Below are 144179 nucleotides of genomic sequence, written 5' to 3'. Positions count from 1 at the left end.
TGTGTGGAATGTGTTGTGTTCGTGAAACGTTGAAAATTTTTCGTTGTGTAACATTCATCGACAAAGTCAATTCCCTAACGAGCACTCCTTAACATCTTTTTTTTGGGTTGTGAGTAAGACTTGTCCTCGATCACCGCTCATTTAACATCTCTTTTTTGGTGCCCCCACCGCTAAGGAGGAGTGCCAAAAAAGTTGACTTTATTTGTGATCTGTGGGTTGATTTCTTGCTTGAGATTATTTTTTTATGGTCATTTCATTTTTTGAATTTTACGGTAAAAAAGAAGAGGATCCTTAGCAATTTCTCGAAAAATTGGATCTTGGATGTATTATCCAACGAATAAATGACTCAACCATGAAACTCCAAATTAGAAAATTTCAGTTGTTGGATGAAAGTTGTAATTGGTTTAAACACAAATTTTCCTTATCCACCTAGAGCAAGAGGGGATATGTATCCTTTACCTCAAAACTTGCTGAATAGACAAAATGATTTGGGATAGAAATAAAAAATGATTCCACTTCTCAAGTTCTTAGCTTGACTGAAGAAGATAAAGGAAAATGTGCCATTTATTGTATTATTCTAGAAAATCAAAATGATAAAAAGAAAACTATTGATATAATTCTTACAATAAAAAGAAGGAGAGATGCTAAGAGAAATGAACTTGAAACTAGTAAAGTTGGTAAGGAAAGAGAAAGAAAAACAAAGAGAAGAAAGAGAAGAAAGAATAAAATAAATCAAGAGCACCTAGAAAACATTATCATGCTACCAATATTCCATTGGGGAAAATAGAGAGTGATTATGACCTTAAAAAAGATACGATGGGTAAGAAACTTATATATCTTTTGCTCAATTGATAGAGTTGTATCCTAAAATGAGAGGACAGTGGAAGACATTAGTGAATTTGCAGTATAAGGGAAAAAAAAAAGGAACTATGAGAATTTTGAGTGTAGAAGAATTGGCTAATATTTGTCCTATTGTTGATGCTTAGTATAAGAACCAGAACATAGGTGAAGCATATATTGATGGAGAAGGACAAATTAGAGGGATTACTCAAGCTTGTGTGGAGCAAATTGGACTTTGAATTGTTAAAAAATCAAAGTTTCAAAATAGGCTTGCAAATCATGCTAAAGTGAGGTGCTTAAGCATTATTCAGAATTTAAAAGTGAAGGTTGATCAGGAGAGTTTTGAGATTATGGATTCTGACTCTTATTGCGTTATTGTAGTTTATGACTCTAGTGAGTCTTATGAGTTGGTTGATGATGGTTTGAGTAGCCCTAAAGAGGCTTTTTATTGTGGTGTTGCTTATGTGGTTTTGAGTAGACCTAACCTCATGCTTCTTGATAGTTGTGTGGATGATTGTATGGTTGAATTAGGCAACAATGACAAAGAAAAAACTTCATCTGATAGTCTTTCAGTTTCTTTGAGTTCTCCTAGAGTTGATGTTTGCGATGATTCTGATTGGGGTTTTGAGGAACTTGAGAGTGACATCAATGAGAATGTGAGAAGAAATTTGAGTAAGGCTTTGAAAAGGATTGAAAATTTGAGGGAAGAGAGATCTAACACTAAGGGAAAAGAGTTTGAAAAAGATTGTGAGGTTGAAGTTGAAGAGGATTTGACAATTGGGTATTTGAATGAGGATTTCAACCCTAATGAGTTGCCTAGTGCTTCAGTTTGTGAATCTTGTGAAAAGTTTCTTGAATTTGTTTGCAAGAATGGAGCCCCAAGAAGAACACCAAGAAAAAGGGAATTCTCTTGCAAGAAAATCTATCTTGTAACATCAACAAGCTTGTTTATCATGTTTCATATGATCACAACGAAGAAAAGAACACCAGGCACAACAAATCTTCATGCAGCATCATGTAGATCTCCCACGGATTTTAATAGAATCAACCATATTCTTCAACATCTTCACAAAATCCATCAATAGAACAAAGAAAGCAAAAGAATACACCATCTTTGAATGGAAATACATCACATAGTATTCATCTTCAATATCTTCATAGTCTTCTCTCTCAATCTCTCATATACAATCACTCTGTTTCAGTAGAATTGGCTATCTCTGACTCTCTCTCTCACACTCCATCAATAATACATCATATCCTCACTACAATCTCTCAAAATCACCCTCAATAATCACTCTTAGGTCGTGGATACCCCTCCCAAGAGGTATGTCTGATATGAAGGGTCACCAGAGCCACTACAGTGTCTCTTCACAGCTCACTACTGTCACTTCACTCTAGTCTTCTCTTGAGTCTTCAGCAGCTACTTCTTCCACTTCTTTCAGCTCTTTTGCACTTGTATTCACCTCTTTCCAAGGCTAGAAAACTTTCCCAAAGTCACACATACATTCCACAGAACACTTACAGAAGCATACAGAACAGTCTACAGAACAGTACCAGAACAGCTACAGTACAGAACAGAACAGAGACAGAACAGAAGCAGAAGCTCTACAGAAGACCTACAGAAGGTTACAGAAGGTTATCAAAACCTCATAACTCACTCTCAAACCATTTCAAACTCTCACAAACCATTCAATAAACTTTCTCAATATCTCATTCTTCATCAATCAATACTTCATCCCTCCTTACAGAAGACAATCAGAACAAAACAAACCAAAACAGAACAAAACAGAAGGTATACAGAACCATTCAGAACCTATCAGAACATCATAGAACCATCAACAAACATCATGATCTTCCAAAACACAATCAATATCATCCAAAACACTCTCAAACCACTTCCAAATCAATCAATCATCTCATAAAATCAACCATTCAGCTCTGAAAAACAACAAAAATCAGCCAAAAAACAAGTCATTTCAACACTCAACATATCCCCACACTTAATAAGGAAGCGTCCTCGCGACCCAGGAAAAAGGGAATACAAGTTCAGGGAAAAGCTCAACTTTGATCTTCAATATCTCCTCAAAAAGAATCCATCCACCACGACCCCAACTTATAACATGTTTCTGATATAAAAAAAATACAAAGAAAGGAAAACCCTTTTGAAATTAACACCTCTTATCAAACTAAAAATCACAACAAATTTATAAAGGATATAAGAATTTGCTTCGTCTTCATCAGCATCAGCTTCAACTCTCCAACCACGACCCCAACTCTACAAATCTCCAAAACATAGCTCGTACACGAAATCCAATAGGAAACCACCACGTTCGTTTGACATAAAGGAACTCACAACACAAACACTAATACACAACACAACCATCTGAATGACTCCTTCAAAAAGAGAGTTTTTCATTAAAAAGCTTCCATTATACATCGAAAAGGTATCAATGAAGATGATCCCTCTTAAAAGATTGATATTGTCGGAATCGATCCATAGATAAGGATTCATCTACAAAGTTTTTAGGAGGATTTTGGAAAAATTGGAGACAGCACATCCTTTCCAACAGGACCAGGTATCTGCTAGGCAAACAGAGGGCATGAAAATACAGTATCTCCAGCTGTTGGGAATCAATGCTAACATTGACATTCATGCACAACTTTGGAATAGGCTTTGAATCAGTATGAGAGTGCCTATGCATATACGCCAGGTACCAAGCAAAGTGAGCAGTTAATCTCACTGAGGGATCTGCAGACTGTGAATATTATTGGGCAAAATGAACATAATTTTGATAAGCTTGACTGGAAGCTGTCCATTCTCCTGGAATTACTGGCCAATTAATCTGCGGTCCTGTAAGGCAATCATCCGAACTCCATCCCCTTCTTCTGGAAATCTGATTATCAAACCCATCATAGTCACTAACCAACTGAGGTGGTTGAGATATGGAAGTGTTAGGAGAGGGTAGTGGAATAAGGGAAAGTGGATGTAGGGAAGGATAGGAAAAATCATAAAAGGAAGAAAAGGTTAAAGAAGGAGTGGCAGAAATTTGTAAGGAATCACTAAGGAACGGTGTTAACTGATAAATAGGAAATGTGGATGGTACATTAATGAGGGGTGAAGAACAGGGTGGAGAAGGGGAAAATTACCCTATCCTCAATAAAGGAACAGTAAGTGAAAATAGGAATTTGAGGGAAATTTGAAGGTTGGAAAAGAAGAGGTAAAATAATGGTGGAATTAGATTGACAAAGGGAAAAATATATAGCATAGCGGTGAGCCATTTGTTGGTAATAGAGGAGGGTAGGAACAAAAGGTCCTAAAAGAGATCGTCTATGATAGGCATCAAAGAAGGGAGCATCAAATGGATTATGTTTGGAAAGATAGGTTAAGAGATCCATCCTCAGTTGGTTAGTACTCTGGGCAAAGGTAGGAGCGGTGTTTTGTCTTTGATTGAGGACCACCAAATCAATCATGGGATGCCATGAATTATCCTGACAATCAGCTACTTTGGAGGAATAACTCTGGAACATGTCAGCTATGCGCAACTCCAGATGATTGACATATAAAACAGCCTGTAAGACCACATCCCCCACATACCATGCCATATCTACCTCATCTGGAATTAACAAATCTCCTCGGAGATACATGTATGACATCAACATGGTATCTGGCGTGACAGAATCTTCAAAGACCATTCTGACTACCTCTGTCAACAACTCAGCAGACCAAGCCCCACTCCAGCCATCCTCTGGAAAAGGTAAATCCATCGTGGAAAGCTTCATATAGAAGACCAACTTCTGTAAGTGGTAGTGGACAAAGAAAGAATGGTCTGGTAAGACATAGTCCTGAAACTGTTCAAAGGTAGACCATAACAAGTCCATTCTGGACTGCAATCTTTTCACTTTATCTTGGAATAGAGGGCACAAAGTAGCCTGTCTCTGTAGAGCAGCCAAGTCCTGCTGTGAAAGAGAAGGAATTAATGGAACAGGAGGGCTTGGAGGAACAGAGCGGGACTTTGCAAGCTGATCTTGCAACTGCTGGATTTGGGAGGCTTGGTTGGCCACTGTGTCATTAGCAGTCTGTAAAGCTGAAAGCTTGTCATCTAAGATAGCTTGGAATTCCTTCGCTTCGCTGGACATCCTCTCCTTCTCCTCTGAAAGGCTAGTAACTTGTGATTGAGCTTCTAGTAACTGGGTCTTCAATGAAGAAATCTCATCGCTTTGGGTGGCAACCAGTTGGGTTTGCTGTTCCATTTGCTTAAATAAATCTGCTAGGGTATCCTTAGCAGAAGCTAACTCAGATGTTGCCTTATGCAACTGGACTTGGGACTGCATGAGCTCCTCATAGAAAGATGCGTACAGCTGTTGAACACAGGCTGTCACTGACAACTCAATGGAACTTTGAATATCCTTGCAGAGAAAAGGAATGGCATCGCCTGAGACGAGACTGTTCAGGGAAGGAACTGAGATCTCCAAGGATCCTTCTCGCTGTGCTCGTAACAGGTTATTGCAAGTGAGATACCCAGGGAGTTCACTGCCAGAAGTAGCAGGGATAGGCACTGAGGGAAGTACAGCAGGGGCTTTATCCGCTACCCTCTTCAAGCGTTTGTGCTGTATGACCAGGGGAGGCGGAGAATCATCATCCTCAATGTCAATGGGTTCTGACTCTTCTAAAGGTGGAGGAGGAGGTACTGGATCTGATGGAGGAGGTGGAGGCACAGTCTTCTGTAAACCTGAATAGGTCAAGAAGGCAGACAAATATGATCCATATGTGACATTGGTAACATTACCCCTGGTGACTTTAACAAAATGCTGATCCATTTTAGTAAGGAGGTATGTGCTCCAATCAATAGCAACTCCTTTCAGCACCATCCTGGAAGCTGTGAAAAGCTCTTTGGACAAATAGTGGGATGGCGTTTTGGCAGGCATAAACCTGTCCTGAAGGAACTGACACATCGTCTTCCATACGGGATCAGTAATCATAGAAAAAGAAACTCCTGAAGAGTTTATCACTTTCTTAACATCAAGGATTTCCCTTGTCTGCTTCTGCAACAGCTTCAGAATCTCTTCATTAGAGAAGAGCTGACGAGTGGTCACAAAAGGTTCTCCTTTAAAGGGTAAAGACAGAGCCTTCCCTAAGCCTCGAGATGTCAAAGTCATAGACATTCCTTGGACTACTCCTGTCTTCTTGCTGTAAGAGGCCAGGAACTCATCACATAACGACGGATCCTCTGGAAGCAATGGAAAAGGAGTGGCCACAAAAGCAGCAAGTCCCGCCTTCGTAAGAGGCTCAAAAGTAAGTAGGGAAGAGTAATCCCTACTAACTAATGGGACGTACTGGATAGGGGGAGAAGCATGAGAAGGTGCCATTCAGATGGTTACACACACACCACAAACACAGACAATCAAGGAGAATGCCTGCAAAGCAACAGACAAAAAACCAAGGATAAGAGAACAACCAATAAAACGTGACTCGACCTACTAACCCCAAGCAAACCACATCCTAGAAAAAATTTGACATGACCTCGAGACAAATGCGACCGAAAGCTTCATGCGATGCATCAGACAAACACCCAGAACCCCGTATCAGGCAATAAAAGAAAAAAAAAACTGCATACCGTACCCTTAACCGTAACTAAGACAGGAAACCAAAATAAGACCACATCCGACACATATCAAGACTATATCTGTGATAAACCAAGACTGGACCATGGAAAATAACACTAAGGACTGCGCAAACCCATCCCACGAAACGATTCATTGAAAAGGGGAATTAAGTGCAGTGAGGGGGGAATTAATTTAATGAAGGGTTGATTTTAATTAATTATTAAAAATGGGTGAATTCTTATTAGGTGATAAACCTTAGCAAGAAAACGGCGGTTCCTTATTATAAATTAAATTACCAATTATTAGGTTAAAACGGTGCTTTTATTCGAATCCCGGACTTCGATTCCCGACTGGGTCTCTAAATGCAATTCATTGATTACAAATTAAGGTGATGTGGAGCGCTTTTTTGCCAGCGCGTGCTCATGTGACGACTGGTTCTTTTTAATAAAAAATTTAAAGTGCCTCTTTAGCGCACGTAGCGCGTGCTAAGTGAACGGCTGGTTCTTTTTTAATTTAAAAGTATGTGTGTATAGCGCGAATGCGCGTGGAAACTATGGGTGAATTAAAGGGTTCGTTTTAACAATTAATTTGTGATTAAGGGGGAAAATAAAAATAAATAAAGCACATAAAATAAATACCTGAAAGGGGTGTGTATGTAATGCAGAAATGCGCACGGAAGAGTCTCCCAAAAGAAATGAATCCAGTAAAGGAAAAGTAAAGATCACTGATGAAACAACAATAACAACACCTTAGCGGATGTGTGGATTTGGGTTGTGTTGGTTGTTTATTTTGATTTTTATTTTTTATTTTTTATTTTTTTTTTTTTGTTGTGTTAAGTTGTGATTATTGATGGTTGAATAAATGGAAAATGATCAAGGGAGGTGAGGGGAATTTTTTTAGAATTTTTTAGAATTTTTTAAATGAATTTTCTACATTTATTGGCAATTTGGAGGATTAATTAGGAGATATTGAATTTGCAGAAATTTTAGGGTAGGCAATTTCCAGCGGACAAATTCCCAAAAATTGGCAAAAAACAAAAGGAATTTTTTTGAATTTTTTTTATGGAAAAATTAATGTAGTGATTAATTAAATCACCTAAATCACATTAATCAGATAAGTCAGTTAGGCATAAGTCAGTTAAGTCTGGTTAGTGGGGGTAAGTCATGTTAGTCTGCCCAAGTCAAGTCAGGTTAGTCAAGGTTGCTTAGGTTAGTCAACTAGGCTAGGTTAGTCAACTAAGTTAAGTTAGTCAACTAAGTTAAGTTAACTAGGTAGGGGTTAGTCAACTAGGTTAAGTTAGTTAGGTTAGGGGTTAGGTTAGTTAGGTTAGGGGTTAGGTTAGTTAGGTTAAGTTAGCTAGGTTACTAGGGTTAAAGTTAGTAAACCTAGTTAGGTTAGTTTACTAACTAGGGTTAATTAACACTAATTAGGTGAGTTAACTGGAATTAGGTTAGTGACTAACCTGAGGAGAGTTAGTGGAGGAGGTGGTTAGAGGAGGTGGTTGTGGGGGAGGTGGGGGCGGCGGTTAAGGGAGGAGGAGGTTGTGTTGGGTGGCGGCGCGGGCGACACTAGGGCGGCGGCGGATCCGAGCGGCGACGACGTCGGCTTCTGGCGGCTGTCCACGGGCGACGTGGTGGCGACGGCGAGTCCTCAAGCGGGCGGCACAAGGGCAGGGGATGGAGGAGGGAGGGGAAGAGGAGGGACAGCGGCGGCGCGGGAGGCACCAGGGCGGCGGCGGGAGGAGAAGGGAGAAGGGAGGGAGAAGGGGCGGCAGAAGGACGGCGGGGGGGGTCGGAGCGCTGGGGGGAGGAGGGAAAAGAAGGGCGGGGGGCGGCAGAAGGACGGCGGGGGGGGTCGGAGCGCTGGGGGGATCGAATGGAGGAGGAGAGGGCAGGCGAATGGAGGAGGAGAGGGAGGAGGAGGGGAGGCGGTCGGCGCGGGAGAGAAGGGGAAGGAGGAGAGGGAGATCGGCTGGGGGAAGGGGAAGGAGGAGAGGGAGAGAGAGAGAGAGAGACGCACAGAGAGAGAGAGAGGGAGAGAGATGGGCGGTTGGGGGAAAGGGGTGGGCAGTTAGGGGAAAGGGGTGGGGGGCCCATCCACCGCTGGGGGCAGTTAGGGGAAAGGGGTGGGGGGCCCATGGGGGGGCCATGGGTTGGGCAGGTGGGGGAAAGGGTAGGGGGCAAGAGGGTAAGGGGTGGGTAGGGACAAGGGCGCGTACCCCCGTCCCGCGCACGTGCGCGGGGCGGGGTAAAAAAATTTGCCGTGACGGGATTGAAATGACGCTAGGAAGACGGTACGGGTTATGCGGACACGACCGGGGCGCGTGGAGATTCGTAAAATCGAAAAAGGGCGCGGTCACGCACAAAACGGGCGCGAGAAAAAACGTAAAAATAAAGAAAAATGAATAACTCCCAATCAGGACGTCAAAACGACATAGTGTAAAAACAAAAAGTGGGCAGGACGACAGGTGGAAAATAAGGAAAATATATGACGGAGTTTCCGGGAGAGATAAAGGGCGGTCACGTGCAAAAAACACAAAAAACGAACCAAAAAACGCAATTAAAAATTAATAGCGAAAAATCCGTGCATCGGAATGAGGTGCAGAAAAAAGGAAAACTGTGCAAAAAGATGTATCCGACAATCCTATCACATCAAAACATAATTCCGACGGAGATAAGACGCGTTCACATGGGAAAAACCCAAAAAACAAACCCAAAAATGGGATCGGAAATTAATATCGGACAACCCATTCACCGGAATGACATGCAGTAAGAAGGAAAAATGTCCGCAAGAAGGGGCGGCACAGGGTTATCACGTTAAACCGCAGTTCCGGTGGAAGTAAGAAGGGTTCACATGCGAAAAACGCCAAAAATACTCCCGAAAACTCATTTAAAATTTAATAAGGAAAAATCCGGAAGTCGGAAAAGGGTGGAGCAAAAAGGAAAAAGGTAGGGGAAGGCACAGGGGACACGGCTGTCAAATCAAATTGGAAGTCTGATGCAAATAGGGCAGGTTCACATGGAAAAATATCGAAAATACGCAGAAAAAAGTCTTAAAAAACCGGAAAATTAATAATGGACAAACCGTGTATCGGAATGATGCGGAATAAAAAGGAAAAATGTCAAGGGAAACGTGGTTGGCAGGGCTAGGACGTCAAATCCTAGTTTCGAAGCAAGAAAAGTGCATTCACATGGAAAACCGGCTAAATTGCGCAAAATGCTTCAAAAATTAATAACTCAAAAACCGTGCACCGGAACAAGGGTAGGTAAAAAGGAAAAATGGTCAGTCCAAAGGGAGGAACAGGGCTATAAGGTTGGATTTGGATTTTGGTGAACGTAGGGTGCATTCACATGGCAGGACCTCAAAAGCAAGGAATGAAGAAAAACTGGAAGGGAACAGCCCCAAGGGTGGGTGGAACATAACCGGGTGGGTGGGAAGGGATCCCAGGAGAGTAAAAGCAAGTCATGGCATACATGCATGAGCAGGGTAAGGCATATGCAGGGGATATACAATATAGATGCGCAGGGACGCGTCCCCACACTTAAGACCTTAACGGATAGGGTTAACCGAACAACAGGGACCTAGTACCACGCCACAGACCATCCACTAACTTCCCCACACTTAAAACATGACCGGCACGAAGAAACCAAAGTGTAGGGTTAGAAAAACTTGGCCCATTTTGTCGAGAATCAAGGTTGAGTGTCGATGGCACGTCCAGTGTGGTTGTCGGCGCTGGAGGGACCAAGGCATCTTCTCGGCACACGTTCGTCATGGCAGGGACCACGCGGCAGCACCCAGGGAGGTAGCTGATGGAAGGAATCGCAGGAAATTCGTCGATGATGATGAGGGATACTACACTCAACTCACAATCACTCAAATGAGATGAAAGAACAGTCACTCGCCCCATGACTAATATCACTCGAGGAAGAATGATTAAAACCCATATCTCATACCCGATTGAGGAATCGTCAAAGGGGAATTGGTGCAGAAGGAGTATGCCAGGGTGCACAGTTGATGATGCATTAGTGCGTCCAACCTGTCTGGCATAGGTGCAAGAAGGAAGGCAAGGGAGCCTTACAGTGCAGTGTACAGAATAGGGTGATGTGTCTGGTGTTGACGGTAAAGACCCATCCCGTGGGTGCATAGGGAAATGGAAACATACCTGACTCCAAGTGTCGTAACGTCCCTCAATCTCACCTCTCGATATTTGATTGAAGAAACTCTAGTCACACTCAACCCAGCCTTTGTCTCACGCTCTGTTGAGAGATACAAGAGGGCAGCCTTTCCTGAAACCCGTTGATGTAATCCTCACGGTCACTGGTGCAAAGATTGTATGCCTTGTGCGTATTTGATGGTGCAACGGTGCATCCCGCCCTGTGCCGGCATACGGTGCAAGAAGGAAGGCAAGGGAGCCTTATGGTGTAGTGCACAGAAACAAATTGTGCTTTGTGCATTGAGAGGCCCATCCCGTGCGTGCAACACTTCATTCACACTACTCACCTCTCATTTGATTTGAAGGGAAAAGACTGGTCTCTCGCCCCACCCTCTGTCTCACTCGTTGTTGATAGATACAGAGGGCAACCATACGCACTTCCCCATCTGGTTAGGATGAAAGCTCTCATCACTCGATTGTTTGTCGATGAAGATCGCGTCATCAGTTGTTAAAGAGGCGTACCCAGGGAGGTAGCCATCAAATCGAATATTTTATTGGACAAGAACATGTCGTCTGCGAGAGGACAGGTAGACACTTTGCAGAGAGTCCCAGGACACAGCGTACCAAGGGAGGCAGCTTCGGGATTGGATCCGAGGGATATCAATTAATGAATCCACTTTCTGGACTGCTGGGTGTTGCCACCTTGTCCACAGCCAGCTTCTCGCCCAAGGGTGTTTACCACCTTTTCTTGGAACGAGGCCTGCTATGACAGGGAATTGCTTCCTTTTCTCTCATAACAGATTTGTTTTGTTTTTTTTTTTTCTCTCTTTTTCTTTTTTTTCTTTTTCTTGTTTTCCCCTATTCCCGAGGGTGTTTCCACCTTTTCTCGAAGAATAGGTCGGCATGACAGGGACCTAAGTCCTTTTCTCCCATAACCGATATGTTTGGTTTTTTTTTCTTTTTTTCTTTTTTTTTTCTGCAAATTGAGCAAGGGAATGGTAGAAAGACCATTTGTTAGAACCCACCTCGCCACTGTCGCTGGTGGAAAATAGAGGATAAGAAATCAAGGCTGAAAGGGGGTTTTGAGGGGACAGAGGGTTGCGTCCACCTCATCAGAAGTGGCTGAAGAACGGCTATCAGAAGTAGCATCATAACAAGTACAGTGCCGCGCCAATAAGAGAGAGGATCAAGTGACCGTAATTATCAAGATCCCCAAGGAGGGAAGTACTTCTTCAAGCGATATCCATTGATCAGAAAGGGATCATCAGAGGCATCAACGGTCTGTACTTGGACAGAGCCATTAGGGTTGACTGCAAGTACCTTATAGGGGCCCATCCACCGCTGTTGGAGCTTGCCAGGAAACTTGCCAAATCGTGAATCATAGGCTAGGACCAAATCACCTTCTTTGAACTCCTTGTGCTTGATGAAGCTGTCATGGTAAGCCTTGCGTCGAGCTTGCGTGGCTTCCATGCACTGTAGAGCCATCCTACGAATTTCGTCCAAACATTCCAAATGCAGGAGACGGCGTTGCAGTGAATCATCGTCCCCCAAACGCTCCTTGATAGCCACTCTCAAAGAGGGCAATTCTAGCTCAACAGGAAAAACAGCTTCTGTACCATACACCAACTGGAAAGGTGTCTGTCCCGTTGCTGCTTTATGGGAGGTACGCCCAGAGGGCCTCTGTAAGTCGATCATCCCAATCGCGACGATGTGCGACAATCGTTCTTGTCAGAATCGAGCAGAGGATGCGATTGGTGACTTCGACTTGGTCGTTGGCTCTAGGGTAATAAGGAGTGGACTTGCGATGGTGGATCTTATACAACTCTGTCAACTCTTCCATGACTTTGTTGAGGAAATAAGTGCCTCTGTCACTTACCAGCTCTAAGGGACTGCCAAAATGGGTGATGATATTCTCGTACATGAACAGGGCCACGCTGTTACCATCGTCCCGCTTTAGGGCTTTAGCTTCACACCACTTTGTAACATAATCCGTACATACGAGGATGTATCTGTTCTGTTTCCTTTTACTTCTCAAACGGCTTCAAAGAAAGGATAGGTTGCAGTGGCATGGCACTTGTCTTGGTGGGTTTCCCCATTCTTTGACAAGCATCACATCTTTTACAATAATCATAGGAATCTTTGTGAATGGTAGGCCACCAATATCCTGCTAGCAGAGCCTTCCTGGCTGTAGCTTCTCCTGCAAAGTGACCTCCACATGGCTCATCATGGCAAGCCTTCAGAACCATCCCAATCTCTTCTCCTGCAACACATCTTCTGAGCACTTCATCTTTGCCTTTCTTGTACAATGCACCACCTAGCAGGGTGTATGGGGCTGATTCTAGCATGAGCTTCTTCCTTTCCCGACTAGAAATACCAGGAGGGTCCTGTTGGGTTGCCAGCAGATTGGCAATGTCTGCATACCAGGGAGTTACAGTTTCTACCAAGAATAGGGAAGCATCAGGGAGGTCTGGATCATCCTGCTCCTCGTCTGCAGTTTGTGGGATACGCGACAGATGATCAGCCAGAACATGGGAACGACCAGGCTTAGTAATCACCTCAAAGTCGAACTCCTGGAATAAAAGGAGCCATCTCATCATTCGTCCTTTCACATCCGCTTTGTTCATCAGGAAGGACAGGGCCTCGTGATCCACATAAAATTTAAAGTGGGTGGATAGGAGATAATGGCGAAACTTTTCCAAGGCAAACACCATTGCCAAGCACTCCAGCTCTGTCACTGTATAGTTCCGTTCCCTATCAGTGACTTTTCGGCTTGCATAATAGATCGGTTGATCCAGCTTCGAGGAGCCCTTCTGGCAGAGGACAGCACCTAAGCCTTCAATTGATGCATCAGTGTGTACGTGGAACTCTTTCGTCCAATCAGGAGGTTGCAGAATGGGTGCCTCGATCAGACACTGCTTCAGAGTGTGGAAGGCTTTGTCACATTCTTCTGTCCAAGTAAACTCTGCATCTTTCCGCAGAAGCTTGTGCAAGGAAGTTGCCTTTGTCGCAAAATGGGCTATAAACCTTCTGTAGTAACCCACATGGCATCATGACTCGTTGGAAAGTAGCAGGGGCATTGCAGAGCCCAAATGGCATCACTCGATAAGCATAGGTCCCCCATTCTGTGGTGAAGGTTGTTTTGGACTGGTCTTCTTCTGCTATTTGGACTTGGTTGTATCCACTGAATCCATCCAGAAGGGAATAAAGCTCATGTCATGCCACTGTGTCCAACAGTTGGTCTGTGAAAGGGATAGGAAAGTGATCCTTCTTCGTCTTGGAATTAAGCTTTCGGAAATCCACACATATTCGCTATTTGCCACTGGATAGATAAACTCGGCTTCCAGAAGCTTCAGCAGCTCCGATTTTACCAATGTGGAATAATTCGGGTTCATTCGCCTCTGTCGTTGCCGTACTGGCTTGGCATCAAGCTCCAAGTCAATATGATGTTGACATATTGTGGGATCAATCCCCTTTAGGTCTTTGTAGGACCATGCAAACACGTCCAAATTTTCTTTCAACAAGTTGTACAAGGTTGACAACTCCTCGTCTGGGAGACTGCTACCCACCTTCAAGTGGCGTTCAGTGCCTTCAGCATCCACAAAGGTTAACTGCCTTTCACCTTCTACTTCACGGATAAAGGTCCCGCGGACTGCTTCTGGGTAGAGATCCGACTCCTTCAAAGGAGTGGTGTCCTCTTCTGATGTCCCACTAGAACCCACTTCTTCTTTTGGTGGAGACTTAGGTTGCTCCTTAAGATGTTGGAATGGGATTAGAGCTGTTTCGGGTTTGGTTTCAAAATGAATTACCTCTTGGCTTGAAGACTCATCTTCTGATGATACATCCAGGAACGTCACATAACAGGGACCCTCTGATGCCTGTTGGGTTTGTGGGACTGGTGTTTGTTGGCATGGTGCATCATCATCATCTTTCTTTGGCAAGGATAGGTTAGGACGGCAGGAGCCACTCTTGAAAGACGGCTTGTTCTTCTTAATCCATCTTTTATAAAGGTTTTGCATATGAGAAGATCCATTTACTAGACCAAATGGTACCATCACCATTCTGTCCCGTAGCATGAGGTCGTCTGTTTCTGATGCTTCTGGAACTTCTTCCTCAAATGTATCCTCTTCAGGTGGGATAGATTCTTCCATTTCACTTTCATAATCTTCTTCGTTCATATCATATCCATCCTCTTCTGTCTCTGTCTCTGTCTCTGCGTCTGCTTCTGCTTCTGCTTCTGCTTCTGCTTCTGCTTCTGCTTCTGCTTCTGCTTCTGTCTCTGTAGGAGCTCTGTAACAGAAGAATAGATTCTCTGTTTCCTCTCATGTCTCTGTCTCTGTTTCTACTATGGCCATGTAACAGGGAGAGCAGTACATCCATGCTTCTATCTCACTGTCAGAAGTGATTTCAGAAGTCATGCCCGGTTCAGGCAGGAAGTATTCACCCATTGATAATGGCTTGGCATCTTTTGGAAGTCGGCCTACAGTATCCACTGTTAAGGAATGTGCCACTGTTTTCTTGGGAAGGATCTGTTTGACAGCATCTTCGTCTGCTGATGTTCCATCTGTAGCCTCATTAGGGGAGTCAGAAGATAATTCCAAGGAGGTGGATCCATGTCCTTTTTGAGAACCATACAGTTTCAGCACCACTTTGTTGGGTCCTCTACCCAAGGTCAAGGTTCCTTTGAACCAATCCGTCCTTGCTCGGGCTTCAAAAAGCCATGGTCTGCCCAGTAACAGAGGATAGGATGTACCATAAGAGTTTGGCTTCACCACCAGATAGATTAGCCAATAATCTTTCCCAGCCACTGTAGTCTTCACATATGGAAGAATGCCCAAAGGCTTGATTCTGCTCTGATCTGCCAGTCTGATGAGCCATTGGGTTGGTTGCACACCTTGTAAGCCTAGATCCTTCATTGTGACATCCGTCATAATGTTTACTGATGAACCTCCATCAATCAGTGCATTTGCAATGAAACAGCCTTCTATCCATACGCCAGTCTCTGGAGTACCTGGATCTAGGAAAGCATTAGCCACATCCACTTCTTTTATAGGCTCTGGAGCCTTGTTGGACTTTGTCGCTGTTGAGGGAGCAATCCTTAAGCCACGTCTTCTTGTCAGTATACTTTTGAACCTTTTCCGGCAACTGGGGGACAACATCAATAATTGTCGGAATGTAAGGTTTGGTTTAAAGGTATCTAGATCTCTGACCAGATCGTATTCCTTAATAGGATCCACTGGCTTCTCTAACCGATTAGGGAATGGGGCAACACCCATTTTCATTTTCCCTCTTTCTTCCATCAGAGGAATTACAGGAACTTCTTCTGCCACTTGTGGCACTTCCTCTTCTTCTGTATCCTGGACCTCTGGTCCTATCTCTGTAACTGTCTCTGTAACTCTCTGTGGCACTGTAGGGCTCTGTACGGCACTGTTAGGCTCTGTTCTGTTCTGTTCTTCTGGTGGAAGACTGAACTTCACTGTTCTAGCAGGAGGGTTATTTTCTTTCTGAATAGGTGGTTCCTTTTGCTTTGCACGAGTGATGGCAGCAACTTCCAATTCCACTAAATTGGAGGTAGGCTCTTGGGCCTTGGCTGGACTATCAGTAGCACTGTTTTTCACTGGGGCTGGGCTTGGACAGTCTTTTGCAGTGTGGCCTTCTCCTTTGCATCGACTGCATAAGGGCTTGTAATCTACTGACCTTCGAGGATTTGGACAATTTGGTGAGATGTGTCCCTTTTCTCCGCATCTGTAACACTCCACTTCTGATCTCTGACCACCGCCAGACTGTCTTCCTCTGTAACTTTGAGAGGGAAATCTTCTGGGTCCGAAATTAGAACCAAACTCTCTAGGCTTGGGTCCAATATCTTGTGTTGTCATTTTGGATTCCAGCAAGTTGAATCTTGCGTCTTCTTCCTTCCTTCTCCTATCATGCATCTCCTTCAGAGAGCAAATGTCCTCTGTATGATTCTTCCGCAAACAGTAGGAACAGAAGGCTCCAGGGATAGTTGGTTTTCGTGTACATTCAGTGGCTAAATGGCCTGCTTGATGACACTTACCACACCAAGTGTTTGACCGCATCACATCTCTTCCTGCTCCTGCAACGTTGGATATGCTCGTTGTGTTCACTTTCATCGTCTGTAGCTGCTCTGTAATCACATCCATCAACTCCTTTTTGATGTTTGCAACTGAGTTGGATAAATAATCCTTCAAGCTTTCTCCTCCGGACGTACTGGCAGGAGGGTTTTGAGGAGTCTCTGTAATCACTGCATAAACGGGTTGGGCTGGTACAGAGGGGTCTCTGTTCTGGTTCTGATTCAGGGCTCCTGTTTGAACTGTTGGCTGTTGGCTCCAGTTGGTAGGATTCCACTGTTGCTGCTGATTTGGCATTGAGGAAATTGGTTGGGACCATTGTTGTTGTGGTTGAACCATCATTTGAGGCATGGATTGTAGCCACTGTGGATTTGGTGCACTGTACTGTGATACCGGGGACATCTGTTGGTAGGGATAGGGAACAGTCCCTGGAACTGCATTTGGTGGGTACATCATTCCTGGCATCAAAGGAGGTAGGACTCCTCTTCCTGTATTCATCGCCAATCTAGCTTCCACTTCATCGTACAGTCTTGCACCTTCTGTTGCAACTTGCAGGGTGGCTGGTCTTTGCAGCTCCACAAACTTACGGACTTCTGGTTGTAATCCTCTGAGAAACACTCCCTTTTGAATGCCATCGTCTAGATTATGGTTAGTCCATCTCTTCAGGATGGATTCCATTCTTGAGACATAAGCTTCCACTCTTTCTCCAGAGGACTGACTTAGGTTCATAAATTCCTCTCGCATCCGCTCTTCAAAACCTTCACGCCTGAATTTAGTGAGGAAGGCCAACTTCAGGTTGTCCCATGTGCCAAAAGTTCCTGTTGCTTGTCTCTCATACCATTGAAACGCCGCGCCCTTGAAAGTGGCGGGGAATATTGCTAACCAATGCTCAGGGGTTCTGGCATTGTTAGCCACACATGCTACCATAAACTCTGCTACATGAAGATCGGGGTCTTCATTGTACTCTCCCTTAAAAACTGGCAATGGGACTACATTCGCTGGCCTGTCATCAATATTTCCAGGACGGATCTGGCTTGGAAGTGGACCTCCAGCAGGAGGAGGAAGGGCTTGATGTGCCATTGGGACTTCTGTAAAGAGTTCCGCAAGGGCGTCAAAGGCGGCTTCTGCTGCGAGCTCGCTCTCGGCTCTGATTCTTGCTTTCTCTCTTCTCACGTACCTCTGGACTCGTTCTAACGCTTGCCTCTTTATTGCATCATTCATCAGGGGTGTGGCTCCACTATGTTGTTAGTGCTCCACAGAGGGTTAACAGAAGACTTCAGTCTCTGTAGGACTCTCTTGCCAACATTTCTTCTACTTCTTTCTTTTCAACGTCCCTAAATTCTGCTTTCATGCCACTGCACAGAGGAAGGTATTCGGTTCTGAAGGTGTCAAAATGCATACGTCTGAGCATTGTGGTGGTGCCATCATCATAGTAATGCCAACTTCTGATGGTTTCAATAGTGTATGTTGTAAAAAACACTCTGTCTACCAACTTCCAATGGGTTGCTAATTGAACAAACATAAGATTATCAGTACACCAAGCATCCCATGTATCTTGCTGTTGAGCGTCCACGAACAAATTCCAACTCTTTTCCCTCTTGTCTTTGTGAACCTCTACAGACCAAGACTCCTGAAGCTTCTTCACAATCTCCCACTTGATGTTGTCTGGAAACTTCTCAATGAATGCCAAATCTTCCATGGATGGTCATTCTCTCTGATTCTGCTCTTCAGTTTGTTCCCAAACAGTTTGCCACCAAGATGCAAGTTTCTGCTGCTTCAATAGGAAGAGGAAACTGTCCACCACATAGAGCATGCATCATGATGGTGATGTGTTTCCGCCATTGTGGGATGAACTTCTTGTGGAAAGTGGCTTTGATTATGAGGAATTCCAACTCTTCAGTGGAAGAAGGAACTTTACAAACATCCATTGAATTCTTCTATTCTTGACAATGCCATTTCCTTCATTTTCAGCCTCTTTTGGTGCTTGTTGATGGCAAGTTTCCCCGGCTGCGCACCAAAAACATGGAGCCCCAAGAAGAACACCAAGAAAAAGGGAATTCTCTTGCAAGAAAATCTATCTTGTAACATCAACAAGCTTGTTTATCATGTTTCATATGATCACAACGAAGAAAAGAACACCAGGCACAACAAATCTTCATGCAGCATCATGTAGATCTCCCACGGATTTTAATAGAATCAACCATATTCTTCAACATCTTCACAAAATCCATCAATAGAACAAAGAAAGCAAAAGAATACACCATCTTTGAATGGAAATACATCACATAGTATTCATCTTCAATATCTTCATAGTCTTCTCTCTCAATCTCTCATATACAATCACTCTGTTTCAGTAGAATTGGCTATCTCTGACTCTCTCTCTCACACTCCATCAATAATACATCATATCCTCACTACAATCTCTCAAAATCACCCTCAATAATCACTCTTAGGTCGTGGATACCCCTCCCAAGAGGTATGTCTGATATGAAGGGTCACCAGAGCCACTACAGTGTCTCTTCACAGCTCACTACTGTCACTTCACTCTAGTCTTCTCTTGAGTCTTCAGCAGCTACTTCTTCCACTTCTTTCAGCTCTTTTGCACTTGTATTCACCTCTTTCCAAGGCTAGAAAACTTTCCCAAAGTCACACATACATTCCACAGAACACTTACAGAAGCATACAGAACAGTCTACAGAACAGTACCAGAACAGCTACAGTACAGAACAGAACAGAGACAGAACAGAAGCAGAAGCTCTACAGAAGACCTACAGAAGGTTACAGAAGGTTATCAAAACCTCATAACTCACTCTCAAACCATTTCAAACTCTCACAAACCATTCAATAAACTTTCTCAATATCTCATTCTTCATCAATCAATACTTCATCCCTCCTTACAGAAGACAATCAGAACAAAACAAACCAAAACAGAACAAAACAGAAGGTATACAGAACCATTCAGAACCTATCAGAACATCATAGAACCATCAACAAACATCATGATCTTCCAAAACACAATCAATATCATCCAAAACACTCTCAAACCACTTCCAAATCAATCAATCATCTCATAAAATCAACCATTCAGCTCTGAAAAACAACAAAAATCAGCCAAAAAACAAGTCATTTCAACACTCAACAAAGAATGCTATGAAAAGTCATGGTGTTTATGGAGTTGAAGAGTTGGAGTCTTGTTGTTTTGAAGAGATGAGTAATTTGAATGGGTGTTTAGAAGAGTTACCAAGTTTTGATGGATTTAGTCAAGAGATGATTCAATTTGATGTGAATGATGACGTGTTTAGATGTATTGTAGTGATGGAAGATATTTTGCTAGTTTTTTCTAGTTGGTTAGGTATTAGTGGATGGAATTGAATTTGGTAACATACAAAGGGTTGAAAACTTGTTCCAAACCCCTAGAATTGTCATGTTTTCCTTTTGGGGGATGGGAGGGGTATGTGGATTGTTGTAGATGATGAGTTTATCATAGACAGTGTGGGTTGTAGATTTGGAAATTTTGTTGATTTTAAAGAGAAATTTGTGGATGACTTTTGTGTATTCACTGAGGAGTTGCGTGAGAATGATGTACCATTGATTTTTCTCTTGTTTGAGTTTGAAGAATTTAGGGATGGAGTGTTGGACTCGATTTTTCATTTGGCTCATAAATGTAGTATCATTTTATGAAAACAACTATTGCACATAAGTATTTGCAGACTAGGGGGAGGGCTAAATATATCAAGCGTTTTTGAAAAAACTAAAACTCATGGCAATATTTTTATTAGGAAGGATTTTTGTTAGCTTAGGTGTTTGAGTGGTTGTTATTTTTGTCATTTTGTAGTTGGATTTTTTGTATTTGTCTAGTTTAGGAATTGTCTTTGTCATTATGTTTGGTTTTTTTAGTGTGAGAATTTGATAGCCTTGGTTGAGATTGAAATTCTTTTGGACAGGTTGGAGCTAGAGTTTGTTGGAAGTTGCCAAACATCCCGGAATAGATATGATATCTTGCCAACACTTTTGCACATTACAAGGAATATGGGTTCATGAGCACTTTACATTACACTTATTCGATATACTACACTCGGGGGTCATCTCCTGATCTTATCAATTACTTCCATGCCATGGGTTGGGTTGATGCACATTTTGCACCATCGTTGAGCACTAGCATGATATGAGGTCCACTACAACTATATGCAATAAATCTTAGTTGCACACGCACTTGAGAGAGCACCTTTTATTGTGCACACAAAAGAGTAAAGTCTTGTCATGTTGATCAAAGTGATCAAAAACTTGGATATTGGAAGCTCGAAGAGTTGTATCAATCTCGAAGAGGTATGAAGTAATTGTTTTTTCCCAAACTCATTTTTTTAAATGTTGTTAATGCTCTACCTTATGTTTGATTTTGGGGTATTTAAGATTGCAATAGGTATATTTGGTAGTTTGGGTTCGTGTGTGGGATGTGTTGTGTTCGTGAAACACTAAAAAAATTTTGTTGTGTAACATTCATCAACAAAGTCAATTCCCTAACCGACACTCGTTAACGTCTCATTTTCGGGTTGTGATTTAGGCTTGTCCTCGATCACTGCTCGTTTAATAACATCAGGAAGACAAAGTGGATTTTTTAGACTTGCACTTATCCTTCAAGATTTGTTTGGGGAGTAGCACCAACTACTAGCTAGCATGGTTAATATGATTGAGATACTTTGCATTATGGAGCATCATGTGAAGCTTATTATCTAGCTGGTATGTCACCAATGAATGCTCAGTAGTAATGAGCTCTTGAACAGTAGCAAAAATCAACTTGACCTATCCAAGAATTGTGCCTATTTTCTGGAATGAAATGACATATATACTTCAATCATTAAATGCTTGATTGGGTACACTCAAACTTCATGAGATGTTTGACAATGTTTGACACAGTGAACATAGCATCAGTATCATGCATTTGAGCATGATTAGGCAGAGCTAAAGTTCAGATCTGGAAGTGCATTCACAAGCTGAAAATTGTCATGAAATAGTTGGCAACTACACTTGAATCTCTCGAGCATTGTGAAGGTTGTTTGGTAATGGCACATGTCTAGTATGACTTGAGGCTACTTTGAGCTGAAAATTCTCATGTTTTAGCAAAGAATATACTATTGGTTATTCACATGTTGTTGGTTATAGAGTGATATCTATCCATTATTAGACAACTTGGTTGCATAAGGGGTATGCAGGAGATGAAGTCCACATGAACATGCTATCATATCTAGATGTCTTGCCACATGGTTGGGGATGTTTTTGACATATCTGTAAGCTGAAATTTACTAGTTATTGCAGAATTTTACTATCATAAAGTTAGTGGACTGAAATTGTCATGCTTTAACGGTGAGTTATCTATGCATCCAAAATGAAAGGGTTGGAACTTCCATGTCTACAATATGCTCAAATGAGCTAAACTGAGCTGAACTGATTGAAGGGGAGACAAGCACTTGCAGTTGAGGACTGCAATATTGTAGAGCTATAATCATGGCAAATGCTGAAAAGACCAACAATATCACTTAGATATACTAGATGAAAAACTGGACAACAATAATTATGCTACTTGGAAATTCCATATGGAGAAATTTCTCATCAAAAAAGGATATTGGGATCGTGTGACAAGTGATGAAGTTGAACCTAAGCTTCTAGATAGACATCCCACTCTTGAACAGCAAAAGGCACACCATGCTTGGCTTGAACATCCTTGTAGAGTCTTGATTTGGCTCTCATTGTGCATTACGGATGCAATGGTCATGTAGATAATGGATTGTAAGTCTCCAAAAGTTGCTTGGAAAATCTTGATGAAGTACTATGGCACGACCATTAGTACATGCAAAATTTAGCTAAAGTAGAAGTTCAACACCATGGAGAGAAAAGGACAATCCATACAAGATTATATAATGAAGATAAAGACTCCTGTAGATCAATTGGCAACAATTGGAACTAAAGTAGAGGATGAGGATTTAGTTGCAGTGACCTTAAATGGTCTTAGACCTTAATACAAGTCATTTGACACATCTATATTAGTGAGACCTGAAATGCATGACTTTAATGAGCTAGTTGCATTGCTTATTCATGAAGAGGTGAAATTGGGTTGAGCTACCAGCTCCAATAGCTCAAAAGATAGAGATGCAGTATTCTATTCTAATCAAAAGGTCATGGCAGCAGTGGTAGGGGTTCCTTCCGTGGTCGAGGGACTTGGCAGAATGCATCTCAGCATATACAATATTAGCAAGGACATACTGTTAGAGTTGGTGGATACTCCCGAGCAAGGGGGAGATTCGACTCTAGAGGTCGAGGATCTTGGCAATCACAAAGTACGCATGATAATGCAAACAAGGATAAGGAATGCCATTACTGTGGGAAATATGGCCACATTTGTAAAAGAATGCTAGAAGAAGTAAGCAAATTAGAAGGGTAGGCATAACAAGGTCACTATGCCTCGTCTAGTCACGTAGAGCATGAGAGTAATGACAAGTTATTCACTATGACATATGTATGGAACAATGCTACTAAGCAAGAAAAATCAGATGACATTTGGTACATAGATTCAGGGGCATCAAATCATATGACACCACATGGCAAGTGGTTTGATGAAATGAAAGCAAGTATAAATGGTTATATATGCAGCAGAGATGGCACCAAAGAATCTGTTATCTGTTGGTCAGATGGCTGAACAAACCCTACATGTATAGCTTAACAAAGATAGTTGTTTTATTAACGAGCTAATTGCAAAGGGCAAAAGACATGGTAGAATGTTTATATAGAATGCAAATATTCTTAAGCTAAAAGTTGCAATGTATGCTCATGATTATGAAAGTGTTAGAGACATAATATCTTGCATAAATGCATTAGACACGTAAATGTTCATAGGCTAAAAAATATGTAGCAAAATAAAATTGTTTCAGGGTTGCCAAAGTTTAAATATGATGATTTGGGACACATATGTTCAACTTTTCAATTTGGCAAACAAGCCCGCTTTCCATTTGTCAAACATACACAAAATAGCAATAGACCCTTGCAACTTATTCATTCGGATGTATGGGGACCCGTACATAATGTATCTCTTGGAGGGTCTAGGTATTATGTGATTTTTATGGATGATTTCAGCAAGTATACTTGGATATACATTTTGAAACATAAAGACGAGGTTCTAGACAGCTTTATGGATTTCAAATCTCATGCAAAGAAAGAGCTCAAATATTAAGTCTCATGCCTACGATATGATGGTGGTGGTGAATATGTATCAAAGGAGTTTGACAAGTACTTGACTAAGCATGGGATCAAGAGACAGTTGACATGTAGTTATACTCTGTAGCAAAACAAAGTGGCTAAACAAAAAAATAGGGTGATTATGGAAGCAACCAAGGCAATGTTGAATGAGAAAGATATGCCTCTTTCTTACTGGGCTGAAGTAGTTCTAACTACTGCTATTTATGCCATGAATCAGACATCTATAGTTAATATAATGAGAAGACACCATATGAGCAGCTTTATGGATATAAGCTTGACATTAGACACTTGAAAGTATTTGGCAACATTGCATATGTCTATATACCTAATGAGAAATGGAAGAAGCTTGATTTGAAAGCAGTGAAGGCTATCTTTATCAGTTACCTTTAGGAACAGAAGGCTTATAAGTGCTATGTTCCATCTACTCACCAGACTTTGAACAATTGTGATGTAGTATTTGATGAGCTAGCATCCTGGTATGGTGCTAAGCAGGTATCATTTCATGATGAATCTTCACAAAGTACATATACTGAAAATGGAATATAGGATACTACTACTAGTGGACCTACGCATGATGTATTTGCCAATGTGAGTCCTTGGATAGGTAGTTTGCGCAGTCATGGCCTTGGATCTCATTCCACTGACACAGATATGTCAATGAGGGGGAGATTGGACATGGACAAAGGCAAAGGGAATGCACTTGATGTTGTAACAAGCATGTTGACATCAAGGTATAATTCCACTAATAGTCTAGATAATGAGTTTGGAATACTTATAGTTGTTATGCATGGTGTTATATCAAAGGTATGTATTGCCTCATAGGAGAGCGGAATCGTATAGTGCACCTTAGCTACAAAGATCATAGAGAGAAAGAAAACATGTTGATAGATTTACTTATAGTGGTGCTCTCAGCTAAACACTATACATACATGACAAAAGTAATGGAGTACAAAGAACCCACATCATTTGCAGAAGTAGTTAAGGATGAGAATTGGTGTAATGCAATGGATGAAGAGTATGATGCTTTGCTGAAAAATGAAACTTGGGATTTAGTTAAAAGTTGCTTGAAGACAAGATGTCTATTAGATGCAAGTGGGTTTATAAAGTCAAATGTAAATCAGATGGCTCGCTTGAGAGATACAAAGCTAGGTTGGTTGAGAAGGGTTATGCTCAATAGTATGGACTAGACTATGAAGAGACTTTTAGTCATGTTGCGAAGATGGCAATTGTATGAACTGTCATTGCATCAGTTGCATCCAAAGGTTGGAATCTATATCAAATGGACATAAAGAATGTCTTCATGAATGGTGATTTGATGCAAGAAGTTTATAGGAATTAACTGGAAGGATATGTATATGCTGAGTATCCATCTTATGTTTGCATATTGAAGAAACCATTGTATGGACTGAAACAGGTGCCACAAGCATGGAATGCAAAAATCAACTCATTCTTATAGAATCTTGGATTTCAAATGGGCAAAGCTGATTGTAGCTTGTTTACTAAGAAGACAAAGAATGGTTATGTGTTTTTGGTGATTTATGTAGATGACTTGGTCATTACAAGTGATGACACACAGGGCATTGATGAGATCAAATCTATGCTACAGGAAGTGTTTCAGATAAAAGATTTGGTAGAGCTCAAATTTTTCCTTGCTAGTGAGGTCATATAGACACCTCAAGAAATCTGAATGTTGCAAAAGTAATATGCATATAATATGCTAGAAAAGTATGGTATGATGGAATGTAAGCCCATGGATACTCCACTAGAGCAAAACATCAAGTTGACAATTGATACAGAAAATGAGATTGAGAATGTGACTATGTATAGACAGATGGTTGATAGCCTGATTTATCTTACCATCACTCAACCTAATCTTAGTTATTCAGTTGGGTTGATCAATCAGCTCATGGAAAGGCCAAGGAAACGTCATTTAGATGTTGTGAGAAGGATTATGAGCTATGTGAAAGCTACACTATATTATGGGTTGTTTTATGAGTATGGTAAGCCTCTTGAGCTTACACAGGATACAATGATGTAGATTGGCTTGGATGTGCATACGACAAAAGATCGACAAGTGGGTATGCATTTGGTCTTGGCAGCAGCATGATTAGCTAGAGTAGTAAAAAGCAACCCATTATGGCTCTCTCAAGTACTAAAGAAGAATAGAACAATGCTCATACGTATGCATTTTGACACCTTCAGAACCAAATACCTTCCTCTGTGCAGTGGCTTGAAAGCAGAATTCAGAGACGTTCAAAAGGAAGAAGTAGAAGAAATGTTGGCAAGAGAGTCCTCCAGAGACTGAAGCCTTCTGTTAACCCTCTGTGGAGCACTAACAACATAGTGGAGCCAACCCCCTAATGAATGACGCAATAAAGAGGCAAGCGTTAGAACGAGTCCAGAGTTACGTGAGAAGAGAGAAAGCAAAAATCAGAGTCGAGAACGAGCTCGCAGCAGAAGCCGCCTTTGACGCCCTTGCGGAACTCTTTACAGAAGTCCCAATGGCACATCAAGCCCTTCCTCCTCCTGCTGGAGGTCCACTTCCAAGCCAGATCTGTCCTAGAAATATTGATGATAGGCCAGTGAATGTAGTTCCATTGCCAATTTTTAAGGGAGATTACAATGAAGACCCCGATCTTCATGTAGCAGAGTTTATGGTAGCATGTGTGGCTAACAATGCCAGAACCCCTGAGCATTGGTTAGCAATATTCCCCGCCACTTTCAAGGGCGTGGTGTTTCAGTGGTATGAGAGACAAGCAGCAGGAACTTTTGGCACATGGGATGACCTGAAGTTGGCCTTCCTCACTAAATTCAGGCGTGAAGGTTTTGAAGAGTGGATGCAAGAGGAATTTATGAATTTAAATCAGTCCTCTGGAGAAAGAGTAGAAGCTTATGTCTCACGAATGGAATCCATCCTGAAGAGATGGACTAATCATAATCTAGATGATGGCATTCAGAAGGGGGTGTTTCTCAAAGGATTACAACCAGAAGTCCGTAAGTTTGTGGAGCTGCAAAGACCAGCCACACTGCAGCAACAGAAGGTGCCAGACTGTACGATGAAGTGGAAGCTAGATTGGCGATGAATCCAGGAAGAGGAGTCCTATCTCCTCTGATGCCAAGAATGATATACCCACCAAATGCAGTCCCAGGGACAGTTCCCTTACCCTACCAATATATGCCCTCAGTATCACAGTACAGTGCACCAAATCCACAGTGGCCACAATCCATGCCTCCAATGATGGTTCAACCACAACAACAATGGTTCCAACCAATTTCCTCAATGCCAAATCAGCAGCAACAGTGGAACCCTATCAACTGGAGCCAACAGCCAACAGTTCAAACAGGAGCTCTGAATCAGAATCAGAACAGAGATCCCTCTGCACCAGCCCAACCTGTTTATGCAGTGATTACAGAGACTCCTCAAAACCCTCCTGCCAGTGCCTCAGGAGGAGAAAGCTTGAAGGATTACTTATCCAACTCAGTTGCAAAAATCAAAAAGGAGTTGATGGATGTGATTACAGAGCAGCTACAGACGCTGAAAGTGAATACCGCTAGCATATCCAACGTTGCAGGAGCAGGAAGAGATGTGATGCGGTCAAATATTTGGTGTGGTAAGTGTCATCAAGCAGGCCATTTAGCCACTGAATGTACACAAAAACCAACCATTCCTGGAGCCTTCTGTTCCTACTGTTTGCGGAAGAACCATACAAAGGACATTTGCTCTCTGAAGAGATGCATGATAGGAGAAGGAAAGAAGAAGACGCAAGATTCAACTTGCTGGAATCCAAAATGACAACACAGGATATTGGACCCAAGCCTAGAGAGTTTGGTCCTAATTTCGGACCTAGAAGATTTCCATCCCAAAGTTACAGAGGAAGACAGTCTAGCGGTGGTCAGAGATCGGAAGTGGAGTGTTACAGATGTGGAGAAAAATGACACATCTCACCAAATTGTCCAAATCCCAGAAGGTCAGTGGATTACAAGCCCTTATGCAGTCGATGCAAAGGAGAAGGCCACACTGCAAAAGACTGTCCAAGCCCAGCCCTAGTGAAAAACAATGCTACTGATAATCCGGCCAAGGCCCAAGTGCCTACCTCCAATTTAGTGGAATTGGAAGTTGCTGCCATCACGCGTGCAAAGAAGAAGGAACCACCTATCCAGAAAGAAAATAATCCTCCTGCCAGAATAGTGAAGTTCGATCTTCCACCAGAAGAACAGAATAGAACAGAGCCTGACAGTGCCTTACAGAGCACTACAGTGCCACAGAGAGTTACAGAGACAGTTCTAGAGACAGGACCAGAGGTCCAGGAGATAGAAGAGGAGGAAGTGCCACAAGTGGCAGAAGAAGTTCCCATGATGCCTCTGTTGGAAGAAAGAGGGAAAATGAAAATGGGTGTTGCCTCATTCCCTAACCGGTTAGAGAAGCCAGTGGATCCTATTAAGGAATACGATCTGGTCAGAGATCTAGATACTTTTAAACCAAACCTCACATTCTGACAATTATTGATGTTGTCTCCCAGTTGCCGAAAAAGGTTCAAAAGTATACTGATAAGAAGACGTGGCTTAAGGATTGCTCCCTCAACAGCAACAAAGTCCAACAAAGCTCTAGAGCCTGTCAAAGAAGTGGACGTGGCTAGCACCTTCCTAGATCTGGGTACCCCAGAGACTGGCATGTGGATTGAAGGTTGCTTCATTGCAAATGCACTGATTGATGGAGGTTCATCAGTGAATATTATGACGGATGTGACAATGAAGGATCTAGGCCTACAAGGTGCGTAACCCACTCAATGGCTCATCCGACTGGCAGATCAGAGTAGAATCAAGCCTTTGGGCATTCTCCCATATGTGAAGACTACAGTGGCTGGAAAAGATTATTGGCTAATCTATCTGGTGGTGAAGCCAAACTCTTATGGTACATCCTACCCTGTGTTACTGGGCAGACCATGGCTTTTTGAAGCCAGAGCAAGGACGGATTGGTTCAAAGAAACCTTGACCTTGGGTAGAGGACCCAACAAAGTGGTGCTGAAGTTATATGGTTCTCAAAAAGGACATGGATCCACCTCCTTGGAATTATCTTCTGACTCCCCTAATGAGGCTACAGATGGAACATCAGCAGATGAAGATGCTGTCAAACAGATCCTTCCCAAGAAAACAGTGGCACGTTCCTTAACAGTGGATACTGTAAGCCGACTTCCAAAAGATGCAAAGCCATTATCAATGGGTGAATACTTCCTGCCTGAACCAGGAATGACTTCTGAAATCACTTCTGATAGTGAGATAGAAGCATGGATGTACTACTCTCCCTGTTAATGGCCATAGCAGAGCTAGAGACGGAGGCAGAAGATGAAGCAGAGAACCTGTTCTTCTCCTACAGAGCTCCTACAGAAGCAGAAGCAGAAGCAGAGAGAGACAGAGATAGAGACAGAGACAGAGACAGAAGAGGATGGAGATGATATGGACGAAGAAGGTTATGAAAGCGAGATGGAAGAGTCTATTCCACCCGAAGAGGATACATTTGGAGAAGAAGTTCCAGAAGCATCAGAAGCAGACGAGCTCATCCTATGGGACAGAATGGCGATGGTACCATTTGGTCTGGTAAATGGATCTTCTCATATGCAAAATCTTTTTAAGAAATGGATAAAGAAGACTAAGCCGTCTTTTAGCAGTGGCTCATGCCGTCCTCACCCATCCTTGCTAAGAAAAGATGATGATGATGCACCATGCCAACAAGCACCAATCTCACAAACCCAACAGGCATCAGAGGGTTCCTGTTATGTGACGTTCCTGGATGTGTCATCAGAAGATGAGTCTTCAAGCCAAGAGGTAACTAATCTTGAAACCAAACCCGAAATGGCTCTAATCCCATTCCAACATCTCAAGAGGCAACCTAAGTCTCCACCAAAAGAAGAAGTTGGTTCTAGTGGGACATCCGAAGAGGATACCACTCCTTTGAAGGAGTCGGATCTGTACCCAGAAGCAGTCCGCGGGACCTTCATCCGTGAAGTAGAAGGTGAAAGGCAGATAACCTTTGTGGATGCAGATGGCACTGAACGCCACTTGAAGGTGGGTAGCAGCCTCCCAGAAGAGGAGTTGTCAACCTTGTACAACTTATTGAAAGAGAATTTGGACGTGTTTGCGTGGTCCTACAAAGACCTAAAGGGGATTGATCCCACAATATATCAACATCATATTGACTTGGAGCCCGATGCCAAGCCAGTACGGCAATGACAGAGGCGAATGAACCCAAATTATTCCACATTGGTGAAAGCAGAGCTGTTGAAGCTTCTCGAAGTCGAGTTCATCTATCCAGTGGCAAATAGTGAATGGGTTTCACCCATCGTGGTGGTACCCAAGAAGAATGGCAAGCTTCGAATATGTGTTGACTTCCGAAAGCTCAATTCCAAGACCAAGAAGGATCACTTTCCGATTCCTTTCACAGACCAACTGTTGGACACAGTGGCAGGACATGAGCTTTATTCCCTTCTGGATGGATTCAGCGAATACAACCAAGTGCAGATCGTAGAAGAAGACCAATCCAAAACAACCTTCACCACAGAATGGGGGACCTATGCTTACCGAGTGATGCCATTTGGGCTCTGTAATGCCCCTGCTACTTTCTAGCGAGTCATGATGGCCGCATTCCAAAATCATCTACACGATTTTATTGAGGTATATTTGGATGACTTCTGTGTCTATAGTTTGATCCGTGAACACTGGGGACACCTGGAACAATGCTTTGATCGATGTCGGGAGTATGGGATTTCCCTCAACCCCGACAAATGCATCTTTGGGGTCTCTTCTAGAGTTTTGTTGGGCCACATTGTCTCTGCACAAGGGATATCAACAGACCCTGCAAAGATCGAAAAGATTGCAGCTTTGACAGCACCCGCCAACCTCAAACAGTTGAGGGGATTCCTAGGCCATGTGGGTTACTACAGAAGGTTCATAGCTCATTTTGCAACAAAGGCAACCTCCTTGCACAAGCTTTTGAGGAAAGATGCAGAGTTTACTTGGACAGAAGAATGTGATATAGCCTTCAACACTCTGAAGCAGTGTCTGATTAAGGCACCCATTCTGCAACCTCCTGATTGGACGAAAGAGTTCCATGTACACACTGATGCCTCAATTGAAGGCTTAGGCCCAGTTCTCTGCCAGAAGGGCTCCTCTAAGCTGGATCAACCAATCTATTATGCAAGCCGATAAGTCACTGATAGGGAACGGAACTATACAGTGACAGAGCTTGAGTGCTTGGCAATGGTGTTTGCCCTAGAGAAGTTCCGCCACTACCTCCTATCTACCCATTTTAAATTTTATGTGGATCACGAGGCCCTGTCCTTCCTGATAAACAAAGCGGATGTGACAGGACGAATGATGAGATGGCTCCTTCTATTTCAGGAGTTCGACTTTGAGGTGATTACTAAGCCTGGTCGTTCCCATGTTCTGGCTGATCATCTGTCGCGTATCCCACAAACTGCAAACGAGGAGCAGGATGATCCAGACCTCCCTGATGCTTCCCTATTCCTGGTAGAAACTGTAACTCCCTGGTATACAGACATTGCCAATCTGCTGGCAACCCAACCGTACCCTCCTGGCATTTCTAGTCGGGAGAGGAAGAAGCTTATGTTAGAATCAGCCCCCTACACTCTGCTAGGCGGTGCACTATACAAGAAAGGCAAAGATGAAGTGCTCAGAAGATGTGTTGCAGGAGATGAGATTGGGATTGTTCTAAAGGCTTGCCATGACGAGCCATGTGGAGGCCACTTTGCAGGAGAAGCTACAGCCAGGAAGGCTCTGCAGCAGGATACTGGTGGCCTACCATTCATAAGGATGCCTATGATTACTGTAAAAGATGTGATGCTTGTCAGAGAATGGGGAAACCTACCAAGACAAGTGCTATGCCACTGTAGCCTATTCTTCCCTTGAAGCCTTTCGAGAAGTGGGGCATCGACTTCGTAGGTCCAATCGATCCTCCTACCCGAAGGAAGCAGAACCGATACATCCTCGTATGTACGGATTATGTCACAAAGTGGTGTGAAGCTAAAGCCCTAAAGCGGGACGATGGTAACAGCGTGGCCCTGTTCATGTACGAGAATATCATCACCCGTTTTGGCAGTCCCCTAGAGCTGGTAAGCGACAGGGGCACTCATTTCATTAACAAAGTCATGGAAGAGTTGAGACGGGACGATGGTAACAGCGTGGCCCTGTTCATGTACGAGAATATCATCACCCGTTTTGGCAGTCCCCTAGAGCTGGTAAGTGACAGGGGCACTCATTTCATTAACAAAGTCATGGAAGAGTTGACAGAGTTGTATAAGATCCGCCCACCGCAAGTCCACTCCTTACTACCCTAGAGCCAACGGCCAAGTCGAAGTCACCAATCGCATCCTCTGCTCGATTCTGACAAGAACAATTGCCGCACATCGTCGTGACTGGGATGATCGACTTACAGAGGCCCTTTGGGCGTATAGAACCTCCCATAAAGCAGCAATAGGACAGACACCCTTCCAGCTGGTGTATGGTACAGAAGTTGTTTTCCCTGTTGAACTGGAATTACCCTCTTTGAGAGTGGCTATCAAAGAGCATTTGGGGGACGATGATTCATTGCAACGCCATCTCCTGCACCTGGAATGTTTGGACGAAACTCGCAGGATGGCTTTACAGTGCATGGAAGCCACGCAAGCTCGATGCAAGGCTTACCATGACAGCTTCATCAAGCACAAGGAGTTCAAAGAAGGTGATTTGGTCCTCGCCTACGATTCACAATTTGGCAAGTTTCCTGGAAAGCTCCAATACCGGTGGATGGGCCCATATAAGGTACTTGCTGTCAACCCTAATGGCTCTATCCAAGTGCAGACCATTGATGCCTCTGATGATCCCTTTCTGATCAATGGATATCGCCTGAAGAAGTACTTTCCTCCTTGGGGATCTTGACAATCATGGTCACCTGATCCTTTTCCTCATTGGCGTGGCACTGTACTTCTTATGATGCTACTTCTGATAGCCGTTCTTCAGCCACTCCTGATGAGGTGGACGCAATCCTCTGTCCCCTCAACCCCACCTTCCAACCTTGATCTCTTATCCTCTATTTTCCACCCGCGACAGTGGCGAGGTTGGTTCTGACAAATGGTATTTCTACCATTCCCTTGCTTAATTCGAAGAAAAAAAGAAAAAGAAAAATATACATATCGGTCATGGGAGAAAAGGACTTAGGTCCCTGTCATGCCGACCTATTCTTCGAGAAAAGGTGGAAACACCCTCGGGAGTAGGAGAAAAAGAAAAAAAAAAACAAAAAAAACAAAAAAAAACAAAAAAAAGAAAAAAAAACAAATCTGTTATGGGAGAAAAGGAAGCAATTCCCTGTCATAGCAGGCCTCGTTCCAAGAAAAGGTGGCACACACCCTTGGGCGAGAAGCTGGCTGTGGAAAAGGTGGTAACACCCAGCAGTCCAGAAAGTGGATTCATTAGTTGATATTTCCAGGATCCAGTTCCGAAGCTGCCTCCCTTGGTACGCTGTGTCCTGGGTCTCTCTACAAAGCGTCTAACTGTCCTCTAGCAGACACCATGTTCTATCCAACACAACGTTCGATTTGATGGCTACCTCCCTGGGTACGCCTCTTCAATATCTAATGACGCGATCTTCATCGACAAATAATCGAGTGACGTGAGCTTTCATCCTAACCGGATAGGGACGTGAGTATGGGTTGCCCTCTGTAACTATCAACAACGAGTGAGACAGAGGGTGGGGCGAGTGACCAGTCTTTTTCCTTCAAATCAAATGAGAGGTGAGGAGTATGAATGAAGTGTTGCATGCACGGGACGGGCCTCTCAATGCACAAAGCACAATTTGTTTATGTGCACTGCACTATAAGGCTCCCTGGCCTTCCTTCTCGCACCGTATGCCGGCACAGGGCGGGATGCACAGTTGCACCATCCAATGTGCACAAGGCATACAACCTTTGCACAAGTGACTGTGAGGATTACATCAATGGGTTTCAGGAAATGGCTGCCCTCATGTATCTATCAATCGAGAGTGAGACAGAGGGTGAGCTGAGTGTGACTAGAGTTTCTTCAATCAATTACCGAGAGGTGAGATTGAGGGACGTTACGACATTTGGAGTCAAGTATGTTTCCGCTTCCCTATGCACCCACGGGATGAGTCTCTACCGTCATCACAGGACACATCACCCTGTTCTGTACACTGCACTGTAAGGCTCCCTTGCCTTCCTCCTTGCACTTATGCCAAACGGGTTGGACGCACTAATGCACCATCAACTGTGCACCCTGGCATACTCCTTCCGCACCATTCCCCTGTCGATTTCTAAACCGGGTATGGGATATGGGTTTCAATCATTCTTCCTCGAGTGGTATTAGTCATGGGGCGAGTGACAGTTCTTTCATTTCATTTGAGTGACTGTGAGTGGAGTGTAGTATCCCTCATTATCGACGAATTTTCTGCGATTCCTTCAATCAGCTACCTCCTTGGGTGCTGCTGCGTGGTCCCTGCCATGACGAACGTGTGCTGTGAAGATGCCTTGGTACCTCCTGCAGCCGACAACGACACCGGAAGTGCCACCGACAATCAACCTTGATTCTCAACAACATGGGCCAAGTTTTTCTAACCCTACAACTTCTGTTTCTCAGTGACATTCATGTTTTAAGTGTGGGGACGTTAGTGGATGGTCTGCTGTGTGGTCCTAGGTCCCTCTTGCTCAGTTAACCCTATCCCTTAAGGTTTTAAGTGTGGGGACGCGTCCCTGCGCGTCTACATTGCATACCCCTCTGCATATGCCTCAACCTGCTCATGCATGTATGCCATGCCTTGTTTTTACCTTGATGGGGTCCCTTCCCACCCAACCGTTCATTTTCCACCCACCCTTGGGGCTGTTTCCTTGCAGTTCTCCTTAATTCCCTGCTTTTGTTATCCTGCCATGTGAACGCATCCTACGTTCTCCGAAGTCCAAATCCAACCTGATAGCCATGTTCCTCCCTTTGAACTGACCATTTTTCCTTTTTACCTACCCCTGTTCCGGTGCACGGTTTTCGAGTTATTAATTTTTGAAGCATTTTACGCAAATTAGACGGTTTTCCATATGAATGTGCTTTGCTTACTTCGGAACCATGATCTGACATCATAGCCTTGACAACCACTTTTTTCCTGACATTTTTCTTTTTTACTCCGTGTCATTTCGATGCACGATTTGTCCAATATTAATTTTTCAGTTTTTCGAGACTTTTTCGTGCGTCTTTTTGACCTTTTTCCATGTGAGCCTGCCCTGTTTGCATCGGAATTCCAATTTGATTTGACAACCGTGTCCCCCGTGTCTTCCCCCACCTTTCTCCTTTTTCTTCCACCCTCTTTCGCCTTTTGGATTTTTAATAATTAATTTTTAAGTTCTCGAGCGTATTTTTGATGTTTTTTGCATGTGAACCCCTCCTACTTCCACCAGAACTGCGTTTTAACATGATAACCCTGTGCCACCTCTTCCTACGGACATTTTTCCTTTTTACTGCACATCATTCCGGTGACCGGTTCGTCCAATATTAATTTCTGATCCCATTTCCAGATCTATTTTTTGGGTTTTTTCCACATGAACGCATCTTATCTCAGACAGAACTATGTTTTGATGTGATAGGATTGTCGGGCACGTTTTTCTGCACATTTTTTCTTTTTCCTGCACCTCGTTTCGATGCACGGATCTTCCGATATTAATTTTTAATTGCGTTTTTAGACCCGTTTTTTGTGTTTTTTGCACGTAACCGCCCTTTACCCCCCCGGAACCCCTGTTGCACATTTTCCCTGTCTTCCCCTTGTCGTCCTTCCCATTTTTTGTTTTTACGCCATTTCGTTTTGACATCCGGATTGGGAGATATTAATTTTTCTTTATTTTTATGAGTTTTTACGCGCCCCTCCCGCGCGTGAATGCGCCCGTTTTCAATTTTACGCGTCTTAACGCGCCCGGGTCGCATCCGCGTGCCTCGTCCCCGCATCCGGACGCCCTTTCAATCCCATCACTGCAAATTTTTTTACCCCCGCCCCGCGCACGCGCGTGGGACGGGGGGGTTACGCCTCCTTTTTTGGCCCTTCCCCCACCCCTACCCTTCCCCGGGCACCCCCAACCCCTACCCCGCCCATAACCCTACCCTACCCCACCCTACCCCTAACCCACCCCCTGGGCACCCCGCCCATTCCCACCCCTAGGTACCCCTACCCTTCCCTGGGCACCCCTATGGGCACTCCCCACACCCTTCCCTATCTCCCCCCTACCCCGACCCCTTTCCCCCCCAACTGCCTACCCCTCCCTCTCCTTTTGTGTATCCCTCCCCTCCCTCCATCGACTGATCCTCCATCTCCCTCTCCTTCCCTCCTTCTCCTCCCCTCCTCCTCCCTGCGCGTTACCCTCCTCCCCTTCTGCTCCTTTCTCCTCTCCTCCCCTCCTTCTTCTCCCTCTCATCCTCCCCTCCTTCCCCTCCCTCTTCCCCTCGCCATCCTCTGCAGTGCCCCTCCAGCCCGCCTTCGCCCGACGTCGCCCCGCCTCTGCCTCGTCCGACGCCCCGCCCGCGCCAGCCCCGCAGCCGCTCGCGCCGCCCCCGCCGTCACAGCGCCCTCATCAGCCCTTTAGGCCGTCTGATGCCGTCGCAGCCCTCCTCGCCAGGCCGCTGCTCCTCGCCGGCCGCGCCAGTCGCCCGCCAGGCCGCTGCTCCTCTCCTTCCGCGCTTGCCGCCACGGTCGCGGCTCTCCTGCCCTCGCCCTAAATGCCGCCGGCCGCTGCCCGTTGACTTCGCCTTCCCGCCTCCTGCATTTCCCCCCACCCCCACACAAACCCCCATTCCCCCCAGTTCAAACGTACCTCCCCCCCCCACCCCCACACTAATCCCCATTCACCCCCAGCACACACACTTTCCCCCCACCCCAACCAAGCCCCCATCACACACATTCCCTCCCCACCCCCAACCTAGCCCCCCTTCCCCTCACTGCAAACACACACCCACCCACACCCCCCCACACAAGCCCTTGTTCCCTCCACTGTAACACACACCACCCCACCTACACCCACCTAAGCCCCCTTCCCTCACAACCCACAAATCCCCTCTAACCTCTTCCATAACCCCTGTTTCCCTGCAGCACCGCAGAAACCGTACCCCTTCCCAAACCCCTGTTCCCCCGCAGAAACCCCACCAGCCGAACCCACCGTCCCCCTTCCTAAAACATTGTTCACCCACTGAACCGCAGGCAACTACCCTTCCTACACCCTTGTTCTCCCTCGAGCCGCCGACACACGCGCGTGTGGTTGAGTTTGATTGTGCGGGATCGTGTACGGGAGATCGTTAGCTAGTTGCTGACACGCAACTGCCACGCAGCTTATTTTTGGGTATTTTCCCAAATTTTTAATTCAAACACCCGAAACCTTTAAAACACTTTAAAAAAACACTAAAAAAATAAAAATTAAACACAAACCAACCTTTAAAATTCTGAAAAAAATCCAAAAAAAATCTAGAAAATTTCCTACTATTTCTGCAACCAATTGCCTTTTTTTTACCCTGTAAATTTCAAGAAAAAAAAATCAAAACATTTTAAAATTCCATACTTTTTTTTAAATACCAAAAAATATGACAAAATTCATTAAAAATGCTTAAAAATTCCAAATTAATTTTCGAAAAATTCCTAACCCTTCCATTAACATTGTTCCTTATTTTTGGCATATTTTTTTAAGCTGTCACAATAGTTCATTTCACACCTAAATTCCTTAAAAATTAAAAAAAAAATCAATTAAAAAAACCTTTTTCATCCAACACGAACTAAACATCTAGAAAAAAACTCCAGATATTTCTGGATTGAGGAGAGCGCATTCTTTGCATTTCCATACACCCACTACCAGGTATTTTCCTTTTTATTTGTTATTTTTTCAGCTACTCCACAATCCATGGTTAATTCAAAAAAAAAGCAACAAAAAAAAAACCAAAAACAACCAACCAAATAATTAAAATAAATGCACCCTAAACACCACCATGACACGCGCATTCGCGCTAAACACACCATATTTTTTTAATAAAAATACACCCACCGTTCACTTAACACGCGCTAAGTGCGCTACAGAGGCACTTTAATATTTTTAATTAAAATGAACCAACCGTCACCAGAGCACGCGCTGGCAAAAAAAGCGCTCCACATCACCTTAATTTGTAATCAATGAACTTGCATTTAGAGACCCAGTCTGGGTATCGAAGTCCGCGATTCGAATTAAAGCACCGCTTTCACCTAATAATTGATAATTAAATTTATAAGAAGGAACTGCCGTTTTCTTGATAAGGTTTATCACTTAATAAAACTTCACCCATTTCTTAATAATTTATTAAAATGAACATTTCATTAAATTAATTTTCCCCTCACTGCACTTAATTCCCCTTTTTAATGAACCCGTTTCGTGGGATGGGTATGCGCAGCCTTTGGAGTTATTTCCGTGGTCAAACACCCGTTTATCAAAGGTGTGGTCTTGATGTGTGTAGGTTGTGGTGATGTTTTGGTTTAGTGTCTTTGTTCTGGTTAAGGGTACGGTGTGTATTTTTTTCTTTATTGCCTGATACGGGGATTTGGGTGTTTGTATGATACATAGCATGAAGCTTTCGGTCGCATATGTCTAGAGGTCATGTCGAATTTTTTTCTAGACTGTGGTTTGCTTGGGGATAGTTGGTCGAGTCACGTTTTATCGTTTTGGTTATTCTCTTATCCTTGGTTTTTTGTCTGTTACTTTGCAGGCATTCTCCTTGATTGTCTGTGTTTGTGGTGTGTGTGTAACCATCTGAATGGCGCCTTCTCACGCTTCTCCCCTATCCAGTATGTCCCACTAGTCAGTAGGGATTACTCTTCCCTACTCACTTTTGAGCCTCTCACGAAGGCGGGACTCGCTGCTTTTGTGGCTACCTCCTTTCCATTGCTTCCAGAGGATCCATCGTTGTGTGATGAGTTTTTGGCCTCCTACAGCAAGAAGTCGGGACTGGTCCAGGGTATTTCTATAACTTTGACACCTCGAGGCCTAGGGAAGGCTCTTTCTCTTCCCTTCAAAGGTGAACCTTTTGTTACCACTCGTCAGCTTTTCTCTAATGAAGAGATTCTGAAGCTGTTACAAAAGCAGACAAGGGAAATGCTGGATGTTAAGAAGGTGATCAACTCTTCAGGAGTTTCCTTTTCCATGATCACTGATCCTGTGTGGAAGATGGTCTGTCAGTTTCTCCAGGACAGGTTTATGCCTGCCAAAACGCCATCCCAGTACTTGTCCAAAGAGCTTTTCACAGCTTCAAGGATGGTGTTGAAAGGAGTCGCTATTGATTGGAGCACTTACCTCCTCACTAAAATGGATCAACATTTCGTCAAAGTCACCAGGGGTAATGTTACCAATGTCACCTATGGATCGTATTTGTCTGCCTTCTTGACCTATTCAGGTTTACAGAAGAGTGTGCCTCCACCTCCTCCATCAGATCCAGTACCTCCTCCTCCACCTTCAGATGAGTCCGAACCCATTGATATAGAGGATGATGATTCTTCGCCTCCCCTGGTCATACAGCGCAAACGCTTGAAGCGGGTAGTGGATAAAGCTCCTTCAGTTCTTCCTTCAGTGCCCATTCCTGCTACCTCTGGCAGTGATCTCCCTGGGTATCTCACTTGTAATAATCTGTTCAGAGCACATCGAGAAGATTCGTTGGATATATCAGTCCCCTCACTGAACAGTCTAGTCTCAGGAGATGCAATTTCTTTCCTTTGTAAAGACATTCAGAGTTCCATTGAATTGTCAGTCAGCCTATGTTCAACAGCTGTACGCTTCCTTTTATGAAGAACTCATGCAGTCTAAGGACCAGTTGCATAAGGCAACATCCGAGTTAGCCTCTGCTAAGGATACCCTAGCAGATTTGTTTAAGCAGATGGAACAACAAACCCAACTGGTTGCAATCCAAAGAGATGAGATCTCTTCTTTGAAGATCCAGTTACTAGAGGCTCAATCAGAGGTTACTAGCCTTTCAGAGGAGAAGGAGAGGATGTCCAGAGAAGCGCAGGAGTTCCAAACTCTTTTAGATGACAAACTTTCAGCCTTACAGACTGCTAATGACACAGTGGAATCCCAAGCTTCCCAAATCAAGCAGTTGCAAGATCAACTGGCAAAGTCACGATCTGTTCCTCCAAGCCCTAATATTCCCTTGATTCCTTCTCTCTCACAGCAGGACTTGGCTGCTCTTCAGAGATAGGCTACCTTGTGTTCTCTATTCCAAGATAAAGTGGAAAGATTGCAATCCAGAATGGACTTGTTATGGTCTACATTTGAGCAGTTTCAGGAATATGTTCCTCCAGACCATTCTTTCTTTGTCCACTACCAATTACAGAAGTTGGCCTTCTACATGAAGCTTTCCACGATAGATTTACCTCTTCCAGAGGATGGATGGAGTGGGGCTTGGTCTGCTGAGTTGCTGACAGAGGTGGTAAGGATGGTGTTTGAAGATTCTGTCACGATAGATACCATGTTGATGTCATACATGTATCTACGAGGAGACTTGTTGATTCCAGATGAGGTGGATATGGCATGGTATGTGGGGGACGTGGTTCTACAAGCTGTTTTGTATGTCAACCATTTGGAGTTGTGCATAGATGACATGTTCCAGAGTTACTCCTCCAAAGTGGTTAATTGTCCTGATAATTCCTGGCATACCATGATTGATTCTGTGGTCCTGAATCAAAGACAGAACACAGCTTCTACCTATGCCCAGAGTACTAATCAACTGAGGGTGGATCTCTTAGCTTATCTTTCAAAACATAATCCATTTGATTCTACCTTTTTTGATGCCTATCATAGAAGATCTCTCTTAGGACCTTCTGTTCCTACCCTTTTGTATTACCAACAAATGGCTCATCGATATGATCTATATCTTTCTCTTTGTCAATCTAATTCCACAACTATTTTACCCCTTCTTTTCCAACCTTCATCTTTTCCTCAAATTCCCATTTTTACATACTACTCCTTTATTGAGGATCGAGTATTTTCCCCTTCTCCACCATGTCCTTCTCCATCCATTCATGTACCTTCCACATTTCCTATTTATCAGTTAACACCCTTCCTTACTGACTCCCTACAAATTACTACCACTCCTTCTTTAAATAATTCTTCCTTTTATGATTTTGCCTACCCCTCACTTCATCCACTTTTCCTTATTCCACTTCCCTCTCTTAACACTTCTATATCTCAACCACCTCAGTTGGTTAGTGACTATGACGGGTTTGATCATCAGATTTCCAGAAGAAGGGGATGGAGCTCGAAAACTATATTCATTTTGCTCAGCAGTATTCACTGTCTACAGATCCTTCAGTGAGATTAACTGCTCACTTTGCTTGGTACTTGGCGTATATGCATAGGCACTCTCATAATGATTCCAAGCCTATTCCAAAGTTGTGCATGAATGTCAATGTGAGCATTGATACCCAGCAGCTAGATATATTGTATTTTCATGCCCTTTGTTTGCCTAGCAAATACCTTGTCCTGTTGGAAAGGATGTGCTGCCTTCAGTTTTTTCAAAATCCTCCCAAAACATTTGTAGATGAATCCTTGTCTATGGATCGTTTCCGAAATCATCAATCTTTCAAGAGGGATCATCTTCATTGATACCTTTCCAATGTATGGTGGATGCTTTTTAATGAAAATCTCTCTTTTTGGAGGAGTCATTCAGATGGTTGTGTTGTGAGTTACTTTATGTAAAACGAACGTGGTGGTTTCCTATTGGATTGGATTTCGTGCGAGCTACATTTTGAAGAATTGTGGTGATGGGGTCGTGGTTGGAGAGTTGACGATGCTGATGCAGAAGAAGAAGAAGAAACCTCTTATATCCTTTACAAGTTTGTTGTGATTTCTAGTTTGCTAAGCAGTGTTAATATATAAAGGGTTTTCCTTTCGTTGTATTTTTATATCAGATACAGGTTATAAGTTGGGGTCGTGGTTGGCTGGATTGTTTTTTAAGAGATATTAAAGATCAAAGTTGAGCTTTTGAATGAACTTGTATTCCCTTTTTCTTGGGTCGCGAGGACGCTTCCTTATTAAGTGTGGGGATATGTTGAGTGTTGAAATGACTTGTTTTTTGGCTGATTTTTGTTGTTTTTTGAGAGCTGAATGGTTGATTTTATGAGATGATTGATTGGTTTGGAAGTGGTTTGAGAGTGTTGTGGATGATATTGATTGTGTTTTGGAAGTTCATGATGTTTATTAGTGGAGATATAAGGTTCTGTGATGTTCTGATAGGTTCTGATTGGTTCTGTATACCTTCTGTATAGCTTCTGTTTTGTTCTGATTGTCTTCTGTAAGGAGGGATGGAGTATTGATTGATGGATGAGAGTGTAGCTTGGAAAAGTTTTCTAGCCTTGGAAAGAGGTGAATACAAGTGCAAAAGAGCTGAAAGAAGTAGCTGCTGAAGACTCAAGTGAAGACTGAAGTGAAGTGACAGTAGTGAGCTATGAAAGGACACTGTAGTGGCTCTGGTGACTCTTCATATCAGACATACCTCTTAGGAGGGATATCCACGACCTAAGAAGGATTATTGTGAGTGATTTTTTAGAGATTGTAGTGAGGATATGATGTATTATTGATGGAGAGAGAGAGAGAGAGAGAGAGAGAGTCAGAGATAGCCAATTCTACAAAAACAGAGTGATTGTATATGAGAGATTGAGAGAGAAGACTATGAAGATATTGAAGATGAATACTATGTGATGTATTTCCATTCAAATATGGTGTATTCCTTTGCTTTCTTTGTGATATTGATGGATTTTGTGAAGATATTGAAGAATATGGTTGATTCTATCAAATCCGTGGGAGATCTACATGATGTTGCATGAAGATTTGTTGTGTCTGGTGTTCTTTTCTTCATTGTGATCATATAAAACCTAATAAACAAGCTTGTTGATGTTACAAGATAGATTTTCTTGCAAGAGAATTCCCTTTTCCTTGGTGTTCCTCTTGGGACTCCAGTCATCCAAACATGCAGCCACTATATCATCATCATCGACCTACACTTTAATAGACCAAAGAGCTTCAATAGTGCTCTTAACAATGCATAGTCATTAATAGAAAGATTTACATGCTTAACCAATTGCAACTTTTTAGCTTAGGTATTTGTATCAAATAGCTTGACTAGGTTATTCCATGCTTATGCAAGATTGTATGCACCCTATATATACTGAATTACATTATCCAAAACACTAATGGAAAGCCAATACATAACTTTCCAAGCAGCCTAGTTCCATTTCTTAAGTCAATACCTTAGCCTACTTAAGTGAGGCATTTTCCTCCGGTAACTTTGGAGCCTCAGCATTATATCCTTCAATGTAGTCCTAATAACCTTTGCCCATAAGGAAATTCATCAATATGAGTTTCCAAGCATGGCAACTATGCTTGTCGAGCTTGTTACTGATAATCTGATTAAATCCCTCAAACATTGTGCAACAAAACCCAAAAATATGATTTCGTCAACAATATTCTAATTCAGGTAAACTGTCACATGTATTGAACTCTATACATAAGCGTACCTTGAGCAACAGTTGTAATATCTGACAGTATCCAAATGGTGTTTGCTGCACCCAACATCTACAACTTGTTTGCGAAAATGACGAGTTTCACAAAATTTATGTACCTTACCAGATTCACACATGAACAATCTTTAACTCCTGAATGGGGACCGAAATGCATCTAGAATGTGAATCTGACTGTAGAGGTTTAGATCAAAGACTAGAGGTGTAGTAGATTCCTCGATTTCACAAGGATGGCTTGTCAAGTGGAAATCATATGAGAGAGATCTCCACATGTGTACTCCACAATAGGGCTTCCTTGTAGACTCTTGTGCTTGCGGCTAAAATCTCCTTACCTGAACACCACTCTAATTCCATGAAAATATGAAGGGGGAGAGGGAGCTTGAGCTCTTGCTAGACACAAATATATAGAGAATGCACATAAGATAGAAAGTTGAAAACCCTAGTCTTTCTTGTTCTTCTTCTTCTTCTCTACCTAGAATAAGAGAGAGTACAACATACATAATATATAAGCGGTTCATAGTGTGAATATGCTAAGTAGAAAGATGACTAAATAGATATCATGTAACTCAAGTAAGTAGACTAGCTAATGTCCAACTATAAATTATGCAAGTACCACAACTATGTCAGTGATATGAATGTGAAAACGGTCATCCAAGTGCATGAGTGTCAACAACTTGTGTTGAGCTTGATATCTCCACAAAAGGAAACAAAAGTTTATCATTGACTTCATGAATGATTCTTATATATGTTTTTACTCATGTAGATAGGGTTATCCTGACAAACAATGACTTTTCCATGGTGAGCAAGGTGACATATAGATGTGACAAGGTTTTGAAGCCCTTATCCACTATAGATTCCAAAGCATTTCAAATCCTGAATGTTTTCCCAAAATTGTCTAAGGAGAAGGAGAAGGAGAAAAAAGATGTTTCCACCCATTCATCCAACACAAGGACTACAACTAAGCAGAAATCTCTCTTTCAATAATATCTTAAAGCTTCACTTGAAAGACATGAACAAATTTATCAAGATAAGATAAATGAACTTGTTCCAATCAACTATGCTAGATGGGAAAGGTTTATAGGAAGATGGTTGATAATGTGTCTTTTCTTGCAAATATAGAGAAATACAATTTTATCAAGATAAGATAAATAAACTTGCTCCAATCAACTATGCTAGATGGGAAAGGTCTACAGGAAGATGGTTGACAATGTGTCATTTCTTGAAAATATAGAGAAATACATCAATATTTCTCCATAGAATAAGTCTGAAAGAGGCCATCAATACCAAGGTAGGAGCGCAATAATAAAAGGTAGTGGATTAGACATTGATATTTGCAAATGGACTTCATGACACCATGGGTACCAGAAGCTATAAAATGATCAAAGAAGAAGTGTCGTGTTCCTCTACTTGTCTCTCCACTCTCCCTTCTTCCTCTTCGACTATTTGTTTGGGTCCTGACCTTTCCCAAGCTCTAAGATCACCTTACATTATCCATACAATTTAACCTTTTGATGGCATCTAAGATGATCTGGTCCATTGTCATGTATTTCTTTTGAGTGATTATCCTTTGGAGATATACTCTGTATTATGAGTCTATCATTAAACCCTATAAACTCTTGCTAGAATATACGTGTATTTATTTTCTTGGTTGATTGCTTGTCTCAGTTAGTGCAAATGGTACTTTTGATATGCTTCACTATTGAATCCAAACTAATTTGTGATGAGAGTTTTGGGGTGGGGGCGAGTATGTTTCTCAAGCATTTGAGTAGTTTTGTGATGAGAGAAGTATTAAGCATTAGTTGACTGCCATGTATACCCCACCCCAAAATGGTGTTGCAGGGTGCACGAATAGGACCATTCAAGAAAGAGTCTGCATTGCTTAGTTAGGTAGTCTTACTACAAGATTTTCAAGGTGAAGTAGTTACTATTACCATACATTTGATAAACAGATTCCCATGCACTGTTATTGATTGCCAGGTTGCAGAGGAGGTATGGTTTGAAAAACCTCCCTCGTATGCATATCATAGAATCTTTGGTGGATGTGAGGCTTTCTGCCATGTACCCAAGGGCAAACAATGTAAGTTGGGTGCTAAGTAAATGATATGGATCCATGTTTATACACGAAGAAGGCCCATGACAATAGCCTTATTATGTTGGTACTTTATGTTGTGATATGTTGATTCCTAGAAGAGCTCATGATGAGCTAGGTGCTTTGAAAACTTAGCTCAAGAAGAGCTTTGAGATGAAGGACATGAGACATGCCTCACATATTCTTGGTATGCATATCAAGTACGATCGCTCTAAGGGGCTCTTTTACCTATCACAATAGGTGTATCTACAAAATGTGCTTGAGCAATTCCACAAGCAAGATGTCAAGCCTATTGGTTGTCCTTTACCTTTTTATGTGAAGGTCTGTCAAGTTGATTGTCCCTAGTTAGATAAGCAGAAAGCTGAGATGGCCAAGATCCCTTATACATCTGTAGCAGGTAGTTTGATGTATGCCATGATAACTGCTCACCCTAACATAGTAGTTGCAGTGGAAGATGTAGTACGCTATATGGCTATAAACTGACCAGTGAAATTGGGATGCCGTAAAGGATACTATAGGTGTAGGTTACACTGACTTTGAATATGTAAGATATGCAGATAGTAGAAAGTCCATCTCTAGGTATGTCTTCACTTTTGTTAGAGGTGCTATTTCTTGGATATCTAGGGTATAGAAACACACAACCTTGTCTACTATTGAGGTAGAGTATGTTGTAACCACTGAGGTTTGCAAAAAGACCCTATGGTTAGGCCATCTTGTGGTAGACTTATTGATGTTACTCCTACATTACACTCAGATTCTATGAGCACTATTCAGTTGGCCAAGAATCCAATCTTCCATGTAAAGACAACACATTGAGGTGTGCTATCACTTCATCAGGGAGTGTAGAGGACATGTATATTGAGTTTGTTAAAATCTCAACTAACAAGAATCTTGCAGATCTACTCACTAAAAGTCTCTCAGCATAACATTTTGCCTTCCTTAAGAAGATGACGGGTATAGGATAAGATAATGTCTATTCCTCGTCCTCTTGTACTTTATGTACATTTGTACTTTGTTACTTTTCATGTTCTCTCCTCACTCGAGGCACATTTTCCTTTAAGTGAGAGGTTATTGGGGGGTAAAAATGTATGTGCCTATGCTACCCAGTATTTACTACACATACTGTGATTGCATACCTATATAGTATAGGTGGTAGGTATCCATTATTGTCACTTTATTCTTTATTCTTTATTCTTTATTCTTTATTCTTTATTCTTTATTCTTTCAGTGACTATTAAATAGAGGAAGACCACTCACACATTGTGACTATTGGAGTTCTCACATATTGCCTCTCTCTCTCTCTCTTGCTCTCTTGCTCCATTCGCCATAGCTCTTGCTTCCACTTGTGTGCTTATACTCAAGGCTCTACCTTTCAAGTGAGAGGTAGAGTATGAGGTTGAGTGTGTTAACCCTTGGAAGACTAAGATGGAAAAAATCCAGAAAAGTGGAAGTGGAAGATAGTCCCAAGGTAAAAGGAAGATGGAGGACAAAGGCGCACTTAAAAAAATCCAAACACACGAAGCTCGGGAAAACTTCTTGACGTAGGAGGAAGCGCACAAGAATAAGCATACCTTAATAGTTTAGCAAGAAGAGTGTTAGGCACCTTGTAATTCATTTTGTAAAAGAGCGTCGACTCTCTCCTGTGTGTAAGTTGTAAAGAATGAGAGGTGCAGGCTAAGGCCAATGCTAATAGGAAGGAGAAGGAAAGAGAGAAGAGGAATGGATAAAGGCTAGATTAAAAAGGGGATGGCCGCCTAAGGAGGGAATATGGTATATATAAAAGTCAAAAAGTGAATGAAGAAGCTTATTCTTAGTGTTTGGCCAAACTTGTTCTCTTTTTGCTTCTTGCTTTTGCTTTCTTCTTATGCATGAGAGAGGGAGTGCAAGAGAGGGAGAGAGAGAGTGTGTGTGAGTGAGGGACCATGGAGAAGCTCTTCTTATCCTTTCTTCATTATCTTCCTCTTCTCTTCTCCTTTCTCGCACGCATGGCTATGGAGGTCGAAGCTTGGAGCTTGGAGATTGAGCTTGTTTGAAGTGCATCTTGGATTGCGAAGCTATTGGCGGATTTGTGGGAGGAGGCAACTTGATTTAATTCAAAGGTAAGCTCACTACATTTGTATGTGGGAGAGTGCACATGACTATGTGAGAGGTAGCCATAGCTCTCGGCTTGAAACACTTGAAGCAATAAGTAGTCCGTGGGTCTTGGCGGTTTGCTCGCAGGAGCGACGATAGAGTGAGAGCGTGTGAGGGACCACTTGGAGAAGCTCTTTTCCACATCTTGCTTCTTTTCCTTTCTCTCTACATTTCCTCTCTTTAATGTATCATTTGCAAATTATCTTGAATGTAATAGATAGTAGAAGTAGATTGAGGAATGCCACATGAATCGTAAGGCTATCTAGTTCATTCTTTGATAATGGACTACAACGCAAAGGTATTGAATGAGTGAGTCTACTACACCCTCTTGAGTCATTTAGTTTTCTTGCTTGCATTGTGATTGCTAGGTGAGAGAGCATATGGCTTGGAGTTTGGAGCAAGAGACTATGTGAGAGATGGTTGAAACTCTTGAAATAATAAGAGTTACATCCATGCCCCGTTGTTAAGTGTTTGCACCAACATGAAGATTAGGGAGCTCTTATGATGTTGAAACTCTTGAAATAATAAGAGTTACACATCCATGCCCTGTTGTTAAATGTTTGCACAAACAGGAAGGTTAGGGAGCTCAAACCAATCATGAGCTTTGGATGGTTTTAGTCCCAGTGGATTACAATCATGGAACCATTTGAAGAGGATCGAGGGTGAATTTCTTAGTATCCATTTGTTGTTGCTTAAAATATTGAGAGCCATTTGATTTGTTTCGAATATGAAAAACAAGTAGTTGTTGGGTAAATATTACCTAGATTGGATACAATATATTCTTTCCCAAGTAGACCTAGTCTATATTTAAAAAAAATTAATTAGCAGCCTTGGACCATGGCACAATGCAATCACAACCTTGGATTGATATACTAAGTTCCATGGAGTCAAAGAGAAATGGAAACATTTATAAGAATACTTATATCTTCGGGAGGATTGACCTCTAGACCAGTGGGGAGGCTCATTGTTGTAGAGTCTACTTTTCCCTTGGATCTTTCTTGATTGCCTCTTGCTTGAGAATGCGACTCATGCACCAAAGCTCCATTGCATAGAGGGCCTTTGTAGGATGCTAGATGTTGAATCCATGCCATGCCTTCTCTTTCAAAAGCTCCTCCTCTAGTGTTGCCATGCATTTTGTCACTAGCTCGAGACGGTTTGGACCATAACCTCCTTCTCCACCATTGGTTTGAGGATGTGGTTAAGTCCATTGAGAAGGATTGAAAAGGTGAGAGGAGTGGCCATGATGGAGGGGAGGCAACACAAATTTCTACATGATGAGGGAAACCATGTTGCCAATTTGGGGGATAGCATTGTTGGAGGAATGCTATATTACCTAGGTATTCTCGTGAAGTGATTGGAAATGGGCCCCAGGTAAAGGATTCAAATGCCATCTTATCAATATCTACACTGTGGGGGATGGAGCAAGAGAGGGGATGACCAAGATAGACAATGGAGAGGGATCCACTAGGGTTTCTGGATGAGAGATGATGCGACATGCAAAATTGTGAGTTTGAGGGAATCTTTCTCAAGGAGACAAGTAGGAGCCCATTATAATGGATTGTTGCTATGGCTATTTGAAATTTAGGTTATATCAAGGCATCTTCGCAAGTAGGAGGAGCAATGCGACTCATGTTGGCGATTGAGGAGAAACTTCTACCATTATGATGTGCTAGAACAACAATAAAGACATAGAGTCTTAGTTTGATCCAATTATCTCCTTCTATTACAGTTGAAAGTATCAATTACTTTGGTGAATTGTGCAAGTCAAGAAATACAATATGCATGCAAGTAATCAACGACATTCGTGAATTGTGCAAGTGAATGGATGTGTGTGTGTCCTAGGCCTAATACAATGTGCATGCAAGTAATCAACGACATTCGTGAATTGTGCAAGTGAATGGATGTGTGTGTGTCCTAGGCCTAATACACCATGGTTTTTTGCGACTCCCTTCAGGAGAATCCAGTGTCACGTGGACGTCCGCAAGGGGCTCCGCAGTTATGAGCTGACATTTGGCACGTGCTACTGAAGAGTTCGAGTTTTTCTTTCTCATCCTTTGTCAGAACCAGAAAGAGAAAACAGGAAGACGAGGAAGAAGAAGAAGAAGAAGAAGAAGAGGAAGAGCAGCAGCAGAAGATTGTTCATGGCAAGCAACGCGCGAGAGTGGTGGAAGTCGCGGCGGGAGTGCATGCAAGCGCAAGAAGGAGCTCGTCTCAGAATCCACTCCCCTAGCGAGCCCCCCGCCGATAAAGCTGCTATTGATGCCATCCTGGAGCAGCGCGTGGCCATGGCCCGGAACTGTGCAGACGGTTTTTCTCTGATCATGAGAGAGAGAGAGAGAGAGAGAGAGAGAGAGAGAGAGAGAGGACACGATTGATGCGTCATTTCAAAAGAAAACAAAGGGAAAAAAATGTTTGTCAAAGATTGGATGCATAGAGATACTCTCTGTGCAGAGAGGACCAAGACAATAAGCCAATGGAAACCAACAAAAATTATGGGCTCTCTGTACAGTGATAACGATATGCCTGCTTATGTATACTTTAAAGATGAAAAATTTTAACCTAGATCTTCAAAATATCACATTGACAAAGTGAATAGCACAGACCATTTTTTGTTGACAATAGGCTATCTCCAAATAGTCAAGATCAACTTTTGAACTGGTCCAAATTCAAATTTGATTAAGGACTAATCAATTAATGGTTGATGAATCATAAGGGTGGTCCATAGGCTTGCTTTACACTTAAGTGAGCTGCTTACTAGTTGAGACTTTCAAATGATCATTAATCTTAAGTGTGAACTTTCAAGTTCTAATGGAAGTTTCACATTGCATCCTACTCCTTTCCTTTTGCCTTGGCTTTGCACGTCTAAGACAAGCCAAACTAACCTCACTCATGGAACCCATTTCATCATCTATGATACCCAACTTGGCTACAATTAGGGAGAAATGTGTTAGTAGACATGGGTGTATAATCATCTCTTGCATGTCAGCCTCAGTGCAAGTCAGACGAGGACATTAGGAGCTTTGAATTATCATTCTTTGTCATTCTATGTGTTTTAGGCACTTTAGATGGAGGGTATATCCATGCATTTCTTTTTGGACACTATAGGTTATCGTAGGTGTCCACATTTGGGACCTGGCTACTTATATGCTAGTTGTGGCTATAGTTTTGCCTATTTATAGAGAGTCCATTCCTCTCATTTGTTCATCCATTGCATCCTCCTCATTCTCTCTCATCCCCTTGCTACTGTCTAGTGCCTATATTGATGCTTACTGTTGCGTGTTGGGGCTGACCATTGTAGCCTTGTATCTATCAATCATTGCAGTCAGGTTGTTCCTTTTCTCTTGCATTTGATGTAGTCTCCTTCTCTCGATGTTCAATCTTCTTTCCATTGTGCACTCTCACATGGTATGTTTCACAAAGTTGAAATATCCATCCACCTTTCCAACCAGTAGGGTACCATTTCTAAGTGCTGCAAACCTTGCATTTGTTAGCCTGCCTATGTTAGTCATGTCAGTCTGTCATCTCTTGGTTGTGAACTCCTGCCAGAGTCTGACGGAGACATAGAAGCTCTAGCAGTTTTAGGTGCATTTCCTTTAGTTGTCAGCTTCTTGTGTGCATACCTAGGGCAATTTATGCTTTTCCTAGTTTGCCTCTACTTGTTGGACATTGTTCTTGCTGTCTGGGATGTTTTTGTGGCCTCTTGGTATTTTTCTGGCATTTTTCCATTGCAACTAGCATTAAATGCTGATTGGCCAGCACTTATTGCACCTATAGGTGTAGGTCAATGAGTTTTTTGGTTTTGTTAGCCATTTATAGCGTGTCTCTCCACTTGGTAGACACACACTCTCTCCAATCTTCATTTTGTCATATGCAGATGCACTCTCTGACACTTTATGCTTGGTATTGCCATCATCATCAGCTTGATCTGGTGCCCTCACTGATGTTGTGGGTTGTATGCAGGGATTGATCAATCCATCCCCTTTGTATTAGCATTCTTATTTAGTCAATACAGTATTCTTCCTTTATCTTTTGCGTGCACTCTCTCTCTCCCTCTCTCTCTTCGTGTTTCTCTTCCGTTGCGTACTCTCACATGGTATCATTGCTTATGTGAGGACACAATTTGGAGATTTATCGCAAAGGAGTAGTTGATCTTTTACCGAGGAGTAGCTCAGTCATTAAAATGCAAGTTTTCCAGCTTGCATTTGGTGCGAACACAACCTTTTCAGGAGGTTTTGCGCCTAGTCAACCCCATCTAGTGCATTGTGACATAATCTAGAGGCTCGCCTAGTCAACCCCATCTAGTGCATTGTGACATAATCTAGAGGCTAGGCGGCAACATATAGGTGTAGGCGACTACTCCTAGGCATTAGGCGGTCCCTCTCTCTCAACGTTTTACCAAAATGCAAATTTTTGGGTAGTGGCGATAGTTCCTTGGTGTAGATGACTTTTTTTGGTAGCAAACGACACATCTATAGTCATTGTAGCTGATTGCTTTCGGCCTTCCATGCTGTTTTCATTTAAACGGAGATTTTTGGGTGATTGCAAGATCGAAGATGTCTTACCAATTCACGAGCTTTGATAACTCAAAGGAGGAGCTTCTTTCTAGACACTGTTGAGTAGAGACGTGATTATCGCGACTATAGTTGGCGGGAGGAGTCTCCCATTCGCACTCGTCTCCCTTTTATTCATTTATCACAGAAGGCTCCATCTAACGTGAAGATGCCGTCCTTGATACCCTTAGTGTAGATGTTTTATCTTCCTTACCTAAAGAAGACAAACAAGATGGTTCAGACTATTCATTGTGGTTGTGTAAGGTGGAGTGCATACTTAACACTTTCGATCTTTTGGAGGTTGTTTTTGATCCTATCCCCCATCCTAAGGAGGATCTAGCGGATGGGACTTCTATGGACCGTGCAACCTTGTGGGATCGGCTCAACACTCCAGCTAGATTCTCTCTCTTTATGAGTTTGGAGGATTCTATCCTTGTGCATGTGCATGGGTTGAAGATCGGGCGAAAATATGGAAGAAGGTTGCATCTTTGTATCAGCACAAGACATTTGCCCATAAGATTTCCCTTGAGAAGAAGTTGTGGATACTCAGTATTGATGACTCCTCCATGAAGGAGCATATCACTAAGATGGAGGACATGGGGGGTGAGCTTGCCTCTCTTGGTCGGATGATATCCTTTGAAGACATGGCTATGAATCTTTTGACTCAGCTGCCATCTCCTCGTTCGATGTCTTCTACACTAGCCTTATCACATTGAGGACCTACGAGACTCTTCTGGGAGGAGCTTTCACTGCTTGTCTTGGAGTGTGATGAGCGACTTAGAGAGGTTGGGGCTGGTGGTTTTGGCTTCATTAAGGCATTTACTGCAGGTATAGGTGGAGAGAAGAAGAAGAAGGAGAAGGCCAAGGAAAAGAAGCAGAATGATTAGAAAGATGAGAAGGAGAAGCAGCCCAAGTGCCTACACTCGAGAAAGGGCACTCATCCTGAGGAGAAGTGTTTGCAGAAGTATCCCCATTTCAAGATGAAGGAGAAGGATTTGAAGGATTCAAAGGCCACCCCAACTATGACAAAGTCTGTCTTTGTGCATGTCTTTGTCGACGAGGATACAGACCTTGCTTCTTTCGCACAGGAGAAGCCTTGGCTCATGGATAGTGAGGCCTCTTCGCATGACCTATAGATAGGGTTGACTTCGGGACATTAGTGCCAGAGTGGGCATAGTCACCATTAGTGACAACTCTACCGTTCTTGTTCAAGGAGTGGGGACTATTCCTTTATTGCACTGGAGAGTTATAAGGGATGACCTCATTACCACCACTAGAAAGCAGCTGATGAAGGGGCCACCAAGCCCTTTCCACGATCCGAAGAAGAGGATCCCTTCCGTGCCTTGGGCTTCACCTTGGTTGGAGGAGCGACGTCGGAATTTGAGGCAGATCATGACTCGTTGGAGGAGTCCGCATCCCGCTTCGTCTTCTGTTTCTTTTTCTTCCTAGAAGCTGCTAACTCTTTGCGATCCTTCCGTAAATGGCCCTTCTTGCCACAATGGTAACATTGGGTCTTCGACTTCTTCATCTTCGAACCCCTCTCTGAAGCTGCAAGAGCCTCACCTAAACCTTCATAATGTGGCGGAAGCCACCCCTGTAGTCGCAAAGTCGCCTCATGCTCAAGCAGCATCGAGGACATATGAAGAAAATTGACAGGAGTCGTAGATGTTGTTGAGAAACCCTTCACCCTTCACCCTTCACCCTTCACCCACAGTTTGCGTTTTTGTGTTTTTGTGTTTTGCGTTTAGGATTTGCAGCCCCAAAAAGGGGCGCCATTCTAGACCGACTGTGCCTATTTATAGGCCACTCTCTCATTCATTTCTTACGGATTATTCATTCAGTCCGGCTGTCACCTCCTCTCCAGCCTCTCCACTACCCTCACACCCCTTCAAGAGGACATTGCGGTTCGTGGTTCGTGGCTGTCATCATTATCTTCCTTGTGCTATGGCACCCTTGTTCCCTTGTATCACATTCACTCCATGATTCAAGACTTCATCATTCCATTCATCAGAGTTTCTTCTCTTCTCTTCTCTTCTCCATGTTTGTCGAGTTCACTCTGTGTTCCTCCCCGCCAACCCTACTGTCTTGTTGGTACGTCATCTTTTGACATGGTATCAGAGCTGGATTTGCTCAAACGACGGCAAAGATTCTCCACTCCAGTGAAGGCAAAGACCGGTGCGGGTTCGGCATCCACTTCTCTTCTTCTTCCGTTGTATCAAAATCTCGTTTTTTGCAGATTTCAGGTGTTTCAGCTTGCTGCCCACATCCTGTTTGTGGAGGACATCTCAGCCGAAGCTGTCCATTGCTGTCTCCATCAGTTGGCGCTTGATTTCCAGCCCTCTTCACGCAGTTTGGAGCTGATTCTAGCCAGGCGACTGCTGTTCCTGTGCAAACTTGCTGCCGTCTCTCCTGCAGGCTGTCCTGCCTGCTTTTTTAGTCTTTCTCTCACCTGTTGCCTACGTTTTTAGTCTTTCTCTCTCTTGCAGGCTGTCTTGCCTGCGTTTTTAGTCTTTCTCTCTCCTTACCTGCGTTTTTCTACTGGTTGCAATCTCTTACTGCTGTTCGTATCCTCCTCCCACTGGCAGCTCACTTCCAGCCCTTCCACTACCCTCCCACCCCTTGAGGCGGACATTGTGGTTCGGGCTTCACACTGCCCTCACACCCCTTGAGACGGACATTGCGGTTCGTGGTTCATGGTGGCTAACCTCTTCCTTCTTCAACAAAGCACATTGGTATCCATGGCTTCTTTACCAACAGATGACTCGACTACTAGGTGCTCCTACTGTGGCATCACCGGACACACCACCGATGCTTGCCGACTTCGATCTTTGCTCCCCACCCCCTCGGAGTATATGCGTCTTCCACCAGACACTCCTTGTGCCACCTCTCCTTTTTGGGCCACAGAGATCGTTCTACATCGGCTATCAGAGTACTATGCTCAAGGCAATAAGACGCATCTGATGCGCACTAAGTCCTTTCGAGCACATGGAGGATTGATTGGCACTACAACCTCCTGGAGATTGTCGCAATGCCAGCGGCAGTCTTCTCCCACTTATTTTTAGGTACAGTGGCTTCCACGACCTACAGCTTTGCAATCCGCTCCATCGAGAGACAGTGATTGTTTGATATTGTCTCCTTGTCAGTCCGCTCCTTTGAGAGACAGTGGCTACTCGACTCCTTCCTCTTCTTCGGCTACCCAGTCTGCTCCACTGAGAGACAACGACTGTTGCCCACCTCTTGCTCATTCTGAGCCCCACCCTTCCCCACCCTCGACTACTCAGGTTCGAGAGGCTACCTTTGGGAGCTCTTTGGCACCCCAGATACCTTCTTTAGCATGACCGGTGGCACTTCCTTCGTCATCAGACATTTCAGAGTCCATGATCTATGAGTTTTTGGATTCCCTATCTATTTCAAAGGGGGATTTAGAGGGGGATGCTATTTCTTTGCCCTCAGAGGGGGGATCTACTTCTTCTTCGACTTCAGCGGGGGCCCCTCCACCTCCCACCTCAGAGGGGGAACCTGCTCCTTATGAAGTTCTTCACCTATCCTCTATTTTCTTGGGGTGGCTGTCTTCGACCAGTCATCTCTTCTACTGATACCTAGGATCTTCAGGTACCACCTAGATCGGGACCTCGGAGGTTCAGCCGCGACTTGGTGATGAGGCCTTCGTATTCCTTCCAGCATGGATGCACAAAGCTAGTGGCTTCTCTCCCGAGGTTGTGTTTCGGGTTCTCAAGTTCACTCTGTCTACTGGTCTTTACTGCAGGTTCCCTTTCTGGTGGAAATCTTGGATCTTAGGGGTCCTCCTCTTCTTCCTCCACAACTTTGTATTCAGCATTCATTTCAGTCAGTGCAGATTTTCTTCCTTCATTTTCTGCTTTCTCTCTCTCTCTCCCTCCCTCTGTGTTCGTGTTAATTCTTCCGTTGTGCACTCACATGGTATCAAAGCCTAACTGAGAGCACATAGGAGAGCTTCCATTGCAGAGGAGGACACCATCAAGTGCAGCCCTTCTTCCCTCCTTTTCAGCCCTTGGTGGTGCTGTCCAGGCTGAAACGCAGCCGTCCATACTTGCGTTTTGCTGTTATGTAACATCAAGAGTAGGCGGCAGTTTTCTAGGTGTTTGCAGCTTGTGTGTGTGTCAAACGCAGCCAACAGAGGAGGCGTCATCATTTGGAGGATAGGTGGCAGTTTTTCTCTCCAGGCGGCAGCATTTTCTCTCTACTCTTGCAGGCGACAACATCTTTTGGGTCTTTTTTGACATAGGCGGCTCCATCTGGACTGTCTGTTGGTTGCAAATTGTTTGGTGATTGCAGATATATACGAAGATGTCTTATCACCAGTTCTTTGCTGATTCAGAGGATGTCTCTATTCCTCGCTCTAAGAGACAAAGAGACTTTCGTGCTAGTCCCCGTGACGACTGAAGGTCACCTAGCCCATTTGTACGAGATCCCTCTTTCCTGTTCTCTTCATGTTTCACAGAAGGCTCGCTCTGTTGGCCTTCATATGCCTTCCATGGCTTCTCTATACAGGTGCATGTACTCCCTTTTTTACCCAAAGAGGACCGGCTTGATGGTTTCAACTACTCACTTTGGTCATGTAAGGTGGAGTGTATCCTTGATACCCTCGATCTTTGGGAGTTTGTTACCCATCCTATTTCCTGTCCAGTGGAGGATCCCACCGTTGGATCATCGATGGATCGTGTGGCCTTATGGGATCGGCTCAACTCGAGAGCTCGATCTTTCCTCTATGAGCTTACAGGATTCTGTCCTAGTGCATGTGTGCAGGTTGCAGAAAGCAGCGGAAGTGTGAACAAAGCTTGCTTCTTTGTACCATCAGCAGACATTTGCCCATTGGATTACACTCGAAAAGAAATTACGGATGCTCATTGTTGATGATTCTTCTTCCATGAAGGATCTATCAACAGGTTGGAGGACATGAGGGATGAGCTTGCGTCCCTTGGCAGGATGATCTCTTCTGAGGATATGGCCATGGTTCTTTTGACTCAGTTGCCATCTCCCCGTTTTGATGTCTTCTACACCAGCCTTCTTACATCGAGGACCCGTGAGAAGCTTCTATGGGAGGAGCTTGCCCCTCTTGTTTTGGAGCATGACGAGCGTGCCAAAGAGGTAGCTAGTGGATCCACCTCCATCAAAGCTTTTGTTGCAGGTTCGGGAGGGGGGACACAGAAGAGGGAAGTCACAGGCTAAAAGACAGAAGAGTTCTTCAGGTTTTGACTCCGACTTGGAGAAGCCTACATGCCCATACTGTGGGAAGGGGACACATCCAGAGAAGAAATGTTGGAAGAAGTATCCTCATCTTCGTCCGGGAGCGAAGGATGGAGCTAAAACATCCGAGCCTTCTACCTCTACTCCAATGGTTACCCATGAGTCAGTGTTTCTTCATATTGTTGACTTGGAGGAGCCTTCTTCAATGCCTCATCTTTTGAGAGACCTTGGCTGGTTGATAGTGGAGCTTCTAGTCATATGACTCCTCGAGGTGATTTGTTGCAGGATCTATGCCCTTATGAGGGTTGGTGACATTGTTTCGGTGCCTATTGTGTTGTTGGAACTTTGCCTTTATTTCCGGACTGTGTTTCGAGCTCCCTTTCCCAGGTTCTTAATGTTCCAGACTTGGGCTTTCCACTCCTCTTAGTCTATGGCCTTACTAGGCTTGGTACCCGGGTTGTCTTCACCGAGCAGGCCATTTGTATTGAGGATTCTTCTATAGGGGCTGATATCGCGACAGGTTGGTAGGAGAGCGGGCTTTACAGGCTCCATTCCCCTTATCTTATGCAAGGTCCTCCGAGGCAGTTGTCTATTGCTACATCCGCTCCCGCTTGTGCGCCCTCTTTTCCATAGGTTCCTTCCTATCCCTCACCCTCTCCTCCGGTGGTTCCCTCGTACCCACCATCCCTCTTAGAGGGGGGCGATCTTGTCAGAGTGCAGCAGTGCAGAAGCGTAGGACTGAGAGAGAGAGAACGCAGAGAGAGAAGAGAGAGAAAGAGACAGTGGAAGATGAAGATCTGCTGTATAAAGTGTGCTGAATACAAAGATATGCAGATATATACACGGGCGCAGTGCGCTGGACTGCGTGTCTCCACCTCGACGATGCAACCTGCCGTTCACCTCGAAGTCCGCTGCAGTCTGCACTGTCTCCTGTCTGAAATCTGCGAACAGAGACAGAATCGGCGCGTGCCACCGGTCTGTAATCTGCGAGCAGAGAAGTGTAGGAGACTGCTGAAGTCCTCGGCTATTTATAGCCAGGAAACTGGGCGAAAACCAGGGCAGGTCGCAGCCGACTGGACTGCAGGCAGTCGGACTGCCACGTGGCAGTCCGACTGCGCACAGTCGGACTGTGCAGCCGACTGCACAGTCCGACTGGACTGTGCAGTCCCGTACAGGCGCTGATCTCTAACACCCCCTCTCAGAGCCTGGGCGGGGCAGAAGCTTGAGGGATCTGGAATGTCTCCGAAGTAGAGCCTGGGGAAGTGCCTTCGTAAACAAATTTGCAAGATTGTCCTCCGTCTTGCAGTACTCCACAGTGATGGTCTCATCCAGAAGCTTCTCTCTGATGAAGTGGTACTGGATCTCTATGTGCTTCGTCCGGGCATGAAAAACAGGATTCCGTGCCAAGGCAATGCAACTCTCATTGTCACATTGTAGCAAAGTAGGACGAGTCTGGGGGCAGCCAAGCTCCTCCAACAATCTCCGAAGCCACACAGCCTCACATGTGGTGGAAGACGCGGCCCGATACTCCGTCTCAGTAGACGAAAGGGCTACCGTGGGCTGCTTCTTGCTACTCCATGAGATAACACCTGCACCCAAGGTAAAACAGTAATCTGTAGTAGACCGCCTGTGGTCCACATCACCGGCCCAATCCGAGTCGCTCCAACCTGCAAGTACAAGATCTGAACCATTTGTCCCTGCGGGATAATGAATCCCTAAATCAGACGTCCCCCTCAAATACCGAAGTATCCTCTGAGCAGCCTACCAATGCACTGTCTTAGGTTCACTCATAAACCTTGCCAAGAGCCCAACAATAAAACAAAGATCAACACGAGTGTTGAGAAGCCAAATCAAGGATCCAATCAACTGACGATAGCGGGAAGCATCCGCCATAGGAGAAGCTGAATGGGAAGTGGCCTTCCAGTTCGGATCCATAGGAGTAGAGAGGGTCCGACAGTCCTCCATCGCAAAAGACACCAAGAGCTCCTGTACGTATCTCTGCTGAGAGATGAAGATCCCCCTCTGAGACTGATAAATCTCATGGCCCAAAAAGAAATGGAGTAGACCCAAATCCGTCATCTCGAACGTCTGATGTAAAGCTGACTTCGTCTCTTGGACCTGCTGTGCATGATCACCTGTGAAAATCAAGTCATCAACATAAAACACAAAAAGCACACAACCATCCTCGGAAGTGTGAACATAAAGCTGCGGATCGGCCTTAGAACGCCGATAGCCCAACTGAGACTGAAGGAACGAATCAATCTTCTCGTTCCATGCACGCGGAGCCTGCTTGAGGCCATACAAGGCCTTCTTCAACCTGTAGACTTTCCCATCTGAAGATCCAAAGCCAGGAGACTGCTCAACATAGATCTCCTCCTTCAAATCACCATTGAGGAAGGCCGACTTCACATCCAACTGGTAAACAGGCCATCTCCTATGGCCAGCCAAGGCAAGAACAGCTCTAATGGTCGCCATACGAGCAGTGGGGGCAAAAGTATCATGACAATGGGCGCTGTGCAAAACCTTTAGCAACAAGGCGAGCCTTGTGCTTATCCAAAGAACCATCGCTAAGGTATTTGGTCTTGAAGACCCATTTGACGCCAATCACCTTCTTATTCGGGGGTCGGGGCACGAGTGACCAAGTGCCATTCCTCTCAATAGCCTCCAACTTGGCTTCCATAGCTTTCTTCCATGGTGCGGACTGTAAAGCCTCCTTCACGGAGGTGGGCTCTCGATCCTGCATAACACGGGTCATCAAACAATAGTTAGAGCAAACAAGCTCCATAGAATGTGCCTGGTGCCGCCTGACCGCCGGGGACCATCCTGCGGTCCCCACTCCTCAGGAACCCTCTCGATCCCTGAATCACGGAGTGTGTCACGGGCCCATCGAGGAGGAGGCCGAACCTCCCCTCGTCTCTCTCCATCAGCTGAAGATTCTGGAATATCCACCGGTGGTAACTCCTCAGGGGTGACTGGTGGAACAGTAGACTCTGTGTCAGAAACAGAATCATAATCAAAAGGCACGGGCTCCAATGGAACTGTAGTAGGAGCCCAACTCTCCCTTGGATCTCCAAGAACGGGATGCTCCTCACCCGTTGATATAGCCGGAACCTCCACCATAGAAACAGGGAACGCCCGTTCCGGCGCATAGGAACGGATTAACGCGTTCCGGGATGTACGAGCCCAGGAAACGCTGGCGAAACGTTCCAGCCCGTTCCCTGGCCTGTTCCAGCCCGTTCCATGCCGTTCCCTGGCCGTTCCCTGTTTGGAACGGCCGTTCCAGCCCAGCCATGTAATTTTTTAATTAAAAAAAAAAAGTCCTGTTTGACGTTTCGCTCCCGCCTCCCGCCTGTCGCCTGTCGCCTGTCGCGTGCGCTTGTCGCCTGCGTCTGTCCCCTGCGTCTGTCGCCTGCGCCTGTGTCTGTCCCGTGCGCCTGTCCCCTGTTCCCTGCGCCTGTCCCCTGCGCCTGCTCCGTGCACCTGCCCCGCCTGCTCCGTGCACCTGCCCCGCCTGCTCCGTGCACCTGCCCCGCCTGCTCCTGCTCCTGCTCCTCCGCCTGCAGGCTGCTCGGTTTTGACTCTCCCACCTGCCTCTGAGTCTCCCGCCTACGTCGCGTGCGGCACACGGTACACTTTGGACCTTGGTTGAAATTTTTGCAATTTCATTGAACTTTGACGCATGGATGTTGAAATGTTGGCTGCAAATTTCTGTAATTACTAATTTCATTGAAGTTTACAGTTTACTGATTATTTGTCACTTCTATATAGATGGCAGCATTGACATCTATGGGATCTTCATCATCCTCAGCAGGTACTTCGTCAACAACTGGACGAAGTCGAAGCACTACTTGGTCATGGTGGGATGAGGTAGATGCAGGGGTGCCATTGAGAGGTGGAGGGGCTCGCCCTTGGAAATGCAAACTTTGCCCTTATGCTCGCACTAGTGGGGCTGATAAAGTGAGAGCCCATCTTCTACATGAGGAGGGGAAAGAGGTGCGTTTTTGCACCAATGTATCAATTGAGAAAAGGCAGGAGTTACTTGACCGCATAGCCACTTCTATGGGGAATTCACATGCCAGGAGGACGCCAAATATAGCAGTGGATCCAACAACATGGACTCCAAGGCCAGCAGGGCATGATGCTTCATGCAGAAGACCACCAGGATTAGTGGCTACGCAGCCTTCTCATGGGCCATCAATGGCAACAGGTCGTGGTGTTAAACAGAGTTCATTGCACACTTCATGGGAACCAAAGAAAAAAGAGAAAACAGATGCAGCAGTGGCACGCTTTTTTTACCATGACCATATTGCATTCAAATCAGCCAGGTCACCTTATTTTTTAAATATGGTGACAAAGATTGCAGAGTATGGACCCACATATAAGTCCCCTTCATCAGAAACTATCAGGACTACATTGCTTCAAAAGGAGAAAGTGGCCATAGAGATTGCAACAGCAAATATTCGCAATCAATGGGCAAGAAATGGAGTGACATTGATAGCAGATGGATGGAGTGACACACGCCATAGGTCCATACATGGTGTTGTTGCATATTCTCGTGGAGATGTATACTTCATTGGTAGTCATGATGCTTCAGAGACTGGAAAGAGTGCAGATGTATTGGCATCCGAGTGGTGCGAGGCAGTGCAGGTTGTTGGGGCAGAAAATGTAGTGCAGTTTGTGGCAGATGGTGAATCTACAAATAGGGCAGCAGGAAACATTTTAATGGCAATGTATCCACATATCACCTTTAGTCCATGCATGGCGCATTGCTTGAATAACTTGTTGAAGGATATTGGAGACTTGCCATGGATTGCATCTCTTGTTGCGAAAGGCAACAAGATTATCACTTTTATATGTAATCATCAGTACTTGCATGCTGAGTTTCGCAAGAGAAGTGACAAAGAACTTCTTAAATACTCGGATACACGATTTGCATATAACTTTCTTATGCTTGGTCGATTGCACTATTGCAAAGGTGCAATTCGGGAGCTATTTGCTAGTGATGAATATGAAAATTGGACTGGGGCTGCCACTGCTACTGCTGTGTTATGTAATGCATATGTTTCTGATAGAGATTTTTGGGATGAGGTTAATCGCACCAACCAAATGGTTGATCCTATTATGCACATGTTGAGGCTTGCAGATGGCATGGATCCATGCATTGGGAAGATCTATGAAGGTATGGATCGCATGATTGAGAGGTTGGAGAGTTTGGAACCAAATGCAGATAGGTATGAGCAGATCAAGGAGTTATGCATCAGTAGATGGAATGAGTATGACTCTCCTATGCATGCTGCAGCATATGTGCTTGATCCTGAGTTTCAAGGAAAGATGCAAGAAAGAGACCTTGAGATGGTCAAGGCTTGGAACACATTGCTTGCAAGGCTTTATCCCAGCCGTGAAATGCAACGCAAAATTAAAAATCAGCTCTCTGTATATCGGCAAACATTAGGGATGTTTGGTACAGAGGATGCACTAGAGGACAGGATAAATATTGGGGTTGCTTTATGGTGGGAGGACTACGGGGCAGAAGCTCCAGAGTTGCAGAGTTTGGCTATTCGTATTCTTAGCCAAACAATTAGCTCTTCTTGTTTAGAGCAACTATGGAGCTCATTCAATCACATTCACTCAAAGAAGAGAAATCGTCTTGGTACAATGAAGACGAATGACCTAGTTTATGTAAGCTCCAATCTTCGCTTGCTAGCTCGTACATCAGTTGCAAAGGCTGATTCTTTTATATGTTGGGAAAAAGATGACGATGATGATGATGGTGATGATGATGGGCAGGATGTTGTTCAACAGGATGAGCCTTCAGGCACAGTGGAGCCATCTTCCATGAATCAGAGCACTTAGTAGCTAGCCTTTTGGAACTTTAGAGTATTGACTTGGAAATTGGAGCTCTTGTAACTTGGATATTTACTATTTAGGCTTTAAAGTTTAGTGCATATTTTGTGTTTTTGCAATGCACACTTGTTGCCAGTTGGACTTATGCAACATTGTTGATTAGAATGTTGAATTATGAATGCGACAATCCATTGGTAGTTACAATGTTTTGAATCTTTATTATTGTTGAAACTTGATTATTATGTCTCTAGAGTTTAATTTCATGAATTATGGTTGATATGATCTCTCTCTCTAGATTCTAAGACAAGTGTTGACTCTCTCTCTCTCTCTCTCTCTCTCTCTCTCTCTCTATATATATATATATATATATATATATATATATATATATATATATATATATATATATATATATATATATATACCGTTCCCTCCGTTCCCGTTCCCTCACTTTGGACGTTCCCCCCGTTCCAGGGGGTCCCGTTCCCCGTTCCTGGTAACTATGACCTCCACAAACCGCACATCGCGACTAGTGTATACATCCCGCTTGACGGGATCATACAATCGATAGCCTTGGGACTGGGAGCTGTAGCCAACAAATACCTGTCTTCGGGAAGCTGCTTCAAATTTATCACGGTGAGCCTTGGGAATGTGAACATAGGCATCACACCCAAAGACCCTAAAGTAAGAAACATTGGGCTTAGTCCCAAAGTAAGCCTCAAAAGGGGTCATCCCATCAACGGCCGAAGTGGGGGATCGATTAAGGATGTGAACTGCAGTAGCCACAGCTTCGGCCCACAGAACCTGAGGGGTCTGTCCGTGCTCCATCATGGTGCGCGCCATCTCGATCACACTGCGGTTTTTCCATTCAAGAATGCCATTTTCTTGAGGAGTGTTGGTATTAGCAAACTCCTGGTGAATACCTTTATCTGCACAAAACCGAGCAAACTCATTAGAAATAAATTCACCACCCTTGTCGGATCGCAAGGTCTTCAAGTTCCGGCCTGATCGGTTCTCCTCAAAGAGAAGCCAATCCTTGAAGTGGGAGAAAGCTTCTGACTTTAATGCCAAGAAATAGGCCCATGTCATCCTTCTGTAGTCATCTACGATCAGCATGAAGTACGAGCTCCCACGCAAGGATTCGTTCCTCATAGGGCCACATAGATCCGTAGATATAAGCTCCATCGGTGAAGTAGACCGCCGCGAAGCTGTGTGGGGAATGGCATCCCTATGCTGCTTCCCATGAATGCAGGAGACACATGGCTGCTGGCTCACCACTATATCCGGCAACCCTCTAACAAGCTGTCCACGTGATGCCCTCCGAAGATAATCATAGTTGAGGTGACCAAACCGAGCATGCCATAACTCTGACTGTGTCTGAGAGGTAAGAAGAAGAGTAGAGAGGGCAGTGGAAGACTTCAATTTATAGATGCCGTTCTCCTCATATCCGGATGATAGAACCTTCCTTGACCCACGATCAAGGACTCGCACCGAGTTACTGTCAAACTCCACCAAAAGTCCAAGGGAGCAAATCTTATGAACTGACAGGAGATGATACCCTAATCCTGGTACATGCAAGACCTTTGAGGTATGGGTACCATCACGTCCATCTGGAATAAGCTGCATCTTACCCTATCCTGCAATAGACACTGAAGAGCTATCTCCAATGAGAATCTGCCCACGCGAGGGTCGCAACTGGGCAACACCATCTGATGAAGGAGTCATGTGCTGGGAGGCACCACTATCAACGATCCACTCTCGAGCCTGGGGAGCCGTCATCGCAGCATCAGAAGCATTCGGTGTAGAGTCCTCAATGACAGCTAGATGAAGAAATGCAGCTGATGAGGGTGCAGCCACCGCTCCAGAATCCTTTGTGTCCTTCTTGTTGGTGTCCTTCTTATCTTTGTCAGGGCAATCCTTCTTCCAATGGCCAGTCTTTCCACAAATATGACATGTGGATTCTTTGTCCTTGTCCTTCTTTGACTTGTTATCCCCCTTCTTCTTCTTTTGGTCCTTCCCCTTCTTCTGAGAGGCTCGACCTGTCAGCGCCTCCGACTTGGAAGCATTCTGTCCCTTTAGCTGTTCCTCTTGGTCCAAGACCATAGGAACCAACTCTTCCCACCGAAGAGTAGACTTCCGCCCCGAAGCAATAAGGGCGGAGTAGAATGTACCGAATCGTGGCGGCAACTGGGACAATAGTGTGATCGCCATGTCTTCGGAGGAAATCGGCTTCCCTGCATTCTAAACCTGTATTTGAAGCTGTCTTAGCTTGTTGATGTGCTCCCATAGCGAAGAAGACTTGTTTACGGACAAGGTCCGCATCTGAACCTCCAAAGAAACCCGCTTCATAAGGGTCATCCAGTTGTACATCTGATCAAGCTCCAGCCATATCTCCTGAGCCACCGTCAAGTGCTCGATGTGAGCTATCACGACTGTAGTGCAAGATAAAAAAAGAAAGGAACGAATCCTGGCATTCAGTTTGTCCCAGTGAGACTGAGCCTTGGCCAACTCCGCACGAGCATCGGAAGAGAGTTTGGACTCATCTCTTACCGAGGGCCGGTCGATCTCCTGTACAAGCTCCGCCAAATCATAGGACTCAAGGATGGCCAACATCATGACGCGCCAGATGCGGTAGTTGTCGCCATCGAGCTTCTGATCTGCGGGAAGAGCCGGTAAGACAGGCACCTTCCGGTCCATAATCGTCTGGAACTCCAAGTCAATCTCTGTAGACATCTTCACCTGTAATGCCTTCACAAACGCAAAAGCAGCCCCCTCTGACTGTGAAAACTCAGCCTGCTAAGGCTCTTCCGCGTCCTTTAACTTCTTCACCCGCCGGAGGCGATGAAAAAGCAAAACCTGCACTTGAAAGCTGAAAACTCAAACTTCCTCCTCGTCAAACAGCAGTAAGCAGCAGCAAATCCACCACCTGGACTCCTTTCTTGCGCGCCCACGCTCGCTTCAGCCTTATTCCGAGGCACAGCCCTCCTGTCTGCCCTCAAACGCTGAAAACGCAAATTTGTGTCGCGATAGAAACTCCTCTTCAGGTTGGTTCTGCGCTCAGTCAGCCCTCTAACACTGCTCTGATACCATGTCAGAGTGCAGCAGTGCGGAAGCGTAGGACTGAGAGAGAGAGAACGCAGAGAGAGAAGAGAGAGAGACAGTGGAAGATGAAGATCTGCTGTATAAAGTGTGCTGAATACAAAGATATGCAGATATATACACGGGCGCAGTGCGCTGGACTGCGTGTCTCCACCTCGACGATGCAACCTGCTGTTCACCTCGAAGTCCGCTGCAGTCTGCACTGTCTCTCGTCTGAAACCTGCGAACAGAGATGGAATCTGCGCGTGCCACCGGTCTGTAATCTGCGAGCAGAGAAGTGTAGGAGACTGCTGAAGTCCTCGGCTATTTATAGCCAGGAAACTGGGCGAAAACCAGGGCAGGTCGGCTGCATTAAATGCAGCCGACTGGACTGCAGGTTGTCGGACTGCCACGTGGCAATCCGACTGCACAGTCCGACTGGACTGTGCAGTCCCGTACAGGCGCTGATCTCTAACAGATCTCAGTGATGCGGCTGTGGATTTCCTAGCCCCTATTGTTTTAGAGGGGGCTTCCCAGGATCCCGAGGAGTTTCTTCATCGGCAATCTTCATCGATGGACTTCATCGACATTGGCATTCCTCTTGCCACCCCAGGATCCGTTTCTCCCTTGGCCTTTCGCTACATCCAGGATCTGAGAGGGGGTGTTAGCAGTCATGTTTGTCATGCCTTGTCATCTCTTGCTTGTGAGCCTCAGTCTGAGTCAGACGAGGACTTTAGGAGCTCTGACTTGTCTATCACTTGTTTTGACGGAGGAGGTAGCTCATTCTAGAGCGCTTAGTTTATTGCATTTCAGTGCATTTTCTCCTCTAGTCGGGATTTTATGTGCATTTCTTGGGGCAATTTCTGCATTCTTTAGCTTGCCTCATTGCTGGACATTGTCCACCCTTTCCGGGTTTTTTTTGAGCATTCTTGGCATTTTTACCAGCATTAAATGCTGGTCGGATATATTTTTGGCCTCAAATTTCAGGTCGGCCAGTTTTTGGGGTTTTTGGCTATTTATAGCTATTTTCTACTTGGCAGTCAGTTGTATTATCATCTTCCCTCCTTCCTTGGCAGGTGCACACTCCGACTCCGTCATCTTCCTCCGTCTTCGGTGCTGCCGTCATCATCAGCCTAATTTGGTGCCCTCATTGATGCTCCGGGCTGCGTGCAGGGATTGATCAGTCCACAGCTTTGTATTCAGCATTCATTTTAGTCAGTGCAGATTTTCTTCCTTCATTTTCTGCTTTCTCTCTCTCTCTCTCTCTCTCTCTCCCCATCTGTGTTCACGTTTCTTCTTCCGTTGCACACTCTCACACAATCAATGCAAAAACTGATGCAAAATTGATCCCAAAAGTGACCATAAATGGTTCTCAAGCTGATAAAAACCTGAGTTGAAACTGATCAGAATTTTTATCTCAAAATTGAGGCAAAATTCATACCAAATTGATCATAAGCTGATGCAAAAGTATAGTTCTAGTGCCCAGGTGGAACTCATACTCATTTGCATACATCTCATAGCGACTAGTACACTAAGTAGTGACCTCATGGCAAACATACTGTCAGCACAGTACCTTGGATGCATGCTGAATATATCTGAGATCCATTACATACGAGAGCTGTCCATAACTGGAGGAGTGGAAGCGCTACCTTCCCCTAGAGCATTAGGCAATACTTCGGACCCTTGCTCTACTGAATCCAACGGAGTCCGAACTAAAGTCGGCTCTAACTGAAAGGCATCTAGATAAAGCTGCAACAACTGATGATGGTCTACCAAGTCATTCTCTTCCATCCATTTGGCATCCATTGGTGAATAATTTTGAAATTTTACGAAGTATCTCCTGGAAACTTTACCTTTGATCTTTCTTTCCTTATGTGCCAAAATCTTCTCGGGTACCAAAATCTCATGCAACTCCTCAACTTTAGGTTGAATTTCAGCAAACATATCCTCTGGCACATCATCATGAAATAGCCTCAATAAGTTGACATGAAAGGCATTGTGTATCCGCCAATGTGGAGGTAATTTCAGTTGATATTCTTCAACACCTGGAAGGGCCCATAGTATCTCATACTCAACTTTGGATACAATCTTTCTTTTACTTTAATCTTTTTCAGCCTTGTCTTTTCAAAATGTAGCAATACATAATCACCCTCTGTAAACTGCAAAGCACGTCTGTGGTGATCAGCTGTCCTCTTTTGCTTTTCTTGCGATCTCTAAAGTGCATATTTTATCTTTGCATAGGCTGTTAGCGATCAGATCCTGTCCGTACAGGCAGACAGTCGGATTGACCAGTCAGACTGCCACGTGGCAGTCCGACCTGTACCTGGATAGTCGGCTGCATTTAATGCAGCCGACCTGCCTATTTTTGGCGCCCATTTTCTGGCTATTTATAGCCGATCTTTTGCAGTCTCTCCCATCTCTGATCGCAGGTTTTAGGCTGGAGGCTCGTGCAAATTACATCTCTGTTTGCAGATTTCAGGTTGGAGATCGTGCAGATTGCAGCGGACTTCGAGGTGAACAGGAGGTTGCATCGTGGAGGTGGAGACACGCAGTCCCGCGCACTGCGCCCGTGTACATATCTGCATATCTTTGTATACAGCACACTTTATACAGCAGATCTTCATCTTCCACTGTCTCTTTCTCTCTCTTCTCTCTGCGTTCTCTCTCTCTCAGTCTTGGTCCCACGCTTCCGCATTGCTGCACTCTGACATGGTATCAGAGCAGTGTAGAAGGACTGGCTGAGTGAAGAACCAACCTGAAGAGGAGTTTCCATCGCGACACAAGGCTGCGTTTCCAGCGTTTGGAACAAGACTGAAGCGAGCGTGGACGCGCGGGAAAGGAGTCCAGTTGGTGGATTTGCTGCTGTTTGCTGCTGTTTGAAGAGGAGGAAGGCTGAGTTTTCAGCTTTCAAGTGCAGGTTTTACTTTTTCATCGCCTCTGGTAGGTGAAGAACGTACGGGACGCGGAAGAAAGAGCCCTAGCAGGCTGCGTTTTCACAGTCAGAGGGGGCTGCTTTTGCGTTTGTGAAGGCGTTACAGGTGAAGATGTCTACAGAGATTGACTTGGAGTTCCAGACGATCATGGACCGGAAGGTGTCAGAAGTGGTGCAGCAATGGAAGCGTAAAGAATATGCTTAAATAAATGCTGAAACACAAGACAGAAGAAAGAATGAACACAGTAGACAGATGAGAACTCAGATGTATGCTCGGGAAATGGAATCCATATCGAACACGAGACAACAGCATACAACGGTGAGTCACTGGCTGCGCGGGCTCCTCAGCACCGGCTCCTCTCTCCCAGAAGGATCTCCACTGATGGCTGAAGTACCGAAGACTGTGGAGGAGGAGCCCTATAAATAGCCACAAAAGTGGGGAGCATAAAATGCAGGTCGGCCAGCATTTAATGCTGGTCGGCCAGCAATAAATGCTAAAAATACATCATAAATGGCCACAAAAATGTGCCATAAAATACTGCATAAAATGCTACATAAAATGCCCAGCCTCTGCACACAGACTCACACCATGAGCTGACTAATATCTGCTAACACCCTCTCTCAGATCATGTGTGATCGGATACAATGAAATAGTACAATGATGGAGAATCATAAACTACACAACAAATAAACACCAGAAGGACCATGGATGTCGAAGCGGTGAGTGGCCAGCCCACCACCAAGATGCCTCGGAGAGTATCTGATGTCGATGTCGATCGTACCAACAACACCTGAAAATAGAGAAGACTCATAGCAGCTCTCTGTGTAATGTCACCTATGTCACTCAGGACATACAAAGCCAATCTTGCCAAACATGTCTCTGAACATGTGACCATGGATTCCCCGCCTTTGGCCAAACCACCAAAGTGTCCCCTCATATGAGCTCCAGACGAAAGCCGCTCGCTCTCTGTAAAGAAGAACAGCTCATCATGAACCCAGAAATCAACACCAGTCTCTAGGATTTCACTGCCAGATACTGTCGATGTGTCAGGGACGTCCCTCTCTGGAACCTGTGCACCTGTATCAAAATATAGATGAGGCACTGCAGCCCCACCAACACCCGCTCACACTCCCTCTCTGGCACAAGAGAGTCGTGAGGGATGACCTCATCACCACCACTAGAAAGCAGCCGAGGAAGGGGCCACCAAGCCCTTCCCGCGATCCGAAGAAGAGGATCCCTTCCGCGCCTTGGACTTCACCTTGGTCGGAGGATCGGAGTCGGAGTCTGATGAAGGAGAGGACTCATCGGTAGAGTCAGCATCCCGCTTCGTCTTCTGCTCCTTCTTCCTGGAAGCCGCTAACTTCTTGCAGTCCTTCCGCAAATGTCCCTTCTTGCCACAGTGGTAACACTGGGCCTTCGACTTCTTCTTCCCGTCACCCCTCTCTGAAGCTACATAAGCCTCACCTCCATAATGTGCCGGAAGCCGCCCCTGTAATCTCAAGGATGCCTCATGCTCAAGAAGCATCGAGGTCATATGTGTAAAACTGACAGGAGACGATGATGTCTGCGCCCGCAAAGCATTGGCCACTCCATCAAACTCCGGGGGGAGCTTGTAGGAAGTGCACGGAGGAGCCATATGGAGAGGATAAGAAGAGAAGTAGAAGAAAAAAAAGGTCGTTTGGAGAGTGAGCACAGCCAAAACGCAACCAAAAACACCAAAAATAATGAGTTCACATGCAATATAACCCAAAGGCTGACCAGAATAAGCCAAAAGCTGCTGCACAAAGTGAAAAAATCAGTCAAAAACTGCCAAAAACAGCAAAAACGGCCTGAATAATCAGAAAAATAGGCAAAAAATAATGCTGTAAACAGCAAAACACAGGCTGCAAACTGAAGAAACAGGGGCTAAAGACTGTTGCCAGCAGTTTGATGAAGGAAACACGGGCAGCAAAGAGTGGAACAGCAGTAAACTCAAATCTGTCCAGAAAAACGCAAAACGCAAATGCTGAAACACTGTCGCCAGCAGCAAATCAGCAGTCGCCAGTAGGAAGGACAGCTGCCTGATCAGCAAGAAGGGTGTAAATCCTGAAATCAGCAAGAAAACACAGCACAAATAGGTTGCAGCCTGAGCTCTGATACCATGTCAGAAGTGGTGCAGCAATGGAAGCGTAAAGAATATGCTGAAATAAATGCTGAAACACAAGACAGAAGAAAGAATGAACACAGTAGACAGATGAGAACTCAGATGTATGCTCGGGAAATGGAATCCATATCGAACACGAGACAGCAGCATACAATGGTGAGTCACTGGCTGCGCGGGCTCCTCAGCACCGGCTCCTCTCTCCCAGAAGGATCTCCACTGATGGCTGAAGTACCGAAGACTGTGGAGGAGGAGCCCTATAAATAGCCACAAAAGTGGGGAGCATAAAATGCAGGTCGGCCAGCATTTAATGCTGGTCGGCCAGCAATAAATGCTAAAAATACATCATAAATGGCCACAAAAATGTGCCATAAAATACTGCATAAAATGCTACATAAAATGCCCAGCCTCTGCACACAGACTCACACCATGAGCTGACTAATATCTGCTAACAGAAGGTGCCTGTCTTACCGGCTCTTCCCACAGATCAAAAGCTCGACGGCGATAATTACCGCATCTGGCGCGTGATGATGTTGGCCATCCTTGAGTCCTACGATTTGGCGGAGCTTGTACAAGAGGAGATCGACCGGCCCTCAGTGAGAGATGAGTCCAAACTCTCTTCCGATGCTTGTGTGGAGTTGGCCAAGGCATAGTCTCACTGGGACAAACTGAATGTCCGGATTCGTTCTTTTCTTTTTCTGTCTTATATTACAGCCGTGATAGCCCACATCAGGCACTTGACGGTGGCTCGGGAGATATGGCTGGAGCTTGATCAGATGTATAATCGGATGACCCTTATGAAGCAGGTTTCTTTGGAGGTGCAGATGCGGACCTTGTCCGTGAACAAGTCTTCTTCGTTGCGGGAGCACATCAACAAGCTTAGACAACTTCAGATGCAGGTTCAGAATGCAGGGAAGCCGATTTCCTCCGAAGACATGGCGATCACACTTTTGTCCCAGTTGCCGCCACGATTCGGTGCTTTCTACTCCGCCCTTATTGCTTTGGGGCGTGAGTCTACTCTTCGATGGGAAGAGCTGGTTCCTATGGTCTTGGACCAAGAGGAACAACTGAAGGGACAACATGCTTCCAAGTCGGAAGCCTTGACAGGTCAAGCCTCTCAGAAGAAGGGGAAGGACCAAAAGAAGAAGAAAGAGGACAAGAAGTCAAAGAAGGACAAGGACAAGGACAAGGACAAGGACAAAGAATCCACATGCCATATTTGTAGAAAGACCGGCCATTGGAAGAAGGATTTTCCTGACAAAGACAAGAAGGACACCAACAAGGACACGAAGGATTCTGGAGCGGTGGCTGCACCCTCATCAACTGCGTTTCTTCATCTAGCTGTCATTAAGGACTCCATCGAATGCTTCTGATGCTACGATGACAACTCCCCAGGCTCGAGAGTGGATCGTTGATAGTGGTGCCTCCCGGTGCATGACTCCTTCATCAGTTGGTGTTGCCCAGTTGCGACCTTCGCGTGGGCAGATTCTCATTGGAGATAGCTCTTTGGTGTCTATTGCAGGACGGGGTGAGATGCAGCTTATTCCAGATGGATGTGGTGGTACCCATACCTCAGAGGTCTTGCATGTCCCAGGTTTAGGGTATCATCTACTTTCGGTTCATAAGATTTGTTCACTTGGACTTTTGGTGGAGTTTGACAGTGATTCGGTGCGAGTCCTTGATCGTGGGTCAAGGAAGGTTCTCTCGTCAGGATATGAGGAGAATGATATCTACAAATTGACGTCTTTTACCGCCCTCCCTACTCTTCTTCTTACCTCTCAGACACAGTCAAAGCTATGGCATGCTCGGTTTGGTCACCTCAACTATGATTATCTTCGGAGGGCGTTACGTGGACAGCTTGTTCGAGGGTTGCCAGACATAGTGGTGAGCCAGCAGCCATGCGTCTCCTGCATTCGTGGAAAACAGCATAGGGATGCGATTCCCCACAAAGCTTCGCGGCGGTCTACTTCACCGATGGAGCTTGTCTCTACGGATCTTTGTGGCCCTATGAGGAACGAGTCCTTGAGAGGAAGCTCGTACTTCATGTTGATCGTAGATGACTATAGCAGGATGACTTGGGCCTATTTCTTGGCGTTGAAGTCAGAAGCTTTCTCCCACTTCAAGGATTGGCTTCTCTTTGAGGAGAGCTGATCAAGCCGGCGATTGAAGACCTTGCGATCCGACAAGGGTGGTGAATTTGTTTCTAATGAGTTGCTCGTTTTTGTGCAGATAGGTATTCACCAGGAGTTTGCTAACACCAACACTCCTCAAGAAAATGGCATTCTTGAACAGAAGAACCGAAGTGTGATCGAGATGCCGCGTACCATGATGGAGCACCGACAGACACCTCAGTTTCTGTGGGCCGAGGCTGTGGCTACTGCAGTCCACATCCTTAACCGATCCCCCAATTCGGCCGTATTTTAGGGTTTTTGGGTGTGATGCCTATGTTCACATGAGCAAGGCTCATCATGATAAATTTGAAGCAACTTCCCGAAGACAGGTGTTTGTTGGCTACAGCTCTCAGTCCCAAGGCTATCGTTTGTATGATCCCGTCAAGCGGGATGTGTACACCAGTCGAGATGTGGGGTTCGTGGAGGTTCCGGCCATAGCAGCGGGTGAGAAGCATCCCGTTCTTGGAGATCCAGGAGAGAGTTGGGCTCCTGAGACAGTTCCTTTGGAGCCCGCGCCTTTTGATTCTGATTCTGTTTCCGATACAGAGTCTATTGTTCCACCGGTCACCCCCGAGGAGTTACTACCGGTGGATATCCCAGAGTCTTCAGCTGATGGAGAGAGACGAGGAGAGGTCCGGCCTCCTCGTTGGGCCCGTGACACACTTTGTGATTCAGGGATCGAGGGGGCCCTTGAGGAGTGGGGACCGCAGGATGGTCCGCGATGGTCACGGAGGCACCAGGCACATTCTACGTAGCTTGTTTGCTCTAACTATTGTTTGATGACCCGTGTTATGCAGGATTGAGAGCCCACCTCCGTGAAGGAGGCTTTACAGTCCGCACCATGGAAGAAAGCTATGGAAGCCGAGTTGGAGGCTATTGAGAGGAATGGCACTTGATATCTCGTGCCTCGCCCCCCGAATAAGAAGGTGATTGACGTCAAATGGGTCTTCAAGACCAAGTACCTTAGCGATGGTTCTTTGGACAAGCACAAGGCTCGCCTTGTTGCTAAAGGTTTTGCACAGCGCCCAGGGATTGATTGTCATTACACTTTTGCCCCCACTGCTCGTATGGCGACTATTCGAGCTGTTCTTGCCTTGGCTGGCCATAGGAGATGGCCTGTCTACCAGTTGGATGTAAAGTCGGCCTTCCTCAATGGTGATTTGAAGAAGGAGATCTATGTCGCGCAGCCTCCTGGCTTTGGATCTTCAGATGGGAAAGTCTACAGGTTGAAGAAGGCCTTGTATGGCCTCAAGCAGGCTCCGCGTGCATGGAATGAGAAGATTGATTCGTTCCTTTAGTCACAGTTGTGATATCGGCGTTCCAAGGCCGATCCGCAGCTTTATGTATACACTTCCGAGGCTGGTTGTGTGCTTTTTGTGTTGTATGTTGATGATTTGATTGTCACAGGTGATCATGCATAGAAGGTCAAAGAGACGAAGGCAGCTTTACATCAGACGTTCGAGATGACGGATTTGGGTCTACTCCATTTCTTCTTGGGCCATGAGATTTATCAATCTCAGAGGGGGATTTTCATCTCTCAGCAGAGATATGTACAGGAGCTTTTGGTTTCTTTTGCGATGGAGGATTGTCGGACCATTTCTACTCCTATGGATCCGAACTGGAAGGCCACTTCACATTTAGCTTCTCCCATGGCGGATGCTTCCCGCTACCGTCAATTGATTGGATCATTGATTTGGCTCCTCAACACTCGTGTTGATCTTTGTTTTGCTGTTGGTCTCTTGGCGGGGTTCATGAGTGAACCTCAGACGGTGCATTGGCAGGCTGCCCAGCAGATACTTCAGTATTTGAGGGGGACATCTGATTTAGGGATTCATTATCCAGCAGGCACAGGTGGTTCAGATCTTGTACTTGCAGGTTGGAGCGACTCGGATTGGACTGGTGATGTGAACCACGGGCGGTCTATTTCAGGTTACTGTTTTACCTTGGGTGCTGGTGTTATCTCATGGAGTAGCAAGAAACAGCCCACAGTAGCCCTTTCGTCTACTGAGGCGGAGTATCGGGCCGCGTCTTCCACCACATGTGAGGCTATGTGGCTTCGGAGATTGTTGGAGGAGCTTGGCTGCCCCCAGACTCGTCCTACTTTGCTGCAATGCGACAATGAGAGTTGCATTGCCTTGGCACGGAATCCTGTTTTCCATGCCCGGACAAAGCACATAGAAATCCAGTACCACTTCATCAGAGAGAAGCTTCTGGATGAGACCATCGCTGTGGAGTACTGCAAGACGGAGGACAATCTTGCAGATTTGTTTACGAAGGCCCTTCCCCAGGCTCTACTTCGGAGACATGCCAGATCCCTCAGGCTTCTGCCCCGCCCAGGCTCTGAGAGGGGGTGTTAGCGATCAGATCCTGTCCACACAGGCAGACAGTCGGACTGACCAGTCAGACTGCCACGTGGCAGTCCAACCTGTACCTGGACAATAATGCAGCCGACCTGTCTATTTTTGGCGCCCATTTTCTGGCTATTTATAGCCGATCTTCTGCAGTCTCTCCTATCTCTGATCGCAGGTTTCAGGCTGGAGGCTCGTGCAGATTACATCTCTGTTTGCAGATTTCAGGTTGGAGATCGTGCAGACTGTAGCGGACTTTGAGGTGAACAGCAAGTTGCATCGTCGAGGTGGAGACACGCAGTCCTGCGCACTGCGCCCGTGTACATATTTGCATATCTTTGTATACAGCACACTTTATATAGTAGATCTTCATCTTCCATTGTCTCTTTCTCTCTCTTCTCTCTGCGTTCTCTCTCTCTCAGTCTTGGTCCCACGCTTCCGCATCGCTGCACTCTGACATAGGCTACATCCAAGTTTTCCACATATCGATCAGCCTGAAAGATCTTATCCTTAGTTTGCAGAATAGACGGTACCTTCTTGCTACCCTCAACCACCTCAAATGGAGCTTTGCCCATGGAACTATGCACTGTGTTGTTGTAAGCAAACTCAACCAAGGGCAAATATTACTCCCAATGTGTCTTGTGGTTTGAAACATAGCACCTCAAAAGATCTAACACTGTGGAATTTGCTTTCTCAGACTGACCATCTGTTTGGGGATGGAAGGAAGATGAGAATTTCAGCAGGGTACCCATATTCTCAAATAATCCCTTCCAAAATAAACTAGTCATCTGAGGGTCTCGATTACTAATGATTGACTTTGGCATATCATGATACTTAAAGATGTGTTGTAAAAGCAATCGTGCCATATGATCAATCTTTATTTTCTTCCTTACGGGAATGAAATGTGCTTGTTTGCTAAACCTGCAAATGATAGTCCATATCCCATCATTCCTTGTAGGTGTCTTAGGAAGCTCAAAAATAAAGTCCATTGCAATGCTTTGGCAAGGCCTATTTGTAATAGGCAAGGATTGCAACAAACCCCGCATCTTTTGCCTATCATGCTTTACCTTCTGACATATGATGCATGTCCTAACAAACTGTTCTACATCATGTCTCAAAGTTGGTCAATAAAAGAAATGCTTCACTGCCTTGATTGTGACATTAATACCTTTGTGTCCTATATATGGAGGAGCATGGCTTTCAGTGATAACTTTGAGCCTTCACTACTTTGTGATACATAGTCGTCCATGCATCATAAAAAATCCATCTCTTAGCACAAAGTGTTCATGCCTTTGGCGATTTCAAAGCTGATCATAAACATTAGCAAAGCTCAAATCAGCAACATATTGTTTGTAAGTCCAAAAGGTATAACAAGAAACGCATATAATCCAAAAGATGTCCTGACAGCTGCCTTAGGCACATCTTCTAGTCTAATGCGTATCTGACGATAACCACTTTTCAAATCTATACAGCGGAATATGGATGCCCCTGGCGATCTATCCATATCATCATTGATTTGAGGAATTGGAAAGCGATTCTTTATCGTGATCTTGTTCAAAGCATGATAATCAATGCATATAGGCCATGAACCATCCTTTATTTGCACCAAAAGCATTGGAGAACAAAAAGGAGATGAGCTGGGCTGAATCAACCTTTTTTCTGACAGCTTATTCACGTGACTCATAATCTCCTCTTGTTGGGCTGTACTGACTCTGTAGGGTGGCTTATTAGGTGGGCTACTTCCAGGGATAAGATCTATGCCATGATCTTCTGGTCTTTGAGGCGGTGGTTGCCCTGGAAGTGACTGAGCATACATTGTCAAAAATGACACGCGATTCTTCTCTAATTTAGACATATTCCCAACATTCTCACTATCATCTTTATCCTTAGTAAAAACCAAGTACATTGAAAGATGAATTTTCATCACTTTAGAAATGGCAGCTGTAGATACAACAGGGACAGATTCACCTTTCAACTTTACATCAAGTGTGAGTATCTTTCCCTTTTGCTGAATAGTGATATTTTTTACACGAGAATCAATCACTGCATGCATACAGTGATACCATGGCATACCAAGCAATATATCACAACCCTCAAGTGAAGCAATGAAAAACTCTTTGCTGTCCACCTATCCCTATATATGCAACCGAAGCTTTCAAATGAGTGGTGTGACGGGCTCTGCATGGCCTTTACATGCCATTCCAACTTCCCCCATGGGTCCCACATCATCTTCTCTAATGCCTAGATGGGCTGCCATGTCAATAGAGATGAAGTTGGCTCGTGGGCCCTTATCACCTTATCAAAGAAAATCAATGTATGCTTATCCCAAATTTTGCCTCATGCTCTGCACAACTTAGTAGCATCATCATTGGGCTGATCATTAACAATATCGGGCACCAATGCAACCATTAATTCCCTGCGTTGTGCCAATGTTTTCGAGCCCTTTCTTTGCTGTTTTGGCCTCTTTTCACGTTGATTTTCAGATCTGCCCCTTTTCTCAGCCCTGAAAAACTTTTTATTTGGCTTCTCCCCACTCTCTAGGAAGCCCGAATCCTTTTCACGTAGCAAAGCATCGGCTGTAGTAGCAGTCTCTATGAGTTGAGACATGTTAAAAGACGACATACCAGCGAGACAGTAGGGTTTGCGGGGAGGAACACGGAGTGAACTCGGCAAACACTGAGTAGAGAGAAGAAACTTTGATGAATGGAATGAATGTGATACAAGGGAACAAGGGTACCGTAGCACAAGGAAGATGATGAAGATAGCCAGGAACCACGTGTCAGAAGTGGAGCAGCGGTGGAAGCATAAACATGTGCTGAAATAAACTGCTGGAACACGAGACAAAAAGAAAAAAGAAAAGAACATGATACAGATGAGAACTCAGATGTATGCACGGGAAATGGAATCCATATATCTGAACACGAGACAGTCGCATACAACAGTGAATCACTGGCTGCGTGGGCACTGGCACTGGCTCCTCTCTCCACAGAGTCTGCAGATGGTGAAGATGAAGATACTGACTGAGGAGGAGCACTGAGTATAAATAGGCTGAAAAAGTGGGGAGCAATAATGCTGGTCGGACAGCATTAATGCTGGCCGACTGGTGCATAAAAATGCTCCACTGGCATAAAATGCCACACCAGAAAAATACCTAAAATACCTAATAAAAATGCCCAGCCCAGATCAAGCTCAGACTCACACATGAGTTGATAAATACTCTGCTAACACCCTCTCTCAGATCATGGGTGATCTGATACAATACAATACAATAGTACAAGGAAAAGGGATCAGAAACTATACAACATAGAACCACCAAGTAGAACCATGGATACCCAAGCAATGGGTGATCAAGCCACCACCAAGGTGCCTCGGAGAGAACCTGATGTCGATGTCGATCGTACCAAACACCTGAAAATAGAGAAGATCATAGAATGTCTCTGTGTCCATCACCAATATCTCGCAGTAGCATACAAGACCATCCTGTCAAAAATGCCCTTGAACATAGGTGACCATGGATTCCCGGCCTTTGGCCAGACCGCCAAAGTGTCCCCTCACGTGAACTCCAGACGAAAGCCTCCTGCTCTCTGTCAGATAACCAGCTCATCATGAACCTGGATGTCAATCCCAGCTCCAGGATTTGATTCCGCCAGACTGAAGTCGATGCGTCAGGGACGTCCCTCTCTGGAACCTGTGCACCTGTATAAAAGTATAGATGAGGCGCGGCTGCCTCATCCGAACACCCGCTCACACTCCCTCTCTGGCACAAGAGAGTCGTGAGGGATGACCTCATCACCACCACTAGAAAGCAGCCGAGGAAGGGGCCACCAAGCCCTTCCCGCGATCCGAAGAAGAGGATCCCTTCCGCACCTTGGACTTCACCTTGGTCGGAGAATCTGAGTCGGAGTCTGATGAAGGAGAGGACTCATCGGTAGAGTCAACATCCCGCTTCGTCTTCTGCTCCTTCTTCCTGGAAGCCGCTAACGTCTTGCAGTCCTTCCGCAAATGTCCCTTCTTGCCACAGTGGTAACACTGGGCCTTCGACTTCTTCTTCCCGTCACCCCTCTCTGAAGCTACATAAGCCTCGCCTCCATAATGTGCCGGAAGCCGCCCTTGTAATCTCAAGGATGTCTCATGCTCAAGAAGCATCGAGGACATATGTGTAAAACTGACAGGAGTCGATGATGTCTGCGCCTGCAAAGCATTGGCCACTCCATCAAACTCCGGGGGGAGCTTGTAGAGGACCGTCTCGACGAGATGCGCCTCGGGAAGAGGAGATTGCATGTGCCGAAGCTGGTCCTGTACCTGCGTAACACGAAGAAGAAAAGACTGAATAGTATCTTTCGGCTCAAACTTCATATGCTGGAGCTGGCCATAAAGTGTGACGGCTCGCATGGTAGAAGGTGCCTCGTACATCTGCTGCAACTTCTGCATACTTCAGGAGATGTCCTACAGGAGGTAACCGGCGGTAAGACCGCTTTAGAAATACACCGAAGCAACGCCGAGTAAGCACGGGCATCGTTCGAGTCCCATGTGAGCATCGCTTCCTCATGGTTCATCAAAGTCTTCAGGAAGAGGAAAAGGATGGAGAGGTCGAGGAATAGCTCCACAGACGATGTACCATAACCGCTTCTGCACAAACCAAGCTTTCATGACAGCACTCCATGTGAGATAATCAGGTCCATGTAACTTATCATCAGTGGAAGTGCACGGAGGAGCCATATGGAGAGGATAAGAAGAGAAGTAGGGAAGAGATGGAATTTAGAGAGGAAACACAGCCAAAACACAAGCACAGACTGCAGAAAATGAGAGTTCACATGCAATAGAACCCAAAATCTGATCAATAGAAGACAAAATCTGCTGCAGAAAGTCAAAAAATCAGTCAAAAACTGCCAAAAACAGCAAAAACGGCCTGAAGTAACAGTCACCCAGCCACGAGAGATGCTGAATCTGCAAAACGCAGGCTGTAAACTGCAGAAAAACAGGTAGAAAACTGTCGCCAGCAACTGCAGATGAAAAACGCAGGCAGCAGAGGGTGCGGAGGCAGTAGGTGATGGTAAAACTGCAGAGAACGCAGGTCAAACAGGTCGCCTGTATGGAACAGCAGCCGCCTGAGTAGAAAAGGGGAAAACAGTCTTGAAATCAGCAATAAAACACAGCAGAAACACAAATCCTGAAAACTGATACCATATCAGAAGTGGAGCAGCGGTGGAAGCATAAACATGTGCTGAAATAAACTGCTGAAACACGAGACAAAAAGAAAAAAGAAAAGAACACGATACAGATGAGAACTCAGATGTATGCACGGGAAATGGAATCCATATATGTGAACACGAGACAGTCGCATACAACAGTGAGTCACTGGCTGCATGGGCACTGGCACTGGCTTTGGCATTGGCTCCTCTCTCCACAGAGTCTGTAGATGGTGAAGATGAAGATACTAACTGAGGAGGAGCACTGAGTATAAATAGGCTGAAAAAGTGGGGAGCAATAATGCTGGTCGGACAGCATTAATGCTGGCCGACTGGTGCATAAAAATGCTCCACTGGCATAAAATGCCACACCAGAAAAATACCTAAAATACCTAATAAAAATGCCCAGCCCAGATCAAGCTCAGACTCACACATGAGCTGACAAATACTCTACTAACACCACGAACCTCAATAGCCTCCTGAAGGGGTGTGAGGATAGTGGAGAGGTTGGAGAGAAGAGGTGACGGACTGAATGTATCAGCCGTGAAGAATGAGTGACAAAGGCAGCTTATAAATAGGCAAGAGATTGTCTAGGGTGGCGCCCGGAGGGAGGGCACCTGTTGTCTAGGTGGCGCCCCATTCTGGGAGCCCAGTCCCTTTTGTTGGGAATAAAGGGCCATCGTGCCTTTTATATGTGCACGGGTGTGAACACACCCTTAGCACATTTGTACTTTCATATATATCTATCTAAAAAACCTAAAGAGATACACTCGTCATTGTACCCAAGGACATTGTGTCGTGCTCACTCTCCCCTCTACTATGCACTCTCTCTCTATCTCTATTGTGAGAAAGCATTGCATGTCTCGATCCTCGTGCTCTCTGTCATAACAAACTGGTATCAGAGCTCATAGGTCGTGCACGCTTTTCGGAGTCATTAACACTCATTAGGCTGAGTGACAAACGAGCAGGAGCTTACAGTCGTCAGATTGAGTGTCGTAGGCGAGCAGGAGTTGCAAGTCGCAGGCTGCAGACGTCACGTGAGCAGGCGACGGTAGTAGCTGGGTGCGACAGGGCAGTGTCGTAGCACACGGACACAGTGGATTGGAGTCGACGGGCTGTAGGCGTAAGACGGGACAGACGGCATGTGATGGGCTGGTGACGACAGTTGACAGGCAATGGTCTGTAGAGGCGCCGACGGACGCATGACGACCTGCACAGCGGGTCAACGGATCCCCCCCCCCCCCCCCCCGGTCACATTTTTTTTTCTCCAAAAAAAAATCAGTTTTTACCCCTTTCCTTTGCGGGCGTTAGTGTGTGTAAGCATAGTTCATGATTTTGGGCAGACTTGTGTTAGAAATTTGGGGATTTGTCCAGATTTGATGCGAGCAAGACACAATAGTGATATCTGCCTCAGAAATTGCAAGGATTTGTGACGTTTTGCCTTTGACATTTGGGGCTTTTCATGTACATGCAAGAATTGGGCTGAAATTTATCCAATTTCTCGACATTGATGCACATTGGACCTCGTGCAATTTGGGGCTTTTGCTGTTAGGGCGAAATTTGTTCACCATTTGTCATTTTATGTACATGCGGGCTTAATTCCATGCAATTCGGACATCTAGCACTTGGAAAAATTTGGGGGTTTTGCTGAAATTGCTCTATTTTGGCAAAATCGGCTTGTTCTATGCATGTCAGAGATAGTGCAGATGTATGGTTGATGCTTTGAGCACAAAAATTTTGGGGCTTTTGACCGTGTGTGTCAAATTTTGTGCCCGTGGGTGCATGTACAACAGAAATTGCAGCTAAAATTTGGGACTTCTCATGTAATGTGATGTATTTGTCCTTGGAACAGCTGTAATCAGTTGTGGAGTGCTGTAGCACAAGGTTTAGTGCTTCTGAAAATTTATTGCAGGTCTGAAATTTCTGCTTTTACGTGGTCATTTATTGCTGGTTGGTACTTGCTTGTACCTTGGTCACTTGTGTGTAGTTTGAACCTGCATTTGCTGAAACAAGGAAGAGAAGAAAGAGAGTCAGCCTAAGAAGAGTAGTGTCAAAATTGAAGAAGTGAATGCAGTAACTCATGACAGTGACAATGGGAATGACATACTCTTAGTCTCTTCACACTTTAGTACACATGCTTTACTTGCAGATACGGATGATGACATGCACACTTGGATTCTAGATTCAGGTGCTTCCTTTCATGTCACCCCTCATCGAGAGTGGTCTTCTGACTATACAAGGAGTCAACATGGTGTTGTCCATCTTGGGGACAACTATGCATGTGACATTGCAGGTATTAGCAGTGTGCAATTGCAGTTTCAGCATGGTTCTGTCTTCACACTTCAGCTTGTATGGCATGTACCTCAGCTCAAGAAGAGCTTGACTAGCACAAGGTAGCTAGATAACGATGGATTTCATACCACCTTTGGTGATGGGAAATGGAAGATTTGTAAGGGATCTAGAGTGATTTGCAGAGGTTGTAAAAGTGATACTTTGTATCCTCTTCGTGTATCTAGTGTGCATGACCATGTTATTGCAGTGATCGAGCAACCAAGTTTTTCTTTGTGGCATGGCCGGTTCAGATATATGAGTCAAACTGGAATGAAAGTGCTTTCTCGTTTGGGTTACTTGCCTTGTCTTTGTTATGCTGATTTTGAGCATTGTGATCATTGTGTTTATGGTAAACATGCACAAACGTCTCATAAGAAGTCTCTTTTGCTGAAATCTTCTTCTCTAGAGCTAGTACATTCCGATGTATGTTAGATGCCAGGGTTATCTTTAGGGGGAAAGAAATACTTTGTCACCTTTGTTGATGATGCTACATGGAAGGTATGGGTTTACCATATTCGTAGCAAGGACAAAGTGCTTGGCGAGTTTCAAAAATTCTTGGCATTGGTTGAAAATCAGACTGATAAGACACTTTAGTGTCTTTGCTCTGACAATGGTGGGGAATATGTGTCCAAGGCCTTTCAGGCATTTTGTGACAGCAAAGGGATAAAGAGGGAGCTCATTGCTCCTCATAATCCACCCCAAATGGAGTTGCAGAGCGTATGAATCGAACCATACAGGATAAGGTCCGTATGATGCTATTTCATACTGCATTACTCCATAGTTTTTGGGCAGAGGCTGTTATGACAGCCGTACACTTGATTAATCGGTCACCAAACAGGTCTTTGGGGGGGGAGTTTCCCAAGAATCGTGGTTGGGCAAGCCACCTTTGTATGCACACTTGAAAGTGTTTGGCTGTGAAGCATTTGTGCATATACGTAAGGAAAAATGCAGCAAACTTGAGCCAAAGTCCTGTAAATGTATTTTTCTAGGATATGGTGATGAATGTGAAATGGGATATAGATTATGGGATCCCGAGAAAAGGAAAGTAGTACGCAACAATGATGTTGTCTTCTGGGAAGATCGCATGTACAAACAACCCGAAAGAATGGAGGAAATCCATAGGGTTGTATTCCAGGAAAAATACCTTTTGGACAGCAATGTGCCCATTGTACAATAGCAAATACCTGCTATAAATGAACCTGCAAATGCAAAAAATAATGTTGGAAATGATCAGCCAGCCATTGCTCATAATGATGAGCCATTGGATGTGCAGGAATAGCGAGGACAACAAGCTGTTAATGCTGATTTGCAGGCTGAAATGCAAGGATAGCAAGCTGAAAATGGAAATTTGTAGGCTCAACAACCAGTAAACAATGATCATTGGGTTAGGAGATCGTCTAGGGCTACTAGACAACCTGGTAGATTCGTTCCTGGTGTAAACAATGTGGCTGATTATGTCATGTTGATAGACTGTGGTGAACCGTCTTGTTTCTAGGAAGCAATGGACAGATAGGACAACAAGAAGCGGTATAAAGCCATGTTGTCAGAGATGGAATCTCTTGAGAAAAATGACACTTGGGATTTGGTGCAGTTGCCTAAAGGGCAAAAAACCCTTCTATGCAAATGGGTTTACAAGATAAAGGTCACTTCTGGTTCCTTGCCAAAGTACAAAGCAAGATTGGTTGCGAAGGGGTACAAGCAGGAACACGGAGTTGACTTTGATGAGATCTTTTCTCCCGTAGTCAAAATGACTACATTGAGAACTATTTTGGGCTTGGTTGCAGCTGAAGATATGGAGCTCATACAGATGGATGTAAAGATTGCATTCTTACATGGTGATCTGCATGAAGACATATATATGCAGTAGCCTGAAGGGTTTGTGGAAAAAGGGAAAGAGAAGATGGTATGTAAACTCAAAAGGAGTTTGTATGGGCTGAAACAAGAACCAAGAGAATGGTATCATAAGTTTGATACATTTATGCAATCTCAAGGTTTTCATAGAAGTCAAGTGGATCACTACTTGTACACCAAGAAGGCAACCGATGGCAACTTGATTATCTTGGTTTTATATGTTGATGACATGCTGATTGCTGGTAGGGATACTCATTCCTTGGACTCACTGAAGCAAAGTCTTCATGGCAGCTTTGACATGACGGATCTTGGTGATGCAAAACACATTCTTGGCATGCGAATACTCAGAGATAGGTCAAAATGATTACTCTATCTATCTTAGCAGGAGTATACCTCCAAGGTTTTGCAGTGTTTCAATATGGAGGGTGTTGAGCTAAAATATGCATTACTTGCTGATTAGCCTCTTAAACAGCCCCAAAACACACTAAAAATGCTTTTTTAGGGTAAAACCCTTAAACGGAGCGGTTCGAGAGAGTTCAGTGGAAACCCTATAGCGGGGAGCGGTTCGAGAGAGTTTAGTGGAAACCCTAATTTTTGGGGCGCCCTTCCACATCTATAAATAAACAGACTGCCCCCATTCAGCTATCATCCTTGTTTGTAGGTTACACCAGCCCACACACCCTTTGCTGCTGTTGGCGCCCAGTTTCCAGCCTGCAGCCCACCTCCACCAGCCATCATCGATTGCAGCCACATTATCTTTAGCCTGTCCATTGCTGTAGGCGACAGCTCTCATTTGCTGCTTGTGACTGCTCTAGACTATCCCAGACTGTTGTTCAGCCTGCTGTCCATCATCTCCAGGGTTAGCCATCCTGCATTTTCAGCATTGCAAGCCTTGACACTCTCAAACACTGTTTCAGCCTACTGTTTACATCAGACTGTGCATAGTTTTCAGCCTCGGATCGGTGGTACATTGCTGCGTTTACCAGTTTTCAGCCTCCAGATTGCTGCGTTTTGGTGACCAGCCTGCTGCCATTCACTATTTAGCACTCCTACACTCCGACTGGTGGTCATAGACTTGGGATCCATCTTCTGTGGATGTCACACTCCGACATTGCTCTGCTCTTGAGCACACTGTACACTCTTACATTCATTTACAACATTCATTCACTTAGAGTTGTGTTCTCTCTCTCCTTTCTTCTGTTTGTGTTTGAGTTTTGAGTTTTGCGTTTAGGGTTTGAGTTTTGCCCTTTGTGTCTGTGTCTATCTCTTTGTGTTTCTGTCGTGGTGGTACACTCTGTCACGAGGTGGTGATACTTTTTATAGTTGTTTTTCTTATTTACTTATATAAATATTTTATTTTTCTTTTCTTTTGTTGCTGTTGCTTTTTACCCCCAGAGTTCTCTTGGAATATGCGAGATCTTTGCATGGCCAGAAGAGGCAGCCATTGGGACAAATTGGACTAATGGTTTGTCTGAGCCGTAGGACCAGTTCCATATTGAATGGGCACTGAAGAATAGAATGCCAGTGGTTTGGGACTGTGCTTAGACACTGGAGATAGTGCAGGACAATGAGCCTGGCCAAGATAGAAGATGCACATGTGAAAATGCTCACGGATTAAAAGTCATTGTAACTGAGTCACTTTTCACTTTTGATGTGGTCGCAATGATAAAAGTTGCACAGAACAACTTGAGGAATGCAAGGGTCACCATCCCTAAAATTTAGGGAGTTACTATTTTTGGAATCTAGAATCTGTTCGTGTCATTGTCTTCGTTTTTACACGACGATTAATTCTCTAGTCTCTGCCGAGGTCAAATTTTGCACCGATCATGGAGAATTTCAGACGGGAAGGGTTAAACGGAAAAATTATTACATGTATGCCATGTGGCACAAATTCCCAAAAGAGAGAGAGAGAGCATAAGAAAAAAACGTAATAGGCATAAGGGGCAGATGGGAGAATGAAGTTTGGAGGAGCTGAGGGCATGTTGCTGCAAGAAAACCAGCCATGGAGAGTACTTCTACGTCTCTGACTCAAGCACTGAAGTAGAGCTTGCTCCCTCTGATCATCTCTCTCTCTATTCTTAGAAGAAATGCTTTACATGATGGATTGATTCCATCGAAGGTACAATTCTGTGTTTACTCTGTTCATGCTGAATAAGAACAGTGAACTCTGCTCATGCTGAATGAGAACAGTGAACTCTGCACATGCTGATTCGTAAGAACAGTGAACTCTGCTCATGCTGAACAGTAAGAGCAGTGTGCTGGATAGTAAGAACAGTGTGCTGGATAGTAAGAATAGTGAATTTTGCACATGCTGGACAGTGAGAACAGTGAATTCTGCACATGTTGGACAGTAAGGGGTGTTGATCTAGACATGTTGTACTGTTCCTATGCAGCTGGAATTTACTTAGAAGAGATGAAAACCAACAATTCACAGGTTATGTATTTTGGAACATTACCATTTTTGTAATTTTCTATCTTTTAATTGATAAAGAAATACCAAGAGGGGCGTCGGTCTTCGGGGCCAGTATGGTGTTGAGCGAGGGAGAGAGGTCTCTGTTTATGTGTGTGTATGTAAAGTCCAGGTGTTAATTGAAGGAACTACTGCTTTATGTGAGTCATAGACCGGTTGCATGGTTCCATCCCCGGGATTTGAATTCTTTTCTGTAAGAATTTAAGCTCGGACAGTTTTGGGTGAAAAGGCCATACATAGGTTTTATAGAGATTATAGGACTAGAGAGATTGCAGACATGGATAAAGGCAAAGGAAAACTCCCCCATGAAGAAGAGAGTTCTTCTTTTGCTCATAGACACCGAAGAGAGAGTATTGGTGCACAGGTGTTAGCACCTTCTAGAACCGAGATTGAACCACATGATGAGGAGCAAGAACAGGACTTGTTTATGGCACAACTCCTGAGTATGGTTGGCTCTTTCCAACAACTAGTAAAGAATCCTCAGATGCAAAAATTTTTGAAGTCACATAATGAGGATTCTCAGGCTGAGTCATCACATCATATCATGGAGCGCTCAAAAAGGCAAACCTCTAATGTGTGTGAGCATGTGGAAAAGACACCAAACATGGAGACAGGTCCAGTGCATCAAGAAGCACAAGCACAGGATCAGGGAGTGAAAGGTCAAGGTAGTTATACACAAGTGGCACATTAGACTATTCCTCCTCAATTTGCTACTTATCCTAGTTACTTTAGTGGTGGGTGAGTTTTTCAAGCAATGGCTGGATTACCCATGGGTTATCAGGGATACTTGCCTAGAGGGCCACCAGAAATAATGCCTATTAAGGCAGTGAACCCACTTTATGCTAATATTGGTCTACAACTTGGTTATCGGACTATGCAGAGTCCTTATTTGATGCTTGGAGTACAAAATGCAGCCGCTGGTTTTTCTCAGCCTAGTGGGCATATGGCAGCTAAGACAGGTGAAATGAATACTGATAATGCACCTAAGGGACTCCCCTTTTTACAGCCACCTGTCTATGACAACCTGACACCAAAAAATGCAAAGCCTAAAGACTATAAAGAGGGTGGTCAAGCAATAAAGTTTGAAACCTTCAGTGTATGCAAGATAAGCTGAAAGCTTTGACATTTATACAGCAGTTTGATGTAGCTTACATAGGAGGGAATTTTATTGAGACTTCTAAGGTGCGAAAGGCTGCAACTTTTTTGAAAGGTAATGCTTTGCAGTGGTGGAACATATTGTTGATGCAAGGATATGCACCTGCCACTTGGGTTCATTTCAAACAATTGTTTGCAGCCTCGTGGTTAACTAACACGTTTGAAGTAGATGTCATGATTGCATGGCATAAATTGGACGTGGCAAATTGTACGGATTTAGAAGAGTACAAAAAGAAATTTTGGGAAGCACTTTTGCCCGTGAGTTCTTACAGGACAGTGCCCCTGTCAGAACAAATTGAAAAGTACTGTTGCGGTTTGCCCGAAGCCATCAGGGATTATTGTACCAAGACTAGGGTTACAAATATGGTACAGTTAATTGAAAATATTGGTGTAGCAAATGCATTGTTGAAAGGAAAAGCTGACAGCTTTAAAGGCACTGAAAAGAAGGATTCTCAGTTTAAGCAGGATCCTGGCAAGAAGAAGAAGCAATTTCCAGAAAGGACCAGCTTTACAAAGAAGTATTTTTCGAAGAAAAGATTTCAGTAGCAACCTCAGACTTCTTTTAAACAGGGTAAAGGACAAAAGAGGCCACTTTTAGGCAAATCATTTGAAGAAAGAAAGGCTTTAATGATGGCTGGAAAATGCTTTATTTGTGAACAGGAAGGCAATTTTCTAAAGATGTGGAGGATAAAGATGCGGCAAGTAAAAAGAAGCCCAGCATTGGGTTAGTGCCTGATATGGTGGGAGATCAATTAGTTGATGATGCTACAGAATTGTGTAGAGCTTGGGGAAAGATCAGAGATTCCACAGTGCTTATTTTCTTTGATCCTGGAGCTCATGCAAACTTTATCTCACTAGCATTGGTAGCTAAATTGGGTATATATCCCGAGGAAATGGGACCAGTTGGATAGGCTGATTTGGCATGCCTAGGACATACTGAACTTGTCACCCCCATTCTTGGCAAACTTCGTATGCATATTCAGAGCTATGTGGACACAGAGGAGTTCCATATTATGCCTCTAGAGGGCTGTGATGTTCTGTTGGGTATCCCATGGTGCCACAGGAAGCATGCTATTTTGGATACTTACAATAAAACGATTACTCTTGTACATAAGAGCAAGACTCATGTGTTTGCGGTATTTCTTTATTTTTTTTTACAAGAGAGAAAGTACAATGGGCTGTCTTTCACCTATTCTGGGTGAAATTTGGCAGCATAACAGTACAATTACTAACCCAAAACAAGTTGACCAGGAGGGGAAACTTTGCCCAAGTCTGAAACTTCTGGTTGGAGTGCAGAGTTGACCATTTCAGCCTACTGTAATTACTGGTTCAGACCTGTTTTGACACCTGTTTTCAGCTCATACTGTTCCCTGTACTGTTCAGCCCACTGTAATTACTGGTTCAGACCTGTTCTGAAACCTGTTTTCAGCTCAGATTGTTCCCTGCACTGTTCTCCAACATCTTTGCCAAGTGCCCCTTGATTCTGACATCAATTGGGTTCTGAGATAACCTCTGAACAGTCCAGAATCAGTACTGATTTAGTGCTGTTTCAGACACTTGCTTGGTGAGGTTACCACCCTCACCTGTTCCTGCTTGTGGGCAGCAAACAACTGCTCCTGTTCCTGGAGAAAGGAGGCTCTTGCCTCGTGCAAAAACAACATATTCCCACACAACTGTACATGAATCAGCAGAAAGGCCCTCATCTAAAGCATATCCATAACTGTCAGGGGGAGAGAAAGAGAAAGTAGGGAGCAAGCTCAACCCTCTGTGCATCATAGACAAGGTAGACCAGCTCTCCATAGCTCTCCATCTGCAACTGTTCCTCCTCCCTTTCACAAATGAGCCCCCCAATCCTGAAAAAACTGCACGCCAGCCCCTCTTTAAAGAGGTAAGTGCACAAATTTGTGCCAAATGGCAGCACTGGAGGATATTTCCCGTTCTAACCTTCCGGTCTAAAATTCTCCCTCCTCTGTTCAAAATTTGACCTCGACACAGACCAAAGGATTAATCCTCGTGCAAAAACGAAGATAATGACGCGAACAGATTCTGAGGTCCGAAAATAGTAACTCCCTAAATTTTAGGAGTTGCTTCCATTGCATCCCCATCTTTGCTGACTATGGCTACATTCAAATTTGCAATGTAGCTCAATTGAAAGTGAATTTCCACTGATGACCCCACATGGACTAATCTCTTGAAGATTTGTCCATCTTCACTTTGAACTAGTCTCTTCCAGGCTAGTTCTTCAACACACTTGTCCATATACACTTTCACAAGTCTCTTCCAGGCTTGTCAATCTACAGTGCCATCAGTCTCTTCCAGACTCGTACTGGACCTTAACTGTCCAGTCTTGACTCACTGGACATTCCTGTCCGTTTCACATACTGGCCATGCACCTCATGCAACTCAGGCATTTAGATTTCAAGAGATCCTTCCAAAAAGAAAAACCAAATAAAATATGTAATAAAGAAATCAACAAAAAGGTAATAGTCGTCACAGTCTTGTGACATACCTCCCTCTCGAAATCGCAAACGTTCTCGTTTGCATGAATGTCATACATGCTTCCAGCTAACCCAGTGAACTTACACTTGGCAGCACATGTACAACACATACATGCTATCAATCAATACTGTGTACTGAACACACTGTTAACACATGTATGTTCTAACTGTGAAACATGGCAGACTATCATCATGTGACTCCACATCACTGTTTTCAGATATAGTGGCCGGTACACCACAATGATATCCCCATAGTGGCAAATTCTCATTTGATGACTCCACATCACCCTGACTAGAGATCTAGTGGTCGGTACATCAAAATGATATCCCATTGAGTCAATTCACAGAATACATGCCCGATCGAGTAACCATTGTTACAACATGTATTCAATTCAATAGAAGTAAAAATTGTATTCTTGCAAGCAATACTTACTTCTTTAGCACTGAGAAAACCATATGGATACAATAAGTGTTAACCTGTACAAAATCTGTTTCTGTACATAATTTCTTTCTTAAGCAATTGTCACTTTGACAATCTACTTCAGCTTAGAGATACAAGGGGTCAAGGTAGGTTGCAAACGAAATGCTTCAAGGTAAAGTTCCAACACATTAGGTGACTCTGCAAGTTCACCTTCGTCCATCCACTTAGCATCTATAGCTGGATAGTTCTTGAACTTAACCAAATACCTTCTAGCAACCTTGCCTTTCACTTTCCTTTCCTTGTGTGCCAGTACCTGTTCTGGAACAAGAATTTCATCAAGTTCCTCAACTTCGGGCTGTTCCTCAGCTGGCATATCTTTTGGCACATCACCCACATAGGGTCTAAGAAGACTTACATGGAAAGCATTATGAATCTTCCAATTGTCAGGCAATTTCAGCCTATAGCTGACATCACTAATCTTCTCTGTTACTTGAAAAGGCCCATAGTATCGCATACTAAGCTTAGTGAAAAGGCTTTCCTTGCCTTTCCGCTTCTTTAAACGTGCCTTTTCAGACTGCAACAGTACCCAATCACCAAGTGAAAATATCAATTCACGACGGTGATGATCAACAGCTTTCTTTTGGTTTGCCTGAGTCCTTTCAAGGGCATGCTTAACTTTCTGATACATTTCACCCATATTCTGCACATACTGATCTACCTGAAAGATCTTATCCTTTGTATGCAAAATGGGAGGAACCTTTTTACCACCTTCAACAATTTCAAAAGGGGCTTTGCCTGTTGACGAATGCACAGTATTATTGTATGCATACTCGACCAAGGGCAAATACTGCTTCCACTTTGACTTGTGCTCTGACACATAGCACTTAAGCAGATCCAAGACAGTAGAATTTGCCTCTTCTGACTGTCCATTAGTCTGTGGATGAAATGACGATGAGAACTTAAGCGTTGTGCCCATGTTCTCAAATATGCCTTTCCAGAATAGACTTGTCATCCGTGGATCACGGTCACTGACAATAGACTGTGGCATACCATGATACTTGAAGACATTGCACATAAACAAACGTGCCATCTGATCTAGTTTTATCTTCTTCCTGACAGGAATGAAATGAGCCTGTTTGCTAAACCTGCAAATAATAGTCCATATCCCATCATTTCCTGTCTGTGTCCTTGGAAGATCAAAGATAAAATCCATAGCTATGCTTTCCCATGGTTTATCTGGAATAGGCAATGGCTGTAAAAGCCTTGGTGCTTTTTGCCTGTCAAACTTGACCTTTTGGCAAATCAAACACTGCCGCACAAAAGCATCCATGTCTCTTCTCAAAGTAGGCCAATTAAAAGAATGTCTATATTGCTTTGACTGTTGCATCAATACCACGATGCCCTGCATACGGTGGAGAGTGACTCTCTGTCATAACTTTTCGTCTCAATGGCGTAGTCACACATAGTCTACCATGCATCAACATGAAACTATCCTTGAGAAGATAATGCTCATGATGTTGTTCATTGACAAGCTGATCAAAGATCCTTAAAAAATCTTCATCATCAGCATACTGTTCCTTCATATCATCAAGCTCATGATGATAAGGAATTGACACAACTGAAATTTGTGGCTTTCTTGACAAAGCATCAGCCACAACATTCTTCTTGCCTTCCACATGCACAATCTGAAAATGGAACATTGACAAAAAGTTTGCCCAACGCATATGCTTTTCTGACAACTTAGTCTGAGTTAAGAAATAACGCAATGTCTGATGATCTGTCTGGACAACAAAATCTGCCCCAAGTAGATAGTGTTTCCAACAAGAAAGCGCATGAATCACAGCCAGCAATTCTTTGTCATAGACCTGCATAGTCTTCTCTGGCCCTCGCAAGATTCTGCTTTCATAAGCCACTACCCGGCCATCTTGCATTAGCACTGCACCAATGCTATTGCCATAGGCATCACACTGGACAACAAATGACTTCCTAAGATCTGGCAGAATGATCACTGGACTAGAAGTCATCTTTTCTTTAAGAAGATTAAAAGCTGAAATCTCTTTTTGTGTCCACTGGAAAGAGACTCCTTTCTTCTGTAAAGCATGTAAAGGTGAAGCAATCTCTGCAAAATTGCGAATGAACCTCCTGTAGTAAGAACATAAACCCAAGAAGCTTCTAAGATCATGGACAGTCTTCAAATCTAGCCATGTTCTAATTGCTTCAACCTTAGCAGGATCCATTCGGACACCATCCTTTGACACTATGTGCCCTAGGAACTGGATTTCTTCCAAGAAGAACTCACTCTTCTTGCCATTGATAAGCAACCTATTACTGCAAAGCTCATCAAAGATTGCTTTCAATTGTTCTCTATGCTCCTCTTCATTCTTTGAAAAGACAATCATGTCATCAAAGAATGTACCAACAAACTGCCTGTATGGACGAAAAATCCTGTCCATCATTCGATTAAATGTAGCAGGAGCATTAGTAAGTCCAAATGGCATTACCAAGAACTCATAGAGACTCTATAGGCTGAATATACTAAAATGCCTCTCGTTAGTCTCTAAAGACGTTTTTCAGTCTTGCATGGGCATTTTTGACAAGTGGTAGCCTTCCCAAATGGTTTTTTCAGCATTATTCATAATTAAATATTAATTTTCGATCTTTAAATACTGAAAATTAATTTGAGCGGCCAATAATGAAATTGGCTAGGCAACTTCTATTCTTGAGTGTCTCTCGGCCATCTATTGGATTGGTATTAGATACCATTAAATGTCACTTTTTTAGTGTCACCAACTGATACTTATGGCCAAATGAAAGACCTAGGCCAATAATTGGCACCAAATACCACCAAGTATTAGTGCGGCATAACTTATAATAACTTTTCCCTTTGACATCTCGTGATTTCCTCGGGTCTTGGGCTTGTAAATTTCCTATAATCCCAGTTACACCTCACATATGCAACATTTACTTAACCATGTGATTAAAAATTAATCCACATGTTAAGTGAGTTTTCAAAAATACATGGCCTCATGACAAAGTATCAAGCGAGATCAGAGGAGAGAGAAACTTAGCAAACACAGATTGTAGATGATAGTGATAGTGTCTAGATAATGGCAACAAGTCTAGTTGATGACATCAGTAGCAAACACAAGTGTTTGATAGTAAGCGATAGCTCCAAGGTACTAGGTGACAGCTACAAGATGAAGGTAGCAGGTGTAGGATGTATGCGAAGGCTAGAATCAAGCACCAGATGGTAGCAGATGGCTATGGAAAGCTCAAATTGCGATGTCCTCTGCAAACATGGTATGGGCAGGAGAGAGAAACTCGTGAAACCTGCAAAAATGAGATTGAGGGAGGGTGGTGGGTTGCATGTCTATTTATAGATTGTTTAGGGGCACCCAAATTAGGGTTTTGCTTGTGGGGCCCAATAACTCTCTAAGATCGCGTTTCTTTTTAAAATAAGATGGTTTTCTCATTAATTAAGCATGTTTTGGGGTTGTTTAACTTATGCTAATACATTCTTAGCTCAACATTAGGGACCACATCATACTTAAGACGATGTGCAGATCTTGAGATTAGCTACAGCCTATAGTCTCCACCACATTTTCTGTATATGGTTCTATCATATTTGGTTTTTCTTTCTTTCTACCAATGGGACAAGACTAGACATGGTTCTAACCTAGCATAGTCTCATTGTATTGTTATTTTCAACATTGTTTCATAGGCCACTTACTTATCTTAATGTTATCTTCACCTTACTAATGAGATGATACTGTGGATCTTATCTCATAGGCCACATTGGCCTTATGTAGACGTTAATCTCTCTCTCTCTCTCTCTCTCTCTCTCTCTCTTTGTGTTTCTCTGTATGTTCGTGTTTCTCTTTTGTTGTGTACTCTCATAGTATTTACGATGTTACTAATCAGGGTGGCTTGATTTTTGCCTCAGATAATTGGGCTAGACGGTGGACATCATTGTGTCAGCTGCATTTTGGCAGAGAGAGTCCCTTGATCTGCTGTCTTTTGTGCATCATAGCTGGTATCTTTTTCCTAGGTGGCCTATCGAGTCCTTTATTGTAGGGGAATCTGGGAGACAGACAATTGAATATGGAATGCCTGATTTCTAGAATTGGTAGCCAGATGTTAATATCTTCCAAACCTCTATTGTGGTGTGGATGCATCTTATCGGCATGAGCATAGAATCTGCACAATTCAAAAAGAGAAAAGGGTAGGCTCTGGCGTTTAGCCAATCCCAAAAAGTTGCGGTGTCCAAAGTCGCTCCAATACAGGGGATCCACAATAGGTTGGGAAATAGGGATTGTGACAAAGTCGCAAAGATCAAAGGTATTGAGGATGCACAAGACTGTGCACAACCATAGAGGGTAGATTATCCCATCTAGCGTCACGGAGTTGGTAAGAGAGGGCAGATATAAGCGCAGGGAAGAATGTAAGAATGACAATACTTTGAACTTAACCAACTCGATCAATTATCACCATGAGAGAGAGAGAGAGAGAGAGAGAGAGAGAGAGAGAGAGAGAGAGAGAGAGTCAAACACCACGTAGAGAGGGGAGGGGTCAGGAATTTATTGAAACAAAACCACGGGCACCAAGTGCCTGAATCATATACAAGAAGGTTGATTTGCTACAATTCTAAAAATTAGGGTTTTGAAACCCTAATTTTTGCAATCTCCAACAAGTAAGTTAATTCTCTTCTTTAGTGCTTGGATTAGATGAAGCTAAATAGAAAGTGCTTCTTAGATAAGAGATATATAGGAGAGTACAAGCATGCGACTGAAATTTTAGCATGAGAGCTTGTTTCAAATGAAGAGAGAGGCCTCAAATATATAGGTGTGGGGCTTGGGTGCTCAGAAGTGAAAAGTAGAGGCTATAAATAACAATTGTTTATTGAAAATGACCAAGTTTAGAGATTTTTTTAACTTCAAAATGACACGTCTTCTTCTAAATACCACATGTCACTTTTCTAGAGAGAGAAGCTTTCAAACCTTTTTCTCTAAAAATCTCTCAAATGGTTAAGAATTTGAGATAGCTGCTAAAGAAATGTTCCTCGTAAAATTTCGCATCCTTTGATGTGAACAGAATTTCCATTTAAGCAACTTTCAAAAATATTAACCTCCAAAATTTTAGGTTTCGCTGAATTTAGCTTTTGGAGAGCTTCATTATATAGGTTTACCTATTCATGGTTTGTTTCTTTGATCATGAGTATCTAGTTTCACTTTCTGAAACCATTCATTATATGGACTTTTAGTCAATGAGACTATCTAAGCGTAAAAGTCTTAGTTGTCTGAGCTTTTTGGTCAATCTGACTACTCGATTAAACTTTTAATTTCTCTTGGGCATCTTATCAATGACGACCCAAGTATAATTATAGGGCGTTTTGGCCATTGGTCACCCTCAAATAGAAAGATGAACATTTAATCGCATTTTGAAACACTTAAATAATACAAATTGCCTTTCAAAGTACATGAGCATCAAATTAATTTGGAATCATTGAGCCAATATGTCTTGGTAGCAATTGATATACAAAAGGTTTGTTATAGCAGAATAGGCACTTGTATTGAGGGCTCCATCCTTGCCAATTGGAGAATGGTAGCCCTAGAAGATTGAGGGTAGATTGTTTCGTCTAGCTTCACGGAGTTGGTAAGAGAGGGCAAAATAGGCACTTGTATCGAGGGTGCCATCCTTACCAATTGGAAACTGGTAACCCTAGAAGATTGAGGATGGCGAACAATCCTCATGGTTATAGCTCTACAAATGTTAATCTTCATGGTCTCAATTGGAGCTATGATGGTCCTCATGGCCCCGATCCACACAATCCCACTTGTCATACTTGTTGCCCATAGATGTCCTTCAAGAATACATGCAAAAAACACGAGAAAAGATGTTGCATAGGGTGTTTTCTACTTGTTCGAGGTCCATTGATATGCTAGTTAGCAAAAGGTAGAGGCACAACAGTATGTGAGAGACAAATTGATGTCGGATAGGAAAAATCCAAGGCGAGAGTACGGAGAGAGATTGAGCAGAAAATATAGGTGAAAATAGGTCCTTGGGCTTCTATCTTCTCGAAAGCGGATTATATCGGTTTTTTGATTACTTCATGAGCTAGGGTTTTGTACTTCAATTTGTTATATTGGCAAAGTAAGTTGATTCAAATATCCTAGCTTATAAGAGCTACGTATGCAATGTAATTTAGTAATTACGACTCAATTAATAACAGTGAGATTTTGTTTATTAAAGGGGGTACTTCTATTCAACGAATCTAATGGCCTACTTTAATTATCTTAATTCACTTTACTTGACTCATAAATGCTAATAAAATATTTTCCTATATTTACATAAATTGTAAATGCTAAGAAAAACATACTTGATGCAATTACTCGATTCCTAATTTGTTGTGGTTTTTTCACCAGGAGTTTGCTAATACGAATAACCCTCAAGAGACTGGCATATTGGAGCGGAAGAATCATAGTGTGATAAAGATAGGGGCAGACTATGATGGAGCATCGACAGACACCTTAGTGTCTTTGGGCCAAAGTAGTGGCTATTGTTCACATCCTTAATTGATCCCCTAGTTAGGCGGTGGTTGGTATGACCCCTTTTGAGGCTTATTTTGGACAGAAGCTCAATGCTCTTATTTCAGGGTGTTCATGTGTGATGCCCATGTTTACATCCCAAAGAAGAAGAGAGACAAGTTTGAGCCAGCTTCCAAGAGACAAGCGTTTGTAGGATATAACTCGTAGTAGGTCAAGGATGGAACTGATGGTCCTAAGGCAGAACATCTAGCATAGGCATCAAAAAATAAAGGATCAAAAGGAGGTTGCTTGGAAAGATAGGATAACAGATCCACCCTCAGTTGGTTGACATTTTGCACATGAGACAAAGTCTTTAACTATCTTTGATTTAAGATCACAGAATCCAGCATAGGATGCCAAGAATCCTCTGGACAGTGAGCTACTTTAGAAGAATACTTTTGAAACATTTCATCAATCTGAAGCTCCAATTGATGTTTATAGAGTATTGCTTGTAAGACTACATCTCTAACATACCAAGAGAGGTCTTCATCATTTGGAATTAACAAGTCACCTCTGAGGTACATATAGGACATCAACATTGAATTTGAGACTACCGAATCCTCAAACACCATCCTGACCACTTCAAACAACAGATCCGTAGACTAAGGGTGGCAGGAAGAGTGTCAATGCCGATACAATCCATCGATGAAAAAAGCCAATCAAGGAGCAAGGCCCCCTCTCCATATAAACATCCACTCAAGCGGAAGGCCAAAGGGCAAAGGAAATGGAGAAGCCTCAAATGGATCACTCATGAAAACTCCAGTCGGGGATGGGTGAGCCAAGCCTCTAACCTAACTATGAGATGATAGCGAGGAACTATTGAAGGTGCCATAAGCTGCATAGAAACACCAAGGACGAAGGGCCAAGCGGTAGAGAATAGTAGCTTGATGACGAAGAAAAGGGGTAGCCGCATAAAAGAAAGGCCCAAAGTAGATTGGAAACCCCGAAGCAACTCCTTACGATCCTGGGAAGCCCCCTCTGAAACTCCTTACAATCCTAGGAAGCAACTCCTTATGATCATCATGCCAGGGGAGGACGTAAAGGAGGGAGTCGACGGCATTAGCGAATTCTGAGTGGCACGCAGAAGGTGACGAAGACAAAGACTATAGACGAAGAGGAGGAGATGTTATTCCCCTGCGGGGAGCATCGACAATATGTCGCAGTGAGCTGATGAAGATGTTGACGGAAGAATCGAAGGGGGAAAAGCACAGCAAGAAACAATCAATGGTGCTCGACTGAAGACACTGCAGCAATGGTCGAAGAAGAAACTAAAGCGACAACGTAGCCGCGGCGGAAGGTGACGCAGTTGCAGAAGAAGGACGAGGAAGAATTGACAAAAGCTGAGAAGACGACGTGATGAAGTAGTGCTCCAAGTCCGCAGCAAAGCCGAAGAAGAAAAAAGAAGTTGTCGACGCCGCCATTGTCAATCGAAAGTTCTGATCTTCAATCATGGTCTGCTGTTCGGTAGAAGAGCTTTGGTTCTGATCTCTCATCAAGATCCTCCTCCGGTTTTGGATCTCCCTCTCACATGTCTCAAAGGCAAACTAGCGAAATCTTGACGTCTTTTAAACACACGGATCGAGGCTTTTCTCATCGCAGCACGATTTTTTTTAACCTCAAGTCCTTATACATACCAAATTGCAAGTTTCACATCAACATTACCTTCTCTCTCAAGGTGAAGTAATCAGAGACACCTTTAACCTTGAGGAGTTACCTCCACATCAACTACAAAAGTGGTATATAAGCTCTTCAAGATACATCTGAATTTTGTCTTTTCACTCTCCAAGTTGTTATCATGTGCCTTGTCCTTTAAGGATTGCTATTCCATGATACGCCTTGTAACTAACCACTTGACATGCTATCATTGAGAGCATCATTGATTCATCGATATCTTATGGGGGGTTTATGTGGATTGTTGGTGTATATGGAAGTTCATGCTTTATGATTGGAGAAATATCACTTTTCGACAACATATGCCTTGAAGGGAACATAAATCTATGTTGGGTTCATCTTCTTAATTCAAACAAAAAATACCCTTAGCTCGTGAATTCTTCTTGAATCTAAACTTTTTCTTTTGTGAATTTGCCTTGAGTTGTACTCTTCATCATCTTTTGCTCCCATCTTGCAAAGCGTCCCTGCGATGAGCGACTTTTACGAACCCCCGTCACACGAATCCCGTGGGACAATGCACCGCACTCTTTCACATAAAGTCCTATTATATCTTTCAGCCACCCCATTTGAAGAAGGGTTGTAAGGAGATGTAAGCTCCCTCTTAATTCCATGCAAGTCACAAAAGGACTTGAATTAAGTAGATGTAAACTCGCCCCCATTATCAGTTCTCAAGCATTTCAGCTTTCTACCTGTTTGAGTGGTCACAAATGCATGAAAAGTTTTAAAAACAACAAAAACTTCACTTTTTTTTTCAATATATAAACCCAAATCTTCCTGGAGCAATCATCAATAAAAGAGACAAAATATGCAGCACCATCCAACAATTTTACAGGCATACTACATACATCAGAATACACCAAGTCCAAGACATTGGACTTGCGAGAGACAGTAGAGTAAAAGGAAATTTTCATTTGCTTTCCAAACTAACACTCATTACAAAAGTCAAGTTTAGAGCCTTTTCCATCAACCCTCTTCAAAGAGGTAAGGACAAGAGGACATCAAGTCCTTTCTGACTCATATGGCCTAATCTCTTATGCCACAACTCCAAATGACAACCAATTTCAACAACTACAAGAAACTTGCCATTCAAAGCTTTATAGTGCAAACAATACAAAGTGCCTTTTTTGGTTTCTTTTGCGATCAGCATGGAACCCTTTTTCAATTTTCACAAACCACCACCAAACAGTGTAGTGTAACGTCAAGCTGACCAATAGATAGTAAACTCTTCTTGATGCCAGGCACATATCTGTCATCTTTTAACACAAGCTCTTGCCCATTATCTAAAGACAAGTGTATAGTGCCAATCCCATGAATGCTGTAAGCATGGTTATTTCCAAGGTACACTTTTCCATAACTGTCTGCATTGAACATAGCAAAACACTCCAAGCAAGGAGTTACATGGAAAGAGGCACTAGAGTCTACAATCCAAGTCAGAGTTACACCATCATCAACTGACAAAAGTGCATCAATCACATCAGCCTTGGTAATTTGCATATCTTGCATGTGACATACAAGGGCATCATAATCAAGTGCACATAATACATCAGCCTTTGTATCTGAGAGCTCCTCTATGACTACGTTGGAGGCCACATTGGCCTTTTCTTTGCCTTTGGTTGCCTAAGATGCATCTGTTTTATCCTCTTTCTTCTTTTTATCTCCTGCATTCTTCTTTCTCTCTTGTTCCTTCTTGTAGTACTTGCAATCAGGCTTCTTGTGGCCCTTTCGACCACACTGATAGCAAGTAATGTCACTCTTTTCCTTTCCTTTGCTCTTGCTTCTGTTTCTCTGTTCAGCATTTGCATTTTTCTTTTCAGCCTTGCCTCTTACATTATAAGCTGAGTTGCTGCCTTCTCCACTAGACATACATCTAATTTCTTCATTCAAGATTGAACCCCTCACACCATCATAAGAGAGATTGGGTTTATTGCTGAGAGAAACCACCAAGGTCTCCCAAGAATCAGGCAGTGTCATGATAAAAAAGATCGCTCTCAACTTATCATCAAAATCCAAATTTGCATCCTTGAGCTGATTTAAAATGCCAGTAAATGCACTCAAGTGCTCAGCTGCAGGCTTTGACTCATCCAGTCGCATATTTACCAACTTGCGCATTAAATGCACATGATTAACAGGTGTGGTGATCTCATAGGTAGTTTTCAGCTTCTCCCATATTGCATAACCTGTATCTAAACCCTTAATGTTTGTCAAAATGTCATTTAGTAACACCCATCTTTATGTAAGCCACAACCTTTTTGTTAACTCTAGCCCAATCTGCATCAGACATTTGTGCGGGTTTATCTTCCTACAAAGCATCCTCACAATCCTTTAAGAATAATATGCCTTGCATATGGTCTTTCCAAAGGTCAAAGCCATGACCATCAACCCGTTTGATTTCCATCAAACTCTTGATGTCTGAACTGGAAGAAGTTGCAGCCATTTTTATCACAAACACAAGAGTAAATGCACTGAACTGCAGAAGCACAAGCTGAACCAACAAAATACATTGTTGTTCTTCTCAAACAGTAATAAATCTCTGTTGTTTATACATAAACCAGCCACCACACGGGCAGATACTGCAGAAATTTACCAAATTCTGCACAAAATCCCAAAATTCCATGTCCAACAGTGCATAAATGTCAGCCAATCTGTCCAATTGAGCAAAATTTCATCAAAATATGAAAAGCCCCAAGTTTTCGGGGTCTAATGTCAGGAAATTTTACTCAAAAGAGTGAAATTCCGGCAAATTTGGCAAAATCCCTAATTTGATTGAGGTCAACATGCACAATGTCTGCAATTTCTGACATGAATGTTACTGCCAGGCATAGACGGGATCAAATTTGGGAAAAGCCCCAAAATTTTGGGCTCAAATTTGCACAGATTTGACGTTTGTGCTTCCAGTGCACCACCCCATTAAGACAAGGGAAAAAATTCTGAAATTACAGAGATTTCTGATAGAAAAACGGGAAAGGGCGGTCCGTTGACCCGTCATGTGTCACATCGCGGGATTGGTGACACCTATCATGTTGCGTTGCGCCCGGCTGCGGGCGACTCGTCATTCCCTACCCGCTGGCGTCTGCCAGTACGGGCGACTAGTTGTCGTCAGCTCGCGTGATGGTCGTAGGTTATAGGTCTCGTCATGCGTGGTCGTCGCGTGCCCTGCAGGTCATGTCTGCTAACGTCTGTTGCTATGCTGTTGCACGCCTGCTACCACATGCCTGTTGCTGCCCGTCAAACGTCCGCCGACTCTACCCATGAGCATCCGACTCTTTGCAGCCAACGCATTGGTCTCGGGAAGTGTGCAAAGCCTTGGGCTTTGATACCAGTTGTTGAAGCTCAGCTGCAGGAGTGAGCAGTAGTTCGAGGAGTGAAAGTGACAAAGCGATAGAGAGAGAGAGAGAGAGTGTGTGTGTGTGTGTGTGTGTGTGTGAAAGTACAATTAGATTTGGGTGTACCAACAATATGTTGGTACACAAAGAATAAAATGTATTTATACTTAGGGCATGTAAGGGTGCATTCACATGTACAGCTAAATAATGTACATTTACTATACACGGAGGTGAAAAAGGGCCTTTATCCCAACAGGCCTTCTCCACTTCTTTTTAGGCCATGAGATTTACTAGACTTCTAGGGGGATTTTCATCCTGCAGTAGTAGTGTGTATCGGAGCTTTTGGCCACGTTTGAGGTGGAGGTATGTAAGGCCATTTCTACACTTATGGATCCAAAGTGGAAGGCTCCTAATGTCCTCATCTAACTCAATCTGTGGCTCACACGAAAGAGATGACTACACAAGACACATGACTGCTAACAATATGTCCACACCTTAGTTGGAGGGCATGCGTTATTTGTGCTTTATATGGATGATCTTAATTTGACATGTGACTATGTCTTGAAGGTCAAGGAGACGAAGGAGACACTACATGAGGTGTTCGAGATGACAGATATGGGCCTTCTCCACTTCTTTTTAGGCCATGAGATTTACCAGACTTCTAGGGGGATTTTCAATCCCGCAATAGTAGTATGTGTTGGAGCTTTTGGCCACGTTTGAGATGGAGGGATGTAAGGCCATTTCTACTTCTATGGATCCAAAGTGGAAGGCTACAGCCTATTCAGATTCTTCGGCAATGGATACTACTTGCTACGGGCAGTTGATTGGGTTATTGATTTGGCTCCTTAACACTCAAGTTGATTTGTGCTTTCTTGTAGGTTTGTTGGCCGGGTTCATGAGTATCTAACAGCTGCTGGAAATTCGCCTTTGGTTGTTATAGGTTGGAGAGATTTAGATTGGGTCAGAGATGTTGACCAACAGCGGTCAATGACAAGATATTGCTCTACTTTGGGCGCAGGTGTTTATCCTGTGGAGTAGCAAGAAGCAGCCCACTGTTGCTCTTTCTTTCATAGAGGTGGAGTATAGAGTGGCATCTTTGACCACATGTGAGAGTCAATGTGGCTTTAGAGGTTGCTAGGAGAGCTTGGTTGTCCTCAAACAGGTCCTACGACCCTTCATTGTGAGAATGAGAGTTGCATTGCTTTGGCACAAAACCTAGTGTTTCATGCTAGGTCAAAGCACATTGAGATACAATACTATAATCTATTTCATTCGAGAGAAGATCTTGGATGAGACTATTGATGTGGTTTACTACAAGATAGGGGATAATCTGGTAGATTTTTTTACGAAGGCTCTTCCTTATGTTGTTCTTTGACAACACTCCAAATCCTTGAGCCTTATGTCATGTCGAGGATCTGAGAGGGGGTGTTAGAGATTAGTCATCCCCTGGACTAGCATATCTCAGGACATAGTTGGTGCAGTCAGTTCTCTTGGAGGGATTTATGCATTTCCTGTAAGTTGGATGGGCATCCTTTTTCAGCAGGCCCTAGTTTCTGGGCAGACTCAGTGGGCAGTCTAGTACCATGTATGCAGGCAGCCAGGTTGCATTTATTGCAGCTTCTCAGGTGACCTATTTTAGTGAGATTTGGGCCAGAGTTGGCTGGTCGGCCTAATCTGGCAGCATTTGGCCAGATTTGGCTAGCTGACCTGCCATATTTTTCATTCTTTTCTTGGCTGTATATGGCACCCTTTCAGCCTGCCCTCCTCACTTTTACTTTCAGGTCTTGGTAAGAGAGATTCGGCTTGAGGAGATACACTAACAGCCCTTGTACATCTGCCCTCTTCATTTCAGCATTCATTGACTGCAGATTTCTGTGTTCTCTCTTTTCCCTCTTCCTTTCTTTCATGTTCATTGTCTTTCTATCTTGTCTATATGATTGATTGGGGATTGGCCTTCACCTTGCTCCTTGAAAGACAAATTCAGTCCCAAATCTAATATTGGTTGGCTGGCCTCTTGAATTTCCCTAAAATTCCTCAATTTCAGCCTAAAATTCCTCAATTTTAGGTGCTAGATTTCAAGTCCTAGGCTCTCAATTTTGAGTACATATCCTGAGGTGGCTGTCAAACCATAATTTCTTTTGTAAATTGGTGTTTGCAGTAGAGATTGATTGAAATCTCTTCCTTTTATGACTCAAACGGTTGGAAAATGTTGAGGGGAGTTGAGAAATAGTTGGAGAATGAGAGAGAATGCTGAAGACTTCCATTGTGAGAAAATGGAAGAAATCAATTGCTGATCTATCTAGATAGTCATGAAACATATCTCCATTGATGGAACACACTGAATATGATGTTTGATTGAAAGAATTCTCAAATTTTTTTCACCTATTACCATAGTCTCTTCAGGGCAAGTCACCAACTCCTGGAGGTTCTCTTACTGGCTGGAAATGGCCTGTTAACTATTGTACCAGTTATGATAGCCTTCTCTCTGTCTCTCTCAACTTGCACAAGGCTGGAACGATCCTCTCTCTCTCCCCTCAGCCTCAAAAACGTCTTTTTCGCTTGCATGGGCAAGTTTTGCCAAGTGGTAGCTTTCTCATTCCATTTTCTAGCATTATCCAGCTTATTAAATTAATTTTCAGAATTAATATTCTGAAAATTAATTTAATAATTACTCTAGTGCAACAAAAAAAATAATCTTCGGCCAATAATTAAATTGACTTGGCCAATTTGTCTTTCAAGTATCCTTGAGCAGTTATTAGCCCTTAGACTATAATTAATTAATTAATTAATGCCTAATCTCTAATGTCACCATTGAGGCCAATAAATTGGTCTAGGCCAAAATGTGATATGGGTTACCACCTAGTATTTGTCAAACATAACTTATCATAGCTTTTGCCTTTGGCATAAATTGATATCTCGGGGTCTTGGGTTCCACATTGTGAAATAACTAACTTGCACCTCACATGTGTAAGTCACATTTGCACATTTGATTAACTTTTAATCAAATGCTAAGCAAATCAATAAAATATCACACCCTTGTGACAAACTCCGGGAGGGATTTTCATATTCCAATAGCCGCATGTGCAAGTGATTTTGGCTACATTTGAGATGGAGGGATACAAGGCCATTTCTACTTGTATGGATCCGTATTGAAAGGCTATGGTTGATGTAGATTTACCAGCGGCAAATGCTCCCCGCTACTAACAATTGATTGGGTCCTTGATGTGGCTTTTTAACACTTACGTCGATTTGTGTTTTCTTGTAGGTTTGTTGGTTGGGTTCATGAGTGAACCTACGGTGGTTCATTGATAGGTTGCTTTTGTAGTTCCTGAGGGGGGCCCTTGATCGTGGTATTCATTATCCGGCAGATATTGGCAATTCGGTGTTGGTTCTTATAGGCCGGATGGATTTAGATTGGACAAGAGTTGTTGACAAACGGAGATCAACAACAGGATATTGCTTTACTTTGGGTACAGGTCTTATCTTGTGGAGTAGTAAGAAACAACCCACTATTACTCTTTCTTCTACTGAGGCGGAGTATAGATTGGCGTCTTCTACCATATATGATACAATATGGCTTCAGAGGTTATTAGGAGAGCTTGGCTGTCCGCAAATAGGTCCTATGACAAAAAAATCATGGGATGTCAAAAGCAAAAGTTGTTGTAAGTTATGTTGCACAAGCACTTGGTGGTATCTGGTGTCAATTGTTGGCCTAGGTCATTCATTTGGCCATAAGTGTCAGTTGGTGACACTAGAGATATAACGTTTAATGGTATCTAATGCCGATCTAATGGCCAAAGATGGCACAGAGAGACTCATGAGTGGAAGATGCCTAGCCAATTTAATTATTGGCTAGTTAGATTATTTTTTTGGGCACCGAAATAATTATTAAATTAATTTTTAGTAAATAAAGGCTGAAATTTTAATATTTAATGATGGACAATGTTGGAAAAACCATTTGGGAAGGCTACCACTTGGCAAACTTGCCCATACAAGTTGGTAAAAGGCTCAAAAAGAGGAAAAACGAGATGATTCTTGTTGTAGCAAATGTGGGAAAGTTGTGAGTAGCCATGGCCAACCTATTTTTAGCCATTGCAGCCAGCCAAGAGTGAGTTTTGAGGAGGCGATTGTAGATTCGGACCCTTCTCAACGGGGCGATTGCATCCAGGTACAAGATGACAATTGATTTGGATGTCTCAGCTGTAGGCGACAGCATTTAATGCTGTTGTGGTAGGGCAGCAGCTGCATTTGACTGATTTTCAGTCATTCTTCGTGACAAAACTCTGAGTTTTCTCTCTCTACAGCTTTCTCTCTCATCTCCCAACCATTTCACAGCCTTGCTTTGAAGATCTCAGCATTTGGACCCTTAGGGGCTAAGAAATTGTAAATTTCTCTGCTGTAAACCCTAATTTACAGCAAAATTTGGGTTCACCAGCAACCACGGGAAGCGTGCCAGAAATTGGAAGCTCCAAGACTTGGAATTTTCAAGGCTGAGGTGAATTTCAGCTAAATTCAGGTGGAGGATTAGCCAGCCATTGAATTTGGTGCATTTCCATCATTTATGAAGTGGGTGAAGGCCAATTAAGTGCCCGAATCAAGGGGCAAAATAGATTGAAGACTTGTTGTCACTTTGGACAGCAAGTGGAGTTTGGATTGCAAAGGGGATCCATAGAATCCCATTGTAAATCAACTTCTTCCGCAATAAAGCTAAAGAAATACTGAAAGGGGTGCCAATTTTGGGGCCAATCAGGTGTGCATTATCCAAGATCAATAGGTAAATTTGTATTTTCAATTTTTGCATTTATTGTTTACTGCTGTAATGAAGTTGTAATCAGGGATTTACCAGGGTATCCACAGAAGGAAGGCTGGTTTCAATAGTTATGTATTTTTCTTGTCAGTTTTGGGCATTTTCAGCAATTGCCAAATGCAATCACCATTTACAGAGCAGGTCAGATATGATTCGGCAGGTGGCAGTGTTACGTGGCAGGTGGGATGTTGATCGCTGATTATTTTATCATTTTATGCAGCTGTCCGCAGCTTTTTGATGTAGGTCACAGCTAGTTTGCCAGCTGCCCTGATTTATTTATTGCTTTATTTCCTTCTATTTATTGCCACTTGGCTGCCTACCCTCATCACTTGTCATTCACGTGGTGGAGAGAGAGATCAGCTTAAGGAGATACTTCAGCAGCCCGTTTGTATATCTGCCTTCTTCATTTCAACATTCGTTGATTGCAGATTTTTGTGTTCTTCTGTCTCTTCTCTCTCCCTCTTCTCTCCTGTTCATTGTCTTTCAGTCTTGTCCATATGCTTCCGCATTTGGTACACTCTCACACAAGTATCTAGGTTCTACCTCCCACTTTGTAGATGTGCCCTTTTCCTCCCGGGCTGACCATCAAAGACCCAATCCCTTTATGGTGTTGGTCGACTTCTTTGAAGACAACGTCTTGGAGACATTGGCAGCGAAGGCCTAGGCCCATGCGACAAAATCTAGCACAACCCTTGATCCCGTGTCTGTCTAGTGCCGAGGTGCCTTTTGCACTCTTGTATTTTGTTCCACTGTATTCCTTGTATTCGGTTCAAAGATGATGGCTTAGAGCCACCCTGCACTTTATAATCTTATACTTTCTTTCATAATTAATATAATTACTCATTACTCTATCACGAGAGAGAGAGAGTATATTAACATGTCTGAAAGGCCAATGTGGCCTATAAGAGAGAGAGAGAGAGAGAGAGAGAGAGAGAGAGAGAGAGAAAGAAAGAAAGAAAGAAAGTTATATTAACGTCTACAACAGGCCAAGTTGGCCTATGAGACCAAAATGTTGCATATAAATGTCTGGGAGATTTCAAAAGTCCCAGTGAAGCTAACATTTATGCTATGTTGAACTAAATTGAGTAGGTACAAAATGATATCTGACTAGATACAATCTAGAGGTACTCCCAGTGCGGTGTGGAACTGCTCCTGGGGTGTTCATCCTAAGATGTCCCGCATGGGTCGGTCTAGCATGGAGAGGCTAAAGCGGCAGGGCAGGGCCCTCCGATGGCGGCGTAGTATCCCTTGTATCTTCGACCAGTGTCTTCTGCGGGGACGGGGGCCGGCGGGGCGTGGTCGCCGGGCTTTACCTCTCGTCGTGGCTATTTCTAAGGTGGTCCCCGGGGGCCGGGAGGCCGGTTGGGTTGGTGGGGCCTCGGTGGTGGGGAGGGTAGCTGGTATTTGGTAGAAGTCGTTGAGTGTGCGTTGGTTGGTGGCTCCTTGTCTTTGCTCCGTGGTTCGTAGGAGGTGGTCTCTGTGGCGTCGTATTTCCAGTAGAAAGAGTCCCAGGCATCTCTGGTCTTTGAATTCCATCACCTTGGAGAGTGGTCCGAATCCTTCGCTGAATAGGCAGTGGAAGCATCCCCGGATTTCGTAGTACACTGGGCATCTACAGATATAGTGTTCCTCTGTCTCTGGCTCGAGATGGCAGAGCTGACAGATTCGGTCTTCTGGGGGAAGGGGGTTGGCCCCGTATCTGCCCGTTTCGACCCGTAGTTGGTGTGAGGACGTGCGGATCTGTCCGACGGCACTTCTGACCCCGTGAGACAAGTGTGTGTCCATGTAGCTTGGGCGGGTGATGAAGCCGTCCGGGGAGATATGCAAGAAGTGTTCTCGGTAGAAAGCCTTCTTGGTTCCTAGTTCCGATGTGGGGGTCACCCATGTCCTGGCGGTGTCTGTCTGGATGATATCCATTCTGGTGATGCGATTTACCTCCTCTCGGCTGAGCTCCAGGTGTGGGCAGTCTAGGCTGTATTGTAGTGGGGGGAGATGGTCCATGTGCAGGCCATGGAGCCGTAGCCAGGTCTCTGTTCGGGCGTACCAACACTCAGTGTCCCCTTGTGTTGCTAGCTATTTGGATGACTTCAGGGCGAGTCTGGGGTACCGGTGCTGGGGCAGGTCCCATATTCGGTGCAAGAAGGTCACGGTCTGGAAGAGGGCCTCAGCCACGAGGGGCGGTGCCCCCAGCTCTGCGCGGATGATCTCGTGTGGTACGGAGGGCTTGCTTCGGATCATCTGTGAGATCATAAGTACTAGGGGTCTCTCCATCTGGTCCCATCCCTCATAGGTGGCCTCCTCCTCAGGCAGTGGCTGATCCTGTGGGGCCCTCCGCATGTGGTAGAGATTGGACCCCCATATGGGAGCCCCGTACAGGAGGGTTGGTGTGACCAAGGTGTCAAAAAGCCAGAGTTTTGTTCGGGGTTCCTGGAACTGTATGCGGGCACATTGGTTCTCCATTGACCCGAGGGCTGCATAGCCTCGGGTTAGTCTATCTTCCGCGGCTTTTCTCAGGGTAAATCTCGGTCCAGAGAATGTAATCCCCAGATAGACGTATCTTTGGACCACGTCCACGGTTTCTCCACCGTATGTGAAGGGGGGTACCGACCGACGGAGCCATTGGGTTGACGTGTTGAACACCATGACCTTGGTTTACCCCAGGTTCACAGTTAGGTCTTGGTCTTGGCAGAAGGCCTGTAGTGCGTCCAGTTGGCGCTGCAGCCCTTCGGGTGTGCTGGCGATGAGGACTATGTCGTCCGCATATAGTAAGATATGTATCAGTGTCCCTCCCAGGCTCGATCCCACCTCGCCCAATTTATCTATGTACTCTGAGATCTCATCAATGTAGAGGCCAAATAGAGTGGGCGAGAGTGGGCATCCCTGCTTGACTCCGATGGTGCTGGTGATCTCCTTTGACAGCCCTCCCGATGCCCGAACTCGGCCCGTTACCGATTCGTATAGTGCCAGTATCCCCCATCGTATTTCGGTTGGTACCTCCAGTTCCTGTAGTCTCTGCGTGAGCCTCGCTCGTGGGACTGTGTCAAAGGCCTTGCGGAAGTCCACGAAGCAGCAGTACACCCGTCTTCCATGCGCTCTGCCCTCCTCTATGATGGCTCTCAGTGTGAGGATATGGTCAAGGGTGCAGAACCCCCTCCTAAACCCTGCTTGTCCTGCTGCTCGGTGTTGGTGTTGCTCTGCCCACTTGCTCAGCTCATGTTCCAGTATGGATCCATAGAGCTTGGCTAGTACATGGCCAACCATGACTGTTCGGTAGTTCGTGGGAACCATGGGGTCCCCGGCCTTCAGGATAGGTATTATGGTGTTGGCTGACCAACTGGCTGGGAAGCCTTCGCATAGGGCTCTGTTGAACATGTGTGCTAGGAGAGGTGCCAGTATGTCTCTAGCATGGGTCAAATGCTTTGCTACCAAGCCTTCGTGGTCTTGGGCACGGCCATTTTGGAGTCTGTCAATGGCGTCTCGAACCCGCCCCGTGCTGAAGAATGTGGATGATCCGGGTCTGCTCCCTGGGAGCCAGGGTAGCTGGGGCTGCTTGGGTACTTGGTATAGTGAGGTTGCATATGCGTGCCAAGTGTCTGGGGAGGTGATGGGCGTCTGGGCTCGGGGTTCCTGAAACGCCTTCCATGCCTCTTTGCTGTCCTGTCCTAAGAATAGCTGGTAGAATTCGTGTTCCACTTTGGAGAGGTAGGCTCGTTTCTTCCGTCGCACTAGGCGACGGAAGATCAAGCGTGCCTGTTTATGCGTGTGTACTCCCCGTGCTTCGTCCTGTGGAAGACGGAGCCGGGTTTCCCTGCACTCTGCGTCGTACCAGCTATTCTGTGGGACATTCTTGTTCGGAGGGGTGGGGTGGGGTGAGGGGGATGTGTGGGGGAAGTATTCGGCAGCTGAGGTGTGTAGTGTGCCCGCCAACTGTGCTGTGACCTCCTCCAGGGGTGCGTGGGGGTTCATTTCTTGCAGGCTCCAATAGAGATGGTCGGAGTATGCGCTCGCCGTTAGCCTGGTAAAGTGGTACCTGGGGAATCTTGGGGGGGGTTGCTTGCTGGGGGGGTTAGGTCATACCTGCAGGTTATGTCAAATTGTAGGTATGCATGGTCGGCAGCCACTGCGACTGGGCGAGGTGATATTTTAAGGGACTGGACGTTGGGGATAAGTGATAGAGGGCCGAGGATATAGTCCATTGTGCTTGCTCCGAGTTTCTGTGTGGGTGCTCCATGTGCCCCCCGTCCGCTGCAATTGGCCACGTGCCTGTGTGGGAAGCATGTGAGGGCATCCGACCCGGGCCATATGTCGAGGCCGTTGAGGATGGCCAGTCCGTGTGCCCCCCCTAACGCCAGTAGGTGTTCGCCATATTCGGTGCACTCAGCTGTGTCCTGTGACGCCCGGTTGAGTCCTATCTCCTCCGGTGCAATCTCTTTGTACATGTGGTCTTTGCTCTCGAAGAAGGGGGTCTTCCTTTGTGCTGTGCGTGTGTTGAAGTCTCCAGCCAACATGACATCCCCCAGGCTGGAGTAGTGCATGATATCTTCGTACAGTGGTAGGTATGGTGACTCGCCCTTCTATGGTGCGTATGGGGAGTGTGCTGGTGGGAAATAGCACACCACCATGTATATGTCTCGGGGGCGATCTGTGTGTATCCGGATCCACATGAACCGGGCTTCCTCATCTTTCCGCATGACCTGCACCATGGGCTGTAGCTCCTCCCTGTACAACACAGCCACCCCTTCGGACCCTCGGGTCCCTCCTTTTGTTCGGGCTCTAGGGCGGCATGCTGTCTCCCATCTATATCCCCTCACTTCTGGTAAGTAGGTGCCTGGGCTTTGGTGGGTTTCTGTGTAAAGGACGATGTCCTTGCCGGTGAAGGTCTCCTGGAATAATCCTGCATCTATCTTCATAGCTCCGTTGCAGTTCCACACTGCAAAACTCAGGTGGGTCTCATAGGCCGCGCCCCGTCATTGGCGCTTATCTGTGATGATGACCCGACCATCTCTGTATACTGCCCATTTTCCCGCTTTGCGAGCCTCCAGGATCTGTGGCATGCATTCTTTACGGTGTGCCACCTGTGCGGGTGTGAGGTCATCCTCCAGGTAGACTTTTTCCCCTTTTAGAGCTGTCCTTTTAGAGAGGAAGGCTCGTCTGGATTCTAAGTTGGCAAATTTGAGGATAAGAGGCCTTCCCTTGGTCCCCTTGTGCGGCTGCTTGGTGACGGGGATGTCTTGTTCGAGCCCATCCCTTCCTTACGGTTCCGGGGCTTGCTCAGGGGGTGTGGGCATCCGGCCTCATTGTGGTTGTGGACGCGTGATGGGCGGTGGTGGGAGGTGGCGGAAAAGTCAGGTATGGGCAGGGCTAGTGGCGGTGGCAGTGTCCGAGTCAGACGAGAGGGCGTCCGATTTTCAGTGGACTCGGACGGGATTGGGGGGTTGGGGGGGGGGAAAAAACTCGGACAGGGGCTGATCTCGGACAAGGGCGGGCGCTGATCTCGGACGAGGGCGAGAGAGAGGGAGAGAGAGATGGTCCGCGTCGCCTGTACGTAGCTGAAGCGGTGAGACGAAGCTGATTGCAGGTCAACGAGGTGAGAACGAGCGGATTGTAGGACGTTATCAGTGGACTCGGAGACGGTGCGGCGAAGCTCCTCAGCCTACAGTGTCGGAGAACCAGGGATAAGCGATGTCTGCCGCTGATGGGGATGGAGCCGAGGAGACTCGGACGAGGGACGGAGGGACGGCGAGAGAGTGAACGGGGCGGGAGAGACTCGGACGAGGGACGGACGGCGAGAGACGAGGGGCGGACGGACGGCGAGAGACGAGGGACGGACGGCGGAAGAGACTCGGACGGTGGGAGAGACTCGGACGGCGGGAGAGACGAGGGGCGGACGACGGGAGAGACTCGGACGGCGAGAGAGAGAGAGAGAGAGAGAGAGAGAGAGAGAGAGAGAGAGAGAGAGAGAGAGTATATTAACGTCTCTAAAAGGCCAATGTGGCCTTTGAGACAAAGCAATACATACAATGATAGTGTGTTTCTCATCTGGAACAGGAAAAGATGAAAAATATGCCTATAAGACTGAAAAGTGAAATAGTGTTCTATAAAAAGAAAACATATCAATGATCTAAAAGTAAAAGTAGAAAAATGAAACTCTCCATCGATGAGATGCGTGTCCTCTAGGGAGATGTATCTCTGCATGGCCGAGGCGTCTCGACATCTATCTCTTGTGGTGCTCAATGATGGCTCTAATTTTCCCATGGTGTGGATGTCTAGGCCTTCCTTCGGGTGGACATGGGCGCCTAGACCGGCTCAGTGCCACTACTCTATCCAAAGGGACACCCACAAAAGATGAAGCTCCATTGATGATGTACTCTTGTAGACTGTGTGGCAGTAGTAGTGGTATGTGCCATACTTAGTCGTGTAGCAGTGGAAAAGTCAATGACCACTCTTTGTCTATGTGAGTCGAGCTATGGGGACTTCCTACTTCATAGAATAGCTGCTCTACGTCTCTGGAGCTCCAAGAGGAAGAAACCCAAGAATCTCTGATTCTCAAACCTCATGATTCGTCTCAAGGATCCAAAACCCTCTCAAAACAGACAGTGGCATGTGCCTCATATATCATAATATACCGTGCATCGGCAAATATAGTGTTCCTTTGTCTCTGGCTCTCTATCGCATAGTGGGCATATACATTCCTGTCTGTATGTCCTTCCATTTGCATGTCTCAATCCTCAGGTGGTGGGATGAGGTGGGGATCTGACCAATAATTATGCACTATCCATAAGGCAGTTGTGTATCCATGTAATTGGATCGGGTGATAAAACCATTCTTGGATACCTAAGGGAAGTGGTTCTGGTAGTGTGCCATCCTTGTGCCATGAGGTGAGGGGGGATATACAAGTCTTCTAACCTCAGTGTGTCTACTATGGTCACATGGTTCAGCTTTGATCGGCTTAGGTCAAGTGTAGGGCAATCCAAGCTATAGTCAAAGGTGTGTAGTTTGTCAATCTCCAACCCATGTACTTATCTGAGCATACCAACAATGACAAAAGTTTGTCACCATCTGCTGCTAGCTGTTTAGAAGAGGCTAGGGCTAGCTATGGGTATCTATCTTGGGGGAGCTCCCATAGTCCATGTATGAAAATCATGCCTGGACCAAGGCCTCAACCACCATATGAGAGAGAGATGAAATGATATATTAACGTTTGTAAAAGGTCAGAATGATCTATGAGACCATGTTTTACAATCATGTGTATGATGGTATAATTGTTCGAGAAAAACATTTAGTACAAAGCAAATAAGAAGGAAACTAAGGCCATGTGTAAAACATAGAACACTATCTAGTAATAGTGAGCTCCAGATGGTACAATCTCATGTGGATAATCTCTTGTAACTGTCTATGAAGATGTCGTCGACGTTTGTGTTGAGGCCTAGGTCATTTGGATCAGTTAAGTTGAATGGCTTGATCATGATGAGGCCTAGACCATTTGTAGCAGTCATAGTGACTGTCCCAATGCCACATACATTATAACTATATGCCACTGTCAAAATACCATGTTTATTGCATTTCAACAACATTAAAAGCTGAATCAGCCATAGAAGAATCATAAGTGCATGTGAGAAATGCATAATCCTCCTCTACCAAGTTGGTTCAAGCATCACCATCTACTGATTTGTTGATAATGCCTCTTGGATAGCCAAACCAGAGTCTTTCTTCTTTTCCTTGGCTAAATTTTTTTTGCATTCATCAAGTGATTGGGCTTCTTGCAATAATGGCATTTTCCCTTCTTTTTAGACTTATCTGAGTCTTGGGCAGCCTTGTTTGAAGGCTATCTAGCATCACCCTTTTGCTGATTTTTTGCATTTTGTCTAGCTTTACCCTTGCCTTTAAACTTGAAAAGCATAGCCACATCACTTGAGCGCAATGCAACATTCTTCCAAGTTTGCTCCTCTTGCAACAGGAGGCCTTCCAACTTGACGAATGTAAAGAGGTTGCTACCCCTCCTCCCCCCCTCTCAATGACAATATCAAAGAGGTGTGGAAACCAAGATATGACTCTAGAAGAGAGTTCAGTGTGATGTTCACCAATTCAACATTCTGAATAATCTCATTAATATTGAGCAGCTGCTCACGCAAATCTTGTATGAGTAAGGTTATTTGTCATGCTATCACCCTCAACCATGTTTACATTTGCCAACTCTATGCAAAGATAGGAGATCTTGGCCTCATTGCGAGCTGCAAACATATGCTCAAGTATGTCCCTTGTTGATTTTGAGGTCTTACAAGAGTGAATAGGAGGAATGATGGCCCTTGTTACTGACAATGCTATCAAAGAAAGAGCATGAGCATCTTTCGAATCCCATTTCCTTTGATCCTCTGTGGAAGGGGGAGAAGGGGTAGTAGCAGCACCAGCACCAACAACCTGTCCTCGAGCATGACACTAAGGTGTTTGAGGTGCCAGACCTCCTGGTTGCTGCAAGTCACTTGTAAAACAGTCCCACAAGTCCTTCGCAACAAGAAGGTTACGAACCATAAAACTCCACAACAGGTAGTTTGAGCCATCAAGTTTGTCCTTTTGAGTGAGGACTCCAAGAGTGCTGCTCTGATCATTATTTCCCTGACATGCCATGCTGTCAATAATGAATAAAAATTTGCAGCCAAATACCTCAATGCTGAAGTTTAGTGTGTGTACTCCTTACAGTACCAAAAATCCCTCAGGATTATCAAACAAGTACCAAACTATCACACAAATGCCAAAGTGTGCACAATGTCATCCAAATCAACACTCAGCCAAAAGAATAACAGCAATGCATTGCTGTACACTGATGTACCACACCTGCCTCGTAATGCATGCCCACAAAAGTACAAATTTCAGCAATTTAATGCCAATTGTCACCAAAGTTTCTGAATTTTTCCAAAATTTTCTGCTCAATTTGACTTAGCAGCGATTAAATGGTGTTGTACCACTTATTTCCTGCCTTGGAGTGTGTGCAAGGCAAAAGCCCCAAATTTATTTTTGAAAATTCAAAGAAATTGAAGAAATTTTTACCTCACAGCTTAAATTTTTGCAGAATGTCACCTTGGGATACGTGCCAATAAGGAGCAGCAGTTGGAATCTGCCTCAGAATGCATGCCAAAGCTTCTATGCCAAAAAGCCCCAAATTTCTTGCACAAATCGTGAAGAAATTGTGCAATGTTGGCCTTGGTGGTGAAGATTCACGTGTGGGAACACAAATCGGGCAAAAGCCCCAAACTTTTAGTGGCACAAGTTGAGATTTAGGTGGAGACTTCACAAAATTTCAGGCAGGAGACCAAGCAAAGGTGGCTGATGGCAGAGTGGCTGTGGCGGTAGTAGTAAATGTGGCTTCAGCAGGGATGGCGGGTTTGCTGGTGGGGAGTTTGTAGGTGGTGGCTTAGTCGCTGGGGAGACGGCAACCAAACAGGCGGTGGCCTGACATAAGAGGCACAAATAGCATAGGCGCAAGCGTAAGGCAACTTGGGCACAAGTGGTGCAGGTAGGCAAGAGCCAGTCAGGTGTTGGTGACACCCAGCAGTAGGGAGGTGGCTATTAGGAGCTGGTGAGTGTGGCGCAGAGCAGGGTGGCAGGCAAGTTGCTGATGAGCAGTGCAGGTAGCGCATAGGGTGGTGGCAGCCAGTTCAAAGAGTGGCGCAGGAGAGGCAGTGCACTAGAAGGTAGCGGTGGAGTTGAATGGTGCTCTCGACAGAGGTGGCAGTGGTCAATGACCAGGCGATGTGATCACATGTGCATTGCCTCTTATATACCTTGAGTGCATTGGCATTCTGTTTTGTAAACATGCATTTGTGTACATTTATCCCTTTTCAATCTTTCTAAGTGGTCGACTCTGGATCCACCAATTTGCAGCATCGCATATAACAGTCTCCCTTGCTTGGTTAGCCTGGTTACCTTGCTTTTCACACATCTTTTTTGCCTCTCCACATACCCCTTTATTTGTTGCACATTCCACTAGCCTTTTACTTCATCATCGATACCCAGTAGTGGTAGGGATAGCATGTTTATTTTATGAAAGCCTTTGGAATTGGTTACTTGTCTCCTGTCAATCAACCACCATGAAACAATGATTATCAAACAACCAAAAAAAAAAAGGTTCATTGTGGTTCCATTCGCCTTTGCAAGACTTGGTAGGCCATTGGGCAGCTGACATGCACCCTTTGTCCGATGCCTTGGCCTCTCTGGGGTATCCACTTGGTCTTCCTTGGTAAGATAACCGTCGCCTTTATAGTCTTGGTAGGCCACTAGGTAGCCACCATGCACTCTTTGTTTGATGCCTTGGTTGCTTTGGGGTGGGACACCTTGGGGTAAAAAATATATAGAAACACAAGCACTCAAAATTCGGGTTGGGCTTTCTTTCTTGCTCGGTTTTTGGCCTTGAGAGCGGGTGTTGAGCTAACATAAGCATTACATGCTGAATTAGTCACTTAAACGGTCCCAAAAATGCTGAATTAATTAGATTCCTAAATTGGTGTACAATTCAAGAGTATTTTAAAACCATGTGGTACAAGGTCCTTAAACTTTCTAAAAATAGATCGGTTGCCCTCCCTTCAGCCTCAATCTCGTTTTGGCATGTTTTTGGACCTATATCTTATTACACACACCTCATTTGCGGAGGACATTGCAATTAGAGCTTCCCTTTGCTGTTTGCCATCATCTGGAGCTCTTGCCTAGTCCTCTGGAGGTGCATTTATTGTTGTCGCCATCATCTATACCCTGTCGCTCCTTGTCAGACATTTACGTTTGATGAGTTTCTCTCTCCTCTAATTGTTGTCTACACTTCCTACACAGTCGCCTTCAATCTCTAGTTGTCACCCAGTTTTTCTCTCCTTAGGTACCTGCGTTATTTGTCTTTCTCTCTCCTCATTGGTTGTTTGCATCAAATTTTGTCTTCAGTGGCTGTGTTTGCTAGTGTTTCACTCTCGGAGGTTGCCTTTGTTGCATTTCGGGATCCTCAAGAGTACGACACACTCTCCTGCTCAGGATCGAGATGAGACACAAGTTCGGGCACAATTGCATGGTTTGTTTGTTGCATGAGCATTGTATATTCAGTATTCATTCATTCATTCAGATTCATTGTGTTCATCGTCTCTGTGTTACCCTATCTGTAACCGTGTTCTTCCTTTAGTTTATGTTTTTGCATTAGGATGTTTCTTCACATGATGTCTAGGTATCCATGTCTCTCAATGAAACCATCTGTGGTTGTCCTCATAAAGTGGTCTCTATTTATGACATCGTCTGGGGGAGGGGATGTTGGGCTGAGATCCATGTATGCTGTATGTGTAGCCAATAGAGATAGTCACATGACTAGGTTTCTCTCAGTGTAAGAGAGGTGTATGGAGAGGGAATCGGAGTCATACTAAAAGGGGGGGAGGTGGTCCATGTGGATCCCATATTTTGTGAGCCACTGCTCAACCTATATAGACCATGAGTCTTGTGTCCTACTTGTGGTAGCTGCCTTGAAGCTTCAAGTCCTCTCCTAGATAGTCTATTTGGGTGCATGACATGTACTTTGTGTATGAAGCTAATGGTGTGAAAGAGGGCTCCAACATTATGGGGGGTGTAGCAAAGTCTTGGACCCCATATCGGGGATCCATATAACACAGCTAGGGTAAGAAATGTATCAAACAATCACAATTTAGTTTGGGTTCCCTAGAATTGAACATACGCACATTTCCCTACAAGTGCTCCAAGTGTTGCATAACCTCTGTCCAACCTGGCAGTAGTAGCATCTCTAAATGAAATGTAGGTTTTGTGAATGTGACTCCCAGATATACATAGGACCTAGCATACTCAAGCCTCATAAGGTAAATTGATGCCTTGCTCAAGTCACCCAATTTTGTGTGGTATTGAATACCACACCTTGGTCTTCCCAAGGTTCACTATCAATCCTCTATCCATCCAAAATCTTGCAATGCATCCATGTGTCTCTAGAGGCCCTCCGGAGATTTTGCGATCAGTACCACATCATGTGCGTACAAAAACATGGGTATCAATATGCCAACAAAGCTTGCACTTGGTCCTCTTAACATATTCACATAATCTTATAGTTCATCAACATAAACACCAAATAGAATATGTGGAAGTGGACACCCTTGCTTCACCATGATGATACTGTCCATCATACCAGAAAGCCCTCTTGGAGCACCTTTTTTTTTGGGGGGGGGGAAGGGTCGAGGGAGGGAGGGAAAGTGAGGGAAGTTCACCCTTTCTCTTTGCTTTGCATAGAAGGTGCTAGGGAAGGTGCCAAAGCTGCACTAAAAGCGTTTGTTATTACGGCAATACCCACTGTAAGTTTCTTAACTGACACTGATTGTCACACATTAGAATATGTGGAAGGGGACACCCTTGCTTCACCATGATGATACTCTCCATCATATCAAAAAGCCCTCTTGGAGCACGTTTTTGGGGGGGTCAGGGGTCGGGGGTGGGGGGAAGGGAGGCCCGAGGGAGGTTCACCCTTTCCCTTTACTTTGCATAGAAGGTGCTAGGGAAGGTGCCAAAGCTGCACTAAAAGCGTTTGTTATTACAGCAATGCCCACTGTAAGTTTCTTAATTGACACTGATTGTCACACATTAGAATATGTGGAAGCGGACACCCTTGCTTCACCATGATGATACTCTCCATCATATCAAAAAGCCCGAGGTTCACCCTTTCTCTTTGCTTTGCATAGAAGGTACTAGGGAAGGTGCCAAAGCTGCACTAAAAGCGTTTGTTATTACGCCAATGCCCACTGTGAGTTTCTTAACTGACACTGATTGTCACACTTTAGAATATGTGGAAGCGGATACCCTTGCTTCACCATGATGATATGCTCCATCATATCAAAAACCCCTCTTTGAGCACTTTTTTTTTTTGTGGGGGGGGGGGGGGGGGGGGGGGCGGGGGGGTGGGGGGCGCGCTCGAGGGACATTCATCCTTTCTCTTTGCTTTGCATAGAAGGTGTTAGGGAAGGTGCCAAAGCTGCACTAAAAGTGTTTGTTATTACGACAATACCCACTGTAAGTTTCTTCACTAACACTGATTGTCACACATTAGAATATGTGGAAGCGGACACCCTTGCTTCACCACGATGATACTGTCCATCATGTCAAAAAGCTCTCTTGGAGCATGTTTTGGTTTGGTGTTTTATGGGGGGAGGATTTGGGGGGGATCTGGGGGGGGTTTAGGGATGCCCGAGGGAGGGAGGGAAAGTGAGGGAGGTTCACCCTTTCTCTTTGCTTTGCATAGAAGGTGCTAGGGAAGGTGCCAAAGCTGCACTAAAAGCATTTGTTATTACGGCAATACCCACTGTAAGTTTCTTATCTGACACTGATTGTCACACATTAGAAGTGGATAAACTGCCTGAGTCATTGTAAGATGTTCTTTTTTATGTTGAAAGCTGTAAGGCTTGGACATGTCCTAATATGCTTACCTTTTGCACAGCTTGTTGCTGCACGAACGCTACCTTGGGCAAAGGCACATCTGAATTACACTGGCCAAGCATTAATCATCTGTGGAGGTAAGTTTGGTTTTCTGGAAATTTCCAGTTAAGACATAACGGTTTGGTTTGCTTATGTGAGCTTTGTAAGTTTGTTTCAGCATACACACGATTAAATTTTTTGACAAGTAGTCTGTCAAAGTTGCTGTCTGTGCATTTATTCAAAATGTCATGTGTGTAGTAGAAGACATTGGTCTTCACCTCTTCTGTGCGGAGTGTTTCAACTGACCCTTGGGTTCACTGAGTGGGAAGGTCACAAAATTGTTATGAACCTGGAATGAAGGGCCAGACTTCAAAGTTCCCTAAATTTTGCATTCACATGTGAAAATTTATCCACCTTTCTCCTTATGTATGCAGGCTTGTCGTGGATGTTCTAATTGGAAAGGAGAGTCTTTTTGTTTGCCTATGATTCACTCATATAATTTATGTTTGAGGTCAGCTGCCTTTCATGGTGCATGGGAAGATATAAGAAAAATCTATGCTATCCAAAAAACTTCTGAGTGAGCTCATCCTTAGTCTTTGGGGAGCCTCTCATTGGCCATGGTGGAGAACAGACATATGTATATGGCTAAACTGTTCAGGGTATGGCCAACCTAGCTGTGTGGCAAGGGGCTCTCTCCACTTTCTCAATGCTATCTCTCTCTTGTTTATGTAAAGGCACCCCTTAGCACTCCCACACTTTACTTTGCACCATTTTTGCTCAGGCTTGTCGTGGATGTTCTAATTGGAAAGGAGAGTCTTTTTGTTTGCCTAGACATATGTATATGGCTAAACTGTTCAGGGTATGGCCAACCTAGCTGTGTGGCAAGGGGCTCTCTCCACTTTCTCGATGCTATCTCTCTCTTGTTTATGTAAAGGCACCCCTTAGCACTCCCACACTTTACTTTGCACCATTTTTGCTCATCCTTGGCTGACACTCTTCATCTTTGGTGTGCAAATGGATGCTTTGGTGACTCACTGTAGGTCTCTTGTATCATCATATGCATAGTAGAGTTACTCCTTATACTCTTGTTCATGCTTTATATTTCCTTCTCTGCTTTACATTTTCTTCTGTAGGTATCATATCTAATTCTTGTGGTGTTTGTCTCACATGAGAGAGAGTGTGTGAACACAAGACAATGAACAAGAGTGGGCAGCGGTTCCACACTCAAAAGATGCAAGCGCTAGAATGATAGAATGAAAGCACAATAGGTCTTAAGTAAGTTAGACCTCTCCCTAACTCAACTAGAGTTAATTTCATTGTAAAACTAACTCTAGAAGGAGTAACACAACTTATTAATGTGGTTATGTTCACACTACAAACCAACTAACTAAAACATTGGACACTGCCCCTAGAATTGGCAAATTCTAACACCTCCTTGTAGTGCCAATGTGGTAGAAGTATAGGAAGATCAATCACCAAAGGGTAGCAAGTTCAAGGACTTTCGAAAAGCCTCAAACTTCTCATGAGGAAGTGCTTTGGTGAAAATGTCTACAACATTCTCTTGTGTAGGGATATACATCAAACTAATTTCTCTTGCATAGTATCTCTCTCTGACATAATGTTAATGTAGCTCAATGTGTTTTGCGTGAGCATGACACACAAGATTCCATGCCACTGCAATAGCACCACTGAATGGGTATAGGATCCTCCAAAGAAATTTGTAGATTAGCCAACGATCTACACGGCCATACACATTCCATTGTTGCGGTGAAGACTGTCCTGTACTCTGCCTCACAAGACGAGGTAGCTACTGTAGGTTATTTCTTGCTTAGCCATGAAATGCATGAATGGCTCAAAAAGAAACAGTGTCCACTAGTAGATTGCCTAGTCTCTGTATCACTAGCCCAATGTGAATTACTATAAGCTTGTAAGTGCAAGTCTCTCCCTCGAGAAATAATAATGCATGTGACTAAGTATCTTGTAAATATTTAAAGATCCACTTAACAGCTTGCCAATGTATGGTCGATGGGCTATGCATATACTTGCTCACCTAAGATGCTGCATATTGAATGTCAAGACATGTGTTGCAAAGGTAAATAGGCAACCAACAGCCTAGCTGTAAATTGCAACATCATGCATCTCTTTACCATCATGCATAGACAGCTTTAAGCCTAGCTCCATAGGAGTGTACATAGGTTTGCATTCTTATATATTAAACCTATGTAACAGCTTATCGACATTCTAAGACCGTGACACGATGATACCATGCTGATTTTGGGTGAAGTGAATCCCCAAATAAGTGTAGACAGCCCATATCTAACATAGCAAATGCACGTTTTAATTCAGCCTTAAAATCTATGGGAGTAGTCAGACTAACTTTTGAACCCATTGTTAGCCCAATGAGCATCAATTTAAGAGTATCATGCATGAGGAGCCTATTTGAGACCATAAAGTGCCTTATGCAGCTTGCATACCATGTGCTCTTTCCCTTTAACCACACAAACTCTGAAGGTTGTGACACAAACATCCTCGTGCAAATCCCCATTCAAGAATGTTGTCTTAATGTCCAACTAATGTACTTTCCAACCATAATTTTGCAGCTATAGCAATCACACATCTCATTGTGCTTCTATGGAATGTAGGAGCAAAAGTTTCCTCATAATCTACCTAAAAATCTGTGGGAGTAGTTCTAACTTTTGAACCCATTGTCAGCCAATGAGCATCAATTCAAGAGTATCATGCAGGAGAAGCCTATTTGAGACCATAAAGTGCCTTATGCAGCTTGCATACCATGTGCTCTTTCCCTTTAACCACACAAACTCTAAAGGTTGTGACACAAACATCCTTGTGCAAATCCCCATTCAAGAATGTTATCTTAATGTTTGACTGATGTACTTTCCAACCATTATTTGCAGCTATAGCAATCACACGTCTCACCATACTCCTATGGGATGTCGGAGCAAAAGTTTCCTCATAATCTGCCTACATCCAATGTACATCTTGCTGAGCTTTGTCCAAGGAAGTAGCAACAGCCTAAGCAGACCAAACATGCTAGTTCTGCCATCTAGAGGCCAAGATAGAGGAGCACTACATTGGCAAATTCCCAACTTATTGTGAGATCAGTGAGAGATTTCACAACCTAGTAAGTGTAGTGGTTTACGAAGCAATCTAATTAGCATTTCAGCACACTCATGTTTATAGATAATGTTTATAGATCTCACGTTATTGCAAGTCAAATAGCACAAGTCGAAAAAAGCTACAATTTGTACATCCAAGGCTAGAAAAAATGTACTGTGAATTGAAAATTCCCTCAACAAATGTTGCCAAATGTTAATTACTGATGTGGAGTACTACAAGGGTTTACAATAACTTGAGGAAGGCTTTTATATTCATTGTGGCACATGTCATAGGCAATAATATCCTCTATGGTACTCCCTTATTTTTTTCTAGGATCCCTCATAAATCAGAAGCACTAATTTACTTTCTTTGCCATCATTGCCTCCTCTTTAATTTGTTTCCTCAGCTTTTTACATCAAATTTATTTTGAGCCTTGCGTCATACTCATTTGTTGTTAATGAACCTGGAATTTTTGCAGCTACAATTGCTACATACTTCATTGTTTCTGATAGAACTATTTTGGAGTGTGCTCGGATGACTTCATATGAAAGGATCAAAGCTGAACGTGCTGCTGCAGGAAACAGGGATGCTTAGATTTTCTGCTTTGTGTGATCCTTAACTCTTTGAATGCTGCATGACACTGAGAAAGGCAGGAGTTAGCTATGCCTCACTATGTATTGTAAAAATGAAAAATATGTGCCAAGGTTTACATAAATCCTATTTTGTATTCCTCAGAAGGTCGAGTGCTTGCTAAAATAAGCTCTCTAACTTCATGGAGACTACATGAGAATGCGGAGCTTCAACATCTTTGCATTCATTGTGATCATCCTGCTTTGCAAAGGAAAAGCAGGGCATCTAAAACTTTTTGTCTTGTTTTTCTTCTACCAGTTAAGTATTGGTATGCAATTTACCGTTTTCATAGGAAGGAATCTACTCAGTAATTTAATCATCAGAGTAGCCTACAGATATTCAGCATATGTTAACCTGACAGTTTGAGCATTGACAGTTGTTCCAACCAGAATGTTTGAGCATTTCAATTGTTCCAACCAACTTGGTTCACTGGAAGGCAGCTAGAATTTGGACACAAGCTTTTGTGCGTGCGAGCGTACGTGCATGTGTGTGTGTGTGTGTGTGTGTTCCCCTCCATGAACTTCGTACGGTAGTGAAGCAGCTTGCTTAAAATGCATTGTTTATAGTGCTCTCAATGCCAGCCATCTTTGTGACTTTGTTTAGATATATTGAATGGATCTTGCATGACATTTGTGTCTATTTCATGGTATAACATTATTCACATGAATAGCGAAATGTGTATGGGGCATGCCTTGTTGCACAGTCATATTGTTAGGTTATCTACTCTATGACTTGCGCATATTTTGCTTCCAACTTGCAACTGTTGAATATTTGTATCTTCTTGGGAGTATTAATACGCACTCTTGAAGGAACGTTTTTTTTGGAAGTGTTCTTTGTACGATATTTTTTTTGCATTTATTAAAGGCAATGTAAAAGTTTTGAGGATACATGACTTTCATAAGCTTTTGAACCTTGTTTTGTATTTTCCAAACATTCAACACCTACCCTTATGCAAGTTATCTTGATTTCAGTTCTTTAGCTGTATTCATTAGATTACTTGCATTACATTTGTCTTTATCCATAACTTCTAACTGCTGTCACATGAATAACACACACATAGTGGGTTGATGTCATGCATTACTTTTGTCTAATGGTAAATCTCTTCTCGTGCTTGTCACTCACACTTATAGGTGAACTTCCTTATATGGCAAAAACAATTTTTGTTTATGGATTCCTCATTTAAATCTATGGTAGTCACTAACAAATTTGGAGTTGATTTGGCATGTAAAGTCCATGGCCTTTTTCTCCCCTTTTAAAAGGTTCAAAGGCTAAATTGGCTAATTTTGTCTCATCAGTTGCATATATATCTTCACCTATGTCACCACCCCCTTCATTTGCATATCCCTTTGCTCTCCCATGGCTATTGGAGAACCACTCACTTAAGCCACTAAGGCTATTGACACACTTCCATGAACAACCCAATGCTTCTATGGTTGCATTCCATGAAGCTTACTAGCTTGAGAAGTGGCCTAGTGGTTGGCATTTTTAAACGGATCCTCATTTGCTCAATCTATTGTGCACCTTGAAGATTGTCAATGCACTACTTGTTGAGTATATTTGACTTTTGGCCTTTCTTCTATTCAGGATATCTCAAGCTTGTGACCAATACGTACGAATGCTTGCTTGTGGAACTATGTTGTCAAGCCTCTAGTGGCTCGCAATCATAATGTTTCAACATAGCTTCTATCATGTTATGAAAGATACTATTTGAAGGCTTTAACATAGCCAATGCTTTAACATTGCCATAGTAGTGTGGAGCACAACACAATTGTTATTAAACGTTACACAAGGTTTGTGGAAATGGTTGGCACTTTCTTTACCATTACATCGGCATTTGTGCAAGTTAATGATGTGGTTTCATAAGCCTTTATGAAAAATAGACTTGCTCTAACTAAAATTAAGTGAACCGTTTTTTCTAGAAAGCAGGAATTGTACAAAAGATTTGCTAAATCATGGCCATACCATGGAAAATCCTTCCATTAATTCCACAACACAAGGGAGCCATAGCTATTGCAAGAAAGTACAAAAAGATCAAGCTAATGCTAATACTAAGCTAAGAATTAGATGTTTTTGTAATAAATCAAAAGTCATTTACTATGGCACTTTATGTTCTTTTATACTCCATCAAACGATTTACATGGGTAGTTTGCCCTTCATTACAGACCATCCTACCTTAAGAAGCTTTGTTTCAAAGCTTGAGAATGACAAATATACAAAAGAGTAGATCTCATAAAGAACTTAATCACGGAAGAAGGTTGTTGAATGCTCCATAATGTGATGAAGTATTCTCGATAAGAAGAAAGCATCACAATCGTGGCAAAACTATAAAAGTTTGGAGTGTTGTCCAAAAATTAGTTGCATTAGAAAAAGGCCATAACTTTAGATAGACATCTCCAAATAAGGTAAATGAGATATCCATAACATAAAAATTCAATTTTGATGCAATTGGATTAATTAATTTTAATGCAAAAACATCAAAGTACTTATTCATAACATAAAAATTCAAATTTGATCCAATTAGGTGAATTAATTTCAATGCAAAAATTTAATATAGAATGTTATTTTCTTGTTCTATAGATAAAGAATCTTCTTGAACAAGCCATGGAAAGTTGTCCAAGTAAGTAGTTGACTACTAAGTAGGCTTCATTGATAGTAAATCCCACCATTTAATTAGGTACTCCATAATAGTATGGTTCCTAAAAGCTTTCTCATGTTGACCAATGATCTTTTCAAACTCATAAATGATGAACCTGTCCTCATCAATGGGTGGTAGCTCCTTAAGAACTTGGATTTCAGGTCCAATATATTGCTTCAATTGAGAAACATGAAAATACATCATGGACGCATGTGGTAGAAGGTAATTGGAGTCTATAGACAAGATCTTCGACTCTTTGTATCACTTGATACGGACCATAGAATCTATGTGCCAATTTGTTGTGATCTCCTTTGAGAGATGCATGGTGAGATTTTGGGACCTTCAAAAAAATCCAATCTCCCACTTGAAGCTATACATGTCTTTTCCTTTCATCTACATAGGACTTTATGATCTCTTAAGCCTTGTGAATGTTTTCCTTACATTATTTTGTGAGTGCATTTATACACTCAAGTTCTTCTCTAGCTTAAGGATTGACATCATCATGAAATAAGGTTGAAGTACTTGGACCTTATATCCATAGAGAGCCTCAAAAGGAGACATCTCGATGCTGATGTGATAAGTGTCTTTGTGACAAAATCCAACGAGGTGAAGCCAATGATCCCAACATGATTGCGTATTAGGGCAATAATATCTCAAGCAAATCTCTAACCATTTTTTATTCTCTCCATTTGGCCATGCATTTGAGGATGGTAGGCAATACTAGGAGTTAAGATGGTACCTATAGAGTTAAACTCTTCCAAAAGCTATCCACAAATTTTAAATCTCAAGCAAAGACATACCATGCAATCTTCATAGGCATATCATGCAATTTAAAAACCTCTTCCATAAATAGATCCGTTTAGCTAAATATTAGACCTTAGTAGGAAGAAAATGGACTGATTTAGTTAATCGATCAACAATAATAACGATTTCATTCTAACAATGTTTGGTAGTCGAAAGACCTATGATAAAATCCATTGAAATATTTTCCCATTTATCATAGGGAAAGTTTATGGTTGCAATAATCCATAGAGTAGAAGTGAGAAATTCTTATTTTGTTGGCACATTAAAAATTTGAAAACAAAATCCTTCACATCCTTTCATAGCCCTTTCCAGTAAGAGCTCTTATCAACCTTGTCAAACATCTTAAAAATGCCTATATTCCTCGCCATCGAAGAGGATTGCACTCTCGTAATATTTTTTGTTCAAAATTGGATAAAGATATCAAGTAGACCAGACCATTGTGCCACTCAAAGTTTGAAAATTCACCATTGTCACGTTACTGTAATCTTTTGCATAATAATGGCAGCATGCTCATCCAATGAGTACTTCTCTTGGATGTCATTAATCCAATCCTTACAAATAGTAGAGATGGTCCATACCAAACATGCCCACATACATGAAATCACATCAACCATAACATTGTCTTTTCCCACCATATATGAAATCTCAAAGTCATGACTTTGTAGAGTGGTTAACCATCTTCATTGCTTTGGAGAACGGGTGGGTTGCAAGAAAGTATTTCAAAACTCAGTGCTTATTCTTCACTTTGAAGTGGTTGCCGTAAAGATAATGGTGCCATTTCTTAATGGCATGGAGTATTGTAAGCATTTCTTGTTTGTAAACATGAAAGATTCTCTTTCTCATCAAATCTTCTACTTTCATATGCAATCACTCCATGAACTTGTGCCAAAACAGCCCCAATTTTATGACCACTTACATCATGCAAATTGTAAAATCTTTGGTAAAATCTAGGCAAGCCAATATGGATTCTCAAATAAGAAGTGTTTTCATCTTATTAAAGCTATTATCCACTATAGTATCCCAAAGAATGCCTCTTTCTTTGACTGGTTGGTAAGAGGTGCTGCCACATGTACATTATTCTTGATGAATCAATGGTAGAAAGATGAGAGTCCAAGGACTCCCCTCAAACAAGTCATGTTTGTTGGAGTAGGCCAATCCTTCATGCATCAAACATTCTTTGGATCCCTCATAATTCATTTCTCACTTACTATATGGTCTACGTACTCCATCTTTTTTACCATGAAAGTACGCTCATACTCCCTTGCAAATAACTAATGCTACCTCAAGAGTTCAAACATTTCCTTTACATGCCACAAATGATCTTCTTTGCTATAACTATAGATCAAAATATCATTTAAAAAACAAGGATTGTTTTATAAAGAAAAGGGTAAAGTATTTTGTTCATTAAAGCTTGGAAAATGGTGAGTGCACTGATAGACCAAATAGCATTACTAAAAAATGGTTGTTTCATATTCATCCCCTTCCTTCATTTGGATTTGATGATAGCTCGAACAAAGATCAATCTTAGTAAACACCTTGGCATCTTTAAGCCCATCTAAGAGTTCATCTATGTGAGGAATGGGATATCGATTCTTGATTGTACTCTTATTGAGACCTATATCGTCAATACACATGCAAAAGTATTTATCCTTCTTTTTTACTAGAAGCATCGAAGAAGCAAAAGGAGACTGACTTGGTCAAATAAACCCCATCTCTAGCAATTATTTTGCTTGTTTCTCCACCTCTTCCCATTTACATTTTGACAATCTACAAGGTGACTTGTTGATGGCTTGTGTTAGGTGCCAAGTCAATAGGGTGATCCACTCCCCTCTTCAATGGTAAAGAAAAAGGAGGCTAAAATATATCTATACATTCTTTCAGTAGTTTGCATAAACAAGGGTCCATCTCCTTGGAAGATGTAGAGTATTGTTTCTCATCCACTTTTAACAAGAAATGTGTGAAAATGCATGACACAGCATTAATCCCCTTTTGAATCTTCTTTGGGCTGATCAAAACTCTTTTCCTTTTAATCTCATCTAGTACTACTTGTTGTCCTTTCCAAATAAAATTCCACTTTCTTATTTTCTAAATCCATAGAAAGCTTCCCAAGGTGTTTAAGCCAATCGCAACTAAGCACAACATCAATGGATCCCATTTCCAAATCAATAAGATTGACTAGAGTGGTATATGACGATGATAAAGCAATTGGAATGTGTGGACACACTTATTTACTGATTTTATGAGCTCCATTAGCCACTTACACACACAATGAAGACTCCATTTGTTATGAAAATAACCTCAACCTATGAAGAGATTTAGAATTTGCAAATTTGAGTGCTCCACTTATCTATAAGAATGTGAGCAACTCTTCCATTAATTGATTCCTTGAGTTGAGGTGTGTTATCCCCTTCACATCCAATCTATGCATCATGTGAAATGGAGCACAACTTTAAAGAATATAGCTCATCCTGAAAATCATCCATATATAAACCATTGGGGTCACCCATCCATGAGATCATAAAACTCTTCATGGCTATTTACTTCATTTTCATTCACTTCTTTGCATGATCAAAAGTCTACTTCTCTCCACAAAGCATAGACCAAACCCATAGCAAACATTTTCTTCAACTTGTCATTTGGGATGTGCTTTCCTTTCATATTATTTGTTGAAGCTTTAGCACAAAAATCTATTCTCTTATGCTCCATTTGTACTTTAGCATTTGACCTAAATTTTAAATCATGTTTTGATCCGTAGGCTATAGAAAGTGTTGGTATCTTGCTATAGGTGACTTGTGGTCTTCCATCTTGCTTAAATCCATCCCTTAGCTATCCAAAAGGTGGTCCTGCCCCCATGGATTGATTAGGTTGAAATATACCCCATGTTTTAGGATGAAAATTCTTATATTTTTTACCATACCTTTCTGCATTGTTAGCCATGGTCATGGTCTCACAGTATATTGATCATGCATTATGCCCTTAGCATGGTTAGACCTTAGTTGTGTTAGTTCTATGTGTGAAGCAGCCTCTAATTGTCTCATGAAGTTATTTACCTCATGAAGTGTAGTTTTTGGGTAGTTGTAAAAACATGACCTGATGAGGCATTTTCGTGTATCCTTCTTATCTATCTGATTATCTCTGATTTCTACATCTGATGTATGATGGATTTACTTCGAAATATGAAGGATTTGGCAGTTGACGCCATCATTTCTAGGGTATATGTTCTATTTACAGCATGCTTTATGCATTATGGTTCTTATTCTCTGATTTGTAGTACTGAATAGAGTAGATCTATGTTGTCATATGATTACTTCTGAGTTTATGTGATTTCTGGGCATGATATGGAGTATTTGCTTCATGAAGTATTCTATGTTCTTTTATGCATTCTATGTAGAAAGGGCAGCAACACTTTGGCAATCCTGCCATTGTTGATCCAAACCTCTGGTTGAAAGCTTTTTCAAAAATGACATTGTTCTTGGCAAGAAAACCTACTTTTTTGTATACATTTCAAAGGGTTTTCTGCAAAAAGATTGTGTTATTCATTTTGCTAATCATGTGGTGGAAGGTACAATTGAAAATGACTCAGTTTGAGGTCAGAAATTTGAATTTGCTACATGAAGCAATAGTTGCCTGCATGAAGCAGTTCTATGTATGAAGTAGAATTTGGTTGGGAGTAGCAGTGAAAACCTAGAGACAAGCTTATGAAAGTCTTGTTATGTTGTTTTCTGTTAAAGCACATGCATGATACTTATCTCTGATGATATGTATTTGACAATCTAGTTGCTTCTTGGAGCATTGGCAGATTGCTTGAAGCAACATGATGCAGATTAAAGATTTACCTTGGTATCTTTGCATTTATGTCAGAGAATTACCCGTATCCATCAAATGTTATTTTAACCTGAAGCAAATCCAGGGAATTCAGAGAAGTATTGGCAAGACAACAACAGGGTCAGGATAACAACAAGGGTCATGAAAAATAATATTCATGCTCAGCAGCAATTGTTATTGATTCGGGAAAGTGGAAAGATTGGTGGCAAGTTAGAGCTTACTCCTTCTCTTATAGCTCAAGTCTTCTCTCTTGACTTGAATGATCAACCTAAACATTGGTGATGTACCGATGAGGCTATGCAACAAGAATTTGGGCCTCCTATAAGTGTTCGGAATCATTATGTTCTTGATCATGCATACCCAAAGAGAAGGTTCTTTATCAAGTGGTTCATGTAGTGGTTTTTATTGTTTATCAAGGTGGATGTAATCACCAAAGACACTTTTGGTATTCTGTGGTATGCAAAAAATGTTGGAATGCCAAATTGGCCTGGGACTCCTTATGACAAATTGATGTAGGAAGTTCATGATTATTCGAAAGCAGCAGCAGAAAAGCAGGGTTGGTCCTATGCTTGCTAGGCTATATGCACATTTCCAGGTTGTATGTCCGACATTGCATCCGTCTCTTTGTGAGTCTCCAAAGATGGGTAAGGTCATTGCCTTTAAGAAGCAAAAATTGGTGGATGGGATACTTGTTGACATTTATGACAAAGATTTGTCTCATGTTGATGCTTCGGTTCATGTGGATAATGACAAAGGAAAGGATTTTGTGGATCCTTTCTTTATGCAACTTTCTTCTCATGACATCTCTCATGCTAGTCCTTTGGGAGCTTCTATGCCATTAGATATTTCTGAATGGCTAAATGATGATGTTAAGAATGTTGATGTTCATGAGGATGTAGTGGTTACAGGGGTCAAGAAGAAGGTTCGTTTCTCCAAAATCAAAATGGAGACTATGCCTATGCCCAAGATCAGTGATTCTATGCAGCATAGTGGTGATATGTCTTCTAATAGGAAAGTGGTTTATGATGGATGCGTTCCTCAAAACCTTAATGAGGCTTGCTCTTATGCTATAGGTTTGCATCGGTTTATCACTAGGTTACATGCAGGTGGTGCAGCCAAGTTAGAAGTGGTGCAATCCTTGCAGGAGTAGCTGGAATGTATGAAGACCGAAAACAACACTATGCATATTAAAATGGAGAAAATGAGGGAATTGCATGAGAATGAAGCTAGTGCCTTGAGGAGGAAAATTGATGATTATGCAGACATGTTAGCTAAAAGCAATTTTTCCTCAATTGCTTTTAAGGAATGGACTCTTACTATGCAGGATAAGTTCAGTGGTGAGCTTGATTTGTTGGCTAAAGAAAATGCTAAGTTGAAAGCTAATAGAGTATTGTTGGATGCTCGTTTGCAACCTCTTCTTAAAGTGGAAAAGCAACTCTTGAGTGATATGGAGGTTGATCTTGATGGATTAGTTTTTATGCAGCAGGACTTAACATCTATGAGGACTACATTGACCAGTTTAATGCATGACTAGTGGGTAGGTATTGCTTCTCGGATGTCTCAAGTTATATCTCGTCCCTATGCAATTCTGCAGTAGACATTTGTGTCCTAGAATATGGAGGCATTAATTCATGAGAAAGACGTGTTGAAGGAGAAATTGGATGGTTTGCAGGCCGAGTATCATCAACTTGTGGACATGCTTGATGGTTTGCAGCAAGTTAAACACGTTCATGGTGTTGAAAATCGGCCAATAGAGTAGTTCGGGCTAATATTAATGATGTATTGCAGGATCTTAACCAACATGCTAAGATTAGAGATCTCACAACTAATAGAGTTCATGATATGGCTATCTTACCTTTTGGTTCACATGAGCGGCATGATCAGGAGCAGACAGTTACTGATTGCAATGATGCTCATGAGCCTACTAGCTCATGAGTGATTTTGATGTTCCAACTGCCAAACTTTGTTTCTTTCTTTTTCTATCATACTTCCATCAGATTATGACATGCATGCCTCTATGATTATGCCTTTATGTTTTGTTTTGACTATCTCTTGAGGGGCTTATGCAACTGCAATAGAAGGCTATAAGTACCCTACTAGAGAGGCTCTACTTATGGTTTTTCTTTGTGGCTTACTTTACAGTGAAAGGTTGTGGGTAAGGCATAATCTTTGTCATTAGGTATGTCAGTTTTGGATAAGGCATTCGCACTTCATACATCATGTAAGGGTTCGTGTCATGGCTGTGCCAGGTGTTAGCCATGGTCATGGTCTCACAGTATATTGATCATGTATTATTGCCCTTAGCATGGTTAGACCTTAGTTGTGTTAGTTCTATGTGTGAGGTAGCCTCTAATTGTCTCATGAAGTTCTTTGCCTAATGAAGTGCAGTTTTTGGGTAGTTGTAAAAACATGACTTGATGAGGCATTTTTGTGTATCCTTCTTATCTATCTGATCATCTCTGATGTCTACTTCTGATGTATGATAGATTTACTTCAAAATATGAAGGATTTGGCAGTTGGCGCCATCATTTCTAGTGTATCTATTCTATTTACAACATGCTTTATGCATTATGGTTCTTATTCTCTGATTTATAGTGCTAAGTAGAGTAGATCTATGTTGTCATATGATTATTTCTGAGTTTCTATGATTTATGGGTATGATATGGAGTATTTGCTTCATGAAGTATTCTCTATTCTTTTATGCATTCTACATAGTTCTACATAGAAAGGGCAGCAACATGCATGTTGAATGGTAGCATGGATGAAGTGGGCTGCATTGCACCAACTTAAGAAGAGAGGGCAGGGTCAAGTCCAAAAATATATTTGTTCAATTTTGCTCCATCGGAGATACCATCCACATACATTGATAGGCTAAGAAATTGGTTAGAATAATCCCGAAGTGATTGGCCTCTTTGTTGGAGTGAATACCAATTTATTTCCAATTTCTCCTTCTCCAAAGGTGAAACAAAAACCTCAATTATTTCTTTCTTAAAAGATTCCCAAGCAATTTCTCCTTCTCCAAAGGTGAAACAAAAACCTCAATTATTTCTTTCTTAAAAGATTCCCAAGTCAAGAATGCTTGCCCAATCTTAGCCATATATCACCACCAAGTATGGACATGTCCTTCAGCCACGTAATAAATATTGGGCTCTTCCTTTTGCCCTTAAAATTAGGGACGATTATCTTTTCCTTGTACTCTTTATTATAATGATATTGCTACCCATTCATGATTGGTTATTCATTATTATGCATCCCAAAAGACGGTGGTCTATGCTTATCATTATTCCAAGATCCTTGACCAATGGGATGCTACCCAAAAGAGTTACTACCACTACCATATTCTTGAGACTATCCAAAATGATTAGGTGACATTGGTGTCTTTCCAAAATGATTATGTGGGTTTCCTTGAACTTGGGGTTGACCAAAAGAATGATTATAACATAGGGTTACTGCTACCCATATGAATTAGGACCTCCATTTGTATGATTGTTACCAAAGAAATGTTGCTACCCAAATGGATGATGAGAGTACCACTTGATTGGCCATGTGAAAGTATTCTTTTCTTAAATCTTTCTTCATGTGGGGGCTGATGATTAAACTCTACTCTCATAGGCACATTTGGAGGTGGCCCATAGCAGGATTTGTAAAAAGGATCACATCCATGGTAGTTTTGTTCTTGCCTTGAACTCACATGCACTCCTTGAAATTGATCATATGCCTTGGAATTTATTGATCCCTTTTGTTTGTACTTGGCTTGAAAATACTAGTTCTATTTCCTTACTTTTGAAGACTCCCCAACCTCAAAATTTGCACCATTTTGTTGATTGACAATCCTAGGGACAGTATATTTAGGAATAGGAGAACTTTACAAATTAGGGGTTGCTGTGGGGATCATCTTCTCACCAACTAAGGCAATAATCTTGTCAAGTTTGTTTCTATACTCATGCTTAATTGTTGTATTCCATTCATTATGCCTTTAATGTCATTGGACAACTGTTGATAGTTGTTAGAATTGAGAGATGCATGAGCTACATTGGTCTCTTCAACTTGATTAGCCTCATGAACATTGTGGCCATTGGTCACACTTATCTCCACTTCATCATGTTCTTGATTCATAGCTTCTTAAGTAAGTTCACGCTCATTGCAATATGTCGTTCTCCTCTTGAATGGTATCCAATATTAGATCTTTCTTCTTATTCTTGGCCATAGTGAACCATGCTGTCTCAATGACCTATAGTCAATAATTTGCCAATATCTTTTGGTTCCAATGCTTGAAGGAAGAGATTTTTGGTTCAAAATGACAATGATGAAGCCCTGTATTAGTATAAATTTTTATTTACATTAGAATGATTCTATCTTATTCTGAAACCAATTTTTCAAACGTGTCCAAAACATGATAGATCTTTGTTTTGTCTGTGTTTCAATTTGTAAACCCTCTAAAACCTACAAATAGCATGTAATAACCTTTGACACCTGTGGGGGAGGGTTGTGGGAAAGAGTTAATAACCTACAAGTATATCAAATGACTATTATAATACCCATGTAAGGCTTCTATAACACTTGTAATTAGCATAAACATGTAATGACATACTCTTGGGCCCTATTTATACTTGTAATTCCTTGTTGTTGAGATACTGACTAAATTAGCCCCATATATCAACCAAATGATATCCAAGCACCTGCAATTTTGTTTATGGGCTCTAAATCACTAAGGGTGTGCAAAGTTCCTCTTGGGATGAGATTATGCACCCCTTCAGGGTCATAATCGGTAAGGGAGGGTCACCTCTCTTTTATCTCATTGACTTGTCTTGCATTTACTTTTTCCTCATGTGAGCATTGAAGATTGCAATAATCATACTATGCTAACCAAGTAATTATGAGGTGCATGTGCTGGAAATAGCCTTTTTAATCTTTCATGAAGTGCAATAAGGTTGAAATTGAAGAGATTAGTGCTTCAGTGTAAGAGGGATTTATCAGGATAATCACTGACTCACAAATTTATCTATTACCTCTTTTATAAGGGATAATATCTCTCCAATTTTCCAATCAATCCAATGAAGGTTAGAATCAAAGCAAATGGATCAATTATGATAGTTTTTTAGATCAAAAAGCACTCAATTGGAAGCTAAGAGAAGCCCTTTTAGCCACTATTTTACATGAACCAAGCATTCAAACGATAGAGTTGCATGAACCAAACATTCAAAAGATAGAGTTGCCTTTCAAGCAAGAACAAGATTAAATTCTTAAACCCCTAAGCAATTGGATTGTGGCTAAACAATTGGATAGAAAGGAGGGATCAAGAATTTGAAGGTTTCTTCTACCAATATGTATTAACAACTTGAAGCTTTGATTTCAATGGAATCCCACATAATGAATGATCCATACTGATCTAAACTTCCTTTCCAACAGTCCTTAATATTCAAAGATGCCTTGATTCAAAAGATCAAGCTTCAAATATCCAAATCCCCAAATCATGGTAGCATTTGAAGAAAAAAATTCATCTTATAATGATTACGATCTTGAATCTTGCTTGTTATTTGCAATTAATTGCCGTAAGAAACTTCCCATGACAAGATTGAAGGCCCCTCTTCCAAACTTCTCCAAGTTTCAAGCAAGGCTGGAGAGAACCATATCATCCATAGAGTGTAGATGAAGAAAATGGCTTCAACCAATAGGGGAAATGGTCGATCCATGATTAATGGCCTTCCATAAGTGTGGAGGAGTGAAGATAGAGTCAAAGATTCAGGAAATCTTCAAGATCTTTGAAGCTTTCACCAAGAATCAATAGTTGCCCTATTATTACAACAGTGAATAATGCCCCTTTTTTGCTTCAATAGTGAAATGAAGCCTTCAATGCAATGGTAAAAGAGGTTTGCCTTAGAGCTTCAGAGGCATAAAGCAACTATTCTATGAGGGCTCCCCACAACTAGCTCCATCTAGACCAAGGGTTGTTATCAACTTTTTCACTACCACATAGTCCAATATGTGACCAACCACCATTGTTGATACATAGCCAATAGGGACACATTGTAGAGTAGCTTCATCTTCGGGAGGTATCTCTCTAGATAGAGTGGTGGCATTTAGTCAAGCAAGACACCCATGTTTGCCTGAGAGGAGACCCAAACACCCTTATCACAAAAAAATTAGAGCTACCATTGAGTGCCACAAGAGATAGATGTTGAAGCATCTTAAATCTTAGCCACATAGAGCTACATCTCCACCTAAGAGAGATACTTTACTGGAAGGAAAAAAGCATTTCTACCATTTCTCATAGCCCATGTTGGCCTTTTAATGAAGTTAATATACTCTTCTTCTTCTTCTTCTTCTTCTTCTTCTTCTTCTTCTTCTTCTTCTTCTTCTTCTTCTTCTTCTTCTTCTTCTTCTCTCTCTCTCTCTCTCTCTCTCTCTCTCTCTCTCTCTCTCTCTCTCTCTCTCTCTCTCTCTCTCTCTCTCTCTCTCTCTCTCTCTCTCTCTCTCTCTCTCTCTCTCTCACACACACACACACACAAAACCAATTTCTGTCTCTACATCTCTCCCTCCATGGTCATGCAAGCATAGCATGCCTCTCCTGGTGACCATGCCTCTGTCAAATGCACCTACTTCGTGGCTTGCATATCTCTTAAACTATTCTCATCATCATCATTCAACATCCTCATCTTGTTTGTTTCAACTTTGTAAGGGTAATACATGCCGAGCCACTTGCCACACATGGATGTGCTACTCTCATATGTGGAGGTGCTACAAGTGTAGTAGGATGAGTTGGACAAGGAGTTCAACATGTACTCGTTGTCCAAGCATGTTGACATGATTAGTGTATGCTACAGTCAATTGCAACACCTACCTAGCCACATGCAAAGCTTTTTCACTAGCCTATCCACTCTCAACTTGAGCAGCATTGCCATGCTCTCCTCAATTGGCACGACCCTCATACCACTTGCATTTTCAATCTTCTTTTCGCTCACCCTAGCCATCATCATCTGGCTCACCCTCCCCCCCCCCCCCCCAATTGCATCATCCCCCTCTTACTTGGCATCAACATCTTCCACCCCCCTTCACTTTTGCAACCCCATCCCTAGCCTTGCTATGAACCTCTTCCGCAAACTCCCTTTCATTGTTTCTTTCCATACATTAGTGTCATGTGTATATCTCTCCAACAACTATAGAAAGCACCTTTGTAATGTGCCTACTGAAGGTAGCTTGTTGCAATGGGTGGGGGCTTGAATGTGATAGAACAACATTGTGATCAATGACAACATCACAACGTTCAATGCAAGCAAGGGTCACTCATGGATATGGTTAACCAAGCATCCGAGAATGGGGTCAAAGGAGGAAGCTAGGAATGCATCGATGGTTTTGAGGGTTGAGGTTGCAGCAATGTAAGTGCGGTTTTGGCTCTCTAGAACTACCTACTGCGAGCAACAAGGACATGGTGAGCAACAAGGTGCCATGAGAGAGAGAGAGAGAGAGAGAGAGCACGTATAGAAAATTAGTACTTGTCCTTGCATTGTAGTATTGACACACCATTCTTAGTGTGGTGTGCAATTTTTAGGGTTTTGGTAGCTCCCCATAAATGCTCACCAAAGGAGATTGCACTAGGTTTATGAGATCATGGGTTGTGATCTAAGACTATCCATACCATGGTGAGTGAGGAGGATACTTCTAGAACACTAGGGGAAACCCTTTAGCATGACTTCCTCTTGGTGGCAAAGGAGTCTATTGTGCATGGGAAGCTTATTACACATAAAGGGGCCCTGCAATGGCTACCTTTTATCTTTATATATTTACTCTCTCATGGATAAATTAAGTTTCCAAGGAAGTATATATCATGTAAATCTTGCAAGCCAACACATTTTGTTGCTAAGATATCGATCATATTTGCAAGTTCCCATAATAAGGTGGATTAGATACATAAACACATATAGACAAAGATCAATGCTTATGATTAATCCTATTGGCATCCATCAAAGCCTCTTGTAGTAGAATAATGTTCCTTTCTATTAATATAGATGATCTAGTTTATTATCCTTTTGATAAATCTACATGATCTAGTTCATTCCCGTTACGACTAGTTCATTCCCCTTACGACACATACATACAAAGATCAATGCTTATGATTAATCTTGCTGGCATCCATCAAAGCCCCTGTGTAGTAGAATAATGTTCCATTCTATTAATCCAGATGATCTAGTTTATTATCCTTTTGATAAAGCTACATGATCTAGTTCATTATCCTTACGACTAGTTCATTCCCCTTACGACATCAATCCCATAAAATAATTTACAATCAAAGTTTGGGATTTAGCCTATGGGTTGCAAAAAATAAGTGGGCAATAAGTTGTGATTTTATATTAATATGGTTAAGATTGTTTCTTTAGCTACAACTTGATGCATTTCATAGCTTCCTAGAGGCCCCCAAGGTAAGGGGCTTTATTCTCTTCTTGATGCCATAGAAAGGATTCAAAATAGATGGGGAATATAAGGATAACAAATATATTGAAAAACACGATATGAGAGTATGCATGTGCTATATGAGGTGTTAGCATAATGAGGTCTATCAATAATCTAACATGCCATGGTTCAGGCAAGCCTTTGGATGGCTTATAGGGGGCTAATATACTAACAAGAATGCCCTTGGCATACATTGCCTCATAGTCATTTGACCTAAAAGCTCGCCTACCTATTCCCATGTGTTAACCCCAACACGAAGAAAGCAAAATGAAATAAAAAAGACGCAGGGCAAAGGTGGAAAAACAGTAGCCCGACTGAAGAAAGAAGAGGAGAAAAGGCCAAAAGCGCAAGGGCAACCTTAAAAAGTCCAAGGCAAATGCAAAAGGGAAAAGGTTGAAATCTTGTAAAAGAGTGCTAGGCGGGGGAAAATCTAGAAAGCTAAAACAGAAGACAAAGACAAAGCCAAGGCAAAGAGAAACGGAAGACAAAGGCGCACAAGGAAAAGCGCAAGTCAAAACTTTTGTAAAAGAGCGCAAGCGCATCATGGTTTAATTCAAGGAGCGCCGAGCTCTCACCCATGCAATTTGTAAATGTAGACGGGCGGTGGAAAGGAAGCTAGGAAGATAGAAGAACAATGGGAAAAAGGGCCTAGGCTAGGCCGACCATGTAAAAAAGGGGATGACCGTCCAAAAGGGGTTTAGGGTTTCGTATATAAAGTTGAAAAGTGAATGAGAAGCTCATTCTTGTGTGTGGCAAAAAGTGGCTCTCTTCTTCTCCTTCTTCTTCTTGTTCTTGCTTGCTTGAGCTTGTGCTTGAGAGAGGGAGTATGAGATTGTGAGGGAGTGAGTGTGTGAGGGTGAGGGATCAAGAGGGTGAAGCTCTCCATCTTCTCCTCTCTCCTTCTCTTCTCTTCTCTTCTCTTCTCTTGCTCGTGGTGATGGAGCTTGGAGCGTGGAGCTTGAGGATGGAGCTTGCTTGAAGCTTGCACTTGGATCGTGGAGCTATCGAAGTGCACGGGAGAGGAGGTAACTCGAACGGCATGGAGGTAAGCTCCCTACACCCATAGATATGGATGGCGCGTCGGCTAAGTGAGAGGTAGCCATTAGTGCTCGGCTTGGAACGCTTGAAACAATAAGCGGTCCATGGGTCTTGGCGGTTGAGCGCAAGCTCCCACACCATGGTTGAAAAGATTGCCTAAGAAAAAAAAGAAAAAAAAACACACACACACACCCCTTGGAAGAGAGGTAGGTGACATTCCATATCCCATGATCCATTGGTCTACTTATGCACACCATGATTTCACATGTCCTCCCTATGTATAAAGCTAATGGGCTGAAAAAGGGCCTCCATCATCATAGGAGGTGCTATTTTAGTCTATGTTATAATAATCTCATGTCTTACGGATGGTTTGCTATGGATCATTTGTGGGAGTGGAATATTTTGTGGTATCTTTATCTATGTCCAAAGGGATGTAGCTCAGGGGATTTATCCTCTATATCACATGTGTTCAAGATCTATTTAAAAATACCCTTATTTATGAGTTCTCTATTAACCGCATAGATAAAAATATCCATAATTTTTGAAAAATGAATTGTTATAAAATTTAGTTGGATTGAGATCTAAGATCCCTCCCATGCAAATTGTATTGATCAAGTACCATCATGAGATTACAAATCGTATTAGCCAAAATTTGGATCAAGACTAAGGTCTATGTACATAAAATAGAAGGTAACTTTGGTCATGAGGTTACAAAAAGGAGCTAGGTGTCTTATGGGAAAAACCTAAACCTAGAATTCATATATTAAAGAGGAAAACTAATGGACAAGCTATTCACCTTTGTGTGTGGAGTGAGGAAGATAGCAATGAGAAGCTCCATGCATCCTTTCCCCTTCTCCATCCCATCTCTTTGGTGGTGCAAATACAAGAAATAGTGTGTGAGTAGAGAGTGTGAGGGATGTGCATCGTGAAGCCTTTTTTTTCCCTTCATCTCCTTGAGCTTGTCGTTGGCATCTCCTCTCATTCATGGGTAACAATGGAAGTAAGATCAAGAGCAAAGGAGCATACATGTGGATCAAGGACATGGCTTGCCGATGCAACTATTACAATGTGGTAAGTATAGGTAAGTGCATTCTCTCATTGTATCTACTCATAGATATTTGTGGAATGTGAGTGGGCTAGGTGAGAGATAGTCGTGTATTTTGTAGGTCAAAATCCTTAAAGGAATAAGGATGTGTCCAATGGTCCCAACATCAAGCTTGTAGAGCATGACATCTTGGTTCCATTGGTGGGACTGGAACATGTCAACACTATAGCTACTTACAGAAGTTGCTACAGGGAATAAAAGGGCATGAAAGTGCAATCTCAATACACGTGTGAATTGCGAGGATTTGTTTTTGTGTAGAAAGAATTTTTAGTGTTGGTTTGTCACGTGATTCATAAAACATAAGTAGTAATTAATCTTTTGTTACATGTGTTAGAAAGAAATGTAAAACAAAATCCAAAAAAAAAAGAGAGAAATTTTGACTTGTGATTGCAAATAAAAAGGAACAAAATATGATGAACTATTTGGAATCTTAGGAAAGTTGTACCTACCATGTTTGCTTTTCATACTCTTTGTCTTTTCTCCATGGGTAGGACTATAGAGTGGATCCACCCTCTCATCTTCATGTGAGTAGCAAAAGGCTTTCCATGACTCTTTATATTGCCACTCTAACTAGCTTGGCCATGCTTTCCTTGGTTTCTTCTTGAGATATTTGTCCCTACTTCCCCATGTATGGCAAGATGTTCGATAGGATATGAGATGCAATGGCTCAAGGCACTTACTTGTTATATTCTTAGTCACCCGTATGAGCAATCATATAGTGCATAAGGGTAGCAGTCTTCTAAACCTACCTTCCTCAATCACCTTGAAGTCAAAGACTACCAAGGTGCCTAATCTTTATCTATCCTAGTACCTTTGTATGCCTTCTAAGGTTGTGCTCTCAGTGTATGCAT

At 43.4% G+C, this 144179-nt stretch overlaps 2 protein-coding genes and 2 pseudogenes across 3 annotated transcripts; 1 reads left to right on the top strand and 3 right to left on the bottom strand.

Moving 5' to 3' along the window:
* The first annotated feature begins 49639 nt into the window (after positions 1-49639).
* Positions 49640-125760, top strand: LOC148020442 (early nodulin-93-like). 2 transcript variants are annotated; one of them, XM_087700752.1, is made up of 4 exons: positions 49640-50015; positions 121557-121615; positions 121749-121824; positions 125322-125760. In XM_087700752.1, exons 1-4 carry the CDS (start codon positions 49850-49852, stop codon positions 125435-125437), a joined length of 417 nt encoding a protein of 138 aa, XP_087556878.1. In that variant the 5' UTR covers positions 49640-49849; the 3' UTR covers positions 125438-125760. The 2 variants fall into 2 exon arrangements, with proteins under 2 accessions (XP_087556878.1, XP_087556877.1); XM_087700751.1 differs by having other exon boundaries at positions 49651-50015; positions 121554-121615; positions 125322-125726.
* On the bottom strand, positions 92026-92607 carry LOC148020445 (uncharacterized). The gene has a single exon (XM_087700791.1). It carries the CDS (start codon positions 92605-92607, stop codon positions 92026-92028), a length of 582 nt encoding a protein of 193 aa, XP_087556917.1.
* LOC148020444 (uncharacterized) lies at positions 109440-110950 on the bottom strand (annotated as a pseudogene).
* On the bottom strand, positions 110948-112830 carry LOC148020443 (uncharacterized; annotated as a pseudogene).
* Positions 125761-144179: the final 18419 nt, after the last annotated feature.

Source organism: Lygodium microphyllum, chromosome 19 (assembly GCF_053477565.2).
Source record: "Lygodium microphyllum isolate KBCC chromosome 19, Lygodium_microphyllum_v1.1.10, whole genome shotgun sequence".
NCBI lineage: Eukaryota > Viridiplantae > Streptophyta > Polypodiopsida > Schizaeales > Lygodiaceae > Lygodium > Lygodium microphyllum.
Note: the sequence above shows the minus strand (reverse complement) of the source record. Positions and strands in the feature narration are given on the sequence as shown.

What these genes read in the sequence shown, in the direction of transcription:
- LOC148020442 (XM_087700751.1), top strand. Translation starts at nt 49,850, where the DNA reads ATGGCAAGCAACGCGCGAGAGTGGTGGAAGTCGCGGCGGGAGTGCATG. An exon ending in TTATTACGGCAATACCCACT is followed by an intron (nt 121,616 to 121,748) that starts GTAAGTTTCTTA and finishes CCTTTTGCACAG; the next exon opens with CTTGTTGCTGCACGAACGCT. An exon ending in AGCATTAATCATCTGTGGAG is followed by an intron (nt 121,825 to 125,321) that starts GTAAGTTTGGTT and finishes GAATTTTTGCAG; the next exon opens with CTACAATTGCTACATACTTC.
- LOC148020445 (XM_087700791.1), bottom strand. Translation starts at nt 92,607, where the DNA reads ATGGGTGAAATGTATCAGAAAGTTAAGCATGCCCTTGAAAGGACTCAG.